The sequence below is a fragment of the Spinacia oleracea genome, chromosome 3 (genome assembly GCF_020520425.1).
Source record: "Spinacia oleracea cultivar Varoflay chromosome 3, BTI_SOV_V1, whole genome shotgun sequence".
Classification (NCBI taxonomy): Eukaryota; Viridiplantae; Streptophyta; class Magnoliopsida; order Caryophyllales; family Amaranthaceae; genus Spinacia; species Spinacia oleracea.
In genome coordinates, this window is record NC_079489.1 from 121,559,282 (window position 1) to 121,683,519 (window position 124,238).

At 35.8% G+C, this 124,238-nt stretch overlaps 6 protein-coding genes and 3 long non-coding RNA genes across 14 annotated transcripts; 4 read left to right on the top strand and 5 right to left on the bottom strand.

Moving 5' to 3' along the window:
• The first annotated feature begins 6,817 nt into the window (after positions 1-6,817).
• Positions 6,818-15,612, top strand: LOC110777128 (polypyrimidine tract-binding protein homolog 3). Its single transcript, XM_021981742.2, has 15 exons — positions 6,818-7,019; positions 7,279-7,360; positions 7,449-7,520; positions 7,873-7,949; positions 9,126-9,204; positions 10,716-10,848; positions 11,035-11,099; positions 11,183-11,232; positions 11,337-11,378; positions 12,939-12,990; positions 13,168-13,225; positions 13,324-13,337; positions 13,969-14,073; positions 14,159-14,302; positions 15,016-15,612. The coding sequence occupies exons 2-15, from the start codon at positions 7,304-7,306 to the stop codon at positions 15,403-15,405; spliced, it is 1,338 nt and encodes a 445-aa protein (XP_021837434.2). The 5' UTR covers positions 6,818-7,019; positions 7,279-7,303; the 3' UTR covers positions 15,406-15,612.
• A 1,085-nt stretch (positions 15,613-16,697) lies between these two features.
• LOC130470498 (uncharacterized) lies at positions 16,698-21,176 on the bottom strand. The gene is made up of 2 exons (XR_008930968.1): positions 20,769-21,176; positions 16,698-17,095 (listed from the first exon to the last, which is right to left on the bottom strand). It is a non-coding gene; the product is annotated as an uncharacterized lncRNA (long non-coding RNA).
• On the top strand, positions 16,947-21,144 carry LOC110777132 (uncharacterized). 2 transcript variants are annotated; one of them, XM_056840727.1, is made up of 4 exons: positions 16,947-17,269; positions 17,758-19,447; positions 19,521-20,462; positions 20,539-21,144. In XM_056840727.1, the coding sequence occupies exons 2-4, from the start codon at positions 18,047-18,049 to the stop codon at positions 20,701-20,703; spliced, it is 2,508 nt and encodes an 835-aa protein (XP_056696705.1). In that variant the 5' UTR covers positions 16,947-17,269; positions 17,758-18,046; the 3' UTR covers positions 20,704-21,144. The 2 variants fall into 2 exon arrangements, with proteins under 2 accessions (XP_056696705.1, XP_056696704.1); XM_056840726.1 differs by having other exon boundaries at positions 16,947-19,447.
• Positions 21,177-25,449: 4,273 nt separating the features above from the next.
• Positions 25,450-32,189, top strand: LOC110777129 (uncharacterized). The gene is made up of 9 exons (XM_021981745.1): positions 25,450-25,679; positions 25,866-26,025; positions 27,794-27,874; positions 28,433-28,521; positions 28,621-28,695; positions 30,524-30,585; positions 30,871-30,930; positions 31,109-31,294; positions 31,800-32,189. Exons 2-9 carry the CDS (start codon positions 25,903-25,905, stop codon positions 31,874-31,876), a joined length of 753 nt encoding a protein of 250 aa, XP_021837437.1. The 5' UTR covers positions 25,450-25,679; positions 25,866-25,902; the 3' UTR covers positions 31,877-32,189.
• A 3,688-nt stretch (positions 32,190-35,877) lies between these two features.
• On the bottom strand, positions 35,878-40,457 carry LOC130469345 (uncharacterized). 2 transcript variants are annotated; one of them, XR_008929832.1, is made up of 4 exons: positions 39,728-40,457; positions 39,483-39,615; positions 38,447-38,542; positions 37,524-37,574 (listed from the first exon to the last, which is right to left on the bottom strand). It is a non-coding gene; the product is annotated as an uncharacterized lncRNA (long non-coding RNA). The 2 variants fall into 2 exon arrangements; XR_008929833.1 differs by lacking the exons at positions 37,524-37,574; positions 38,447-38,542 and adding an exon at positions 35,878-36,198.
• Positions 40,458-41,790: 1,333 nt separating this feature from the next.
• Positions 41,791-44,639, bottom strand: LOC110777127 (60S ribosomal protein L3). Of its 2 annotated transcripts, none has more exons than XM_021981740.2 (6): positions 44,581-44,639; positions 44,061-44,161; positions 43,376-43,486; positions 42,988-43,292; positions 42,395-42,804; positions 41,791-42,190 (listed from the first exon to the last, which is right to left on the bottom strand). In XM_021981740.2, the coding sequence occupies exons 2-6, from the start codon at positions 44,143-44,145 to the stop codon at positions 41,932-41,934; spliced, it is 1,170 nt and encodes a 389-aa protein (XP_021837432.1). In that variant the 5' UTR covers positions 44,146-44,161; positions 44,581-44,639; the 3' UTR covers positions 41,791-41,931. The 2 variants fall into 2 exon arrangements, with proteins under 2 accessions (XP_021837432.1, XP_056696706.1); XM_056840728.1 differs by lacking the exon at positions 44,581-44,639 and adding an exon at positions 44,470-44,541.
• Positions 44,640-68,676: 24,037 nt separating this feature from the next.
• Positions 68,677-79,493, bottom strand: LOC110774778 (uncharacterized). Its single transcript, XM_021979365.2, has 8 exons — positions 79,087-79,493; positions 77,808-77,910; positions 71,419-71,526; positions 71,166-71,275; positions 70,656-70,763; positions 70,527-70,572; positions 70,175-70,306; positions 68,677-69,329 (listed from the first exon to the last, which is right to left on the bottom strand). Exons 1-8 carry the CDS (start codon positions 79,293-79,295, stop codon positions 69,246-69,248), a joined length of 900 nt encoding a protein of 299 aa, XP_021835057.1. The 5' UTR covers positions 79,296-79,493; the 3' UTR covers positions 68,677-69,245.
• Positions 79,494-83,942: 4,449 nt separating this feature from the next.
• LOC110774777 (protein S-acyltransferase 8-like) lies at positions 83,943-92,895 on the bottom strand. The gene is made up of 5 exons (XM_021979364.2): positions 92,598-92,895; positions 88,635-88,820; positions 87,101-87,397; positions 85,580-85,810; positions 83,943-84,721 (listed from the first exon to the last, which is right to left on the bottom strand). The coding sequence occupies exons 1-5, from the start codon at positions 92,634-92,636 to the stop codon at positions 84,251-84,253; spliced, it is 1,224 nt and encodes a 407-aa protein (XP_021835056.1). The 5' UTR covers positions 92,637-92,895; the 3' UTR covers positions 83,943-84,250.
• A 7,139-nt stretch (positions 92,896-100,034) lies between these two features.
• LOC130469346 (uncharacterized) lies at positions 100,035-102,304 on the top strand. 3 transcript variants are annotated; one of them, XR_008929835.1, is made up of 3 exons: positions 100,035-100,229; positions 100,401-100,524; positions 101,689-102,304. It is a non-coding gene; the product is annotated as an uncharacterized lncRNA (long non-coding RNA). The 3 variants fall into 3 exon arrangements; XR_008929836.1 differs by having other exon boundaries at positions 100,046-100,524; positions 101,689-101,973; positions 102,041-102,304; XR_008929834.1 differs by having other exon boundaries at positions 100,035-100,524.
• The last annotated feature ends 21,934 nt before the right edge of the window (positions 102,305-124,238 follow it).

The window sequence follows — 124,238 nt, forward strand, 5'->3', positions numbered from 1 at the left end:
TTGAAGCTTCATTGTAAAACTCTGAACCTTTACTTTCATTTATTGTCATTTATTTCTAGTCTCTTTAGATTTGACTCTTCTATTTTCTCATTAATAAAAAAAAAACCCCAAAAATAGGCACTTTTATATTTCCCATTCTATTTTGCTTATTTACTTGGATTTTCCTAATCTTCTATGATTAGATTTATTAGTTTCTTGGCTAATCTCTCAAGGTTTGGTGATATTGGTTGCATTATTGGTGATGGTTTTGTCCATAGATTTGATTGCCATGATGGAATTAGCCTAGACTATATGATTAGAGATTTTTGCTTCGATTATTTGGAAATGCATGCTCCTATTGAATATATTATGTTGAAATTTGTGGTCAACTCCATGAGTGAGTAGTTTCTTATCTAGGGGTTTTGGTTAGCTTAGGGTTTCCATGTTTGGGGGTTTAAGGTAGAATTTATTAGTTCTTGCAATTAAACACATAAGTTGTGGGGTTCTTCCTTGCTTTCTTGGTTAGACGTAACTTTGTTTGGTCAATGGAATGCGATGCATTGACTTGGCAAGGAATTGTGAGTCTTTGCGTCGTATGATTTCGATTGAATTTCTTTTGATTGACTCTCTAGTTTTTGGGTTAGTGCGGGAGCATGATTCATTGTCGTGTGAGTATTAAAGATCGATTCCCTTTTCAATTTGTCTTTGCAAGTCTAGTTAATTCCTAAACCTTTAATCCCCTATTGCATGTACCCCTTGGTGAACCCTAACCCCCTAGTGTCTTTCATCCTTGCTTCTCGTTTTATTCGTTTAGTTTGCATTCTCTTTTTCAACAAACAACCCCTCTTCGAACTAGCTTATGTTAGAACCTTTAGCTACAAAACCCACAATTCTCCGTGGATATTGACCCTTTCTTGCCACTCTAATTGTTTCTAGCGATTAGTTTAGTTATTTCGATTGATTTAGGTGTAAGACTAGCGACCTAGTTTTTCCCTTTATCAATGGTGAATTAGGGTTAGGGTTTTAATCTAAGCTTAATGACTAATTGATTAGCATAATTATATGACTATTATAATTATGATAATCAATTATGTTTTTCAGAACATTATAAAGACTTAAAACGTCCATTTTTAATGGTTTTATGCATGAAAATAAATAAATTTCATGCTAGGATTTCAATCGTTCAATTGAGACTATTATTTTATTAATAAACGAATGATTTCTAATTAATTCAAGTGTTTTAAAAGTTAATAATATTGTTAGAAATTTAATGAACATGAATAATAATTAAATTTCATTATTTTAATAATAGGAGGTGATTTCTAATCTAAAGTCTTGATTCACAAAGGGGCCCCCGTATTTAGGTATTCAAGGTACGTACATGTCTAGGGTGACCACCGTTTTCATGAGGATTCATGTGATATTATATTATTGTGGTTCATGTGACTTGGATTATTATGCATTCATGTTTGATGTGGTGAACGAACATGATATATTATTATGGATTCATGTTTGATGTGGTGAACAAGCATGTTTGGATTACTGTGGAACTATGGTTTTGTTGAACAAGCATGTTGTGATTATTTATGATCGTTGAATTTAATATCAAGCATGTTGTTCAAGTATTATATGCATGTATGGGTTGTTTCACATGCAAGGGGTTATTTTGATGTTATTGTACTTAATGTCTAGCATATTTTGAGTCAAGTATTCGTGTCTCGTTGCACCATTTATTCTACCCCGTTTGTAGGGTATGTTTGGGAAGTCTATGTGAATTGAACTAAGGAATCTTCGTGCCTAGTGCACAACCCGCATGTTAATGGGCATGTCGGGGTATCTCAATAGTATATTGAGAAGGAACAATGGGAGTAATATCACTTGAGTCTTGTATATTTGATCACAAGTCCTAACGGATTAAAAAGGAGTGTTGTTTGGTTGCTTGTTGTTATATGCCTTGTGGTGTGTCTTGAGTTCACTTGGTTAGAAAATATTAATAAACGTAAAGTGCAACCACAACAAGCTTCAAAACTCTTGGAACGTATATACCTCGAGTATGAACAATAGGGGGAGTCTTGCCGGAAAACTTGTACTCCTATAATGATACAAGACGTTGTTTCATTTCTTTTATGCGCTGAAATTCCGTCGGTATGGTCCGACAAGTGGTTTATTTTCATATGTTGGTGTTTGGTGGGCTCCCAACACCCTTCCTTTAATGGATATTTCCGTTGGGCCCGTTTGAAGCTTATTCTTAATTAATCTATGAGTCAAGAGTCGTGTCAAGAGTCGAGTTTTGTCTCCATGATTAATTGTTTATTTATATGGATTTTGCTTGTGGATTAATTATTGTGAGTGAAGCATGTTAGACTAGGATTTCACTCTAGCTTGTTCGTACTCAGCTTTCGCTGACTTCGTGCTTCATATCTTTTGGTCATGGACTTTGCCTTAATGACCCTATGATGATCCACCATTGCATTTGCATTGTTGGGGAGTAGATTTTAAATAAAAGGTTTATAGAGATAACTTGCTAGAGAAGTTATCTATCATGGGGATGTTGAATGAGCGTTGTTTTTCTCCTGCACCGTTAAACTCTATTATTTTATTAGTCTAGACTACTTAAACTATTTAAACGTCTAGTTAATGGATTTTGTTACTTAAATGTTTAGGTTTTGGGTCGTTATGGTTCCAATTTGTATGGAGGCTATTAACTACTATTTAATGTTTCGAAGTTAGTTATTTCCGTTGCGTAATTCCGGTAATAGCCTTAACCGTTATCACGGTGGCGGTAATACGTTAGTAATTCCTTTATTTTAAGTTGGAAAATGGTTTTATAAATTAAGGCAAGGAATTATTATGGTGTTACAGATGGAGAGTTGTAACATGAGGGGTCCTGGGGTGTTGGAGAAATTGACTTAAAGATTGTACTGCATAAGAGAGATCAGGCCTGGTATGGGTTAAGAAATTGATCTTACCAACCAAAGACCTGTATTTCTCTGTGTTAGGATATAGTTCTCCGTCTGAAAGTGTCAACTTGATATTCACAGGCAAAGGTGTAATTGCTCTTTTTGTTGTATCAAAACCACAACCACTAACAAGTTCTTTAGTAAATTTCTTCTGACTGAGAATGATCCCTTCAGATGAATAACCCACCTTTATGCCAAGAAAGTAATTGAGTTTGCCTAAACCTTTGATACCGAATTCCTGATGTAGATAGACTTTCAATGCAGCTAGTTTGTCCAAATCTGTACCAGTGAGGATGATATCATCCACGTAGACTACTGCAATGTTGATATGCCCATGTTGCATGTTAATAAACAAGCTATATTCATACTTAGACTAAATGAAACCCTGTGTCTCAAGTGCAGTCAGTAGCTTCTCATGTCGTTGTCTTGAAGCTTATTTCAAGCCATAAATTGACTTGACTAATCTGCAGACTTTATTATTAGGGTTATCAATGCCTTCAGGAACTTTCATATAGACCTCTTCCTTCAGATCTCCATGGAGGAAAGCATTGTTAACATCTATTTGGAAAAGAGAGCAATTTCTGCTGACTGTAACAGCAATTAGACACCTTATAGTAGTCAATTTTACCACATGACTGAAGGTTTCCTCATAATCAATCCCATATTTTTTATTGAATCCTTTAGAAACTAACCTTGCTTAACACCTTTCTAGAGCTCCTGTAGACTTCAGTTTTACTTTAAACACCCATTTACACCCAATAGATTGTAGGGGCATCCTATTGATCAAATAAGCAGCACACAACACAAACTCACCCCAAAATCTGGCTGGCACTCTAGATTGAATGTACAGTGCCCTTGCTGTTTCTAAAAGATGTTTGTGCTTTCTTTCTACTACCCCATTTTGTTGTGGTGTATCACTGCAACTAGTTTGGTTTAGAATTCCAAACTTTTGACATAACTTCTTCATATCTCCTTCACATAATTCCTTAGGATTATAAGACCTAATACACTTGACCATGACTCCAAATTGAGTTTGTACCATGTTTAAGAAACCAGTCATGACAACAACAAAATCACTTTTATTCTTCAGTAAATGTATCTAAGTAAATCTATTGTAGTCATCTACAATAGTCAAAATTTGATTACATCCAGAAGGTGTCCTTACAAAATGAGGACCCCATACATCAAGGTGAATCAACTCAAAGGGTGCAGTAGTTTTAATTCTACTGTGAGGGAAGCTAAGTCTAGTTTATTTTGCTACATGACATACTTGACAGATAGGTTCCTATAAACAAGAGGTGACCTCACATCTAGGATTTATTAATTTCAGTTGATTAAAAGGTAAATGGCCTAATCTCAAGTGCCAAAGCTTAGCATTGTCTACAGTAAAAGAACAAACAACTTATGGGCATATATCAAATTGTACTTGAATTCTAGAATATGCAGTACATTATATCGGGTTATATCATCTTTCAAATCCACTGAACCAACATGTGTCACATGAATCCTACTGCCATCAGGTATGGTGATGTAAGTGTTTTGTGTGTCAACTGGTTTGTAAGCAGAAAAGTGGGATATGTCATGACAAAAATGGTATGATGCACCATTATCTAATAACCATTTAGAATTGGACTGAGAAAGTAAACATATGTTACCTGCCATCATAGCCAGGTTAGATTGATTTCCAGAACTCTATTGTTGCGTAGCTAACATATCTATGAGCTGTTGGTACTGCTCTCCTGTGATTGTAGGATTTGCACTAGAGTGTGGTATCCCTAACCCATCTCCATCAGTATTGTTCCCAGAAGACATTGCAGCAACTTTGATATCTCTGAAACCTTTGAAACATGGTGGATAACCATGAATCTTGAAGCATCTCTCCACAATGTGGCCTTGTTGCCTCTGAAATATCTTCTTAGTGAAATTGCAAGTGCAATTGTTGCAGGTACAGTATGGTAGAGGATGAGCCTCTTCAATTGCATCCCAAACTGACTTGATTTCAGTAAAGAACTCTGAAACACTCTTATCTCCTTGTGTTATTTCAGCCGATTTTTGTTCAAGAGAATAAATCCGAGCCAAAGAAGCATTACCAGATATATCTTCTAGATCAATCCAAACATCCCTAGCTGACTTCAAGAACATCACACTTTTAGCAATTTTCTCTTCCAGATTACCTAAAATCAAAAAGCATACCAGATCATTGCACCTTTCCCGAGCCTTGCATTCAATTGATCCATGATCTGGTTTGACGTAGCTCCCATCAACAAATCTGAGCTTGTTCTTTGCTGATAAGGCAAGTAATATTGACATTTTCCAGCTAGTGAAACCTTCACCATTAAACTTGAAAGTAACCAGTTGTGTCGAATTTGCATCAGAAGGATGGATATAGTAAATGCTAGCAGGGTCTTGATTAGGAGGAAGCACTACATTGTTTCTCAGAGAACTAGTATTGGATTCATTATCAACCATTTTTGAAGAAAATTTGATCATAAAACTAAGAAACATTTTAGAAAGATTTGATCAAACTGAAATCACAACAACCAGAATACAAAAACAATCAGAAAGCAACAACAATTTCAGGATCAGTCAACATAATTCATGAAAAATTTATGGAGGAAACTTGTGGAATTTCAAAGAAAAAAAAACGAGCTAAGGATCTTCAATCCTGCTCTGATACCATGATAAAATCTGCTCAACTGTGAGCCAAATTCAGGAAAACAGAAAATGGAGAGAGAATAAAATGAGATGTGTTTCATTAGAAATGATCAAAGATAACTTATTACAATGATACGGCCCCTTATATAGCTTAGTACAATACTAGAAGCTTCTAAAATAGTTATAACAAACTCCTAAATACTAGGGAGGAATAATGACAAAGCATGCATGTCAGCACATAGGCTGACTTAAGGAAAGAATGAAGATGATGTGTACTGCTGAGGTGGTGCTGACAAGCATTACAGCTGTAGTTAACAATTTAGGACCTAGACAAATTACAATGTCAAATTCTGGATATCTTTCAAGTAGAACATGTGAGTCTCTGACAATCAACTAATTTAGCACCAAGCCACCAATCTACTAGTATACAAAACGTTCAACAACCAATTACTAAATGAGACCTATTTTTCTTTATTCACATACTAGAGGCGGATCTTGGGTGTATCTTAAAGAGACTAGACCCCACTACAAATTTTATCAAAGCATTTTCAATTCCAACCCTTAATAAATTTTGAGTAAAATTGTACAAATCTCATACTGAATTGTCTAACTCTTGTACTACGGATCTTATTAACGTTATATTAAAAAAAAGTAAAATTATTTGACATCCGTCATAACTATTTATCTTCTCTCTAACTACCGTACTACATCCGTTTCGAAATAATGAGAATGGTTTCCATAGGTAGGTGTTTCAAAATAATAAAGACACTCTACTTTAATCTATTTTTGGTTAGGTGACTCGTCATATTTAATGTATTCACACCCATCTTTTTCCCACTTTACTTACAACATTCCACTCAATTTATTTTTATATAATTTTTTACTCATAACTTTTCACACAACCTATTTTTTTTATTTTTTTTTACACCATTTCACTCAACCTAATTTTTATTATTATTTTATTACAAAATTCCATTTTTCCATATTTATTTCTTACTTTTCAATCATTTATCATAATTTTTGTAATTTGTGTAAGTTTTCTCATTATTTCGAACGGAAGGAGCATAAGATTGTAAGACAAAGTATGCGTCAAATTGAAATTACAATCTGATAGGTGGAGACAGAATGAAGTGTTTGAGCAGCTTTTCTTTGTGCCCTTTATGACGTTTTGTTGGATCATGAGTGCTTAATTAGGTTAAATTAGTACGAGTACTTCAAAATTGGAGGAAAATACCAAAAAAATTAACAAAAAGAAAAATTAAAAAAAATAAATCATTTCACTTTTTTTTTTTTAACAAACTCTCGATTCGTATCGTAGGGCTTCCATCCCTTTCTTGTTCTTCTGCTTCTTCACCCTCGCATCCTCCTTTCTTTTAACATCTCTTTCAATCTTCTCCATTTTTCTCTCTCCTATTAAGCTTCACTGTGAGTCCTTTCTCCTAATTATTATCACTTTCTTCATTATTTTTTATTTTTAGGGTGGTTGTTTTATGGGTTCTTGTTAATTTGATTAATTTTTTAATCCTTCTGGTGTTTTGGGTTTGTTGCTAATGCATCTGATTTCAATTTTTTTTTGGTGGGTTGCTTTTATGACGTTATTTATGGGGAATGATTCAATTTTATTTTATTTTTCTCCTTTTCGTGTATGTGGGTTTTACAAATGTGATGTTTTGTGTGATTGCAGGTTTATAAACAGTTTCTTGATTAAAATGTCTGAAACTTCCAAGGTTATTCATGTCCGCAATGTGGGCCATGAAATCACTGAGGTAACACTCATTGGTTGTTTTACTTATTTATTTGATTAATTTTATGGAGGTTAGTGTATGTTGATTGCATATTAATGGAATTTTACAGAATGATTTGCTTCAATTGGTTCAACCATTTGGGTCTGTCACCAAGCTTGTGATGCTACGTACCAAGAACCAGGTTTTCCTCTTATTTTACCCTCATTGTTATGTTATGGGGTATGTTATCTATGTGTTGAAATTTAGGTAGACAATATAGTCACTTACCGAGACTGTCTTACAGTAATTTATTGCGATACATTAAATATTTTGTCACTGTCCTTTAATACCGGATTTTGTCATACTTAGTATGATATTGATTCTCCTCGAGTGTCAATTTAGTTACTTGAATGATCAAGGATGACCACCTACCTTCTCAGGTTCCCTTATATGTGGGTGGTGGGTGGTGGGTGGTGGCTGGTGGGTTTCATTCACAGTATTCACACTTTCTTTCAAGGCACTAAGAATTTGAAAGTATATTCTTTGTGTTGTAGGCACTTTTGCAAATGCAGGATATGGCATCAGCAATTAATTTAGTGGATTACTACGCAAATGTTCAGCCCAATGTGCGGTATTGTCCTTGTTGGCTCATATCTGTTGATTTCCTTCTTTTTACCCCCACCTATTCACTCATTTTGTTGTGATTTCTGAGGCGTTACCATTTGGTGAACCTTTGATGATCCATAAGTTTAATTATTTGGTTAACTTCTTGATGGTTGCTAACTACTGCTAGTTGAGTAAAATGTTTCAGTAATTGGTTGCAATAGGCCATGTTGTTCATTAATGCTAGTACTATAGGTGTATTGCCTGCAGTTCCTTTTGATTTTGATTACTTCGGTTTTCCAATTTGCAGACAATTTTCTGGTTTTTGCAACGTAGAGTCCTAAAGTTATTATTTTGCTTAATATTTGCATTGGGAATGGTTTAATTCTGCATAAAGATGTTGATAAAAGTAACTCAAAAGCAAGATGACTAAATAAGAAACATAGAAGGCTTAGTAAACTGTATAGATTTTCTTTTTATTGCGAAGTAGCAAAATGGCCATAACTTTAATCAAAAGTCTATTCAAAACAGCTTCTATATTAAGTAGTTGTAAGGTTGCATACACTTAACTCACCCCACCATTTCCGAGAGGCTCAAGTCAACAAGTTGTTGATATTGTTGCCTGTGTAATATATTCTGTGGTGGTTGTGTTTTGTTGAGCTTGAGCTTGAGCTTGTTTTCTGAGTAAGCAGAAGAAACTGGACAGAGGCTTCTATGACTCTGGGATTTCATCAATGCAAAAATTGGGTTAACAGCTATTTGAAGTTGTTTTTGTCCTGATGAACAAAAGAAAGTGATACAGAATGCCAAGTGTAATAGCCATTGTTGATTGTTCCAAAAGGAAAACTTTAGTTCTTCTAACAGTCATGTGGCTTTAAAAACTAAAAATCAATATACATAGAAGTTCACTATGATTTGTTTCTCAGTGTTAAATAGACATTGGGCTGATGTGATGTTGCTGATGTGCCGAGCTTGGGTATGTTCTCTGAAGCACCACAAAGAGGCTTGAGCACTCTCTTCTCTCTGTTTTAAGAAATCTTTCTTACTTACAAAGGCAGAACCTATTTTGTTTCCTGTTGTTACTGTCTTCTACATTTCCTACTTTCAGCATTAAATTTTCCATCTGCTGTCCTTGAGTTTGCCCTCTTTTGTTTTCTACCTTGTGGAGTCTAGTTTTCTAATTTACCATATCCTTCTTTCTTAGGGGTCGAAATGTTTACATGCAATTTTCTTCCCATCAAGAACTGACAACAGATCAGACTCAAGGACGCAAAAGTGACACGGTTAGTACCTAACATATGAATCTAGTCAGATTTAATTAGTGTGGCAAAATTAATGCTACAACAATGTCACTTTGGATTACTTGGTTGGTTATAACTAGCGTTTTTATGATCACACAATCATGCTAGAAACTGTTAAGATGTTGTGCATCCGGTGATACATGTGATTTTCAAGCCCTAGCGTGACCACCGCTATTTATTCCACCTCTTGCGAGGCTTGTGGCAAATTGTGTGAATCGAATAATTGTTGCCAGTGTTTGAAAAGGACATAGGGCTTGTATATCAAGTACGTAACAGTAATAAAACTTCATGATTATGTGTAGATAATCCCGGTCTGCCTCGGTACCTTCCAGTGTATAAAAAGGCTAGGCTCTGAGGCGCAAGGCGATTGGAACCAGCGCCTTTTATTGTCTAGGCGAGGCGATTTCGATGAGGCGCACCTAAGGCGCAAAAAGGCGCACCAAGGCGCACTTTGAGGCGCAAAAAAGGCGCACTTACGAAGGCACACACCATTTTTTCACTTTTTTTTAACTTTTTATTAGGGCGCCTCACTTCAATGAGGCGCACCGAGGCGCGCCTAAGGCGCTGGGAACTCCAAATCGCCTTGTTGCGCCTTGAGCCTTTTTATACATTGGTACCTTCTGACATTGTAAGATTCATATGGACACAACTTTTCACACTTTTCGTCAAACAGAGATGCGCAGAGTTTGCAAGAAACTTCTTATATCTTCCCAACAAACTGCCTTACATCAATTTTTTGTCCACTGATTTTATTGCAAATATCCAGGGATATGTGTGTCCTGTTCTTGTTTCTGCATCCTGTGATAGATTGGAGCTGTATATTGTTTAATCACTCTTTAAGTAAGCAATCGGAACCAATAGTAGTTGTAATAGTTGATGCAATTAAATCATCTACGTTGGAATACAGCTTAGGTAGAGAAAGTAAATGGAGATGACAGAATAATCAACATACTTTATCTTTCCCTAAACCCTTTATTTATAGACTAACGAACTACCCTCTTGTTGAATAAGGTATCCATAACAACATTGTTACCACACTTCCTAATGTGCCCTTCTCCTATGGTGCTATACTCGATGCATTTCACTTCCTTCTTCATTTGAGGTGTGGAGGGCTGGATTTAGGAGAGATTATAGGAAGGGTGATGAAAACTGGTAGGGGGAAAAAAGGGAAGAAGACTTTCCATTTAGTTTTTCCAATAAGGCTCTCATTCTCATATGAGGATTCAATCCACTTTCTTGCAAGGAGCACAAGGTGTCCACAGGCAGATGGATCAACTTAAGATGGTCATCGTAGCTTTTGAGAGGTTCTCTAGCAAAGTTGGGTGGATTTAAGTTTATCTTTGGTCGTTCATCAACAACAAACAACTTTTTTTCTACTGAAAAGCATTATCTTTATACTAATAATTCAGAAGCATATCAAAAAACAGAAGGGATTTGTTAAGCATAATACGTCTTACGTGTCAGTCACCTCTGTTTTTTCTTTTTTGTGGCAGGATGGACAGCCAAATCGTATTCTTTTGGTCAGTATACATCAAGTCATTTATCCTATGACTGTTGATGTTCTCAATCAAGTGTTTTCTCCATATGGGTTTGTGGAAAAAGTTGTTACATTTCAAAAGTCAGCTGGTTAGTTTCTTCCACCACGCTTGCCTTTTGTAGTTTCCCTGATCAGTCTTCCAGTTGACATGATTTATTAAAGTGGCAAATGAGTATTAACTTCAACTTATTTTATTAATATTCCACTGCCACATTTTGTGCAAAATCCTAAAGTTGTAATTGTAATTATTCATTTTCCTTCTTATTTTTGTGTAGGCTATCAAGCTCTCATCCAGTTTCAAACACGTCAGAGTGCTGCTTCTGCAATGAGTGCCCTCCATGTCCGTTCCATTATCTCTGTGAATTATTAGAACAAAATTATGTATCTTGCTCTCTGGATTATCTGAAACTGTGCATTTTGCAGGGGCGGAATGTGTACGATGGTTGCTGTCAGTTAGATGTACAATACTCAAAGTAGGTTTTATTCTTCTTCCCCTGTCAAAATTGGATTCCATAAAAGCATTATTATTATTACGAAAGCTATCTTATTATATATCTATCGTTTCCTTATGTTGCAGCCTTACAGAGCTACAAGTGAATTTTAATAATGATCGATCGAGGTAAGGTTTGAATAGTTCAGGGAAATATGCTGTGTTACCATGAGATTTAGGGTATATGAATTTTGTTACTTGAGTTTCTTTTAATTAGTGCTCGTTAAGGTTTGGTCTTACCTCTATAGCTTTCTTTTAGGCTCTGCTAGTTGTGATTTAGAGTTTTTCTGTTCAGCCCAAAACAATATGTTTTAGCTCTTTTGTTGTTTTCTATAGTGACTCCACGAGTCCATGTACACACTGTGTATACTAACAAGGAAAATTTGACATGAATAATCCAAATTTTCACTCATTTTCTATAATAATCCCAACTTTGGAATATTTTAGAATAAACCAAACTTTTGGGGTTACCTTCTCAAAATAATATGAAGTCTTCATTTTTTTGTCATTACTAAACCATTTTGGGTCTATTGTACATAGGCAATTGATAGTTTGGCTTATTTTAAGAAGATATACCGGAAAGTTGGGATTATTCCAGAATAATCCAAAGTTGGGATTATTTTCAGAAGATGAGTGAAAGTTGAGATTATTTATGTCAATTTTTCCTACTAACAATGCATTCCCTTTCTTCTGATTTGTTTTTCAGCAACTTTTTGAAACCAACTTGTCAATATTTTAATATCAAATTTGTTAATGGCAAAAAAATTTGGTAGATGGGTGAGAGGCTAAGAGGTATTAGGGATTTATTTAGCGCTTTGTAAATTAAAGAAATGTCTTTACATGTGCGTGGGTTGCCATTGTGAGACAAACAGTAGACTGCGCAAATGCGCATAGTTTAATTTAAAAACTTGAAGCATTTTTGAGACCTAGACTATGAAACAGTGTTTTTTCCCTGTAAAATGCACCCCTCGTCTCATCTTCCCTTTTCCTTCCATCTTCAGATTATCCCCAGTCCCCTCCTTAATCTGCCGTAACAGCCTACTCTTTTTGTCTAATGTTGGTTGCCTTACCCATCAGCAGTTCCTCTATCCGCCTAATTAAGAGCCTCTTGACAGCTTTGTTCTTTGGAGTTGCAAACTTCATCTTGTTCTTGATGGTCATGTGTGTCGGTGGTGTTTTCTTCAATCTCCATCTTTTTCTTAGCTTTAATTTGAGCCCATGCTCACTCTTGTCCCTAAAGGGGGAATGTTGTTCATGACCTGGATAGCATTTATCAATGTGATCAAATAATAAAATCAGTACTGCTAAAAATTGGTTGTTATGATTCAATTTCAAGATATGGTGAGAATCCCGTCAAAAAAATAATAATAATGGTGAGAGTGAGTTGCTGATAAGGAGATAAACGAATCGTATTTGTGGCAGACTCATACAGTCATACTTTGTGAACGAAATCACCAGTTTGAGTTTTTCACTAGTTTCAAGAATCCAGTTCTTCTATGTTAATTTTTGTGGAAATCAGAATCTTAGTGATAGCATGCATGTTACACATTTACGTATAAGAAGATTCAGAACATAGGATACCACTAATTAATTTTCCTTAAATCTTGAGATAAGGTGTCGAATTTGTTGAACACAGGATGTGCGTTCATTGATTGTTCTAGCTGACACTGTGTTTCCTTAATTGGGCAGAGATTTCACAAACCCAAATCTTCCTTCAGAACAGAGAGGCAGAAGTTCACAAGTGTGTATTTTCTTTTGCTTGTTTCACATTTGGTCTATCTTGATTTTGGCGTCTCTCCTAGTAATCTAGAACAAAGAAGGAAAGCTACTCAGTCTTATCCCTCTTGGTTCAGTGACTAAGAATGATGCTCGAGTTTTATCCGCTGATGATTTTTGCGAATGGTTTTGTTGGCAACAGTCTGGTTATGGTGATGCCGGGGGAATGTATCCGTTTCAAGCTACCGGGAGTGGCGCAGGTGCGTATTATATGATTAACTTTAGATCCACTTGTATTATCTTTTGGATCTTGATTGTGGAGTTGATTCTAATCAGGTTTTCTTTCTCTATGTTGCAGTTGCATATGGCCAGGTATGCATCTCTTGTGCTTGAGTCTTGAATAAATGCTATTTATTATTATGTTCCTTGTTTCTAAAATAAAGGCAGCACATTACTTTCCAGATCAAATCTTATTTACAATGGCCATTATCTTCCATCATAATATCATGATAAAACCTATAAAACCTTAACCTTACAATAGTACTTTTTATGATAAATTTAGCGATGATAATTTCTCATCATAAATAAGTGCAATGTTTTATAAATTGATAGTAAAAGTTCTTATTTTCTTTTATTTTTTCTTGGGTGTTTGTTTTATGGTAATGGGAGGAACCCAACCCTCATTATGGTAAGTTATGTTTAGAAAATTAATTTCCATGTTTTCTGACATTGATATTTTCATGTGAAAATTTTCACCTTCCTTTTGTATGTTTGCTTGGATTTCAATGGCATTACGGTCACCTACTTTCTCATGTTTCAAAAAAATTTGGGTGATACATTTCAAGAATTTTGAAATAGGGGGATTTTGTGTGTGGGTTCAAGCCTTTGTTTCACCAAGGGGTTGTGTGACTTGTGTCTGTTGTTTCTTTCCTTTGTTAAAGAACTTCTAGTCCTAAATTACGTAAATTAATTACTCTTAAATAACTCTTTGTTGCTTCTTCAGTTGGGAAATAATGCAGCAATGACTGCTTTTCCTGGTGGCCTCCCTCCAGGTGTTAGTGGCACCAATGAGAGATGTACTGTCATAGTATCTAATTTAAATCCCGATGTGAGTTATTTTCCCTTTCCACCTAAAATGATCCTCAATATTTTGCCTCTGCTTTTCCTAATGGTATGGCCAATTCATTTTTCAGAAAATAGATGAAGACAAGTTGTTCAACTTATTTTCGCTGTATGGCAACATTGTAAGGATTAAGCTTCTCCGAGGCAAACCTGATCATGCCCTCGTCGAAATGTCTGATGGTTTTCAAGCTGAATTGGCTGTTAACTTCTTAAAGGTTTGATTCGAATATGAACTTCAAGTGTTTTCATTGCACCTCTCTAGATAGCTTTTTTAAGTTGTGGAGTTCGTTGTTCCTTTGCTGATTAGAGCAAGTTTTGGGTAAATCTGTGAATCTACATTGACATAAAAAAATTGGCGTGTTTTTTTCCATTCTTTATATTTATAAGCTTGTATATTAGTTATTTTCATCAGTCGATTACTCAAACTACTTTATGAAGCTAATCTGGAGTTCAAAACAGCTTAAATCTAATGTAAGAACCAGTTATTCTTTGCCATAAATTCTTTTGGCAAAGTCTGTTGATTGTCTACCAAGTTCTTCTGCACGAGTTTACAGTGAGCTGTATGCCCGTGCCCAGTAACTAGATTTCATAATTGATACTGGTAATTGTTAACCTCAAGTCTGTGCTTTGTACTAATCGCTGTTGCTACTTTTTCCTGAGTTATATTGACCTCACTCCAGATACCTGTATAGCTGTATTCTGAAAATTCTTGAATTACTTCCAAAATTATGTCTTTAAAAAATCGATCCTCTCGGAAGTTATAGCAGTTTAGCACCTGTTGAGAGTAAGCAATTTTCTTCCATCTCCTGCCTGAGTAATTTCGAGAATTTATGACAAGTTTGATTACAAAATTTTGTGTTCAGACTTCAGAAGGCAATTTTTTTGCTGTAACTTTCTAACATTTTGCTTGTTATCCTTGAAACTTCAGGGAGCACTACTGTTTGGGAAACGGATAGAAGTGAACTACTCCAAGTATTCGAACATTACACCATCTACAGACACCCGAGATTACCAGAATTCAAACCTGAATCGTTTTAACCATAATGCAGCAAAACACTACAAATATTGTTGCTCTCCAACAAAAATGATTCACCTATCAAGTGTCCCCGAAGATGTAAGTCAAGAGGAGATTGTAGACTTGATGGAGGAACACGGCAAGGTCGTCAGCACTAAGATTTTCGAGGCAAATGGAAAGAAACAAGTTTTAGTTTTATTCGAGTCTGAAGAAGAGGCGACTGAAGCCCTTGTTTGCAAGCATGCTACTTCAGTTTGTGGATCAATCATCCGCATCTCTTTCTCCCAATCGCAAAACACTTGAAAGATATTGGTGGCTGCTTGCTTAGGTTTGAATTTTACTCTTCAAAGGTTTTGCTTGTTAACTTACAATTATCAAGTTTTCTGTTTTGTAAAAACTTCCCAATTCTTTTCCTCTCTTTGCCTTCCCATTAGTCTCTATAGCTTGTAGCATTGAGTAACTTTTACATACATATTCATTTTATAAGGCTTATTGTTTGGATTAGTGGTATTTTTTGTGTTTTTGGGCATCTTTTTCACTTTTACACTCATTTTGGTAAGATTCCAACATCTGACCTTTGAGATTTGAGATGAGAACCTTATCAAGTGAGTCAACTCTTACTTGATAGTTGGTGATTTATATAGCCGTTGTTCAATACAACGGAAATGACTTGAAGTATTTGATTGTTGAATGACAAAATGTAGGAAGGGGGATGGGGAATGGGGAAGAAGATACATGGTAGATTTTACTTGTTCAACCATTTTTTTGAAACATGTTTAATCAAAATTGGATTTTGTTGTCGTCACTTCAAAAAATAAAACAAAAATTTGTGTATACCGGATGAATCTCCTTAATTATATTATATACCAATTTGATAATCCACCCCTACGTTATTAGTGTTAAAATAACAAGAATAAAAAAAAAAATGTAATTAGGTGAGATTTAACCTAGTAGCAAGACATTAACCAATTTTTTCTTTAAAAAAAGGAAAAGATGGAAACCTATTAATTTCAAAACAATACTATCTTCTTTTATTTATTTTAAATCCCCTTTATTAATACTCCTCGTGTACTATTACTTCATAAAATCTCTATTTGACTTTTTACATTTTCGAAATTAAACATCGATAGCTTATTTCTTTGAGCACTTATCTATACTAATATATTAAAAGGCGTTGTGAAAAATGTTTATGTGTCACATAGAACTCTCCTGCTTACGCCACATCATCCCCTCACCAAGGTTATGTGATGTTATTGACAACTAAAAATCAATACAATAAGGTTCGAACACAAGACCTCAAGTTTAGAGAATAACTCTCTTACCATCTTAACCAACCACTAATTGTTGTTTATCCATGCACGTTAATTTATAATACATGTTAACATGAAGTCTAAAACAACTAAATTTTTATGTTACTTCTTATTTCGTATGGACTATATTAGATAAAGTAACAGTTACAATATTAGGGAAACCGTGAATTAAACAATTAAAATATTAGGAAAATTACTTTGCATGATGAAGGTAATGTACATGTATAGTTGATGAACTTAATGAATCTTTTCACTTTTATGGTCTACATGTATCTTAGTCAAATATTGAGTTGAAAAAAAAAATCGAATTTTAATTATTCAAAGTAGCAACCGGGGCATCGCCCGGGTTACACACTAGTTATAAAATATTATAAAAGGAAGAAACATTTTAGGCCAATTAACCAAATTGGTAATAAAAACTAACAATGAGCGACAATTTGGTAAAAAAAATGCCACCAGCGACATTTTGGTAACTTAAATGAAAACCGGCGACCATTAGGCCATAAAATTGATCAGATTTTATTTAACTCGTCGCGTGTACTTCACCGAGTGATTTCCCAAATTACTTTTTTTCTTCTTAATTGAATACTCCACATCATAATACTACGTATTTGACATCCTTACTTCTCACATTTTTCCATTCATCTTCCCTTCTTTGTGTCTTTCAACCTACCATGAAAGCCCTACACATAGAAAATGAGTTTCCATGAATATGTGAACTGAAGTGAAAGTACACAAAAAGAAGAAAAATTGCTACAGGAAAATAAGAAAGCAAAAAGGCAGCATATTGGTTAGTATTTAGTAGGAGTAGTCGTATTATCAGGTCAATCTTTGCAGAAGGAAGGTTCTTTTTCAAGGTAATTAAATAAATTCTTCCTTTTCTTCTTCAATATTTGCAATTCTATAATATGTTTGACAGATTAAGGAAGGATTATGAAAAATCAAAGTTAAATAGAAAACAATTATATAATTAGGGTTAAAAACATGAATGATTAAATTAATTGAAATTACAATATGACAAATTTTGAAAAGACTAATTTAACTTGTTGATTCTTTGCTAGATTAGCCACCCGCAAAATCCATTAACTAAATCCCCCACATTATTTATTTTGTTTGATGTGGTTTCTTGATTGTTTGAGATTTTGGTAAAACAAATATGGAAGTGTTATTGTCATTTTGTCATCGGTGAACAAATGGGTTTTATCAAGTAGGCACCTTGAATTTTTTTTTTTAAGACTAATTTGTTCTTCTCATTTCATTTTTTCTAATTTTATTTTTGTGTGTGTGTTTATGAACTATTTCCGATTGTACTTGCAAGCTTATCATAATTTCAACTATATTGCAGATGGATAATGATTATATTTTGGGGATTTTAAACTCCGACAACCCATCAATTAATGTGGAAGATATGTTTACTGAACATATTCAAACTAGCAAAATAATGAAAAAAATTGACACCAAAGAGAAAGAAGCCTGATAATTCCCTAGTGCAGCTTGATTGTTCTTTCCCTGGCCATCCACACGAACCTTCCCAACCATTTAATCAAACACCTCCTTTGTTTCCCATTCTTGATAATCCACCTTTGTCACCAAGTTCTTATGATGATGACTCAGCTGAAGATGAAACATACAAGATGAACCCATACGAGATAAGAGAGGCTTACATTGACGATATTATTGGTGAAAGTGATAGAAAAAGCAGGTGCAAAAAGGCAGTTGGGAAACAAATAGTGGAACAAGATATTGAGGATGTAGAATCTCAAGAAGATGGAGATGAGGATGATGTTAATGAGGAGTATCATTATGAATCTGACAATTCAGTACAGTGGGATGAAGTTCTTAGGGAAGAGTTGCGATATGATGATGAGGAATTGATAACATTTAGAGAAGCATTACTACAAAGAAGGAAAGAACAATTGACATCCAAATGGTCAATCAATGATGTTGATAGAAACCAAAACAATATCCCAGATCATTCTGGTGAAATTGAAAGAACTCAACACCAAGAAAATGTGAATATTCAAGAAAATCAATCAGGTAATGTAACTGGACATTGGCCAGCATATTGGACAACATTTGAGGGTGGTTATGAGTCCGAACAAAGAGACTCTGACAATGAGGATCCACTCTCATCTGATGAAAATTCTGATTGTGATGTTCCTATTCAAAAGAGAAAGAAGAATGTAGTGTATCATATATTCAATGAGAAGATAGACATGAAACAAGTTGATCTCTTAGTTGGACTGAGATTCACTTCAAGAGATGTTTTTAAGGCGGCTATTTTGGCATATTCCATCCAGCAACATAAGGACTTAAAGTACCTTAAAAATGATAAGAGATTCATTAGTATTGGATGTGCCAATTGTAGGTGGGAGCTTATGTCTGGCCCTGATGTTGAAGATCCTACAGGTTGGCAAATCAAATCCATGCAACCACTACATGAATGGTGTACAAGAACATTTCAAAATAGGCTTATAACTGTGAATTGGTTATCTAATGAATATTTAGATAGAATTTTGAGAAATCCATTAATGAAAGCAATTGAAATGAAGGCTGACATGAGAGCTAGATATGATATTATTGTAGGCCTCAGACAATGCCAACGAGCAAAGGGAAAGGCTCTGAATGCTGTACAGAGTTTAATGAACAAACAATATGGTATCCTCAAACCATACTTGAATGAATTAGTGAAGTCTAACCCTGGCACGACATGTGTCTTGAAGACTCGCGATGCTGAACTCGGTCAGCCAAGGCAATTTTTGAGATTTTATGTGTGTTTTGCTGCTCTCAAAAAAAGTTTCATTGAGAATTGTAGACCTATAATAGGGGTGGATGGATGTTTTTTAAAGCATGCTTGTGGCGGTCATTTATTGTGTGCTGTTGGTAGGGATGGAAACAACCATATGTTCCCAATAGGATGGGCTGTTGTTGAAAGAGAAACCAAAAGTAGTTGGGAGTGGTTCTTGAGGCTTATTTCTGAAGTTCTGCATATGGATAATGGTGATGGATGGACTGTTGTATCTGACCAACAGAAGGTATATTTCTCTTTTATTTTGTTTTCTTGATTTTATGTATGTCTTAACTTGACGTAATTTCCTTTCACAACAGGGGCTTATTGATTCTATTGTGAAAATATGGCCAAAAGTAGAGCACAGGCAATGTGCTAGGCATATTTACTCTAACTGGAGGAAAAAGCATAAGGGAAGGGTGCTTCAAAAACAATTCTGGAAATGTGTTAAGGCTACTAGCTCTGGTGAGTTTGAGACTCATTTAGCTTCTTTGAAGTCAATGTCAGAAGAATCACTTGTGGATTTTGAAAAGAGAAATACCGAAACTTTTTGTAAATCTAAATTTCAAACGCACTCTTGTTGTGATGTGGTTGACAACAATATGGCTGAAACTTTCAATAGTTTTATTTTGTTAGCTAGGTATAAACCCATAGCGACTATGTTAGAGGATATTAGGCTTGCTCTTATGGAGAGAATGAAAAATAAGAAGAAGGTTGTAAGTGCCTTTGTCGCTGGGATCGCACCTAGGATAAGTCTTAAAATAGTAGAGTCTTATAATGAACAACAGAAGTGTGAATGTAGATGGAATGGTGAAGACTCTCAGACTGGGTTTGAAGTGATTCATAATGGGGTTGGACATGCTGTTGATTTGGAAAAGAGAACATGTAGTTGTAGGTCATGGGAACTTACTGGAATTCCTTGTGCCCATGCCATGAGTGATATTTTGTATATGAGGCATAAACCTGAAGATTACATAGCCAAATGGTATACAAGTGACACTTTTGAGAAGACATATCAAAACTTGTTGCAACCAGTTCCAGGTAACTTATTCTGGGATCACGAAGGAGAAGGGTTAGTGTTGCCCCCTGACATTATCAAGAAGGGCCCGGGAAAGAGGAAGACTGCTAGAATAAAGGAGGCTCACGAACAAACCAAAGGAAACGCCAAGTATAGTAGGAAGGGATTGCCTACTAAATGCTCAAACTGTAGGGAAACTGGACATTACAAGGGAAAATGTCCAATGCCCCCTAAACAACAAACGGTAACAACTCAATCTCTTGAATTAATTTTTTTTTATTGTTCAACTTTATTAATTATATTAATTGATTATTTTTTAGGATCCCTCCCAAGAAAGTACAAGAACTGGTGGTAAAACTTGGGCAAGAGGAAGAAAAAAGGGAAGCAAGAACAGAGTTGGGAGAAGCATTCCAGATCTGGTGAAGGAAAATGTCCCAACACCATCACAGTATATACAAAAAACTAGAAGGGGAAGTAACATCTAAGGAAAGAGGCAAAGGAAAACAAAAGGGAAGAGGAAGAGGAAGAGGAAGAGGAAGAGGAACACCACCTGTGGGAATTGAAATCTATTATGGAAATGATGGACAATCGTTCTTCAGTGGATCTACATCAACACCATCAGTGGTACTTAATCACAACCAGCTTCCATCAACATGAGTTTCATCTCATTAGTTGATCCCAGCATAACAGCAAGTACCTTATTTTGATTAGATTCTTAGAGCTACTTTTCAATTGGGTTTTTCATTGGTATGAGAAAGAAGATCGTATTTTGGTATTTGCTTGATTGAATATGGTGGTTGTTTTATCTTTGTTTGATTGCATAACTTTATGGGTGTAGTCACCATTCTAAAAAGAACATAAAGCTTCTTGGTAATTTTTATGTATTTATCCATTATCATCAATGCCAACTCTTTTTTGGACCCACATGAATTATAAGCCATTTACCTTTTTATTTAAATATCATATGCTCACCAGATGTGATAATGTTAGAAATTAGTAGGCTTTTTGAATTAATTATGAATTATGAATTTATATTGATTATTGAGCAATACAATCATGTTGAAAGTATATACGGAGTGCTACTATATCAATACATCTAAGATCCAACTACCTCCTAGTCTACAGTAAAGTGCATAAAATATTATTAATTGCTTTAGTAAGGAATGGGATCAAGAAAATAGAAGGAACATGCGCGATTCACTAATGTGAAGACACGCGACGAATTAAATAAAATCTGATCAATTTTATGGCCTAATGGTCGCCGGTTTTCATTTAAATTACCAAAATGTCGCTTATGGAATTTTTTTTACCAAATTGTCGCTCATTGTTAGTTTTTATTGCCAATTTGGTTAATTGGCCAAACATTTTATCACAACTACAACAAAATCAATATCTATAATTATCAAAAGTTGGTGTTTTCTTAGGCGATAACAGAACGTCTGCTTATTGTGTTGTCATTTCGTTACACTTCAGATGTGTCGATTTTATCAGAGATAATTTTAAAAAAGGAAGTACAAATTTTTTTTATACCAAATGAAAATAACTTTGTTCCATATGATACGTCTCGAATCACCCTCCCCGTTTGTAATTTTCCGTTTCTATCATCATTATCATTACCCATTGCCTCAAAGAGGCTCCCGTAAGAAACGGGGTAAGGGGGGTCGGGTGTACGCCACCTTACCCCTGCAATTGCAGAGGGGTTGTTTCCAATTGACGCAAAAGCGATAACGGGACGACCTTCTTATACTTCACGAAAAGGAAGCGAAAAGGTTTTAGAGCCATTTTAATCTATATAATATACTAAAAGAGAGGAAATCAATGTGGTGATGACAAATGTCACTCATTGATTGGCCTCTCTTTTAATTTTAAAAGATAATTATTAGTCTAAATTTATTTTGCCTTATTGGGAAAGAATCAATCAGAAAAGATATTATTGATTGCCATTATAAAACTAAAAGATTTGTTGAATATTCCATTCTTAAAGAATATATTATGCTAAATATTCTCTCCTAAACCTTAAAAACTGATTATATGTTATTTAATTAAAAAATATTCATGTCATTATATAATTTTGACTTAGCTATGTAAAATATATATACACATATTTATGCACGTAATTATTGCACGAATGTTTCCATTATCTACGTTATTATATACGATGTAATAAATTATGGAAATTAATTTGCAATGAATAATATGTTACTGATTACTTAAGCCGTGAAATTGAAAATTATATAATTTATATAAATTATAATATAAATTATATATCAAAGATTTTTTATATTGGCGAACAATTTTTTTTATTAATGACGTTTATCATATATAATAAGATAAAACAATAATCTCCAATATAATTAATATAAGTGATATGAGTGCAGTAATCGAAATATGTCATAGTCAAATATACACAGGAGATTTTTGGTGTAGTATTCGTATATGGTGAATTATATATGATCAATTTTAATCATCTACTATTAACCATCTAAACATGCATATTTAGAAAGGAATTTATATGCGTAAATTTGCAATCATGACATACATTGCCAATAGTATGTGTAATTAAGATCTTTTTTTTTACATAAGTTAAGTATGTAATTAATATCAAACTATATAAAGAGTAAAATATTTTCTATAATGATAATTCATATTGCCGTGAATAATCATGATCATCTTAAAGTATTCGCATGACTATTTTCTAAAATTTGCTTAGCTTCCCCATGTGACTATCTAAAGATATTTGAATTACCAAATACTACTTGGTTTTGTATGACTATCCACACCATTTAACAATATCACCAAATATTGACCTCTATTCGATCTATAAGGGAAGATGAGATGATTTGGTGTCCATATAAAAAGATTAAAATGCACTCATTAAGTTACTAATTAAACTATATTACCTCTATTATAAATAAGAAAATGACTTAAATCAAGAAAACAAATGAACATGTCGACAATATAAAGAAGAAAATAATCAATAAAACTTAGGCCCTGTTCGGCAAAATTAGCGGTGGCGGGTAGCGGTTAGCGGTTGAGTAGCGGGTAGTGGTTAGAGTAGCGAGTAGCGGTGAATAGTAGCGGTGAATAGTAGCGGGTAACGGTTAGCTGTCAAAGTAGCCGGTAAGTAATATGAGTGTTCGGTAAAAGTAGCGGTTGATATTATAAAACAAAAATAAAAGCTAGAATATTATTTAAAACTTTATTATAAATTTGTCAAACGCTACCCGCTACCTTAAACGCTACTAATTTTAACGTTTGACAAAAGCTACCTCAACGCTAACCGCTACCTAAATCGCTACTTTACCAAACACTTACAAATTTTACAAGTAGCGTCTTGACTAGGTCAAAACGCTACCCGCTACCTCAAACGCTACCGCCGAACACGCCCTTACAAAAACCCCCATAAAAAATTAGAGTAATATCAAATATTAAAATTAAAATTTCTTTCATTGATTTTGTCATTTTGTATACCATACATTAAAGCATAGCAGATGCCATAAATTCTTAGCTCAAAAAGCAATGCACAGTCAAAAATCAACACAAATTCAAAAAAATAAGGGCATACTTTTTTTTTTAATTCCTTTCCAATTCTACTAATTTTTTTATGTATTTATTTTAATTCAAACTTATTTAATTTCATCTCAATTTGCACTTATCAATATGTTGACAAAAGTTGATAGAACTAATACGTATTACATTTTTTTAATTCTAAAACATGGTAAAACTAATTCTTTAAGAGTTAAAATTACAATGTAAATAATTAAGGGAATAAAGTACTTAGTTTGTCCCTCATATTCTGCAATTTAGAACCAAAAATAAATTTCAATGGACATGCAATCCGTTCACAAAACCAAAAATGCAAGAACCTAACATGTATGGACTCAAGTAAACTTTGAATTGGCTATTAATTGTAATTGACTATGAATAAATCTAATTAAGAAAATAGTTGATTATAAATTTCATTCAATAAAATTTTCATTAAATCATATTATTATGAAGTAACTATTTATTTAAGAAATAGACTTAAATAAGCAAAGTAAATAAGTTGAATTGAAAATTTAAGAATTTAAGGAAATAATCAATAAAATTAACTTATGATAAAATTTTCTAAAAAAACATAGATTAAAATTAATGTTGACATTCCTCTCAAACAAAAAAAAAATAGTCAAAATTGTGAGGCTGGCAAAAAATGGTGGTAGTATTATAATAAAATTATTGTATTATTAATATATTTGCAACAACATAAATATATTACATCTCTCTTCTCACTATCAAAATTTAAGGTCTCACTTATTGTCTCATTCACTTAAACTACTTTTGTGTTTAAATATAATAGATAAGACAAAATCTACTTATCGTATAAAACTCCTTGAAAACTTAATGTGACGATTAAATTAGGACGGATAGAATACTATCCTACACATTATGTAGTATAACGTTTTATTTATTTACTCAATTACTCTAATTAATCAGATAACTGAATTGTCGAATACTCTAGAAAAAAGATTTAAAATTCAAAACACTCTTACCGAAAAAATAGGTGAGTCTATAGGGGAGGGTTTGAGGCGGATGTGGATACACGGGTAGGTGGTGGAGCAGAGAAAGATTTTTTTTTTTACCCCTCGAGATGGGGATGGGGAGGGGTGACTATCGTTCCTATCACTGGCGGTGGCGGGGATGGGGATGAAAATTTTTAGGCGGGTACGATGTAAAGGTCGTGCCCCGTCTCAAAGTCATCTCTAGAAAAATAAAGTAAATGGTGGGGTTATGTGTTAAGTGGTCGGATAATAAGGCAGATGGGACGAGTATTAATGTAGATATAACTATCGAAGGGAATGGTGGATTAAAGTAAATATAATATTGATATAGATGATGAATGATTATGAATATAATTTTGTCCATATACCCTTTTTTGTTTTATTTTTTTTAATAAATAAGACAACAGATAGGTCAATAAAAAATTATCCATCAATAATTTTAATTAGCAGAATATCTATGACCTCTATTTTGATGATTATTATCTACCACTATAGTTTATATTCATATAAATTTATATTTATGTTACAAAACGTGCATCGCACGGGTACTATATTAGTTTAGTCCATTATATCCCACAACCAAAAGAACAAATGAATATTTGGCTACATAAAAAATGAACATAATTTCCCGTTTCAATGAAAAAACAAAATCCAAACTGATAAAATAAACAAACAAACAAAAATCCTGTTCCCTCGCCGATAAGACTCATTCGTAATCTTTCTCTCTCCTCTCTTTTTCCAGTATTACTAACTTCATCTTCTCCAACTCTAACACTCCCACACGTACTTCCTTCACCGCATTTTCCGACCTTCACATTCACTAACTTTCTCTCTCCTGCAGAATTAATCAAACCTCCAATCTTCTAGAATCTACACAAAACTAAAACAAGAGAGAGAATTTCACACACACACAAAAAATAGTGGTACTCCTCTAACTCCAATTTCCTCTCTTTGAACCCTAGAATATTCCTCTTTTGACTCTATCTTTTTCCGATTTTTTTAATGAAATTTGATCTGTTATATTATTATTATTATTATTACTATTATTATTCAGATTCTAATTCGTGTCTTTCTGGTGTTAATTTTGTTTTTGTTTTTCTTATTTTCAGAGAGACAAAAAAAAATTGAAAAGAGAAGGTGGTGGTGATGGATAGGTATACAAGAGTAGAGAAGCCTAAAGCAGAAACGCCGATTAATGAGAATGAAATTAGGATTACTACTCAAGGTCGTATGCGTAATTACATTACCTATGCTACCACTCTTCTCCAGGTTTCTGCCTTTTCTCTCTCCTCTGTTCTCGCCATTTTGTGTCCAGTTTCATTGCAATTTGTGCAAGTGTGTATTCTAAGTTTGAAATTTAGATTGCGTGTTTTGTTTTTTTTTACCATTTTCATGAAATTTGGGTTTTGATTAATTCCTTTGGACTTGCTTTATGTTTTTGAATTTTGCTGCATTATGATGCTGATTAAGGAGTTGATGTTACTCTAAGATTATGTTAGCTAATTGGGTGTAGTCAACAAAACAAAACCGTGTGGAAGTAAGCTTGAAATTTGTTGATTTTTTTGAAAATGTGATATGAAGAGTGAATTTGGTTGATTTTTCGTTCAATTGCTTTTTTGAAAATGTGATATGGATGGTGAATATTTTTGGAGAGTGAAATTTGACACTTTTTTGTGTCAAACTTCAAGTTCAAGATAATGAACATAGGTAGATTGCCAAAAGGAACATATGTTTTTAAGTAGATTAGTGGAATGGGTAGATTGCCATAATAATTTGAAGGCAAGTCTTAATAAATAAAAAAAAAGGTTTAAATTCTGATCTAGATCCCCTAGACTTTAACTCCACTTATGCATATTCTCAAATTCTAGCTCTTTGTTAAAACCAACTACTGTACAATTATTGTTCCTCACTTCGGTTTCATCCCTTGTTTAGGGGTATGTTCAAGTGTTGAAAATTACCTATAAACTTTTATACGAGGGGGAGAGATGATTGCTGACTTGCTATGGTGAACATAAGAAAAGGTGGAGGGAGGTGAGAAGATTATTGATGGTTGCGAATTATGAAGTGGAGGAAAGAGGGAGAGATGATACATATATAAGTATGAAATTGGTGGTGGCGGTGAGTCTTAAAGATAAGTAAAATTTAGAGAGGGAAGTTAAGAAGAAAATGAAAGAACAGGAGAGGCTGATAAAAATGGTCGAAGCGTAAAAGCTAGGATAGCTTCCTCTCATATACAGGCATTATCGCCATATATAAATACAGTCCTAAAAGGTTAAATTCTCGGTTAAAGTAAAGGGGCAGTGCCGATTTCTTGACAAAACAAGAAATCGGTTATTGCTCCTTTACAAAAAGCTACTGGTAACCTGTTATGTAGTTTTTGTGAGAAGAGGGGCAAATGTCGACCCCTATGTATGTAATTGTCACAACATGAGGTTACCTCTGTGTACTTGCCTCGCACTATTTTACTGATTCCAACACCCCCCCCCCCCTAATACAGAAGGAAGCTTTGATAATTATAATAAATGTACAAAATGAATGTGGGTGGGCTCATACTTATCAAATTAAGTTTTCGATATCAATTTGTGGACTTTTTATTATTTCCATTACCAATTGCATTGATTATAATGAACTAAATCAAAACAGCTCATTGAATGGTTTGTTCTCAATATTCCGATTTCCGACGACATGTTTTTCCAAAACTGAATCTTGAACCTGCCTCTGCAGTCTGCACAAGGTACATCTGAGTATCTGACCTTTCTAATCTTCCCTGTGCATGAGCCTTGTTTGAGTCATTGGGGCAATGTTGATTTAGATATGACCACACGTTGATAGTTGCATGTCAACTCATTAATTTTAATGTCAAATTTACAACTTTCTGTTCAGCAAACTTGGGAGTTGATGTTGATTGGACTTTTCTGTTTGTTTACAGTGTCAAACATGCTTCATGTCTTTTCTTTAATGATCATATGTTTAGTGTCTGGCTCGACTGTATGCGTATTATTGTTGTTATTCACCGAGGACTTTTCCGGATGATTAGGAGAAAGGTTCAGATGAGGTTGCACTCAAGGCAATGGGTAGAGCAATCAATAAAACTGTGATGATTGCTGAACTAATTAAGGTAAATAGTCTTTTCTCAGTTTATTTTTATCAATAAATTTTGGATTGATAATTCATGAAAAACAATGAAAAACAATATAAATTATTGCCGATATGTGTAATATAGTGTTAACTTAAGAAGTCGCACTTAGTGTCAGGTGAGTCACCAACAACTAACCTATTTGTATAAATTAATATAATGGTTACCGCTCTAAATTACTGGTACTCGAATATTCCAAGAATTTCACCAGAGGTTATTGAGAATTTTCTGAAACATTCAACATGCTTAAAACATGTTTAACACTGAAGTTGTGTTTAATAATTATAAGCAGGCTCATATTTAATTAATGTTCTTGAGAAGATGTAAAAAAAAACCAAAATCCAGTATGAACATTCTTGGAAATTTTAAGGGTTGGTAACCATTTTTAATATGCAAAGATGGTGTGAAAATTGGTAATTTTAAGTTACAAATTTTGAGTTCGTATCATATTGCACATACAGGCAGTACTTTTGTTTTCACCAATCCACCTATCCAATATTTTACTTGTTTACTAAGTTGTTATCCGTTTCGATATGCCAGAGAAGGATTGTGGGTCTCCACCAAAATACATCCATTGGATCAACTGATATTACTGACAATTGGGAGCCATTAGAAGAAGGCCTTCAACCGTATGAAACTGTAAACCTTTTTTTAGGTTTTTGTACTAAAGTAGCTAATATTTATTGCTTGCTGTGCTAATAATTTCTGTTTTTTCTTCTTTGTTACAGAATTGAAACTACACGGCATGTCTCCATGATCACAATCACTTTGTCAAAGAAAGAGCTGAACACATCATCTACTGGGTAAGACTATTACTCTTGCAGTCATAAACCTGGGATGTTGCCTGTTTCAGATTTTTGATGGTTTGGGATTATTGTTTTGGTTCCTCGTTTACTTAGAAACTAGTTTTGAGTTTGACGCCTTATTGTGCAAGATATTATAAAAAAAAAACCTAATTAATATTAGATAAAGTTCTGATATGTAGTTTATCATTCCAAAAAATCTCATCTGGTAGTGTAGAAGTATTTAACAATTTCACTAGCAATTTAAATCTAAGAGATTAAGACGTTACACGGTATAAACATTCTTTCCTTGTGATTCCTTTGGAATGATTTCTGAAATAGTACTCCGTATTCCATAACTATTAACCCACTCCTAGTCCTCAAACAAAAGTTTTTAGTACTCCCTGTCCCTTAATACTCGACCCAGTTTGACTTTTTGCACTATTCATATAATTCACTTTGACCCTATTTTATTTCTAGTATATGAAAACAAATGTTACTCCGTAGTATATAATATACTAGATTAGATCCCGTGTATGCACGGATTTTTATCATTTTTTTCACAAAATATTTAACTGAAAAATTTCCCTAACTACTGCAAAGTTATAACACTTTTAACATACTCGTTTAAATTTATTCATCTAATATGCATATTTAAAATGCTAGTATGGTAATTTGACCAAAATATTGAGTGCTATATTTTCCATTATTAATATAGGGATTTGACTAAAATATTACCAATTTAGAATAATTATTATTACGTCGTATCTATTATTACCATAATTTATAAACTAAATTTTGTTTCCATACATAAATAGTTTATAAAAAAAGGTAGAGAATAAAAATAAAATAAAACAGATACACTTTTTTGGGGAAAGTGGTTTTTGGCGGGAAAAAATCGCACCAGAAATTGACACGTGTCATTCCTGGTGTCTCTTTTAGTATATAGTAATAGATAATAGATTGTTAGCTTCTATCTTAATATTTCCTCCGTTCCGAAAATATGGTTGACTTTTACTCCACTAACCATTATTTTGACTCTTAATATCTCGAATCGTGTGCAAGTAAAAAATATAAAAAATTAATATTTAGAAAATATATATCGATATGAATCTAACATAACCCCACGTGACTAAAATTTCCTTACGTACGAATCACAAAAAATGCTCAAAGTCGTAGTATGAATAGTGTAAAAAACAAATGGTGCGATATTTCCGGAACGGAGGAAGTATATATTTTCAAAATATTAATATTTATTTAAGTTTTTATAATATATAGTTAAAGAAATTGGTGGTCAAAGTTGTGCATTGGCAAACATGTCCAGTCAAAACAGGTCTAGTATTAAGGGTCGGAGGGAGTATGTCGTAAAAATTTCCCTTGACCGTTTGATAGAACAGGAGTATAATCCTAAATTTTTAATTACGATCTCTTATAAGTAGGAGACTAAGAGTAGTAGTTTCCTATCTCTAGGATGCTAATATCATCCCATTACTAACAGCTAATACATCCATTACGGGTGGTGAATTTGGATAATCAGATGTGCTCATATCACTTATCATTTTGTAAATCAGGAAGCCAGAACTCCAACTTAAGGTTCAGGTTTTATTTTCATATCTGTAGTGTAAGAAATTCTGAACTTCAGTTGAAACGGTGATTTTTAAGCTGAATTCTTGCTACCATTGTGATATTATTATAGTTATGAGGATCGTTCTGTACATTTGTGTCAAAGCTCTCAATGTTTATTTTCTTGTAGCTATCGACTTATCATTCATGATATCTTTCTCTTGAGGTCCTCAGATGAAATCTTTCTCATTTGCATTATGCTCATTATATATCCATTTGTCTCTAGATATCAACCACCTATCCCCGAAGACCAAGTGAGGCCATCAAATAATTTTGATAATGATGGAGGTACGGTTTATACTATTACTTACGATGTGACTCTTTCTACTAAATTGCAAGTAAAAATGTGTCCTGTTTATGTATAAATGACATATCAGATTTAGATCACAATTCGATATCAAGAAATCTGACAATTTGTATGATTACTGGAAATGATTTGTATGCAACCCTTATGGATTAAATTGAGACATTATAGAAACATTCACCTAAATGTAATTCTTTTTGCCTGGTTGACTTTTCCTATTACTATGTATCTTTCAACTGATCTGTTGTAGTTTTTCTCCTGCGACGCAGAGGGTTCACCTAATGTGAGGGGCAGGGGACGTGGTGGCCGAGGTAGAGGCAGGGGGAGAGGTACTTCCAAAATCTGTCACAATTGCTTTATTTGCTTCATTTGCACATTGATATGAGTTCTGATTATCTTTATTATTTTTATCCAAAATCCAAACTGTATGAAGTTCCTTATTTGTCTTACTCGACTATCTCTTGCGATTGTGAATGTTGCTAAATTGGAATATTATGTTCTCCACAGGATTTTATAATGGACCGGGGGATTATGATGGAGATGGTGGATATGGTGGCCGTGGATATGGTGGCAGAGGTCGAGGTCGTGGCAGAAGTCAGAACTTCAGAGGACGAGGAGGGGGGTATTATACTCAAGGATCCGGTGGCTATTATGACAATGGTGAAGGCGAAATACCAGTTGCTCGGGGACGTGGTAAGCTATTTTTTCAGTAAAAGGCCAGTGAATAGTCATTCATCAGCCTTGGTGGGTTAGATATTGAATTTGTTTTGTGGGTTAGATATTGAATAGGATCTGTTTATACCTGGCTCAAAATGTGTGCAAGATGGACGATTCTACCCTCTTCCCACCAACCCCCATCCCTGCCCGGGATGATCCTTGCTTGTGGTATTCCGTGAAAAGAAATCCAATGCTTGTCGTGGGCAGACTTGGCAGAATAAATCCAAGCAATAATTCATGATACTCGCAAGGAAACTATTACCAAAATCTTTTTTTATCTAGCCTCGGTTTCTCCTTTCCTCCCCCTTTTAGTCTGAAGGAGAAGTGTTATCAGACTAAACGAGCCAATAACTCAAACGATCCTTTCTTTTTAGGCTGTGTGTGCGCACCTAATTTGACTCGGTCTGACCATTCATTGTGGGAAGTACTCTTGCTCAGAACTGTTGATTGGATTTTCTGCTGATTAACTCCGTTTTTGTAGGTCGTGGGCGTGGAAGAGGATGGGCTCGTGGTCGTGGTACCAGGAATGAAGGGCCGCCTCAAATGGAGGCTGCTTGACCATCACGGAGGTACAACATTTGGTTTGCAGTTGGGAAAACATGATATTGGATGCCTGCTCTCTTGTGTTGTGTTGTGTTGGTTGCTAATCATGGGCATTTCATCTCCTTTAAAGATGTGGATAGTGCTGCTGCCAGTGGGGCATGCAGCTGTGTTTTTTGTAGGTCACAGAACTGGGTCTCTTATTTGTTTCCGACTGTTTCTTTTGTTGTTCTCCCCCTTCAAACACCCAAAGAAAGGTTGTAACCATTTATTTATTTTCTTTCTTTTCCATATAGTTATAATAACAGAGCAGTACATTCTTTTATTCTTATTTTTTGCTTCAAAGATTAAGGGGCATCGTTATGGTGACGTTAATGCAGTGTCCACTGTCCAGTGTCCACAATGTTAATTGATTGAGTAGTAAGACGATATTATTAAAAAATTAAAAAAAAAAAAAAAAAAGAGAAATAAACAAGCCAATGGCAGGAAGTACCTGTTTCTTGGCTGCGTGAATTACAAACTGAATGATGTGCTTGACATATAGGCTCCGTTTGGTAAGGCGTAAAACGTTTTCATTGTAAAACGATTTTACCTGGAAAATATTTTTCAAGGGAAAACACAATTTCAAACTAGTTTTCCTTTGTTTGGTACCTTAAAGGAAAATGGGAGAAGATGGTGAAGATTGAGGGGAAGAAAGGAGAGGGAGGTAAGGAGGAAAGAAGGAAAAGTGGTTTCCCTTCCTATCAAATGGAAAAGGATATTCCACCTTTGAGGGAGTAATGGAAAATTGTTTTCCATCTCTCACCCAATCAAACAACGTAAAATTATTAAAAAGGGGAAAATCATTTTCCATGAAAACGTTTTACGCCCTACCAAACGGAGTCATAGTTTCAAGTTGCTTCAATTGGCAGTTGGATAAGCAACTCCATTACTGTAGCTAACACCATCAGTCCATCAGTAAAACATTTCGAAGTAATATTTGATAGCATCAGTCCTTTTCTCGGCTATGTTGACAATAATATTTTCATATAATGAGGAAAAATTTGTCGAACTCAATAAAGTTGTTTCTTTGCCAATTACAACCTTGAACTTACATGTCTCGTTTAAATTACAATCTCGGGTCTTTTTTTGCGAAATCAATCGGAATATGTTGTCACTAAATCTTATTAAAATACAATCGCTTAATTTCTGAAAAATAAAAAACGAATAATTTCTAATTAGTTTGTTTTTTTGGAATTATTTAATTTATGTTTAGAGCTTTTTTATAAAAAAAAAAAAAAAAAGTTGGATTATTATATTAATGACATCATATTCCGATGATTTTTGTCGGAAAATGACCCGGGGTTGTAATTTAAAGTGAAGTAAAAAGTTTAAGGTTGTAATTTACGAATTAGAAAGTCTGAGGTATAATTGACAAAGAGACAACTTAATTGGCTTGTATGTGACAAAATTTCCAGACTACCATCTCTGCCAAAGTTATTTCCAATGGCTTTCGTCCTTTGGGGAATATCTGTGATATCCCAAGTATGGTTTACTTCAAGTGCATCAAGCTCTTCATTCATGGCTTTGACACATTTAGGGTCTTGAACAACTTTGTTGAATTGAATAGGCTCACCAACTTTTATTTTTGAGGAGCTCTAGTGACATGGGACATGAAGCAAGGGAAATGGGGTGTAGGCTTAGTGTAAGCTACAGATTTAGCTTGAGTGGTACCACTACTGGTGGCTAGATTGAGAGAATAGTCTCCCATCCATGATGGTGTTTTATGAGGTCTAGTAGATCTCCTTATCTCTGGAGGAGGAATAGGAGTAGGACTACCATGAATGTCATCAATTCATGGTTATATTGGTATATTAGCATTTTCTTGGTATAAAGTTTCAGCATTTGTTCATGCATTAACATGGATAGTGTCAGTTCTAGTCACCGGATTAAACTTATAACTGTGAAATAGCTGATAGGGAAATATGTTTTCATAGAATCTCACATCCCTAGATACAAATGTGACATTCGTGATAAGGGATAGCCTAGAAAGAGATTAGGAACAACGTTAAAATTGAATTTATCGCTGATTGTGCTAGGATTGGATGCAAGAGTTAAACAACCAAATACTTTAAAATGATTATCTAACCATCTCATGAATGTTCCTATGTTTCTCTCCACTCTTCCATTTTTGTTGTTGTCTAGACCAACAATATGTCTGGTGACTGGTGAGTGATGCCTAGCTTAGTGAAGAAGGGTCTGCACTGTTTATCTTCAAATTCAAGAGCATTATACTCCCTCTGTCCCGGAATACTCGACTCGGTTTGACCGGCACAGAGTTTAAGGGACTTGAATTGACTTATTTAATTTAATAGGTAGTAGTTGATAGTGGGGTATTATTTTAATGTAGTTAGTGGGAGGTGGGTTAAGAGGGTAGGTGGATTAATAGGAGTGGAGTGAGAAATAATATAATATTGTTAGAATATTTCCATTTTTAGAAACAGGTCAAGTATTAAGGGACGACCCGATAAGGAAAACAAGTCAAGTATTCCGGGACGGAGGGAGTATGATCTTACTTTCTTCACCGCTTTATTGAATTGCTTTGAATTTCAATGAGCAAAAGGAAGTTTGTAAACTTTTGCTAAGGGGCAAGTGAAGTGATACACACATCAGTGCAATATGTTATTTCTGTAACGTTTAATTTTTGTTCCATAGTTAATGTAATGAGAAACTATATTGCACCTGCCCATGATCTAGCAGCGCATATGGATCCTTCTGTCCAAACCAAGTTTGTTGTTAAATGTGATGTAACTTTCTGTACTTCTACTCTTCTTGCTTCCTATGTCATTGTTTGTAGGGACTCATAGCATATATTCATAACTGGCATATAGCTGGTACCTTCCTAGTAATGTAATAGTACCAATATGCGGCATATGGGAAAAGGCACCACATGTAGCAATCGACAACACGAAAGCTTTGTTAAAAATTACTTACCTACTCCCTTTCGTATCTGGGTTGGGACTAACAAGAATGGTTGGGTCAACAAACATCCATCTCGTTCGTATTTTGGATACCCGTATAACCATCAAAGACTGTTGAAGTGCCTATTTCCTGGAAAATAGGAGGCGTGAGGACAAATGAATTTTTTGAGTTATCCTTTCTATTTCAGCCACTGCTGCAGAATAACAAACAATCTTGATGGCTATCTCATGGGTGATAAATAAGACATGGCAGCATGTTACCATAATCTCTGATTGCAATATTGTGGAAAACATTAACAATGATCAAGCACCAACGTTGTGGCTTACTAACTTGTACGGTAATGTTGGGAGTTGCAAAGAATCCAAGTAAGCCTTTTGGTGAAATTCAAAAGAAGGGAGTAGCTTATGGAAATGGATTACGTGGCAAAGAAGGCCAAGGAACGATTGAGTCTTTTGGATCAAGGCATTGACATTACCCCACCCCCGTGCTTAACTAATGATATTTCTAATACCAATGACATTTTTTTTTAGGAAGCAAGCTTACTCAGTAGTAATTGCGCCATAAGTGGTTGTATTTTTACCTCCACAAGGAGTGTGATTAATGCAGTAACTCATTTTGACCAAAAAAAATAAAAAAGATGGTGGCTTGATGATGTTTGTTTGCTCTTCTCGTCACAAAAAAAAAATCATAATAGTACTTGGGAAACAAATCCTTCCACGCACAAACGGAATACACTTATATACCATATTAAAAACTAGTTTTTGTTATAAAGATCTGCTTTCATCACCATTGTAAATCCGTATTCAAGATTTCTTACCTTTCAACATCTTGATAATCGCTTAGTACAGCAAGATCAGAGGATTGAACTGAACAAGCGACAACATTTAGTTGATCGTCCCAAGAACCAGCTCTATAATCAATCAATCTTCATCTTCACCCCAAATTTCAACACAACAGCATGCCCGTAAAGCATAATATGGTCAACAGGTTCACAAACTCTGAATGACTAAACAGAACCAAAGAAATGCAAACATTTCGAGCAAACTAAAGTTTTTAAGTAGCCATAAAATAACAGCAAAATTTCATAAGTCACTAACAAGAAACAAATGCTCGAAAATAAATGTATATTCGACACCATTGATCTCATCAAATTCTGCAAAAAACACTAGCTTAAGTAACAAGACAATTAGACAAAGGAACCTCTAAGCCTTTAGACGACCATAAAACTTCTGCTTCTCGTTGGTTGTCTGGAAACGACCATGGCCAAACTTGGACGATGTATCAAAATATTAGCAACCAAAATACCTTGACAACCAACTACGGATATGTTACAACTGTTGCGCTGCGCCGCGTTTAGCCACAACGGCAAGAAAGAAAACCTGTTCATATAAGATGTCTAGAACAGTCAATTCAACAGTCAATTCAACCAATAATGAATAATGAGGTAGAAATATCAACAGAGAGCAACCAAAAATTATCAAAACCAAAATATAGGAGACTTGGAGGGAAAAGTTGCATTAGAGAAAATACGGCTGCAACCTGTCTCATAATATATAACTAGTTTTTGGCCCGTACATCATGCATAACATAAGGTAACGTAAGGCACCAACAAAAGATAAAAATGTAGATTTGATAATTTATTTTATATATATTAACGGTAACAATGGTATACAATACGTACATACATTTGCAACCTTTTTATTTTCTAAATTTTCTATCCGCCAAATAGTATTGTACCAAAAGACATTGCTATCCATTATAAGTAACACGTTACGTACAATACGTTAAATTATGAATATAGACCACGTGGTTGTTAAGGGATTAACCGATTTTCGCGTTGAAGTTTTGAGTACAAAATTATCAAATTGTGTTTTGCTTAAATCCAAAAGTAATATCGCCCGTTTTAGTCGTGTGTAGCCGCTGCAAGTACAACATTTATCACTATCAAATTTATTACATTTCACAATTCACATGTTTTGCTGGTTAACACAACAATGTTGATAAATTTCATAATTTGTCATATTTAAAACAATACCTCTAGATAGTGAACCGAAACACGGAAAAATAGGAAATTAGGAGATCCTTTAACAACATATTAATATCATCTCTCGCCCGATTTGTAATTATTAATCCAACCTTTGCCCGATTTTCTTTAATTAAGCCTACCTATGCGATATTTCTAAATAATCCAACCTTTATGACCCAACTACTATTATTAAGCCTAACAAGTTACCAACCTGCTATAGGCGGTATTCACCTTTACGTGGCATATAACAATTATAATTTTTTTTAATTTTTTTTCCCCTTATTTTCTTTAATTGCTATTTTAATTTTCGTTCCTCTCTCCTCTGCGATTGTCTGCTTCATCTCTGCACTCCTCTCCATTATTTCTCTTCTACCTCTTCTCCACCATTGTCGATCCCTCATACGGTTATACATCTCCATTCGAAGTTCATCAAAAATAATCAGCAATTGCTATGGCTGGGATAAAGCAATTGCATGTTGGATCTGGATCTTCTTCCAATTCAAGGTTTTTTTTATTTCTAAATTTTCAACAAGACCACAATAACCAACATCCCAGAACATAAAAAAAAAACTATATTATTGCAACAGCTCGGGTTTTTACGAACTGACCATCAAGGAAGCCCAAAATTCAAAATTTACCAAAAAAGGAACAAAAACGCTAAGGTTCGTAAGTTCACCTTCAATTGTATGATTTTGGAGACGAAATTTGAATGCGCGTGGATGAAGTCACCTATTTCCACAAGAAAATCGCTGATGATGTCATGAACCAGTACAATTGTGGTTGAAACAGCAGTAATGGAGGAGAGAGGAATTAAAACACGGTACAGAGAAGAGAAGGGTTAAGGTTTTTTGAAAAAAAAAATGAAATCCTTGTTTAGGTGGCAAGTGATGATGACGTGTCCAATATTTTAGGAGGGAAACCAACTTTAGGTTGTCAACGTTTTTAACGTTGACTTTGTAGCAGATAACCGGTCATCTAGGCTTAATAGTAGTAGTTGGGTCATAAAGGTTGGATTATTTAGAAATATCGCATAGGTAGGCTAAATTAAAGAAAATTGGGCAAAGGTTGGATTAATAATTACAAATTTTCCTTGAGTTTGTAGCAGGTAATCGGTCATCCAAGCTTAATAATAATAGTTGGGTCATAAAGGTTGGATTATTTAGAAATATCGCATAGGTAGGCTTAATTAAAGAAAACCGGACAAAGGTTGGATTAATAATTACAAATTTTCCTATTCCCAAATCTTGCAATTTCTACAGCAACATACAATTTTTTGCTAAGCCATCTCAACTGAGTCCAAGTCATGTATTGTCAATTTGGCAAAATCCTTTATTATGTAAACAAAGCCAACGTTTTCCTATAATTAACGGTATTACATTAAAATTAAAATATTGAAATCTTTCCTCAAAAACTAAAGCATCAATCTCAAATAATCAAATAAGCAAAAAATTCAAAATGAGAAGTACAAAATTTTAACATTTACATTGATATCACAAGATTGCTAATCCTTTGTTGTAGATATTGGAGTGTGATTTTAAATAAAAAAATCTAATGAAATAGGGAAATTTTCTTTCGACCAACAAATAAAAAATGATTTATACCTAGCGGATGGCGTGCATAGCTACAACAGGGAAATGATGCAAAATCATTCACGCCCTTTGTCCTATTACTCTTCAACTCCTCTACAAAACCTTCTCCTTAAAAGAGCAAAAATTATATGGTTTATCAATAATACAAAAATTGAAATAAAAAAAAATTAATACGAAACCTTTTTTTTAATAACATGCAGGAATAAATCTTGAACTTTTGTCTTTGAGGAATTATTTAAGTGATAGACTTTAAAAGAATTTATGGATGAAGTATGTTACAGGGAGAATATGAAGCCCAAGAGGAATTGTAATTAAAATATCAAATAGAGAATGTGAAGAGCAAGAAGTGCATTGAGTTATTGGCCACTTAAAAGAGAGTTGAAAAGCACATGGCAAACAAAATAGTAAAGTGACACATGGCAACCAAAAGTAGATTGACACATGGCAAAGAATGGTAATTGGTTTCCTTTTTAAATACTAGGTATTGACTAGTTTGGTCAGTCCAATTCGACTTTATGGCTACCAGAGGTTCAGTTATTCTTCCATTTCAAGCAACTTAGGTTGGGTTGCTTCGTCTAGCGTGTAGCATCTCACATATCATTGGAGCAATCCCAACTCGAATAAGATCAATAGTAAAATCCTTGCTTACAAGACACTTGACTATGAGAGAGGCTTATAAGATGACTAAGTGTGCGTTCTGTTCACCTTAAAAAAATAAGTTTCAGGTCCAATAAGTTCAGATAAGTTCAGATAAGTTTCAATAAGTTTCAATATTAATAATAATAATTCAAGAAGTTCAGATACGTTCAGATAAGTTCCAATAAGTTCAAATAAGTTCAGATAAGATTTGATAAGTTCAGATAAGCTCAGGTCAAATAAGTTGAACATAACGCACCCTAATGAGTCACATACTTATCTTCCTTTCCATTTATTTATTATTTTTATATGCATGTAGGTCATGAGAAATTCAACATGCAACATTTAAGTTCCTGGCAAGATGTCATGCATTCATCTTGTAAGGGGGTAGTAAAATAATGCAAGAGCTTACAAGTAACATGTATTGGTGGAAGCATTAAACCAGCATCATCACCAAGAGTCATTATTATACCACGAACAAAAAGAGTACTGATAGCCCATGACGTCTGCCACACATGTTGCCTTTAGCCATTTTCATCAGTAAACTGCATATATAAATGTGCAAATAATTCACTCAAGTCACTCAACCAACAACACCATTTTCTCAGATTAAACATAAGAAAACAATTGAGATAAGAATCTGACACTAGGCTGAACCTGTGTGTTAAAGGCACGTGAGAAATTCTGTCCAAGGTTGTGGCTAGTCCCAGCTTGTAAAGCTTTTCTATCACCCATCATAGCCTCAATTGTATAGGTCCTATCAGCACCAGCAAATGTCTATTACATGAATTGCAGCTTGCTCATAAGCAAACTTTATGTAGACATCAATCACCAGCAAGGCCTGTAACAATAAGAACACATCCATTAGTTAAAGAGTGATCATGTCTTACACTCTTACAGGCACTGCCATCAATCATAATCAACAAGTAACTTTGTACAGTCAATCAAGAGTTGCTGAGACAAGTCCTACAGCTGGACTGCTGCTAGTCCCACAAAGCCTATTGGAACCAGTTCTAATGATAATGAAGATGTGATAGATGCTGATTTTACTTAAAGTAAATGAGGAAGTTATATGCAAGGGCATTATCCATCCAGCTCGATATATATATTGCAAGCTTATAAGTGTTCATTCATCTGATGAATTATGAGACGAAAATAGCCGACATCTTGGTTTACCAATGATGTTCTAAAAAACAAAGGAGATCTTGGAATGAATCTGTAAATGTTTCTCAAGGGATTCTTTTCTTGAGTTCTGTTACACTATATGAGTAGAATCAGGAGATCTTGTAAAATTTACTTTTGTGTCATAATGGAATTCAAAGTAAAATAGAGAAAGTTCTAATATGTGCTGATTTTTTTTCAAAAATAAAGTAGATCTACGTAAGATTAAGGGGAAAAATAACTGCGATTGGGAATTGTTCTTCCTGCATATAGTGGCAATACAGCAGGAGGTACAGTAGGCTAAAATGCTATTATGTAGAAATTTCTGGCTGATTCTATTAGGACCTTTTGTTACAGACTTATAGCTTTATAGGGAGACAACTACTTCAGATGAAGAAAATTATTTATCAGCAAAAATCTTGCTACTTATAATTATGGAGTATTACTTTGTGCAAGTATTATTTACCAATAAAAATTACTTTTATAATCTGGAAATGCTACTGCAGCACTTTGTTGTATCAGACCTGCTTCTGTTACCAAGATTTGCATTGTGAACTGTGAAGCAGTTGGGTAAGACAGTGTCACCTTATTTTGATAATGCTTTTCATGTTTTGTAATCTCTTGATCGGTTTAGCACTCTAAGTTGTTATGATTATCATCTACATCTCATAAAGCGGCAAATAAAAACCAAGGACAGAACTTAAATCACAATTGTTAAAATCACAAGCTTGTATTAATTCAAGTCTCCAAATAATCAATTGCAATGATCACAACTTCACCTAATTATTTGAAGCCAGTTACAACTTGTAACACGGTAAGAATCAACATCATAATTGCATAAACTACAGAAATAGCTACCCATGGAAGGTTATACCTGTTATTTGACAATGAGCCATATTACTTCACATTGATAAATTCAGTTCAGCATAAAACCTTATTTCTCCCTTAATCCAACCCAAAAAAAAATTGTACAATACCTGCACTAGTTAACTTGCCAACGCACCTCCACCAGAAAATCCCCTAATACCAACATTTCTTTGCAACATACGCCATTCAAATATAGTTCTAAATTCTAATACTAAAAATCATCAAACACAACTTCATCATAATCATCCACAACTACTACAACAATATGTTTACCTCATAAGGGTACGGAATTTCGCCTTTTACTCGAATTTCGCCTTTTACTCATTGTCTGCAACTTCGCTCAACATCGACCAATATGCTTGTAAATGAAGAAGATTAACAATATAGGCTGTAAAATTTCAGTTTCCCCTAAATTTTAGATTTTTGCTAGAGAAAATTTGCTTCTCTCATTAAATGCAAAAATTCACTCAAATTTTAGAATGAATTATTGAAATCATTTCCATTGATGCTCAAACGGTCGTGAACTCTTGATTTTTCCGTCAACAACATGTTCTAAGATTTTAAAACAGCAACCCCATTAATGATAATATAGTCAACAGGTTCATAACAGCAACCCCATTAATAGTCAACAGGTTCATAAACTGTGAAGGACTTGACAGAACCAAATAAATACCAATCGAGCAAACATACAATTTGAGATTTTCAGTAACCATATTAATCAACAGCAAAATTTCATAGGTCACTAACAAGAAACAAATGCTCCAAAACAAATGTATACTCAACATCATTGATCTCTTTAAATTCTGCAAAAATACACTAACTTAGTAATACTTTTAAGCCTTAAGACGACCATAAAACTTCTGCTTCTCGTTGGTTGTCTGGAAACGACCATGGCCAAACTTAGAGGATGTATCGATGAATTTCAGTTTGATCTCCTCAAGGGCAACACGGGATGTCTGCTTTTGGAGCGATTGCCTCAAAGTCACCACTCTCTTCTTAGGACCGACACAGCATCCCTTGATGAGGATGTAATCATCCTTCACCACACCGTAATGAGGGAAACCACCCATTGGAGTGATATCTTTCTCAGTCCTGTTCAATGGATATAACACAACATCAGCATTTAAATGAAGACATTTGCATTAGAACATGCTATCAAACAAACAGGCTAAACTGTTCCTTTTACTTATAACATGAAATGGTCACAAAACAATGATATAACCCTACTGTAAAGTGAGAAACAGAATAATAGGAAAGGTTTTGAAATGAGAATACGGACTCTCATAATTTACTGACCTGTCATACTCGGTCATTGCATTGTGAGTCTCCTGACCATTCTTTCCGAGCTTGTAAATTTTCTTGTTCATTTCAGTACGGTGATGGTACCCATTCTGACCAGCCCTTGCAACAGTGTATGAAACTCTGGCAGGATGCCATGCACCAATACAAGCAACCTTACGCAAACCTCTGTGAGTCTTACGGGGAAGACGAGTAACACCCCAACGAGTGACAACACCTTCATAACCCTTACCCTTGGTCACACCAATGATGTCAATCATTTCATCCTTTTGGAAGACCGCATCGATTGGGATTTGCTTCTCAAAGAAGCCATAGGCGTAGTCAACCTTTTGGGCAATAGTACCACCGTTGACCTGAATTTCCATCAAATGGGCTTTCTTCTGCTTCAAACCCTTCATCTTCCTAATCTGAAAATTTTAAACCATAGGAAATTAGAGAAACAGACAAGGTTCAAAAAATATAAATTAGAGAAACTAACAAGGTTAAAAAAAAAACACAGGAGGCAACAATGTTAATGACAGACCAATACTTAGTTTCTGAATCAATCAGTAATCCATAAACATCAAGTTGCACAGGAGAGCATATGTTACCTGATTGTGAGCCAAGACTCTGACAACAGTGGCATACTTCTTCATTTTCTCAAGCTGAGATTGGATGTCTTTTTTGCCCTCATCACTCTCATATTTCTTAGAATACTTGGTGAATGCCTTCTTCTTGGACTTGCACCAGTTCTTGTAGAACCTTCTCCTGAGCTCCTCACTCAAATGTTGAGCCCATACAGTGTTCAAAGTACGCAGACCACGAGGAGTCTTCACGTAACCAACAACACCAACAACCACCATAGGAGGGGTCTCAATGATGGTCACAGCCTCACAGGTTTCTTTCTTGTGTAGCTCTACATTATAAACATTGAGTTAGGACAAATGAACATCAACACCAAATTGTTCTTATGAAACGGAAGACAAACTCTGAACATACTTGATCCTGGCTTCTCGACCTCCCTAACAATGTGGGTCATACCAGCCTTGTTACCAAGGAAGGCAGTCAAATGTGGTGCCTTGCTTGTATCATCCTTGGGGAAAGCCTTCACTGTGAAATCAATTCAAAACATACAACAGGATATCAGTTTCCATCCCTGAAGAAGTTTCAAATAAATACCCAAACATAGTATACAACGCATACAACACAAAAGATAAATAATGCACCAAATTCGAAACACATCGATTCATTTAATCAAATTCAGAAGATATAACAGGATATTAGTTTCCATTCCTCGAAGAAGTTTAAACATAAAGCATTCATAAAACACAAGAAAAAATATTAACAAATACACAAATAATACACCAAAGTCACAACAATCCATTCATTTATAATCTTCTAATAAGAATCATATAGAATAGGCTCTCTATAACCATATAAACAAACACAAGACATTATCAAAACAAGGTATAACAGACAATCTCATTTTTAACAAAAGAAGCCTACATACCCTCAAATAATTAAAATGAGTAATAGGAACAACAGATCATCAGACAATAGATTAAATGATCTAAACCTGCCATGATAGAGTGCATAATTCTTAAATATACAATCCATTCAACTCAGAACACAGATAAAAACATCTAGCAAATCTAACACATGGGATAAAGGGGGAGGATCTTACCCTTTCCTCTGTGGCGAGCGGCCCTCTTCCTTGGAAGAAACCCTAGGGAACCGTGTCTGGGGTGCTCAAACTTCCTGTGAGACATCTTACTCTTTCCTTACCTGTGATAACAAGACGAACAAATCAAATTAGATTCTCACTTCATACATGATTAATCAACATCTGCGCATGTTTTAAATGACTTAAAAATTCTCCAATCTAGCAAAGGAGTGACTAAACAAAGTAATTACACTTAAATTGGGTCATAGCAAACATCAAAAACTAATTATAGAGTTCATTAACAAGTACATTTGCTATTTAGCTCATAAACCCACTAAAATGAACACAAAAACATATCAATTATCGAGGGAATAAAAAACAGCAAGAGTCTTAATCGAAAATTGATTAGGCGTGATAAAATGGAACATACAACAACAATCAAACAACCATTTGAGCATAAATTTGAACAAACAAGAAGAAAAGAGGTGAATTACAGAAATCGGAGAGGAATGCGTAGGAGAGTGGAAGAGAGAAGAAATACCTGAGCGCGGGCGACTCTGATAAACCACAAAACGGCTGAACATCTAAAACCTGAAATGATTATATATGGAAGATTAAAAACTAGGGTTCTTTCATTGGGCTGAACTTGCGATTCCATTTGCAGATCCGTTTTATAGGCCTGCACTGCACTTTAACCCAGCCCGAATCCGTTAGAAAGCAATTTATTAGACCAGTTTGGGCCGACTCGTAGGAAAGAAAATGGCATTAATTCTAAGTTAAAACTATTCTTGTTTTTTTCTTTTACATCGGAAAAATGTCGTGTTTGGCGGTAGCGTTTTGACATAGTTAACACGATACTTGTAAATGTTGTGTGCTTGGCAAGGTAGCAGTTAATTAACTTTTGTCAAATATCAAAATTAATAACTAGGTTTTGACCCGTTCTATGCACGGGCTTTTCTTAAGAAAAATAACCAAAATTTAAAATAGTAAATACTCATACAAAGTATTATATGGAGTACTTCATAATTTTATTAATTTGGTTACGCCTAATAGCTAGTAAAAAATAATCAATTACCACACTTACATTGTTATAGATGGTTAACAAAAATGCGTTCAAAATTGATCATGAAGTATAAACTATTACTCCGTAATGAATACTCACCTCATGAAAAAGAGCGAAATTCCCACTAAATAGAGAATGAAGTGAGAAAAGTTCGGATGAATATCGAATAAAAGTTTTATGATGTACGAGTAGTTTTTTATAAATACTCCGTAGTTTGAATACATCATACATGAACCACTCAAATTCTTTTTTTGTTTGACGGATGAACCACTCAAATTCTAACGGTTTGAGATTTCTCTCCTTATATTTGAGTAGCTCACAATTAATCGATTAATGGTTAATAGATTAATGTGGTGAATCATTCTAATTTATTTAAAGGTTTTATTTAAGTTAGCATAAGATTTTTTTTTCTCTGTTCACATACCCAAGTTAAACAGAATTTGAAATATAAATATAAAACACACACATAATAATGTAGACATTGAGGCAATGGAAAAAAATAATTAAAAGATACAATATTGATAGAAACCTCTTAATACACAGAGAATATACGTAATGCTACAATATGATTTTCCCCATGGAAATAATTATAAACATCATCGCATGTATATAATTTAGCAACAAAGTTGCTTCGACACATAAACTAAGTAAAAGAACACTCTATTTTAGTGACATGATTTTATTTATTTATTTTTAAAAAATAGCATAATCTCATATCAAAAATATTATCTTGGGGGGAGCTTCAGAGTGATACCAACCCAACAGAAACTTCTGTAAGTTGAGAAACAATTCCAGTTGGTAATGCCACATTGACGGAAGTGGGGGTGGCAAGGTGCATGTATTATATATAGGCTGCAATTTATTGGCAAATTAATAAATCAATCAATCGATGAATTATGAATAAGTACTCCGTAATACGTTATTGAACCCTACAAATTCTAACAGTTTGAAATTCCTCCTCTTTTTAAAGTACCAATAAAGGCTTTTAATTGATTAAAAACGGTTAAGTTTAAGGAGAATATATACAGAGTATGGAGGATAGAAGATGAAGGGGGGAGTTGTAGAAGTCGGGCAGAGTGGCGTTTCCTTTGCAAATACGGAGTAATGATTATGGCTTGAGTTACTCCCTATTCATTTATTTATTTAGTGACATAGGCCATATTCATTTATTTAAATTCTTTAAATTTAAACCCAAAAAAATTATGGAAGGACAACATGCATATCAAATTACACGTGGCACTATGAGTGATGAGAGTGACATATGGCATTGTTGAGTTTATGGTTTGGGTTTTTAAATACTAGGTATAGATGTTCAAAGATAGCGGGTAATGTTTGATAAATTATGGAGTACTAAAGTTTTAAACAATATCTATTTCTTTTATTGTATTCTTTTTACAACATCAACGGGTACTTTTACTGAATATTAGTTACCCTCTACTCTAAAGGTTATCTGTTATTTAACCGCTACCGATAGTTTTGACAAACATGTAGGGATGGCAGGTGGGTAAAGATTTGCGAATTTCGCACCAGTTGGGGTGGGTATGGTACGACTTTGGCAGGTAGTAAGCGGGTATTGTTAATAAAAGGTGTAGCCACCATAGGTAGCGGGCAAGTGGTGAATTTGAATTCATATCTGCCTCATAACCACCTGCCCCGCTCCACATCCACCAGCCCGTCTCATTCATTTCCACCTGCCCGCATTATCTTGCCTATTTTATAATGGATTTTTTTTTTTAAATAATCCAAAATTTTGACGATTTTCTTTTATTAATCCAACATTTGGATTATTATTTAATAATCCAACCTTTATGCCCTATTAACTATTGTTGAACCCAAATGACCGGAAATCAATTAACAAGGTCGACTTTGTTTTTTAATTTTTTTAAATTATATTTTAACCTTGTTTCTGCCTCCATAACCTCCTTCCTTCAGCTACCTTTCATGAATTTTTGCAGTAATTTTGCCATGGTTTCCCAAATTTGATGACTATAAACTCCACTTTGAAAATTCAATTAATCACCGAACTTTGAGTTTTAAAGGAAAATGAAAAATATAATTATTGACCCATTAAAAAGGACTCAAAATTGAGTGTTCTTCATCCAAAAAATTAAAACCCCAAATACAACACTATATTTTTTGTTACCCAGAAATCCCAAATTCAGATCACCAAATGAACCAATAATATCCTTCCTTGTTAATATCTCAGATGATTGAAATTATGGTTTTGTAAGTCCTCAAGATCACTACAAACAATGGGTGATGGGGTCGCGAGCTCACAATGAAGGGCGTGGGAGGAGGCTCAACGCGAAGGCTTTGCTTGCGGCGGTGACGTTCCGTTGTAGCTTCGATCTTCCACGAAGGAATTGACAAAGGTGTTGGATTGGAGCAGAGAGAATGATGGCGAGGATGAGGGGGAGGGCCTTGGAGGAGGGAGGAGATAGAGAAAGGATCTAGGACGATGGAGGAAGGAGGAAGGAGGAAAAGTTGGGATGTCTGCCGGAGCAAGGAGATAGAAAGAAGAAAGTGAAGGAAATAATGCCCTTGGTCCAAATATGCATTCAATGTTAAGTCTAATAAATGCGGTTCAGTATTAATTAACAAGTTAATAATTCAGTGAGATCAAGTGAGCTGAATGCCTGACTAGAGGCCGCTTCAGTTCAAGTGGAATTAATTATATTAATCCACAGCTTACTCTTGACTGAACCCGTAGGGTCACACAAATAGTACGTAAACGGATCAAGTATTTAATGGCATTAAATACTCCATCTATGGATATTCGGAATCGACGGATCTTGGTTTCAGTGGGAGCTGAGATCGTCACAGGCAAGAAATGAATACTCCGAAAACGATGATATTGCCGGAAACGGAAATATGGATCGTATCGGAAATATAAATATTATCCAAGTCGTAGATGTTGCCGGAAACGAAAACATGGTACGTATCGGAAAATATTATCGGAAATGGAAATATTGCCGGAATCGGAAATATTGCCGGAAACGGAAATATTGTCAGAATCGGAAATATTATCGGAATCGGAAAATAATTCCGGAAACGGAAATATTAATATTTGTTCGAAACGGAAATTGATTCCGGAATCGGAAATATTAAATATTGTTCGTATCGAAAATGAATTCCGGAACCAGGAATTTAATCGGAAGCGCATCGTACGAATAAACATCGGACGAGCTTGCTAGACGCAAGGCCTAGCACGAAGCTAGGCCCAACGCCTAGCAAAGCCCGCGCGCGACCAAAGCAAGCAAAGCCCAAACGCGAGAGCAAGGCCAGCAGGCGCGCGCCCCTCGTGGGCTGCGAGCACTTGCTGGGCATGGGCTCAGCGCGCGCGCGCGCATGGCGCCCCTCGTGGGCTGCTGCGCCTGCGTGAGTGTTTGTGCTTGCGTACGAAACCTTGATCGGTTAGGATTCGTATAAGATTAATTTCCTAAGTCTACTAGATAAATTAAGTGATTGAATTTTAGATTAATTCAGATTCACTAAATCGTTTCCTAGTAGGATTCTAATATCCGATACCCATGCCCTATAAATAGGTGATCAATGCTCACAATTTTATATAGAGTATTCAAGTATTCAAAGTGATTTTTGAGAGCAAAAATTCAGTCATACAATTGCCTATACTAGCCGAAAATTCTAAGTACCTTAAGGGCGATCCTAGTTGGTCAAGCTTAAGGCGGATCTGGACGTGCTGTGGACTATCTACGGAGGGACGACACTTGGAGTCCTAAAGACTTGTTCTTGTTCGGTTCGGGCGCAGCTAGGGAAGGCACGCAACAAAGTGTATGCATCTAAACTATGCTAAATGATTATGTGTAAATAATATGCTTTCCTGGCTTTATGGTTTTTCCGCATGATTTATGAATTGTCATATGTATCATAACCTAACAGTGGTATCACGAGCCTCTTATTATTTTCATAATCTAAATTGCATGAACATGGTTAAATATTACAAATTTGCAAGAATTAAAAGGGGTGATTAATTTCCGTAATTGTTAATTAATTGCAAATTGCGTTTATTTAATTATACGTACGCATTTTTTCGGCAGTTTCTTCGTTACTCATCCAAATCGAGTGATTTTTGTGTCAATTCCGCATGAAAAAGGTATTCTAAAATTTTGACAAAAACTAATATTTTTCGGCCGAACCCAGAATCCTCAAATTCGAAGCCTAACTATGACTTTTCGGAGGTTTTAGTTTTTCGAATGCAAAATTTCGTAAATTTAAGATGTTAAATTAAATATTTGCGATTCTTGTTGATAAATCTTGAATTTTTGATTGACCTACTGCATATGTTTAACAAGTTTGAATGCCTAGCCTTGTTAATTATGCAATCTAATTTGTAATTATGATTAATTTATTGAAAATTGAAATAATTTAGAATTAATTTGATTTTCATAATTAGTTATAATTTAATTAGATACCTATGATTAAAAACCACCATAAAAATTGTAAATTTATGTTAAATTTTAAAATTTTATGACCTAGACTTGAATCCATGATAATCGGAAATCAATAAATTAATAAATTTTCGATTTTTCGCCCTCAAATTATGAAATTAATATTATTTATTAATTTGTCATTAATTTTGAATATAAATTTTTAATTTTTATGCGATTCGCTCATATAACTTGCACGCACAAAGCAATGGACGCTACGTGTTACCCTTAAGAGGTGTTGTATAGTGCGGGCATGTGACGACGAGCAAGGGAGCTCGTCGCCCATGCGGTACGAATGCAATGAGCAAGGCCATGGTGCACGAGCACAAGGCAGCAGCCCTGCCTTCTGTCGTGGGCTATGTGCAATGGGCGAATGGGCGAGGGCGAGAGCAAGGCACGAGCAGTCGCGTGTGGGCAGCAAGCGAGCTGCGCCACAGCGCGCACTGCCTCGCACAAGCGTGCGGAGCCTCGCGCGCAGCGAGCGTAAGCTCGCGTGCCACGAGTGTTGCGCTAAGCATCGATCGCTCGCGCGCAGCGAGCGCTATTGTGCGTGCGACGAGCGTTGCGCCCAACGATGGCGTGCGAGTGCTTGTTGTGCGTGCGACGAGCGCTGCGCCCAGTGATGGCGTGCGAGTGCTTGTTGTGCGTGCGACGAGCGCTGCGCCCAGCGATGGCGTGCGAGTGCTTGTTGCGACGTGCGACGAGCGCTGCGCCCAGCGATGGCAAGCAGCTTGCTTGCTGCGACGTGCGACGAGTGCTGCGCCCAGCGATGGGCTGCGGCAGCATGCTCGTGCGTCGAACGCTGGCGCGCGCAGAGAGCACCAGCTCGCGTGATGCCTTGCGATGGTGAGCAGCAGCGATGCAAGGTAGCGCATGGGCTGCGCGCACATGGCCAGCGATGGCTGTGTGCGTGTGGCCCATGGGCGTGCGTTGCGTGGGATTGTTGCGTTGCGATTAGATCGTTTTGAAATTTTTAATTTGAAATTTTCAGTTTACGTAATTTTAATTAATTTTAAAATTGATAATTTAAATTATTTTCTTGGATTTTAATTTTGAATATTGTAATTATAATAAATTTTATTTATTCTAATTATTTTACTAAAATTAAAATCATGAATTAATTTAAATACGACTGAAATTAAATTAAACTTTTGGATTCAATTATAAATTTATATGAGCTTTAAATTTTAATTAAATTTGTATGTTTCCGGTTAGACTAGAAATACATTTTTATGTTTAAAATTAGTAAAGCATATGAATTTATTGGTTTAAGTGGGAGCCCCTTTTAGTCATAAACTCTTGATTAGGTCTACAAATCCTTAAGGTTAAAACAACTTGATTAGAATTAATAAGGACTGAATAATTGGTAGATTATTGGTGCCCTTGATTAATTGCTGCAAATGTTTATGTGATGCATAATGTGTTTTACTAACCAGCTATGTGGGCCATTCATGATAATGAATGGGTGAATGGTATATATTGTATATGTACTGTTTTGCAGGTTATGAAGTGACTAGTATGGCCCAAATAGGATAGAAAATATGGTCTGCGTACCATTAATTTGAATGTAATTGGTCTAAAGTACCAAAGTTGTTTTTCAATTCAAATATGGTCTGCGTACCATCAAATAGTTGTAATTAGTTATAGCTTATTCTATTTGAAGAAAATGGTGCCTCCCACGGAGATTTTCAAGACGGACTTTGAAGTTAAAGCTTCAAGATGAAGTCGGGCCATACTAGATCACATTTATCTTATGCATGTTTTAAGTTATTTGTTGCTTTTAAATATGTCTTAAAATGCATGAGATTAAAAGCTTGATTATGTTGCATGATTAAGGATTTTAGTTCACTTAAAATCTAACCAACATAGTAAGAGCCTTAAGTTCCAAACTTAAAAATTGAGTTAAAAGGTGCCATGCCAAAATATACACTTGCTTGGATATCCTTTACATCAATCTAGTAATAGTTTTCGCTCAGCGAGGTGTTACTTATTGGTCCTGAAGGGGCAAGGTACACAAATAATTGTGAGTACATGTTAGTTTTGGTGAAACTCAACGATATAAGTAAGGAGTCCTTTTATGTCGTGGCAAAATCGATAGGTTTACCTAATAAGTACTTAGACGTACCTATCAACCAAGAATAGTTTCTAGACTATTAGCAAAAGGATTTTGCTTACCTAAGATGTTTTACGATTAAGTCGACAAACTGTGCTTAGTTCTTCAATGATTTTAGGATCTTGGAATCATTTTATTCACACCTGCCGGAACACATAACTTGAATAAAATGCTTAATGAACATTGAATTATGCATGAATGCTAGAATTTAAGTTTATTAAGAGAAACTGTGAATGGTTATTTATTTGTTTATTCTTTTCAATTGTAGTTTTAAATATGGCAAACAACAATCAAAACATCATCATGGGTTCTGAGCTTATGGTCAAGCTGAACCTGGAAAATTTTCTTGAATGGGAAGCTAAGCTAGTTGAAATAGTCAAACTCAATGGACTTGAGTATGTACTATCACATCCCATGCCAAGCTACTATGCCAGAGACATGACCCCTGAGAGATTTTACGCCTGGGATGCGGATCTCAAAAAGGTTATGAGTCTCATGCTGAACAATATCCCTGATGATTGGGCTAGAAGGTTTGTAGCCTATGAACCTTTTACGCTCATCAAGAATCTGAGGGATATCTGTCGTGGAAGCACGGAGGACAGGGACTTGAACGTCCATGAGTTGATTGAATCAATGTCTGGTCTAAAGGTTAGTTCTCCCAACAGGTGTTATAGGATGGAAGTCCAAGAAACACATGTTCAGCTCCTTCGCACTAAACAGAGGGTAGGCGTCCCACTGAGGTTCCATGTGGATCTTATGCGTTCATACTTTGATCGCCTAAGTCTACTAGGAACACCAATAAGCGAAAGGATGGAAGTCTCTATCTTGCTCAATTCACTACACAGTGGGTTTGGTCGCTTCAAGCAACTATACCTAAGTGAACCAAGAGAAGAAACAGTTGCAGAATTTGTTCACCTTGTCAGAAAGGCTGAAATAATACTGGACTGTGAAGCCAAAGATTTACTCAAGGCTAGAAGGAGACCGTTCAAGAAAAGTGGAAAGTCCAAGGGCGATGCTAAATCAAAGCAGGACAAGTCCACATCAAGCTGTCTTTATTGTGATGGAATAGGCCATTACAAAAGAGAATGTCCAAAGCTAAAGGAAGATCAGAAGAATGGAACAGTCGTTCCATCTTCAGGTATTTTCGTTATAGACTGTATACTTGCTAATTCAACTTCTTGGGTATTAGATACAGGTTGTGGCTCACACTTATGTTCCAATCCACAGGGACTAAGAAGAAGTAGAAAGTTAAGCAAGGGAGAAGTCGACCTACGAGTGGGAAAAGGAGCACGGATTGCTGCATTAGCTGTAGGAACTTATTATTTGTCGTTGCCCTCCGGGCTAGTTTTGGAACTGGAAGAATGTTTCCATGTTCCAAGTCTTACTAAAAACATCATTTCAGTTTCTTGCTTAGATACTAAGGGATTTTCCTTTTTAATAAAAGACAATAGTTGTTCGTTTTATTTTAAGGAGATGTTTTATGGATCTGCTAGATTAGTCAATGGACTTTATTTATTAGATCACGACAAACAAGTATATAACATAAATACCAAAAAGGCGAAAAAGGATGATTCAGATCTCACCTATCTGTGGCATTGTCGATTAGGCCATATAAACTTGAAACGCTTAGAAAGACTTCAAAAGGAAGGAATTCTAGAACCATTTGACTTAGAGGATTATGGTAAATGCGAATCATGTTTACTTGGCAAAATGACAAAGCAACCTTTCTCTAAAGTTGGAGAAAGAGAAAATGAACTATTGGGTTTAATCCATACAGATGTATGTGGACCAATGAGTACAAATGCTAGAGGTGGTTTCAGCTACTTTATCACTTTCACTGATGACTTCAGTAGATATGGTTATGTCTACCTAATGAAGTATAAGTCTGAATCCTTTGACAAATTCAAGGAATTTCAGAGTGAAGTAGAGAATCAATTAGGCAAGAAGATTAAGGCACTGCGGTCTGATAGAGGCGGTGAATATCTGAGCTATGAATTTGATGACCATCTGAAAGAATGTGGAATTCTATCAGAATTGACTCCTCCTGGAACACCACAATGGAACGGTGTGTCGGAACGGAGGAACAGAACCTTGCTAGACATGGTCAGGTCAATGATGGGTCAGGCCAAACTTCCATTAGAATTTTGGGGACATGCACTAAATACAACTGCACTCACTATAAATAGAGCTCCGTCTAAAGCTGTCGAAAAGACTCCATATGAATTATGGTTTGGAAAGCCTCCAAATGTGTCTTTTCTTAAGATTTGGGGATGTGAAGTATACGTCAAACGATTAATTTCAGACAAACTTCATCCAAAATCTGACAAATGTATCCTTGTGGGCTATCCAAAGGAAACAAAGGGGTATTACTTCTACAATACATCTGAGAACAAGGTGTTTGTTGCTCGAGATGGTGTCTTTTTGGAGAAAGATCACATTTCCAAAATGACAAGTGGGAGAAAAGTAGACCTCCAAGAAATTCGAGTCGAACAACAAACTCTAGAGAATGCTCAAGATGACATTCAGGATGAAACTCAGAGATCTTTAGAAGAATCTGGTGAGAATCATGGTCAATCTAGAAATGTTACCCCGCGTAGATCGCAAAGATATAGATCTCAACCGGAAAGGTACTTAGGTATTTTGACGAACGAGAGCTATGACGTTCTATTACTTGAAAGTGATGAACCTGCGACTTACAAACAAGCTATGACGAGCCCTAGCTCCAAGCAATGGCAAGAAGCCATGCAATCTGAATTAGACTCCATGTCTGAAAACCAAGTATGGGATTTGGTCGATTTGCCAGATGGCTACCAAGCCATTGGAAGCAAATGGGTTTTCAAACTGAAAAAAGACAAGGATGGGAAACTTGAAGTTTTCAAAGCTAGATTGGTTGCAAAAGGTTACAGGCAAGTCCACGGTGTGGATTACGATGAAACCTTTTCACCAGTTGCAATGCTAAAGTCTATTCGGATAATGTTAGCAATCGCTGCATATTACGATTACGAAATATGGCAGATGGATGTCAAAACTGCTTTCTTAAATGGCGTTTTAACAGAAACTGTGTTTATGACACAGCCTGAAGGTTTTGAGGATCCAAAGAATGCTAAAAAGGTATGCAAGCTAAAGAAATCAATCTACGGATTGAAGCAGGCATCCAGGAGCTGGAATATACGTTTTGATGAAGCAGTCAGTGACTTTGGTTTCATCAAGAACGCAGACGAATCTTGTATACAAGAAGGTCAGTGGGAGCAAAATTGCTTTCCTAGTATTATATGTCGACGACATATTACTTATCGGAAATGACATTCCTATGTTGAACTCTGTCAAGATTTGGCTTGGGAAATGTTTTTCGATGAAAGATCTAGGAGAAGCACAGTACATATTGGGCATCAAGATTTACAGAGATAGATCTAAAAAGATGATTGGACTTAGTCAAAGCACTTATATCAATAAGGTGCTTGATAGGTTCAAGATGGAGGACTCCAAGCGAGGCTACCTACCCATGTCTCATGGAATAACTCTAAGCAAGACTCAGTGCCCAAAAACACTTGATGAGCGTAGACGAATGAATGGGATTCCATATGCATCATTGATTGGTTCAATAATGTATGCTATGATATGTACACGCCCGGATGTTGCGTACGCACTCAGTGCTACGAGCAGATACCAGTCAGACCCAGGAGAGGCGCATTCGACTGCTGCCAAGAATATTCTGAAGTACCTGAAAAGGCACAAAGATGACTTCCTGGTCTATGGTGGAGATGATGAATTAATTGTTAAAGGCTATACAGACGCAAGTTTCCAAACCGACAAAGATGATTTCAGATCACAGTCTGGGTTTGTCTTCTGCCTCAACGGAGGTGCAGTAAGCTGGAAAAGTGCTAAGCAAAGCACCATTGCGGATTCTACAACTGAAGCGGAGTACATTGCTGCACATGAAGCAGCAAAGGAAGCTATATGGCTAAGGAAGTTCATAGGTGAACTTGGTGTAGTCCCCTCCATTAAAGGACCAATAGCCCTGTATTGTGATAATAACGGAGCTATTGCACAGGCAAAGGAGCCTAGACACCACCAGAGAGTCAAGCATGTACTTCGTAGATTTCACCTTCTACGAGAGTTCGTTGAAAGAAAAGAAGTCGAGATAAACAAGATTGGAACTGATGACAACATATCAGATCCATTGACTAAACCTCTGCCGCAGGCGAAGCACAACTCGCACACTGCAGCTATGGGAATCAAGCATATTGGAGAATGGCTTTGATATCCCTATTTAATGTTTTAAAGTTTTAGAGTTTAAATCTTTGTAAAACATTATTGGTTAATCATTCACAATAAATGAAGAGAATTCATTTTTCCATTTAATTCGTGGTTTATTAAATGATGAGTCCCTTCAATTTGGCGATATATTCAAGATAGACTGTCAGGACCAGTCCTGTGACTAAGAAATGTCTATCAAGTGAACTTGAATGTCAAAGGTTGGAAATGGTCCGTAGTCGGAGTTTTCTATAAAATTGGACGCATAGAAAACGTTAGACGACTAGAATGCAAGATGACTAGTAGTTCTGTTTCTTGAACTATGTGGACATGGCAATGTCATAATCATTTGCATAGATACTTACTTTGGGAAGACTAGTATCGGACAAGACCTATGAAACTTTACTGTAAGAGCATGGCCGTGCTCGGATGAATCATATGTTAGGTTATGATTCATATGACAATTCATAAATCATGCGGAAAAAACCATAAAGCCAGGAAAGCATATTATTTACACATAATCATTTAGCATAGTTTAGATGCATACTCTTTGTTGCGTGCCTTCCCTAGCTGCGCCCGAACCGAACAAGAACAAGTCTTTAGGACTCCAAGTGTCGTCCCTCCGTAGATAGTCCACAGCACGTCCGGATCCGCCTTAAGATTGACCAACTAGAATCGCCCTTAAGGTACTACTTATTTTCGGCTAAATGGGCAAGAGTTATGGCTGATTTTTCTGCTTAAAAATCCTAGTTTTGAATACTTGAAAACTTGTCTATAAATAATGACCCTAGGCCCTTATTTATAGAGGTATGGAAAAGGAATTGTAATCCTACTAGGATGTGGATTTGTTAATTAGAACTTTATTAGGACTCTAAATAACAAAGCAATTCTAATAAGATTAGGATTTTAATCTTCGCACGAATCCTAATAAAATTAGGATTTCCCGCACACGCATCGTACAAGCCGTGCACCCGCGCAGGCCTTGCGGCCCACGACAAGCGCACATCCCATGTGCGGTGCTGCGTGCGCGCGCGCCCTTGGCTGGGCCTGGCCTTGCGCTGGGCCTGGTCGAGGCGTGCGTTGCTGCGTGCGGCTCGCTGGGCGATGGCCTGGCTTCGTGCTGGGCCTTCGTCTAGCGGGCCTCGTCCGATGCTAATTCGTACGATACGCTTCCGATTAAATTCCCGATTCCGGAATTCATTTCCGATACGAACAACATTTAATATTTCCGATTCCGGAATTAATTTCCGTTTCGAACAAATATTTAATATTTCCGTTTCCGGAATTATTTTCCGATTCCGATAATATTTCCGATTCTGACAATATTTCCGTTTCCGGCAATATTTCCGATTCCGGCAATATTTCCATTTCCGATAATATTTTCCGATACGTACCATGTTTCCGTTTCCGGCAACATCTACGACTTGGATAATATTTATATTTCCGATACGATCCATATTTCCGTTTCCGGCAATATCATCGTTTCCGGAGTATTCATTTCTTGCCTGTGACGATCTCAGCTCCCACTGAAACCAAGATCCGTCGATTCCGAATATCCATAGGTGGAGTATTTAATGCCATTAAATACTTGATCCGTTTACGTACTATTTGTGTGACCCTACGGGTTCAGTCAAGAGTAAGCTGTGGATTAATATCATTAATTCCACTTGAACTGAAGCGGCCTCTAGCTAGGCATTCAGCTCACTTGATCTCACTGAATTATTAACTTGTTAATTAATACTGAACCGCATTTATTAGACTTAACATAGAATGCATACTTGGACCAAGGGCATTATTTCCTTCAGTCTCCCACTTGTCCTTAGGGACAAGTGTGCATTTCCTAATTCCTTTGTCGCTCGATGCTTGCTCTTGAACATAAGGTAAGAGTTGTCATCCTTATTATGTCCAGAGGTGTTCCTCGGTTTCAGAGTTCAACTGATCAAATAAACAGATAATCATAGCCTATGATTCATCCGAGCACGGCCATGCATTTCACAGTTTCTAGCTCTCCGAGTGGCCTTGTACAACTTTTAAGCATCTCATCCCGATTTATGGGAGGACAATCCCAATCTTGCGATCTTGAGATTAGACTTCGTTTGATAGGTGATTACCTGAGCGTTGCCTTTATAGCCTCCTTTTACGGTGCGACGGTTGGTCAACGTCAAAGCAACCAGTTCTCAAACAAGTAATCTCAAATCACTCAGGTATTGAGGATTTAGTGTCTAATAATTTAATGAAATTTACTTATGACAGACTTTCATCTCTTACAGTAAAGTTTCATAGGTCTTGTCCGATACTAGTCTTCCCAAAGTAAGTATCTATGCAAATGATTATGACATTGCCATGTCCACATAGTTCAAGAAACAGAACTACTAGTCATCTTGCATTCTAGTCGTCTAACGTTTTCTATTCATCCAATTTTATAGAAAACTCCGACTAGGGACCATTTTCAACCTTTGACATTCAAGTTCACTTGATAGACATTTCTTAGTCACAGGACTGGTCCTGACAGTCTATCTTGAATATTTCGTCAAATTTGAAGGGACTCATCATTTAATACTAAACCAAGATTAAATGGAATATGAAAATACATTTCATATATGATAAATGTTCAACCCCAATGTTTTACAACCATGGGCCTCTAACCCATCTTCAAAACATTTCATGGAATTCAAAGCTATGCTTGATTTCCAGTGCTACAACGTGAGTGTTGCTTCTCACTTGTTGCATAGGTTTAGTTATCATGCTTTGCCAATCTTAACATCCTTTTCATCGAATGTTCTTTGAGATATGATGATAAGATCTTTTCGAGTTTGTTTATTATGTGATCTAGTCTTTCTTACTTCGATGGTGGTTTTACTCATTTTGCAATGAAGAACCATCAAGTTTAGCAGACGTTTTTCTTGCTTCAAGAGTGGTTCTACGCATTTTTCAATGAAGAACCATCAAGCCAGCAGATAGGTGATCTTCCCAAGTTCAGTGAAGAACTCTTTAACATAAACAACCCTGTTTTATTGCTTCTTAGGCAATAAGTACTTTTACTTCAATTGTTTAGGTTGCTAGTGATGCTTTGTTTGGATTTGCTTATCCAAGCAGTTCACAGATATGTGGATGACTCTCCAACTATATCTTAGAACATAGAAATTATTATTTTAATTTCTCACGCAACAACTCATGGTCTCCAACCCATGTTGCCATTTTCAAAACACGATGCTCTATAGCTCGTCCTTATCAATGGTTAACTCCAAAGGGTCTTGCTTGATCCTTTGCCAGTGTTTATGCGTGTAGCATCAATATTTAGCATATCTTTATTTCCTTGAATCAAGAACTATTCCTATGTACCATTTCAAGTACCATAAGTATTCATGATCTCAATCTAGTTGATCTTCACTTAGATCAATAGAGATTGGTATATGTTCGTCATGCCTAAAGTCATACGATACGTTTTTGGCGATCCTCATATTATATCATACATGATAAATTCTTTTGCAGAATATTTCCCAATTGAATTCTATTCATGTAACTTTAGCTTATCTAGTTTCAGTAGATACTAAATTCAGCTAAATTCTTTGACATATAATATAGGTTAAGAATCTCATTTAGACTCTTTGATGTTTAACTTAGTAAATGCTTATACATAGTTCAAACATCCTTTACTTAGATTTATTCACATGGGTCGAATATCTCCAATGGAGACTTTCGTGTTTGATTTAGTAAATGCCATTTACTTAATCCAAAACAATATCATAAGATCTTTGTAAATAGATCTTAATACCCAGTATGTACTAAGTTTCGCCTTGGTCCGTCATTGACGAATAATCTCAAATCTAAGTATTTAGCATTTGAATGTTATTTCACAATAGAGAGATATGTGTGTGATACACATAGGACCAATTAAGTTTTATGTACTCCCACTAAACTTCTTATATATCTATAAGAATCATGTACATTTTATGAAACTAAAATACTTATTAGCTTCACTAAAATACAGTTCTAATTCCCAATTGCTTGCTTAAATCTGGACTTAGATTTCATAAGCTAGCTTTCCTTTTCAAGCATTTATTTGGATCCACAAATCCTATGACATACCATGTACATAGTTTATTCCAACATTTGATTGAGGAATACGTTTTGTCATCCAATTGCCATATGTACCAATATGCAATCATTGCTTGAATTATAGACTTAAGCATTACGATTTTGCATGAGGTTTCAACACAATCCATGCCATGAATTTGCTTGTAACCTTTAGCAACTAATCTAGCTTTGTGTGTGAACACAATTCCATGTTTGATGGTTTTTATCCTTAAAACAAACTTGCAACCAATAGGTGTGAAACTATTCTTGCAAATCAACAAAATTTCAATTTTGTCATCAAAACATTGAGTATGTTTTATGGCCTCTAACCATTTAAAACATTTGAGTCTATATATGGCCTTTAACCATTTTAGGGAATCTGGGTTTCGTCATAGCTTTCTTACAAGTCACAAACTCATTGATTTACATGATAATAGTTTGACTGCAAGTTGTAGGTTTCTTCACTATCTAATAGAAGAATCTCATAGTTTCATTGACCAGAACTCTATGTTTCTTCACTATCTAATAGAAGAATCTCATAGTTTCAGTGACTTGAATTCTATGCCTACTTGGGTATAGAATATCAAACAATAGAATATCAATAGCCACTTGAAAGTCCTTTGAATATTCTGTTCTCCTTGAAGCACTTGTAAAGTCTTCTAAGAGAAGTCTATTCTTTAAAGCCACTTCTAAAGTCCTTAAAGAATAAGTTCGGGTTTTCTGAAGCACTTCGAAAAGCCTCCGGAATGTCCGTTTATGTTTGTTGTTCGCCTCGAAGACTTTCGAGGTCTATTTTCTCCCACTTGTCATTTTGGAAACGAATCTCCAAAAGGACATTATTTCGAGCAAACAAACATTATGTTCTCAAAATTCGTGGTAGAAACAATACCCTTGTGTCTCATTTGAATAAATCACAATGAAACATATATCCATACTTGGGCCTTAGTTTGTCGAATGACAAACACTAAGCTCCCACTGAGTTTTTGCAACTCTCTAGATATATTTTATGAAAAGTTATTCTGAAAATTACTTTTCAATAGCTTTGACGAATTTGGTTTAATTTGGTGGTAGTTGAGCATTTTGTTTTAGAAATTATAGGAAAAGTCTTTATGATTCATCATTGATCGAATCAAGTACTAATTGACTTCGATTATTCCAACGTAGATATGCCATATCTTATGGACCTAGATTGTGAAATTACAACACACAATCATTGATGATCATATTTGGTCTCAAGTAATCATCAACATGATCTAACCTAGATCTTTATGATTTCTTGCTAAGTGGATTTTATACTTCTGAATCTTTGAACTAGCCAAACAGATTCAACTTATATCACATTTGAGTAAATAAACCTATATTCACTCAAATCCATGTGAAATAATAAAGTCATAAAATCTTTCTTTAGCTTTGAACTCTATTGTCTAGGCGTTCTAACAATAGTTCATATCTTTTGTTACTTTCAACAAGTAAGACTAGTTGTCTTAAAATGATCTAGAAATCAATCAACTTTCAAAAGTCCATCAAAATAGAGCTTTTGAATGTTAACTTGTTGATATGGTCTAAGCAACAATGCCAAAGATTAGTGGAACTCAAATTAAGGGGTTGATTTGAACCTAGTAAAGTTCTTTAAAGAGTTGTTTGTTTTAATCAAGCATATTGACTCAACCTGTAATTGACCATTTCATTCAAATAAACAAACAAACATTGTTTTTGTTTTTCTTGAATGTGAGTCTTTCTGTGTTTGAAAACAGAAATTTAGGTATGTTGATTATGGAACAAAATAGCCATTTAGTTCCAGCCTTTGAAAGGACTTAAAACAAACTAGATGGCCCTACAACTAATGTAGCATTGCCATGCTTCATTTCCCACTTGTAGGTCATTAGTGTATCCTAGCTTCCATTGTTTGAGTTATTACCGAAGTAAGAACCTCAAGCGGTATATGATACCAAGGAAGTTTGATTGCTAGGTCACTTCTCTTTAAACATAAACTTATAGGTAGAAACGGAATCGTAAATTCCTTTCATTTGTTCCTCGTTTTCCTATTTCTTGTACCCTTTCTTATAGTCTTTAAGAATTGAATTCTTTAGTGTTGACTTTTATACTTTGTTAGACATGTCCAATGTCACCAACAAGGCTCTTTCCATTTATGTTGAACATTCTGTTTCAACTAGATGATCTTACCAGAAGCTTCTAAAGTTCTCTAAGCATCGATCTATTCGAATGTCTAGGGACTAGACTCATTCAAGAAATAAATGGACAAAGATATTAGGTTGTTAACCATTGGTAAGGCTGAGCGTTTAAACTCAATGCTTTATGATCTCAAAACTACATTGTATTTTGAATTCACAAGCACCAATTGGTTTGCCATTCGATTTTGATATTCGAAAACAACCATAAAAGTCGCTATAAGAAACGTACATTTTAAATTGCTCACTTTCTCTCATTTCCGTGAATCGTTCTTGGATTCACTACCAATCGAGGAAATTTACTGTTACCTTTCTAAAAGGATTTACTGCAGTGCAAGATATTTAATTATAAACAATAATTAAAACATTCATTGAAGCATGCAAAGTCTAAACATTTATCATGAATAATAACTTGAAATTAAAGCAACCATGCAATTCAAACAAGTCATTAGCATTTTATTCGAATTATGTGTTCCGGCAGGTGTGAATAAAATGATTCCAAGATCCTAAAATCATTGAAGAACTAAGCACAGTTTGTCGACTTAATCCTAAAACATCTTAGGTAAGCAAAAGCCTTTTGCTAATAGTCTAGAAACTATTCTTGGTTGATAGGTACGTCTAAGTACTTATTAGGTAAACCTATCGATTTTGCCACGACATAAAAGGACTCCTTACTTATATCGTTGAGTTTCACCAAAACTAACATGTACTCACAATTATTTGTGTACCTTGCCCCTTTAGGACCAATAAGTAACACCTCGCTGAGCGAAAACTATTACTAGATTGATGTAAAGGATATCCAAGCAAGTGTATATTTTGGCATGGCACCTTTTAACTCAATTTTTAAGTTTGGAACTTAAGGCTCTTACTATGTTGGTTAGATTTTAAGTGAACTAAAATCCTTAATCATGCAACATAATCAAGCCATAATCTTATGCATAATTAAGACATATTTAAAGCAATAAATAACTTAAAGCATGCATAAGATAAATGTGATCTAGTATGGCCCGACTTCATCTTGAAGCTTTAACTTCAAAGTCCGTCTTGAAAATCTCCGTGGGAGGCACCATTTTCTTCAAATAGGATAAGCTATAATTAAAACTAATTACAACTATTTGATGGTACGCAGACCATATTTGAATTGAAAAACTACTTTGGTACTTTAGACCAATTACATTCAAATTAATGGTACGCAGACCATATTTTCTATCCTATTTGGGCCATACTAGTCACTTCATAACCTGCAAAACAGTACATATACAATATATACCATTCACCCATTCATTATCATGAATGGCCCACATAGCTGGTTAGTAAAACACATTATGCATCACATAAACATTTGCAGCAATTAATCAAGGGCACCAATAATCTACAAATTATTCAGTCCTTATTAATTCTAATCAAGTTGTTTTAACCTTAAGGATTTGTAGACCTAATCAAGAGTTTATGACTAAAAAGGGCTCCCACTTAAACCAATAAATTCATATGCTTTACTAATTTTAAACATAAAAATGTATTTCTAGTCTGACCGGAAACCTACAAATTTAATTAAAATTTAAAGCTCATATAAATTTATAATTGAATCCAAAAAGTTTAATTTAATTTCAGTGGTATTTAAATTAATTCATGATTTTTAATTTTAGTAAAATAATTAGAATAAATAAAATTTATTATAATTACAATATTCAAAATTAAAATCCAAGAAAATAATTTAAATTATTAATTTTAAAATTAATTAAAATTACGTAAACTGAAAATTTCAAATTAAAATTTCAAAACGATCTAATCGTAACGCAACAACCCCACGCAACGCACGCCCATGGGCCACACGCACACAGCCATCGCTGGCCATGTGCGCGCAGCCCATGCGCTGCCTCGCATTGCTGCTGCTCACCATCGCAAGGCATCACGCGAGCTGGTGCTCGCTGCGCGCGCTAGCGCTCGACGCACGAGCATGCTGCCGCAGTCCATCGCTGGGCGCAGCGCTCCTCGCACGTCGCAATAGCGAGCTACTTGCCATCGCTGGGCGCAGCGCTCGTCGCACGTCGCAACAAGCACTCGCACGCCATCGCTGGGCGCAGCGCTCGTCGCACGCACAACAAGCACTCGCACGCCATCGTTGGGCGCAGCGCTCGTCGCATGTCGCAACAAGCACTCGCACGCCATCATTGGGCGCAGCGCTCGTTGCACGCACAACAGCGCTCGCTGCGCGCGAGCGATCGATGCTTGGCGCAGCACTCGTGGCACGCGAGCTTGCGCTCGCTGCGCGCGAGGCTCCGCACGCTTGCGCGAGGTAGTGCGCGCTGTGGCGCAGCTCGCTTGCTGCCCACACGCGACTGCTCGTGCCTTGCTCTCGCCCTCGCCCATTCTCCCATTGCACACAGCCCACGACACAAGTCAGGGCTGCTGCCTTGTGCTCGTGCACCATGGCCTTGCTCATTGCTTTCGTACCGCATGGGCGACGAGCTCCCTTGCTCGTCGTCACATGCCCGCACTATACAACACCCCTTAAGGGTAACACGTAGCGTCCATTGCTTTGTGCGTGCAAGTTATATGAGCGAATCGCATAAAAATTTAAAATTTATATTCAAAATTAATGACAAATTAATAAATAATATTAATTTCATAATTTTAGGGCGAAAAATCGAAAATTTATTATTCAATTGATTTCCGATTAACATGAATTCAAGTCTAGGTCATAAAAATTTAAAATTTAACATAAATTTACAATTTTTATAGTGGTTTTTTATCATAGGTATCTAATTAAATTATAACTAATTATGAAAATCAAATTAATCCTAAATTATTCCAATTTTCAACAAATTAATCATAATTACAAATTAGATTGCATAATTAACAAGGTTAGGCATTCAAACTTGTTAAACATATACAGTAGGTCAATCAAAAATTCAAGATTTATCAACAAGAATCGCAAATATTTAATTTAACATCTTAAATTTACGAAATTTTGCATTCGAAAAACTAAAACCTCCGAAAAGTCATAGTTAGGCTTCGAATTTGAGAATTCTGGGTTCGGCCGAAAAATATTAGTTTTGTCAAAATTTTAGAATGCCTTTTACATGCGGAATTGACACAAAAATCACTCGATTTGGATGAGTAACGAAGAAACTGCCGAAAAACTGCATACGTATAATTAAATAAACGCAATTTGCAATTAATTAACAATTACGAAAATTAATCACCCCTTTTAATTCTTGCAAATTTGTAATATTTAACCATGTTCATGCAATTTTGATTATGAAAATAATAAGAGGCTCGTGATACCACTGTTAGGTTATGATTCATATGACAATTCATAAATCATGCGGAAAAAACCATAAAGCCAGGAAAGCATATTATTTACACATAATCATTTAGCATAGTTTAGATGCATACTCTTTGTTGCGTGCCTTCCCTAGCTGCGCCCGAACCGAACAAGAACAAGTCTTTAGGACTCCAAGTGTCGTCCCTCCGTAGATAGTCCACAGCACGTCCGGATCCGCCTTAAGATTGACCAACTAGAATCGCCCTTAAGGTACTACTTATTTTCGGCTAAATGGGCAAGAGTTATGGCTGATTTTTCTGCTTAAAAATCCTAGTTTTGAATACTTGAAAACTTGTCTATAAATAATGACCCTAGGCCCTTATTTATAGAGGTATGGAAAAGGAATTGTAATCCTACTAGGATGTGGATTTGTTAATTAGAACTTTATTAGGACTCTAAATAACAAAGCAATTCTAATAAGATTAGGATTTTAATCTTCGCACGAATCCTAATAAAATTAGGATTTCCCGCACATGCATCGTACAAGCCGTGCACCCGCGCAGGCCTTGCGGCCCACGACAAGCGCACAGCCCATGTGCGGTGCTGCGTGCGCGCGCGCCCTTGGCTGGGCCTGGCCTTGCGCTGGGCCTGGTCGAGGCGTGCGTTGCTGCGTGCGGCTCGCTGGGCGATGGCCAGGCTTCGTGCTGGGCCTTCGTCTAGCGGGCCTCGTCCGATGCTAATTCGTACGATACGCTTCCGATTAAATTCCCGATTCCGGAATTCATTTCCGATACGAACAACATTTAATATTTCCGATTCCGGAATTAATTTCCGTTTCGAACAATTATTTAATATTTCCGTTTCCGGAATTATTTTCCGATTCCGATAATATTTCCGATTCTGACAATATTTCCGTTTCCGGCAATATTTCCGATTCCGGCAATATTTCCATTTCCGATAATATTTTCCGATACGTACCATGTTTCCGTTTCCGGCAACATCTACGACTTGGATAATATTTATATTTCCGATACGATCCATATTTCCGTTTCCGGCAATATCATCGTTTCCGGAGTATTCATTTCTTGCCTGTGACGATCTCAGCTCCCACTGAAACCAAGATCCGTCGATTCCGAATATCCATAGGTGGAGTATTTAATGCCATTAAATACTTGATCCGTTTACGTACTATTTGTGTGACCCTACGGGTTCAGTCAAGAGTAAGCTGTGGATTAATATCATTAATTCCACTTGAACTGAAGCGGCCTCTAGCTAGGCATTCAGCTCACTTGATCTCACTGAATTATTAACTTGTTAATTAATACTGAACCGCATTTATTAGACTTAACATAGAATGCATACTTGGACCAAGGGCATTATTTTCTCTTGAGTCCCTTTTGAGCTTCTCAAAATGTCAATTTTTATTATTTTTGAAATATACTAGTAATTGTGTAATTTGAACTCATAATACTAACAACTAAATCAATATACTACGACAAAGTATATATTATAATTAATAACACACCGTGACCGACTTGACGACTGTATCATGGCTATGGCATACCATGGCACAACAAGATTATATTTGAACAGATCCACAACAACTTCTGATCTGGTCCTTATGTAATTACGGAGTTGTTTTAATCCATATCTTTCATGAATATAATATTACTAGATTTTTGCCCGTGCGATGCACGGATTCTATTAAATTGTTATGTTTAAATAAAAATTCTATCTATATACCACTTTTATATATTAAATTATATTAGTTTTTGATTTTGCATTGAATTTTATTTTAGATTTTTATTTTATCATGAGAGTGTTTGTTTTTGGATAAAATTGTATATGCGTAATATTAATAATTAATTAATAAAAAATATCTACGTGACACTTAATCATTTCTTTACGTGGCACTCGACTTTTTTAATTCAAAATTAATTTTGAAATCTTATTTTTCATTGGCCGAAACCATTATATTTTTCTACGTGGCTCTCTAATATTGGATTAATGTTTGATTTTAAATTGGATTTTATTTATTTTATTTTAGATTATTGTTTGATTTTGGATGAATTTTATTTTAGATTTATTTTTTAATTATTAAAGTGTTTGATTTTAGATGGAGTTTTACATATTAGTAATTAATTAATTAATTAAAATATCTACGTGGCATCTAATTAATTATCCACGTGGAAATCGATTATTTTTTAATTATTATAATGTTTGATTTTCGATGGAGTTGTATATATTAATAATTAATTAATTAAAATATCTACATGACACCTAATTAATTATCTACGTGGCACTTGATTTTTTAATTCAAAAAGAAATTAGAAATCTTATTTTTCATTGGTCGAAACCATTAGTAATCCTAGGTGGCGCTCTAATCTTTCAGCAAATATGTCTCCTTTATATATGTATACTAGATTTTAGCCCGTGCGATGCACGGATTCTATTAAATTGTTATGTTTAAATAAAAATTTTATGTATATACCACTTTTATATATTAGATTAGATTAGTTTTTGATTTTGCATTGAATTTTATTTTAGATTTATTTATTTATTATGAGAGTTTTTGTTTTTGGATGAAATTGTATATGCGTAATATTAATAATTAATTAATAAAAAATATCTACGTGACACTTAATCATTTCTTTACGTGGCACTCGACTTTTTTAATTCAAAAGTAAATTTAAAATCTTATTTTTCATTGACCGAAACCATTAGATTTTTCTACGCGGCGCTCTAATATTGGATTAATGTTTCATTTTAAATTGAATTTTATTTATTTTATTTTAGATTATTGTTTGATTTTGGATGAATTTTATTTTAGATTTATTTTTTAATTATTAGAGTGTTTGATTTTAGATGGAGTTGTATATATTAGTAATTAATTAAAATATCTACGTGGCAATCAATTATTTTTAATTATTAGAGTGTTTGATTTTCGATGGAGTTGTATATATTAATAATTAATTAATTAAAATATCTACATGGCACCTAATTAATTATGTACGTGGCACTTGATTTTTTTAATTCAAAAAGAAATTAGAAATCTTATTTTTCATTGGCCGAAACCATTAGTAATCCTAGGTGGCGCTCTAATCTTTCAGCAAATATGCCTCCTTTATATATGTATATTAGATTAGATTATAAGAGTTAAAATGTTTGGAGTAGCTCTAGCAAACCTACATGCTACATAGATGTGCTGGCTAAACTACACAAATGTTGGTTCAGTAAGATTATTCTTCTTATAATTTTTTGTTTTTAAATATATACAATATTATAGTACTCCGTAGTCTGTAAAATACTTGGAAAGGAAGAAAACAATATCTTAGGGAACAAGTAACTCCCAATATGATGGGTATTCTCGTCCGCACATATGCCTTAAATTTTCTTTTCTTTTTCTTTAGAAGTTCTTCGTAGGAAAGGAAAGAGAGAGAGAGTAAAAGACTCTTTCTTTGAAGTCGTCTCTCCCACCCCAAATTCTAAAATAAAGACTTCTTTTCTGCGTGTATTGACTACTAAATGGTCCTTAACTGTTTCTTTTTCCTTGCATTATGCGGAACATTCAGTGTACAAGTTATACTTACATTTACAACGTAACAGAGATTACGGTGGTCACGGTCACGCTTCAATAGTCCGTTATAGGGGATGGGTGACCGATTCTTCCATTTGACTGTTCTCCGGTAAAATAGACGGGAGTTCGTGCGAAACAAACCAATGTAATGTATCCAAACTCAACACCGAGCATCCGATGATAACATTAGTGTCAATAAAACTTGGACTTCTCTTTCTCATGTTTTCCAGACACGGATAGTTCCATCAACAGAGGCACTTATCATACAGTTGTCCTTGGGATGATAACTTACACTTGTAACCTGATTACAATGGGGCACAAGTCTTTGTCAATCATTTATCAAAATGTAGGTTTTAAATGACAACCTACTGAAAAAACAACATTTTAACATCATCTGACCATAATGTAAGTCATGCAACCATATACAGGTTACATAGTACAGATAACTTAAGTAAAACTCCCTAATCCTAACGGATATAACATGCTATGAATTGACAAAAAAAGGCCATTGAAGTATGTAAAAGTAAGATTGAACAAAAAGAGATTCAGCCATACTCTACAGATGAGTGTCATAAGTCCAAGTCAGCAAAGGGGAAGTCATTTCATTGACTAAGATTGCCGTGTAGAATGAAAGACAAGAGTTCATTAAAATTAACTGGAGGATGGGTAGAGGCTATGGTTCTTCATTATCGTTACCCCGGGAGGGTCGGACGTACGCAACCTTTCTCTGCAATTGCAGAGAGGCTTTTCTAATTCACCCATAAGCTTAACGGGGCGACCATCTTCTACTTCGAGGAAAGGAAGCAAAGAGGTTTTTAGTCCATTATACCCCCAAAAAAAAAGAACAAATGGAAAGTCTTGACACAAGGCTATGGTTCTTATTTCCAAAAAAATAGATTTTAGTGTGAAAAAGGTCCTTTGTAGAACTGAAATACCGAAGAACTAAGGATTGTTGGAGATATTCATTGTACTTATCTTTTCAGTTCAATAACATCAGATTGCGACATATCGCTCTTTCACTCAACATCAACACCACAGAACCAGGAAGCATTTTACTGACTTCCAAGGAATGTGAGCCTGGCATTAACTCTTTTTTTGTTTGGAAAAACAACCAAGCAAGAATAAGCATGTGCTAGATAACATTACCACTGAAGCATGAGCTCGGAACCTTGACGCCACAGATGCATCCACCAAATCCCAGAAGAAAATATAGCCATCTTCAGAACCACCGGCCACATAAGCATCACTACTGGTAAGGCAGCAGTCCAATTTGTATGACTAATATGCAAAAAACAAGGAAAAGAAAAATGAAAAAAAAAACATCAAGAACTTAGACCTGGAAAAACATACTGAACCATAAAAAAAATTATGATGACGAATATAGAAGACAATACATTAATATGAATAATTATAAAATAATGTGAAATATGATCAATGCACAGACTTGAATCACTTCTACAGAGTACTTCAAATAAGAAGTGAAAAATGGCATGCAAACCTTGCAAACATGGCCTTTATACTCTTGCAGTAGCTCCCCGGAAGACCTATCATTCAATAGTCAGTTGACGCATTAGCAGGAAAACATCTCAACCTCAAGCCTTCTATCAACAAGAGGAAGGTAATATACCTGTCAAGAAGACGTAAAGTAGAATCTAGACAGCTGGCCAATATGCAGTTACCATCATTTGATAACGAAATACAATTCACCGCTTGTCCTAAGTCATCAGATAGTTCCCTGTTTATCCAGAAAAAAAATGATATTTTCATCACCAGCTTTCCCCAAGAACGAATTCCTTGTTTGATAGACAGTGATGGTAATGAGTTTATACACAATTTTGCACGGGAGGTGAGGAAGTTCCATGCCAATTTCCATGGCAATGCTTTTCCACCACTTAGTATGGATTTTTTCTTAATTTTTATAATCACTCAACAGTCAACATACTTGGGTATACTAGGGGATAGAGTTCCATTACTATGGACAGGGACATGAAACTTCTGATACAAATACATACACGTTCATTACTATTACCATTTAATAGTACGTATCAATGCAGTGGTGAAAGAAACACGAAGCACTCCATGGGCATTTTATGTTAGTGGCTATTGGCCCTTACTCGATTTGAGTCAACGTACATACCTACCAATGCGAATATCAAATGTTCGCACAGTCCCATCAACACTTCCAGCAATAATCTCACTACTCGTCAAGCACACTGACATTACACTGTCTTGGAAAGTGTCAATGATCTGGAATAATGATGAGAACAGCTATGTCAATAAAATCAAATAGAACACCTACATAACAAAGTTATAGAAACATTCCAAGCATATATAAACAACTCAAGCACTAAAATTTAGAAGAGACAATCCGCAAAACCGAAGAAACCAACCTGAATTGGTTCGGTATTATGAGACCTACAGTCCCATGCACGCACCGAACGGTCATACCCAGCTGATACAACAACAGATGAATACTCATTGAACTTCACAGCATTTACCTGGAAAAAAAAGAGTTAAGATAGTAACAAAGTATACAACAGACTTTGTCAGACCAAGTGGCATAAAATTTTCATACAACTTTCCTAGCGCAATTCTTCAACTTTTACAGTGCAGAAAATTCCATTATAAGACTTAAAAACATGAGATAGAATCGAACTATAATCCCAAAATTAGAGAATTAAAATGATTTAAGATTCAAGAATCAAAATTGACAGTATGTATGGAGCCATCTGGCCGATGAGTTCCCATAAAAATAGCCAAGCCGGATCTTTTCATGTAATCATGTCTATTGTCATGACAAGATTGATCCTTTAATGTGATTATATCTATTCATTATAGACATTAAGGATCTGTTCACCTCAGATTGTCATGACAAGATTGATCCTTTAATGTGATTATATCTATTCATTATAGACATTAAGGATCTGTTCACCTCAGATTGTTTAGATAAGTTAAGTTCAGCAAAAAAAGTTAGGTAATACTGTAATAAAGTTCAACAAATAAGTAAGTTCAGTAGTCAGTGCAACAGATGCTAAGTGTATTAAATTTTTAATAAATGAAAGTTCAGCAAATGATAGCCAAGTTGAGTTAAGCAAAAGTAGGTTTTTTTTTTCCAGCCATATAACTATACATAAGCTGAGAAGAACAGACCCTAACACCATAGTCTTCATTCGACGACCTCAGAGTAACTGAATATAAGTCAAACACCTACTTGTGATATGAATAGACAACATACATTGATTGGACACTACAAATAGTAGCATGCTCATCTTTACCAAAAAAAAATTACACTTACTATAATACTTGTATAATATAATAATAAATTACAACACTAATGTTTTTTCCCCATTGAATCCATTCTTATACAGTAACATCATTAAAAAATGTAAGGTTTTCATCAAATCATCTATCCACAAAACATTTTTATTCCACAAGCCAACTCCAATACTTTTACAGTGTGCTTGGATGGGGCACTTGAGAGAGAAGGGGAGGGAAGGAAAGTGAGAATCCAATTTCCCCCTGTTTGGATATAGCAATGACTCAATGAGGAAGGGTTAGCAAGATAATCAAAAGGATCCTCCAGGCTCCAGCCCCTTGTAACACACCAAATCTTTCCAAGAGGAAAGATCTGGAAAATAAATGCAAACCTACTCATCTCTCCCCTACCTTCCCTTGCTTCACCTTCCCTATACAAATTCTAACCGAACATGTACCTCTAAGAAAAGAATTGTATTAACAATTTAAAAGTATAAAAAGGAGTAATGCGGAGGGGACAAGCTGTCCTCTAAACATGATCTAAATATAAAAATTACAGATTAACCCAATTTCTCGAACCTCCCCAACTGAGTAGCTTTTGCAAGTCCCATTCACCTTATTCTATAGTGACACTAGACAAGTGACTTTGCCCCACAGCAATCAGAAGACAAAGAAGAAAAGAACTCTCAAGAAGACCCAAGAATCACACTCCAACCATACACAGCAATACAGAACATTATTTGCATAAAAGCATTGCACCACAACAATTTCTTCTTCATCCACAACACCACCTAAACTTCTAAAGCAAATCTGAAGGCAATCCATAACCTCTAAAGGCCAAACCCAAGATTTATCATGCAATGCAAACAGTCTCCTCCAACGGCAACAACTTGCCATTTCACAGTGTGTAAAAAACATGTGAAAAACACTATGAACACGACACAGCAAAAAATAAATAAGCGAAGAAATGCCAAAGTCCTAACACGGCCTTCATTTTGGAAGCATGTCATCTATATATTATACTAAAAGAGAGGAAATCAATGTGGTGATGACAAATGTCACTCATTGATTGGCCTCTCCTTTAATATCAACAATTAATTAATATATAATTTTTTGTTGTCATATTTAACTTATTGTATTTTATGGTAACACTAGCTAATATGGAAAATGCATAAAAAATGATCCACCAATATCTCATATTCTCATTGACACAACAATTTAAACTAATTTTCCTTTTAATTCTCAAACCTCTCCGTGTACCACGTACTGTACAAAATCCAATATAGAAAAGAATACTCATTATATATTGCCAAACCCATAAGTCATAGATAAAAATAATCTTGCATCCTAATTCAACCAAGATTATGTTAAAACAATGCGCGATGATCTTCGAGCATTTCTTCTTCAAAAACAATATAAATAAGAGAGGATTAATAAATAAAAAAGGGCATTTACAAGAATTTGTATCTGACAACCCAATAACGGCAGATTAAAAATTCTGTCACAAAAGTTTTTTGCGATGGGGCTAACAATCAAATAAAGACGGGAACAACCATCGCATATCCCTTTTACGATAGGCTAACGACGATATTTTTCATCAATTCATCCCCTTTTTATAATGGGTTTGCGACTGGAAATCCCACCACTATTGATCTCTATGGACGGGATTTCTCGTCATTAAATGGTACAATTTCTTGTAGTGGGATTACAAAGCAAGTAAAATGATAGACTAACACCAATATCAAGGTCTTTAGAAAAATGGAAGTCTATGTGTTCCTCTACTTATCTAGGTCTTTAAAAAAATATCTAATTGTGATTAATTCTTATCTAGGTCTTTAAACATCTATATATATACGGAGTATATGTTATCCTAGATAAGTAGAGGAACACATCAAGGCCTTTTCGTATGTATTATATTTATATTTTTGTAAAAAAAATAATTTTTTTCATTTGTATTTAGATATATATTAAGAAGCATGTGATAAAATTAACATAATATTTTAAAATATAACATGTTCTATGTTATCCTATCACATTAGGTACTACTACGTATATATTATAATTTATTTATTTTTGCTCTTCAACAAACACTTCATGTAGTGAAACTTTACGGTAGATTTTCACGATATATTTTAGTAAAATTATAGTACAACGTAAGATAGATTTATAATTGTTATATGGAAACCTATAGAGTTGTAATTACTTAATGATTTTTAGTAACTCCTACTACATATATTTTAAATATTGTATTACAAATTTTATAATCAAAGTATTTACTCTGTAGATATTATGGAGATAATTAATAAAATAAAGGGTACACAAATAGGTACAGTCAAGCAAACTAAGACGTTAGAAGATGGTAGTATTTTATTATCCGTACTTTTATTTATTTATTTATCCATACTTAAAGCTTATAAGTTTGTACTACATGAATCATATATAAATATTCTCTTGATACAATATATCGTGTAGCGCTACTAAAAATATAAGACCCTTAACTGCCACATTCATTATAAGGGAGCTTAACTCATTTTGGCATACATTATCTCTTATTTTATTTTTCAAAGAACACATTGAAAAATGACCGTGCATATTTGCTGAGCTATTAGAGTGCCACGTAGGAAATCTAATGGTTTCGACCAATGAAAAGTAAGATTTCTAATTTATTTAGAATTAAAAAATGTGTGTGTCACATAGATATTTTAATTAATTAATTACTAATATATACAAGTTATACAAATCCATCCAAAATCAAACACTTTAATAAAAAAAAATCTACAATAAAGTCAATTCAAAATCAAATATTAATCTATTTTTTTTTAAAAAAAAACCCCAAAAAACACAAATCTTCATATTTACGTGAAAAATACAGGACTTTTAGTATTGTCCAAAAAAAAAGTGTGTGCGCCAGGTAGATATTTTAATTAATTAATTACTAATATATACAACTCTATCCAAAATCAAACACTCTAATAATTAAAAATAAATCTAAAATAAAAGTCAATCCAAAATCAAACACTAATCAAAAATTTTTGTATTTCTTAACTTATTGGTTCAATTGCTTAATTAACGTTAAAGATAATATTTTGAGCAAACAAGTACTGATTATATTTGACCAGCCATATTTTTTACCCCGTATAAAATATTTCTCCCCCTAAATCTAATGTATAATTGATAAATCTTGAACGTACATATTGATTGAATCATCTAATACTTCGCTTAATTTTTGTATTATTTGTTTTTTTTTGATCATTTGGTGGGTAATATATTTTTACATTATAATCCACTGAATGCAATTTCAGATAACCAATACTTCGTATAGAAAATCTTATAATAGTTGAACTTGTACTATCCATTCAATTGTTTAAAAATTTGTGTCATATATAAATACTATCAATTATTTAATTTTTTTTGCCATATAATAAATACTATCAATTATTTTAAAAAAGATTCACGTTCTCATTATCGTGATATTTTTACACGAATTCAGAAATAACCAGTTATTCCCTCACACATAGTATTATTGAAGTCGTAAGGGCATGTTAATTTAAACTTTTGACTAATTTATCGTAATCAACTATTTCTAAAATCATACTCCCTCCGTCCCATAATATAGTGTCCGTTTGACCAAAATCACGGTTATTAAGGTAAAGGATAACACTGATAATAAAAACAATAATTATTTGTACTTTTAAGATAAAGTACATGTTACTTGGCTTTTATGAAGAGAGAAATTAGAGATTAAAGGTGTGTACATAATAAATAGGCCTAAAAAAGACAAAAATCAAGCACATGAGTTGAATAAAAGTCAAAAAGTATAATTTTCAAAGTAAAAATTCTGACTTATTTAGGACAATATTGGAATTACAAATAGTGCATGAGGGTATTATGGGTAAAAATTAATGGTTTAAAATAGAAATATGCACATCATTTAGGGACACAATTTTAGGAAAACAGGCGCTATATTATGGGACGGAGGGAGTAAGATTTAGATGATTCGATCTGTTTGCTTATTATGTTTGGAACAACAAAAATAATCTTTATATGTTAATGTAAAATATTATAAATCATTTACTCCGTGAGGTATATTTTAGATAAGGCTGAAGACGAAGATAACGTGGATGATTGACTAATATTACTAATAAATATAGATTTGGTGTTGGTGAGCGGGTATAAGGATAACATGTACCCACCTTGGTGATGGGGTGAGTTTACATTTCCTGGACTTGGATCACTAACCCAATCTTAACTATTATGGATGTCATTTTTAAATATTTTAGCTAATACAATTAATTTTAATAATAAAGTTATGCCAATATATTCAAAAGTTAGGTAAAGGTAAAGTGGCTTATTTACCGAATATAGAGATGTCATATTGTCAGTGGAGGTGGTTTTTTGGGAGTCCTCCGGGCATCCTCTCCAAGTGGGAGAGAACCAATGAAAGTTTGGTGGGAGATGTGGTTAAAAATGTATCCGCAAGCGGGTAACGGGGGCGAGAACGAATTTTAAATTGGACCCTCCTGCCCGCATCGCTTATCTTTCATCAAAATGATTATGAATATATCAACATTTTTTTACACTAACGTACATATGATAATGTTTATATATTTACTCGATTAATATAACCAGACAATTGAATTATCGAAGACGTCAGAACATAGTTTTACAATTCAAAACTCTTTTACCAAAAATAAAATAAAAATTGACACTAGGGGTGAGGTTACATAGGTGGGTGATGGAGCTTGGATGAATTTTATTTTATACCTGATCTCTCGAGATGGAGATTGGGAGGGGTGGGTAGGCGTTAAATGATCGAATAATGAGATAAATGAGACAAGTATTAAGTGGATATGACTAACGAAAAGAAGGGTGGATGAGATAACTTAATGTTTGACAGGAGATGATGAATAGGGATGAATAATAATTTTGTCCATGCACTATTTTAATGATAATTGACTGCCAGATTTTCATATAAATTTATATTTAGATCATAAATCGTGCATCGCACGGGTATTATACTAGTTAGTTCACTAAAGCCAAGGTCCACAAAAGACCCCTCACTTTGAGAGGACCTTACCTTCTAAAAGAAGCTTGCAACCGCAAAGTGGGAAACCAAGGGGTACAAATGAAGCAGCGTTAAAAAGATTTACACGAAAAAGACCCCAATGATTATCCACATCCTAGAATTCTCCTAGTAATTTGCATATTAGAACCTAAAGTTCATCTAAATCTCTATTATGAGGTGAGATTATATAACTTCCAAGCATTACCTCTACAAAATCCTGACAAAGGGACATTGTGGAGAGAAGAAAACAAGAATTAAGTTTGGCATTTAACTTCAATCAATATCTAAGAATGTGTCTGTGTGACTGTATCCAACCCTCCATAGCTTGTTTATCTAAAAATTAGATATGGTATTTCTGTCAATCAAAACATTTGCACTATTGTTCCCAATCTTAAGGAACTACAAAATGAAATTAGTAAGAACAGAAACAAGATGTATAAAGTTCATCTGTGAACTAACCTCGCTATCATGTCCTCGAAATTTGCGAATTACACGACCAGTAGATACATCCCAGTAAAATATTTGACGGTCACCACCACATGAGACAATCTTTGAGTTATCCCTAAAATAGAAAATGATGATTGGTTCAGAAAACCAAATCAAGAGAGCATGTTACAGGACACATAAACTCCTTTGACCCAACCAGAAAATGACTTTAAACTTGCAACAAATTTGGTATATCCACAACCATAGGGAAATCTTCGCCACAATTTCAGTTCATATGAACAACTTCCTACTAAATGCATAAGCTAGTAAGCTCCCTAATCACAGCCTGGAGTCTGAATACAGGTCTCTCTAATGGCCATCCATCAAGTCGAAATTACTTTAGAAAAATAAGGTTTAAATTTCCGTTATAAAGCTGCAACTTAGTAAGATGTAGGTGAAAGCATCATTGAATAGACAAACAATACTGGTTGGTGCCTTAAAGTTTAAGGAAGATATCATCTACTTCTCCGAAGTAAAAATGCTAACTTAGTGGTCCGCAATAATGTGACCATCAAGTGCCATAGTTCCAGGAGAAAAGCTCATACTACGTATTTTTATCATCTCAACATAGATGCCTTACCGTCTATTTTATGATCAGGCCATAAAACACTCATTTATTCTTAAACATCTCTAATGGTTTATGAATTTGGCATCACAAGTGTTAAAAGTGAGTGTGAAACTAATATAAGACGCCACCTTAAGTGTTAGCTAAAGAGATTAAGTCAATAACATTCTAATATTATGATAATAATCAATGAGAATACAACCACATTAACAAATCCACAATTCACAACTCACAATTCACATTCACGAACATCTCCATTCTCCCTCGCTACCATTCATATAAACAATCAAGCAACCCTAATAGGAGTACTAGTGAGGGAATTGGGACTTTAGGGTATGAAAACTTTCCAAAAACATAAACTTTGTCACACTAGAAACACCATAATAATTTGTTTCCACAGCCTTTTACTCTTCATTTCAACACCAACAAGAATAGTTTACTCCATCCCTCACCCCTAATCCGCCCCTGGATGAAAGCTAGCAAACCGGGAGGCGGGGATGCATTGTACACTCCAGTATACCATACACTCGAATATGCATTATCCATCATCATGTCTAATTAGAAAATAGCATCAACAACAATCAAAACTAAAATAAAAATAAAAAAAACTAAATCCAAACAACAATCACATTTCATATAATCACCCAAAAAACAAACAATCAGAATAAGAGAGAGATGGGAGTATACGGGGTGACGTGGACATCGCGGACTTCGCGGCCGTGAGATTTGTAGGTTTTGATGTGAATTCCACGGTGAGGATTCCAGAGACGTATGGTACGGTCCTTTCCGCAACTCAGGCAATAATTTCCGTCGGCGTTAAAGCGAGCAGCTAAAACTGCGCCCTCGTGCCCCCGGAGCACGTTAGCCTCCTGCTTTGGTAACTCCTCCACACTCATTCTATTTCTTTTATGCTATGCTATGTAGTGGAGAACGGAGAAGCTGAGAAGGCGAGCTTGAATTGTGGTGAAGGTAGCTGTTGTTGGTAGTTAGGGCTCAACCGGCTAACTGGAATTGGACTCAAGGTTGATGATGGAAGGGAACTAATATTGTTGCAGACTTGCTGGGGCGTTAGACGTCTGCTACTCTGCTGATTCACTAGTAATTGAGGTTAAACTTATTAGTGATGATACCGTGTTCGATCTACCACAATAATAATTAAAAAGGGACTGGAACCTATCTACAAAGAACTCGCTTAAAAACCTTATAGCTATTTTGGAGCTCAAATAAATAAATTGTACTCCCATATAAATTAAATATTGTTAGGAAGTTAACACCTTATGGCTCACCATTGAAAGTGCTCTTAGGTAGCTTATGATATTATACAACTGGAGTACAAGTTAGAGCAACTTCAATGGTTACATTTAGTGACTTGCTTGCAATTTCCAAAAGTTTCAACCAAGAAGCTAAACCATTGGAGCAACTTTGTTAAATTAGTTAGACAACAAATTAGCTCTACCAAACTAATTAGCTTGGAAAAAACATAACTTTTTTTCCTAATTATTAGGAATGTAAACGTAAGAATAGAATAATTTTTTTAAAAAAAAAGAAGTTAAACAAAAATCAAGCTACTTACTAACCATTAGAGCATGTTGTAGCTGAAAAATGTTGTTGCTTGAAAAAATAATGTGGCATACCAAGTTACAATGATATTAGCTAACCATTAAAGATGCTCTTAACTTAGAATTATTAAAAGTTATCTATTTTTTAGTTATAATTTTTTTCATTTTAATAAAAAAATGTTTATTCAAATTCACTTGTATAAAATTAATCATTTAACCTTTTAACATGTTTATCTATCAATTTTTTTTATACAATATAAAATATAATCAAAGCATATTAAACCTTTTGTACAAAGGAGAGTCGAATGTAATATAAATAATACAAACTTTTAGGAAAGACGATCTAACTGTTATACCACTTTTATGCATGCACTTTAACTAATTAGTTAACCGCTGAAATCAATTAGTTAAGTTTGAAATTCAATTAGTTAAGCAACGAAACCAAGTAGTTAAGTTTGAAATTCAATTAGTTAAGCAACGAAACCAAGTAGTTATGCAACCGAACCTATTAGTTAAGCACTGAATCAATTATTTAAACAATGAAACTTATTTGTTAAGCAATGAGATCAATTAGTTAAGATTTTGTGAGTTTTAGTTATTAATAAGTTTGTTCGAAAATAATAACTATTCGACTCATAAATTTAACTATTTGTCTTTATACCTTGACTATTTTGTTATTCAATTAGTTATGATTTTATTACTTATAGTTATGTTTTACACTAGTTTAGTTAGTACCAAAAAAGTGGTCTAACCGTTAGACGGTCTTACACAAAAGGTTTTGAAATAATAATAAAACTAGTGGGGGACAGAATATTAATCAACTATAAAAACGAGAGTGGGAAAAATATTTTACAGTAAACAAGGAGTTTATTGTAGTGGTGGGGTCATAAGAAATTAAGATATACTTCTCATATTACCAGTGGCGGACCTTGAACAGTTTAACGAGGGGGGCCGGTAGAAAAAAATAAAACAATATACTATGTAATTATACAATTATACACAAATTTTTGGGGGCATAACTAAAAAATTTCGCCCACCCCAGCCTTAACAAATATCCGCCCCTGCGTAGTACTCCCTCTGTTCCTTTTTGTTCTTCCCGGTTGGGAAATGGTGTGAGAATTAAGAAAATGGAATCTTGTAATGATTGAGTGTAAGAATAATGATTGAATATAAGAGAAAGTAATAAAGTAGTAAAGGAAAGTAATAAAGAAATGAAGGAGAGAGAAGATATTTTTAATAAAGTAATAAAAAATCATAAAAGTGGGATTGAGTGGGTGAATAGGAAAATGTGAATGAATTAAATAAGGAATGGTGGGGAAATTTATGCTAAAAAGTCATGTCCAAAAATAGAAACGAGAAGAACATATAGGAACGTCTGAAATAGAAACGGGAAGAGCATTTAGGAATGGAGGGAGTACATAATTTGTTAGTAGGTAGGAAACTTACCAAATATAGAAATGTAACCCTAAATAAATACTACCGCAAATGATATATGTCACCCCTTAAAAAATACAGATGCAGTATTTTTTACGATTTTTTTATGAAATATCTCGGGTTTCATGAAATTTATCAAACACCCAATAGCCATATCCATATCCATATCCAATGATATCCCTATTTTTAACAAAAATAATATCCAAATACCCTTCCTTCTCACAGAAGTCCTCCGTTAACGTTAACGTTAACATTAACCCTTAATTAGCCCATTAATCCCTACTCAATTAATCATTAACCCTATCTTTGATTACTACTCCATCCGTCCCATAATTATCTTCCTGTTTGACCAAAAACACGGATTTTAAGAAAAGTGGAATATAGTACATGAAAAAGTGGAATAAAGTACAAATGATGATTGAGTTGTATGGAAAAGTGAAATAAAGTACATGGGGTTTTCAATTCAATTTTAATTAATATAGTACATGAGAAAGTGGGGAGCTTAGTAGCCAAAATTAGAAACAGGAAGATAATTTTGGGACGCTCGTTTAGGAAAGCAGGAAGATAATTTTGGGACGGAGGGAGTATTCCTTAACCCCATCTTTCATTAATCACTTTTCCCTGCTCCCTCACTCAATTCTCGTCGCAAATTAATACCACCATCATAGCCAACCATCTGTCGCTGACGTCGTTACTAGCCTTAGCTCCTTCGAGGTTGGAGAGGGGGCATGATGTGATGTGTGAGCAAACACATCACAGGGTTATTTTCGTAAATTTACACCAACATCAAACAAATTAGGAATATGACAAAATGAATAGGACAACCGCAAAAGGAAAAAATTAATAAATAAAAGAGAAGAGAATGATAGAAAAAGAGGAGAGAGAAAGTGACATGAAGTACCATTTCTCTTTTACAAAATGTCATTTTCTTAAAAAACAGAGCGATTTCCTTCAATATTGCATAAAGATCCAATAATTCTCTAAATACGTTACTTTCTAAGTTATTTCCCACCATACCGTCCACGTAAGCAAGGGAGAAAGAGAAGTAATTTTTTTTTCCGGTTCAGCATTGAACCGCCATATGAGATAGCGGTTTCGTTTTAAAGCAAACCGCCATCTCAGATGGCAGTTCAATGTTATAATCCGCTATATGAGATAAACCGCTATCTCAGATGGCGGTTTGCTTTGTAAATTATTTTTAACATGAATTACAGTTTAAATAGAAATATAACTTAGAAATAACCTCTTGTGACATCAATTGTGTCTGTAGCTCAATGGTGGATAGAGTGTGCTTTCTAAGTAGAAGGTCGTGGGTTTGATCCCTACCTAGCGTGCTTATTTCTTTTTTACCATTTCTTAATATTAATTATAAACATTAGCAAATTTAACTTATCAACATCAGTGTTTGTAGCTCAATGGATAGAGCGTCTGTTGCCTAAGTTGAAGGTCCTACGTTCGACCCCTACCTGAAGCGCTTTTTTTTTTAGACCGGTTTTAATGCTGACGTGGACGGTATGGTGGGAATTAAGTTAAAAAGTGGCGCATTTTGGGAATTTGACGTTCTTTAAACAATATTGAAGAAAATCGCTTTAAAAAACATACCATTTTCTTTTAAAAAAACAAGTACAATTTTTTAACAAAACACCATTTTTATTTACAAAATACCATTCTTATTTAAAAAAAATACCATTTTATTTCATTTTTTGTACCATTACATTATTTGTCCGTATTCATAATCGGTCTAAAAAAAATATGACAGCAAGAAGTTTTGTCTTTTCTCTATTTTGTCTCTTTGTTGCTGTTATGTTTTTGGTGATACATCACAGCATGAGATTTCGACTTCCTCTAGCTCCTTCTCCTCTCTGACCAGCTCCCCTTCTCGTTTACCTCCCCAAGCCAACCAAAGCAATCGTCCCAACCGGACAACCACCCCCCCCACCCCCGTTTGATTCAAAGTGTAAGCATGTCATACGCCTAACCCATGTGGGCCATGTGGCCCATTATTGGGTGGTGTTAGAGTGGGTAGTGTCAGATCTTACCCACTAGCCATCTCTAACCTACTAGATCGGTTTACAACTACATAGTACTCCATAAAAATCCTTTTTTTGACATAACATTAAGATAACAATAAAAGAAAAACTAATAAGATCCCAAAGGATATAACCATGGGCTTATATGAGGAAGTAAAAATCGAGATCTGTTATGTTTTAAAAAAAACATATAATAGCAAAAAAATTCAATGAAATTGTACTTTGTTTTTAATGAAATTGTACTCTTTTTAACGAAATGGTACATGTTTTTTTATCGAAATGGTACTTTTTTTTAATGAATGGTACTCTTTTTTAAAAAAATGGTGCATGTTTGGCGCTGTGATGTGTTTGCTCACACATCACAGCATGCCGCCTCGCCGAGCTCGAGCTTATATTGATGTCATTTACGAATTTACCGCATATAACCATGGGCTTATGGCGTTATACGGTTGTGAAATACAGAAAGTTGGCCTCATTCATGCACAAATACATTAGTATGATACTTTGTCAAAAAAAATCGTAGTCAACTTTGAAAGTCTCCGTTTTTGCGTTAAAAAAAAATGAAAGTTTTACAAACAAAATCAAGAACAAAGATTTTAGAACATCTACAATTTCAACTAGATACAACAAAGAACAGTTTTCCATCCATGACATTATGTACCAATTACCAAGTTTAGCCCAATAGCCCCGCCTTCTACACACCAACCCAATCTGACAACAACCCGAAAAGAAGAGGCAAACAAATGATGGTTTTGTAACTAAACATGATTGTAGAGAATACATGGGAGTATCAAATTATCAATAGCAAAGCTCTACAAGTTAGGAGCATCATGGTTTTTTGCTATCTGCAACAATGGCATTGAAGGCAAGGATATGTGGTGATGTTCCAAAACTTCCAGCTCTTCGAGATTGCTGTGCCTCTACTTGACTCAATGAAGTTTGCAGTTCCGAACCCAAATTATAATCAGATTCAACGGATTCACGGGAAAACCCATCGCTGCCTCTTCTTTTGATATCCTCAGTCCCATAATAATCACGTCGTTGGGATAATTTCATAATATCGTCACCAATCTCCAGATCATCTTCCACTTTAGCTCGCCGATCTTCACCAAATTCTTCATTTACCTCTGGCATTGGTCTCATGGATGTCCTTGGCGCCTCTTCTTGTAGATACGCACGAAATTTGTTTTTTGAAGGTTGAATCTTAGTGCAGAACACTTCCAAGAAATTGGGAATGCAACCACGGTCAAAAGCATTCCGCCTATTGTCTGCTCTGTATCTGAAGTTTTCATACGTGGTCTGGAGAATGGAAATGAAAATATGAAGTAGCAAATAACCAAATTAAACAAAAAACAAAGCAGACATACAATGCGTGTGTATGTTGCCTAAAAGCAGGAGTTATATTAAAAAAACGGCACAAAGTGTTATAACAAGGAGAGGATATGTATACATGTAAATATGTTAAACTCTGTCCTCAACTCTTACTCTCAGTATGCAAAGCAAACCTCTCTCTTACTTGTCGTTGAATTGGAGATTAAAAATTGTTAAACGTTTCCTTTGGAACAAGTTAGATACACCACACTGCTTACCTAGATGGGATGGAGAAATCACCGTCTTCCTTTAAATAAGAGGCTTTGGGAGATAAACAACATGGTAGGGATTTTCCTCACACAAATGGAACCCTTGGCAGCACCTTACAAAGTTTGACTTCAATGGTTTTAAGCAATAAAGATGAGTTTTTTTTCTCCTTGTATGTAAGCTTTTTGTGATATATGGGTTCAGATGGTTTTATGGTTGCATTTCGATCTCATGGTTTTGCAAAGCCAGAAGTTGTATGTGGATAAAGGCCTGTTTTTCGATGCAGATATTTTGTTTGGCTTCTTCATTCCTCAAAAAGTTGCGCTCACGGAAAATAAAATGACATTTATTAAAGTGACCAAAGCTCAGTCGAAGGGAACGCACAGCATACAAACAAGATCAGAAACTCATAAAGCAGCAGACTTCATACAGCTTGTGCTAAAAATCCTATGTTTTACCAGTTACCGGTGTCTATTCAGAAAGCAACGCCACAAAATGGTACAACCAATGAAGCAAGCAAACCGGAAAAGAGACATGTTCTGCAATCAAAGAGGATATTGAAAGGGGTGTGAGATTTACCTGGTTTGTGCTAATCAAGTACAAATGGAAGCCAGTGAGACCACCAACAAACCACAATGCAATAAAACAGTATGACATTAGCACCACTGAGGCTGGTGATTCTTTAAGGGCCTTCCATACATTGTGATGCTCGTCCACAAGAAATTTTATGTTCAAAGCTGACAGAGAAAATACGAAGATGCAAAGAAGCGTTGCAGAAGAAATGAACATGAAGAAGAAACGGTAGTTGCGCTGCAAAAATTAAGAAAACAGACAATGTCAAACATGGCATAAAAAATGTTTTTAGAAGAAAACAAAACGGAGAACCTAATCCCATTTATAACAATCAAAGTAAATGCAATAAGCTACTTGATGCATGAGTTTCATAGTAAGATAATCTCCTAGTTCTTTGAAACAAATCAAGTTCTACCATCAAGACAGGTCTACATGTAAATTGGGCAACAATGTGTAAATCTCTTTCCACAGTTCACATCTTTAAGATTATCCTTTCTTCCAAAATTTAAGTACAACAATAAACTCCTTAGTCCTGATATTTCCACAGCCGATGCTCATCCAGCACATCCCGATGAAAAGGTGTATCCAACCCAGACTCAATAAAGGGAAAAGAGAGGAGAGGGAGAGACTGGAGAAAGGGAAAACATGAGGGAGTCAGGGGGGGAGAGAGAGAGAGAGAGAGAGAGAGAGAGAGAGAGAGAGAGAGAGAGAGAGAGAGAGAGAGAGAGAGAGAGAGAATATGGACACAGGGACGAAGAGTGTAACGGTAAGCATTATTAAATGGAAAATATAAATACTTAGATAACCCTCCCCCATGAACTCTCATTGAACCCAAAATCAAGAAGAAGAAAAATTAAAGTTCAATCCTGTCACCTACATCAAAATAAAGATAAACCGGCAAATTGGCTAGATAAAATCCCATTACAGTCAACCCGGAGTCCTTCTGAAGGCTTTGATCTCTATGGCAATATGGCATAGTTTTAGAAGACAGATGTATGCAGCCTTACAACTCAGACAAACTTTATACTCCCTACATTTTTTTTTATTTTCTCATTTACGGTAGACTCTTGTTCCGAGGAGTGGTGAGTGGGTGAAAGAAAAAGGTGGAAAAGTAAGAGAGATGTAATAAATTAATGGGTAATAGTGGGTAAAGTAGGAGAGAGATGATGAAAATGTGTAATTATTATGGGGAAAAGCGGTAAGATGGTAAAAAATTATTGCCAAAAATAGAATAAAGTAAAAGTGGATACATAAAAAAAAAACAGCTCTTTATGGAAAGTGGGTAAATAAAAAAAAAACAGAGGGAGTGTTAGGACTTTACAGCTATATATGAAGACCTTTGTGCAATGAGTTTAACTAGAGAAACAAAGCTTATTATTATACCCAACTGTACTATAGGGTCCTGTAGGCAACTTCATGGATGCCAACAAAAGAAAATGGCGATACATATGCAGAATAAAATATGACCAAATTTCCCATGAAAGCACTGACGAAAAAACTGAGTACAGAGATTGTTGAGCTGCATACCATTCCAATACATTGCCCAACCCAAGGGCAATGATGATCAAATTTCTCCACACAATTGTTGCATATTGAGCAATGAGAACAACGAGGTGGACGATACAGCATGCATGTTTCACAGTATTTCACCTTAACAGGGACACCATTAACAATTACTTCTTTGGTACGAGGGAATTGTAGACTTGGCGTTGGCCTGCCACCAGCTTCAGAAGACTCATAGCAGAACTCTTCCTCTGGTGGATGTGAATTGCGGGGAATGATGCCTGGATCTCGGGCTGAAGTAAATAAAAGAAGTACCAATACCTGTCATGATCAGCAAGGTAATAAAATCAACCAAAATGCAACACTGCCAAAGCGTGTACAAAAAAACCACCAAGGGAAAGAACTGACACTACGTATAAATGTAACAAAGATACAGAAATGTAAATGGAAATAGAAACAGACACAAAACTGAAATCAGAAATGGTAAAATTGCAATTTCAAAAGTCGTAGGCTGAAGAATCTCTATTCTATAAAGGAACCCCTAAGGCCTTTGGCTTTTTGGTGTCCCCGGATGAGATATCTATTATATCCTTACTAAAGTGTTAAATACTTAAATGTATTTAATGAAAAAAATATTCAATTCATCTACTTCAAGAAAAAGATCGTTCAAACAAAAAGTAGAATATTTCACTTATCTAAGAAACTACCTACTCCACTTAAACTTTGTTTTATAAAATTACAATATGATATAAAATAAAATGCATACATCGCATGCATAAACACTAGTCTCATTATAGAAGAGGCTCTCCACGATGACCAAAAGCCATGGTTCTGTACTTAGTCCTTTCTTTCTTTCAATTGATTCCTCAAATTACAGATCAATATTATTTTTCTCAATGTAAACCCTACACCAGAAACAAACTGGCAATAAATGGTGGAGCCTCGAAGAAAGCAGTGGTTGGGCACTTGGGTGGGTGAGCAACTAAGATCTTTAAAAGCTATCCGATAAGCTTTAGATTTTGCCCATTCTTAGGGCTTGATATGCACTGGAATGGTTCACTAGTTCACTCAGCGTTTCAAGTACATTTCATACTCGTTACCCAGCAATCCATAATCCACAAAGTCCTGATGAAAATATGAGCAGCGGAGAAGTGAAAGAGAAGAAGAATGTGTGTGTCACAAACCAGTAAAATATACCATAAGAATGCGACAGTTAGAAATGCGAACGGAAACTACAAAGGACTATTTTCCTTAAATCTATGAACGACTACCAAATCCAGGCTGATAAATCAAGTCCGCGGTTAAAAGTTTGCAGAAAATGCTCAATTTAAGATTTAAACCGAAAACATGTAACCCCCTCCCAGATAAATCTAATCATTAATTTTATGCATATCGTGCATCAGAATGTGGTCATTTAACCTTCCCTGGTCCTGCCTGATACATTTGATTCACTGATACAAGGCATGTTTCATTTCGCCCAAAATAGATAGATAAAGTAATTGGAACAAAATCTTTAAAAAAAGCTAAATCAACTTAAATAAAGGTTAAGATGACTAACATAGGTGGTAAAGATAATGGCTACCACCAAAATAGCATATCCAGCATTATCTGTAGAGAACTTGTGGAGAAGATTTCTTGCTACAAAGGTACAAAAGATAACTGCAGGCACAAGTATAAGCAACACAGAAAATGTAAGTGACCTAGCATCTGGTCCAAATACCAGCCTCCCATTGCAAAAAAAAATCTGCAAGAGACAAGAATTCCCAGAAATCCAGGAAACAAGAGATGTGAGTCAGAGAGGTCAACAAAATAAAATAACTAGGTTGAAAAGAAGAAAAAAAAAAGAACCACTACATGAAGTATGTACAAGTATAACGAGATTTCCAAGGATATAAAGAGACATCCCATCCAAAAGTTCCTAGAAGATCCAATCATTCATCATTATCATTACCCCATTGCCTCAAAGAAGCTCCCGCAAGAAGCGGGGTAGGGGGGGTCGGACGTAAGCAACCATCTTCCACTTCATGGAAAGGAAGCAAAGAGATTTTAAGAGCCATTTTGATTTAGTCCATTACACCCTAGAAGATCCCATCCTTAAAAAAATTCCAACATAGTGGGAAGCACAACGGTGAGTTTGACTTAAAATGATACCACAAATTCGACAAAAACCCTTTTGATTTGAACTCTAATTTGGATAAGTGATCTAAAAAACCTATACAAGTGATAGTATTTCTTAAAATGTAATAAACTAGATGAACTGTGAATGGATAACTTCCCGTTTAAAAATATCATAGAACAAATGGACCCAAGAAAGAATTCCAGATCATTTGAAATCTATCAACATAATAGCAGTCAGTAACTAGTACCTGTTACATCTTTTAACTAGAATAAACCATAATGACTATATTTGTCAAAGTCACTTTTAGAGATCACCACATGATATTTTTTAAATTTTTTTTTTTTTACAAAACCACTTAGTTCATTATAGCACCATAGTTCGACCACCATCAACATACATATACATACAACGTTAGAAGGAATCAGTGGTCCATTTGTCCATACCTCGTAGCCCTCACCATATTATTGCCACATTATCTGTCTCCCTAGATCATAAACATATCACCTACTATCTACGCCGTTGGATAAGAAAAATCAACATCTACTAGATCACTATTTCTATCAGAAACTTCAAGCTAGCTACCATATTTTGTGACAAACAAGGGCTTAATCCAGTTATTGGGTAGATATTTTCGAAATACAGTGACATACACAAACTCTCCAAAGTTTTAGGCCTTCTAGCTTATACTTAACACTTGAATCTTTAGGAACGTTCAGTTTCCTAAAAGAATTAAAAAGCACCTACAAGTTTCTGTATAGAAATAGTCCCTCCATCCCTAATTGTTTGCCCCATGCACCAATAGTGCTTTATTAAAATTTGGTTGTGTAGAATTGAACAAGAGACAAAAGTGGTTGGCCAAATGTATTTTATGTGAGAGTAAAGTTGTGGTCCCATGAGCTTTTATGGTAAGGGCAATCTTTTAGGGACGGCCTAAAACGGAAAATGGGCAAACAGATAGGGATAGAGGGACTACTGAGGGAGTAACAGGTTAACAAGGCACCAATTTTGTGGAAGCTTTATAAGATACACACATTTTTGGTCTTGGAGATATGACAGCCTCTTGACCTTTTTATTTTTTGTACTTTACTTTGAGGCCATATTGGCTTCTGCAAATCACTAATTAATCTGTACCAGATTTTTCTACTCACTATTCACAGACTAGCAGTGCGTGCAAAATCCTTAAACCTAACAAGTAATTTCTACCTAAGAAAAATTAGCAACAGAAAACGGCAGCATATGGTTTGCTGATCCTTCAACCCATCATCTATCAGTCAATTGCCTCCCTTTAAAGATTTCAGCTACCCAATCTATTAGCAGCTAGCAATGACTTCCATTGATCTAGCCAACCAAGGATTAATCATTAATATTAAAATATCTCCCTTAAGACCAAATGAATGTCAATAATCCATATTCACTCCTACCCAAAATAATTTCCCTAGACACATAAACACAAAATAATTCACAAGTTTACAACTGTTAACAGCAAATGTAATCACTTTTTAGGGAACTGGATATATCAACTGCCGCCTTGGTCACCCACCAATCATCAAATGTGATTCTAGAAACAGCAACAAATTGATGAATAAGGGCACATGAACAAGATCTGCAAGTTTCTTTCTCATCTGAGCTTTGGATAAGATGAATTAAGTGCAGGCGCTGGTTCTGACAAAGTATTCTAGGGAACTTTTCCAAAAAGCTTTATCATGGCTCATTGGCTTTGTGACTGACAACAGCCACATCGTAATACATCAACTTGGCAAGTTATACCGCTGAGTTAATGATACAACAACAAAGCCTTAGTCCCAAAATGATTTGGGGTCAGCTAAAATGAACCATTGTAAGGAACCGTCTGCGAAACACTGACTGTTTCCTTCACAGGAAGAAGAAGGAAAGCAGCACATGATTTCCCACGCACACTGTCCTTCAGTTATTTGACTAGTTATTATGTAGAGCTTGTTTCCCTCTGCACTCGTCTTGATATGACAATACAATAAAGGACATAAATCAGGAGTTAGCGATTTTATACACCAAGCAGATCACTTGGGCAAGGGGATGATAACTGTGGCTATAGAAACACTGAGTGACTGAATCTACGGATCCAAAAATATCAGCAAAGCTCTTGCAGGACATATAACAAAATTTTACACACCAAGCAAATCACATGGGCGATGGAGTAATAACTGTGGCCACCGAAACACTGAACCTATTTCAAGAGCAAGAGTGTGATCATGCCCTTTACGGAATCAAAGATATAAGCAAAGCTCTTGTTGGGCATATACCAAGATCTTCAGAGAACTAATCAAATGCACCCTGAGTAACTTGGACAATTACATAGAAGATGAGACATATATCGCTGTATTTCCTCAATAAAACTATTCATAAGTTTCTCCAATTTAGATCAAACTGACAAAATTTTGCCTGCACTGTTGTCATAAAGCCAACTTTTCTAAGAATAAGATCACAATCTCCTTCATCTACAGCAAATGTGCCACCCAAAACACAGGGAAATTATAGGCATAACTGTCAAAACTTGTCTTGTGTTGCCGATGAATAAAATAGCTTAGTCCACAGAAAGTATTCCCAGCAATAAGCAATTCCAAATCAACATGAAACCCACCGGTATACAGTCAAAAGAACCATCTATTTTCACTTAAATTTACTACCCTTCTTACCGTTCTATAACCCCGGAATACCAAAGGAATGTCATTTATGCTCCTTGCCAAGCATCATACACCGGAAGCCAGGAGTAAATTCATAAGCCGGGAAAGGCGGTACAGGTGTATCAAATCCTATCAATCAATTTACCCAATTACTAGTAAGCATACTACTTCTACTCCTAAAATAACAACTGCTTATGTGTAAATCCTTTTTGACTAAAAATTCCCCATAAATCATCAGCCACAAAGCCGTTCATAACTTCATACGCAGTATATAAAGCTACAGCATACTTCAAAATTCTATTTGATCCCAGACAAAATTGCCCTGCCAATAACTGCCCAAAATTCCCCCAAAAATAATCTTCAAACAAATCTTCACAAGGTTCCAATTGCTGCAGCCTAAGAGTGTCCAGTTCATAATCACCCATTAAAATTAAAAAGCCAAAATAAGCAAAACCCAGATCAAATTACACCAAACTAAGCACACCCAAATAAATTTTACAGGTCAATTGCAGTCTAAAGCAGAAATCATAAAGTTCCAAAAAAAAAAAAACGCCAGCTCATCAAAATCCAGCACCAAAGTAAAAAAATCGCTGCAAATTATGGAAAATCCAAGATAGAATTTCAACAAACTAAGACCACTCATGATGAATTCAGACCAATTTAAGCTTGAATTATCAACTAAAATAAGTAAGATTACAGCAAAGAAAAAGAACAGGGAAAAAAGAAAGAAAAACAATCTTACATTGCTTCCTTTCCAAGCTTGATAAACCCGCTTAGCCATCAGAAAATAATAGAATCAGAGTGAAAAAGGCCAATAGAGAATCGAAGATTCGTAACTTGTTGTTGGTGGTAGCTTCTGCTCATTCTTTAGAGTCTTGGAAGTCGTGCAAAGAGGAGAGAGAAAGGCGGTTTTAAGGGTTCAAAAAAAATATGCGCTGAAAATTATAAATTGATTTCAGGACAGTAATGAGTTTCCTCTGTTGCCTTTGAGAACCTGCTTTTTCCATTCTTTTAATATTCAAAATAAAAATAAAAATAAAAATAAAAATAAAAATTTAAAAAATGTGGAACATAAATTAATGAAATCAAGAAATCGAAAAAAAAGAGAGAAAGGGGGGAAGAATGTTTTGGAGGATAGAAAATGAGAATGAAATACGTATGCATGGGCGTAACCAAAAAAATGTGGTATAGTCTGTTCTCATTGATTAAAAACCATTCTCCCTTTCAGTTTTTGTTTGGTGTTTACCCTCCCGCACTCGTATTTTTAGGCCAAGTTTATTTTTTTGGTGGAGAAGTAATTAGAAAGGGTAAGACGGTAAATAATATAGATAAGATTCAATCTCAAGTCTTGATTATCATCCCCTTAAAACTTTTCAAGCTAAGCTAATTGTATTTTATACCGAGTTTATTGAGTGGGTTACCGTACTTGTATACACTTTAGTAATGGTGTATTGGGTAAAAATAATTAGAGAAGAAGGCATTTTGGGAAAACAGTTGTAACATTTGGTGTGCATTGAGGTAGACAGTTGTCATAGAGGTCTGTGGAGATGTTTTGGCCATGACAATCAATGCTTGGGTTGAATTTTTATAACAGTATCCCATTATGATTATGAGGGTGGCAACAAATTTTGGAAATCAGATACTCGGTTCCGTACGAAGTATCATTTGCATCACCAAACATGTATTCTAAATTTATACTCCAACCTTGCAAGTCGGTAAACATTAACCAAACACAGCGTTAGATTAGTGTGAATGATTTACGGAGTACTCCGTAATATTTTAACTAAAAGGTTGAGGGGTTTAATCTGATGTTCAATTTCGGATATCGGATCCGATCCGAAATATCCGGAACCTTAAACCCGGATCGGATATCCGAAATTTCATATTGTATTATCGGATACTTTTGCACACCCCTAATGAGGACCACAAGAAGAATTTTGAGAAAGGGGTTTCCCTTATATAGAGCATGAACAATGGCTAGCCACAAAGGTTGTTGTTTTATTTTGCTATATCATTTTCAAGACATAACCCAATTTTAAGCTACAACCTTTCCAATGGGAAATCACTCATACTTGTAGTTTTTGTAGGTCCATAATAATGTATAGCGGGACGACCCAAATATCATCACAACAACAAAGAAATTGCAAGTGAAGCTCACTTTCCTATCCACGCCATGTGTTTAGTACAATTTAGAGGATAATGAGTCGTTTTTCCCAACAACAAACACCAAACTACTAGCTGCGCAAAACTACAAGGTATTGTAGAGCTACAAGTTTCATTTTTCCATAATAGTTGAGCTTGTAGCTCTAACTCTTTAATACATTATTTGCTAGCAAGTCCTTCCCTCCCACGAATGTTTATGCTCTTTTTTTTTTTTTTTTTTTTTGACAGCCATAAAAACAAAACTTAATACAAATCCCCTTTCCTTACCTTTGTGGCAAGTTCATGGGCTTTAGTAACCATTATTCTACTTACCTTAACACACACAACATAATGAAAATCAGAAACAGCTAACTTAGCTACGTCACGAACTATGTGTTGAATCTGAATATCAGCCGCATCCGGGTCTCTAAGTGCATCAATCACCTCTTGACAGTCAGTCTTGATAATAATATTAGGGGCCTTGTGTACCACTCCCATCAAACCTTCGTGCATTGCCATGCACTCCGCTTGCACAGGGCAGGAAGCACATACCCTCTTCCACCCTTCTAAATGAGACTCGACCTCCCGCTCCCCTTTCCAAGCAATTGCCGCACCCCATTCCTTTCCCCTCCTTTTCTTGATCTTCTTCCAGGCGGCATCTACCACTATAGAAATGAAAGTACCTTGCACTGGGGAACCCGTTGACCACACAAACGGCTTGTTGCTGGGGTTACTAGAACTTAAGCCTGACGCTGCCACCTCTAAGCTTCTCAATTTCGACGCCTCTTTCCACTTAGCTCTTGACTCCTCGATCAAAACCATTACCCTCGCTATAGAACACGGAGTGTTCTTGAACACGACTTCATTTCTATGAAGCCAGAGAGCCCACAACGTAGAGAGGAACTCTACAACTCTCGCATCCTCCCTACCATCCTCCTTGAAAAGGAAGAGTAGGGCACTAATTAACCATTTGCCGATGCCGCAGCTATGTATCACCGGAAATTCTATCGACCTTGTTTTCCAAATGTGGTCCGAGATTGAGCAATCTCGAAACAAGTGTTCATCCGTTTCTTCATGCATTACACACATAGGGCATAAGCCTTGCACATTAATCCCTCTTTTCTTCAAGTTCTCCCTAGATGGGATGGCCCCATTAATCACTTTCCAGCAAAGAACTTTCCATTTTGGTGGGATATTCCGTCTCCAAAGACACTTCCAGAATGAGTTCCCAGCTTGAGACTGTTGGTTAACAAGAAACCAATAAGCTGATTTTATCGACATTTGCCCATTCTTTGTATTGCTCCAATAGAACCCATCATCTGTTCCCGCAACAGGAAGTTTAGAGGCGAAAATTCCCAAAGCGGTATCCTCAGAGAAATCGGCCCAAATCAAGGAGTGGTTCCATTGGCTGGAGTTGAGAGTAAGATCTGCCACCCACTGTACCGAGAGCGGTGTTCGATTAGGATATTTAGGAACCGCCTTGCCCGAACTAAGCCACACATCATCCAAAATATGTGTTGATCTCCCATCCCCTATGAGCTTTCGGATGCCTCCTTTCAAGCTTGCCACACTTCGAACCATACTTCTTGCAGCCCACGAAGCATTTGAGATGCTCGAACCAGAATACCCTAACTCGACCGGGTCCTTACCATACTTCGAACAAAAGAGTTTACTAGCCAAAAGAGATCGATCCTTAGCAAGCCTCCAAGCTTGTTTTTCCAACATTGCCACATTAACTGCACCAAAGCTCCTTATCCCTAACCCTCCATCATGCTTGTGCTTAAACAATAGCTCTTTCTTCCTCCAATAAATCGGTCTCTTGTCTATAGAGGAGCTCCACCAAAATCGCATGATTGTGGATGTTATTTTCTTTGATAACCAAGCTGGAACAAGATAAAGAGATAGTATGTTAGCTGATAAGGCAACCAGGATACCGTTTATTAACACGAGTTTTCCAGCTTGAGATAGGTGCATAAATTTCCAAGAACTCAGCCCTTCTGGAGCAGTTTCTCATGAATTTGAGCTAGTTGAGACGTCGATCTTCCATCCACATCCATGGGGCACCCCAAATAAGTCCCCAGTTTAGTATCACTTTTCACTCCTAGGGGCCTCCTTAGAAGTCGAATGAATGTTGAGGGGGTGTTGGGGCTGAAAATGACACAGGACTTGTCAAAATTTATCATTTCTCCTGACATACCACAAAATGCATCAATGCAATCCCTCAAGGTGCGACACGAGTCCGGCTTTGCTTTAAAGCAGAATAGAGCGTCATCCGCAAAGAACAAGTGAGATATATGGGGTGAACCCCTAGCAATTTTCAACCCTGCAATCTCCTTCTTAGCCTGCAGAACACTCAATCTCTTCGACAAAACTTCCATACATAGAATGAACAAGTATGGAGACAAAGGGTCTCCCTGCCGAAGCCCATTAGAGGGCACAAAGGAGGCTGACGGCTCCCCGTTGACTAGAACTGAGTATGAAACAGTGGACACACATTGCATGATTCGATGGACCCAAACTTCGGGAAATCTCATTGCCACTAGAATACTTTCGAGGAAATCCCAACGAACCCTATCATAAGCCTTGCTGAGATCCACCTTGAGAATTGCAGCAAACTCTTTGCCTTTCTTTTTCTTTCTAACATAAGCCATCAACTCCGATGCCATGTAACAATTATCCACCATCAATCTCCCAGGGACAAAGGCATTTTGATAATCTGCAACAACGTCTGGCATAATCACTTTCAATATGTTAACCATGCATTTGGAGATGATCTTGTACGTTGAATTACATAGACGTATTGGTCTGAATTTACTCAACTCCTCTGGCCTTGCTTCTTTCGGGATTAAAGTGATGTAAGTCCTGTTTACCTCTTTAAGAAGGTACCCGATTCGAAAAATGAATGAACGACATCACAGATATCCGGCCCCACCATGCCCCAATACTTCTGGATAAAGACTGGGGGACTCCATCAGGTCCTGGAGATTTGAGTGGCTTCGAGCTAAACGCCGCTTTTTTGATCTCTGCATTAGAAAACGAGGTTAGGAGCATAGAAATATGAGAGTCAGAGAGAGGTGTCAACCCCCTAATCCACTCCTGATCAATCGATGATGGGTATTGCGCTGAATTTTGGAGAATGCTTTGGAAATGACTCTTAAAAGCTTGCTTTATTTCCCCTGCATCCGAAATCCAAGCACCATTTTGAGCTTTAATCCCTCGAATATCATTTCTCTGTGCTCTACCCTTGACACTTTTGAAGAAGAATTTAGAGCTTTGATCCCCGAACGCATCCCACTTGCATTTGGCTCTTTGTTTCCAATACCACCATTGGTCTTCAGCTTTGGAGACAATTGCCCTCCTTTGGTCAGCCATATTTCCGCCAACCAAGGTCGACGAGGCCACAGACTGAAGCTTCTCCAGCTCCTCCTCGAACACACTCCAATTTAAACCCAAGTTTTTCTTAAAATCTAAACACCATCTCTTCGAATGCCGCACAATTTGCCGAAGTCTAGCTTGGATTGAAAACAACTTCGAGCCATGGAATTTCCGTGACCAAATGTCTTCGATTATGATTTTAATTTCCTCATTCTCTAGGCACCAAGCTTCAAGTTTATATGGGGTGTTCCTTTTTCTCGTAGACTTTGTGAGTTTAAGAATAATAGGGTTGTGATCTGACAAGAATATGGGGTGATTACAAAGCATAGCATCCGGGAACAAAGATCTCCACGCCTCATTCGCATAACATCTATCGAGCCTTTCTAGGATGAGATCATTGTCTTGTCTATTATTACTCCAAGTGAAATCCACTCCATAATACGGTATTTCAGTCAATTGGCAGTTGAATTTCCAATCCGAAAACATACGTTGCCCCTGTATATGCGAAGACCCTCCCATTTTTTGCGATGATGTTTCAATCTGGTTAAAATCGCCAATGACCACCACTCCATCATCATGAACTGCCGTTATCAACGATTGTAGTTCATTCCACACTACCAACCTATCTTCTAAGTAGGGTGATCCATACACAAAAGCAACATAGAATTCATAGTTAAAAGTGGCCTTAGCCTTACAGAAAATGACATTTGCCGAGGTAGAGACAACTGAAACTTCTACCCTAGGGGACCAACATAGGAACAGTCCCCCACTACTTCCTACACTATCACTACCCGTACAGCTCTTAAATCCTCTAAGGGAAAAGAAAGGTTTTAAGGAACTAACATTACACTTAGTTTCTTGGAGAAAAATAAAATCAACATTACTAGCCGCTGCTATATTACTAATGAAGCTAAACAAGGGTGAAACACCATCCGACACCCCCCTACAGTTCCATGCCAGGATACTCATATAAACTCCGAAGAGTGCTTATGGCCAGACGCACCATCTTCATCAGAAGTAGGACCTTCACTCGACATAAACTCAGCGGCACAGTCACTGTCACTCAACCCAAACTTCATCTTGCCCTTCCCCTTATACTTTCTCTGCTTCTTGACCTTCTTTCTCGGCTTCGAGGTCGAAGCTTCATCATCGTTTGCTGCTGCTAGCTTCCCCGCAGCTCTCTTGCCCTTCTTTTTCTCATCTTTTACCGGGTCACCCTTGTGGAGCTCAAACGCAAGCATTCCCTTTGGCCTCCACCCCTTTTTCCCAATGACTTTCTTACCTTTCTCCACTTGCTTCTTTCTCTTGAAGTACTTAACAGATTTTTTTCGACCCATCATCGGTTAAGGGGACATAGTCGGACGAATCATCCTCGCATTCCGACGAGGTGTTGCAGAACTTCAGGCTTTTGATGGAGTTCATCATGTCTTCTTCACAGTCAATCAACGGGAATTCCGATAAGGCCGAGTCAAAAGAAAGATCAGACTTTGGAGAGTTTGGTGGTGGTGGGGGGCAGTAAACTGGGAACGGCAACAGAGTTAACAAGCTAACCCTAGGGGAGATATTTTGCTGGAAGTTGTCGACTTCTGCGGAATTTATGGAGGAGAAAGATGGGCTTAATAGTTCTGAAATTTCAAAGGAAGAGAATGGAAAGGTTGGAATATGGATAGGGGTTAGTTCCATACTAGGGTTTCTTGAAACACCCATAGGGTTCATCTCCCCACTAGAGGGGACCAATGGGCCACTTTCTAGAGCTCGAGAGTCCAACAAATTTGGAGGAGAGTTTGTAGCGGCCTGGGAAATAGGCGAAGGTGGGCCTCCATGGGGAACAAATGGGTCATTTTGAGGGCTTGAGGGGAACAAAAATCTGTCTCTCTCAGTAAGAGTAACTTCAAAATCCGGGTTAAGCAAATACCCGGGATCATCAGATTCGAACTCCAGATCAGCAAGGTTGATATTTTTGTGGTCCATATTTTGGATTTTTGTGGTTGCACGGTTGGGCAAGAGAATATTTGAGTGGGGAAAGAGACTTTTCACTGAAGTTTTTTGTTTTGGTGGTTGGGAAATATGGGGGTTATTTATATAACCCACTTTGGGAAAGTGAGTAAATGAGGTGGTTAACAAAAGTGTTTCTTCATTTAGATTTTGGGGTTTTCTGAAGGAGTTACAGCAAGGCAGTGGAGGGGAATAGAAATTACACCCACCAATCGCAATGCAGGGCTCATTTTTTGACAGAGGGGTGGTGATATTTGGTAACAAAGTCTCTCTCAAAGTTACCAAGCTGCCCTCTACAATACAACAAAAACGAGAAGAATTAAGGGCATGCCTGACCTTTTTATTGGAGTAAATTTCTGAATTTGGAAATAAATGCTTCCTCTTACTACCCCACTTTCAAGGTGTTTAGCCTACAAATCTATGCTAGGTTGACCCAGGAGGGGGGTAAGTCATTTCTTCTCTTACCTTTTACTACGTGTGTGTGTATATATATATATATATATATATATATATATATATATATATATATATATATATATATATATATATATATATATATATATATATATATATATATAATCAGGTTCTGGTGAGAACCTCCCTTAAGATGAGAACTAATCTTATAATGAGAACCTCTAGTAGTCGTTAGATTAAAATAAAACGGACGTCTGAGATCAAATCTCGCGAATTAAATGAATTTGGAGCGGGTTCCCTTTCTCCCTCCTGAATCCTGATTGAACTGATTTTCCCTCTCTACAATAACTCACGTCAATTTCTCTCTCCTCACTCAATTTCAAACACACTCATCTCTCTCCTCAACGAATTTGCTTGAAATACACTTGCAAAAACAGCAAATTATGTCGTAATTTTACATTCTTCTTTCGATTTCTTTCGATTTTGTTCCTTTAATTGTTTTTATGTCGAATTTGCTTGAAAATAAACTCAACTATCTGCGTATGTTGCTCAAATTTCTGCAAATTACTCACTCTTCATTTTGCAATTTCTCACTCTTCATTTTGCTTCATAATTTCAGAAATTTGGTCTCAAAATTTGATACTTTTGTCAATATTAAGTTACAAATTCAGTCGATTTTTTGCGAAATCGAATTATGCGGCGCTGAATTCCTCATGGATCTGAAAAGTTGATCTCGAACGCAGGTATTACTTGCTAATTTGATTGAATTAGATTTCTAGGTTTTAAATTTCAAAAAATTTCATTGATAAATTTGCTTTGATCTTTGCATATTGATTGAATCAATTTTCGGCAGTAATATTATCCAAAAGTTTGTTGTTCAATTAGCTGCAAATTAGCAACCTATAATTCTGAATTAAGTAATTTTTTAAGTCAATTGTTAGGATATTTTGACGCTTTAATTTCTGTAAATTTTTGTAAGTTTGTTAGCTATAACTTAAGGTGATTTTGAGTTAATTCTTACCTGGATTTTTTTATGCTTGAATTTGTATATATTTTTTTAATGATTTTAGCTGGTTTTTTTTACTGAATTATCGAACTCAAGTATGTGATATTTAAGAAAGGTTGCAAACGAATTTTGAATTCAATTTTTAGGCCTAACTCAAGTGTGCTGAATGTTGTTTGGTACGTAGCCAGTTCGTTTTTCCAATTACGTTACAGCAGCAGCTTCTTCTTGTTCTGCCTGACTTGACTAGCGTGACTGGTGGGTTAAAGTTGTGCCTGCTGGCCAGTGTAAAATTTGGTCTGCTAGGGTCTGTTTTGCACATAGTTTGGCTATGCTTTGACTGTTAGGTGTAATATTTTCATCCTCAATTTGGGACAGATGACTAGCAAACACAATTGCATTTTTTCTCCCCTGTAGTTCTCCTGTTTTTTAAATTAGATTGAAACTTATTAGAAGTGAATCAGTAGGCTAGACTAAAAATGTGTTAAAGTAAATAAAAATTAAACAAAAGTAAACTTATATCTCTTAAAGTAAACTGATGATTAAGCTAGCCTTTTGTCAGTGTTTGCTACAAAAGGCTTAAACTAAATATTCAAATGATATAAGAAAAGTGATTAACGTGTTTCTATCCTAAAATAAACTTATTTTTACCCTGTTTTTGCAGAGAAGAAATAATAAAAGGCAAACCAAAATGTAATTTTTTCACCCTTGAACTAGTAAACTAAATTTCTCATAAGGTAAACGATATCTCTCTAAAAGTAAACTAAAATTGTAATCGTGTAATATGTGGCCTTCAATCTTTTATGTGACTTGTTTTAATCAAGAAAATACATTAGAGTTTTTTATCCGTCTTTTCTGATTTCTCCATTTATTCTTTTTCCGGGATATTATTGTTTTATGAAAGGTCCACTGGACAATAAAGGTGAAAAAAGGATTAAGTGGTGATAATCCTGAGAGATATCTTCTCGCAGACATACCTAGTACATGGAAATCAATGGAGGCACTTTGTTATTCAGGTAGGGTTCTAGCAATAGGTGTTAGCAATTTTTCTTTGAATAAACTAGATGACCGGCCTTCTGAAAGTTGCTCGTGTTCCTCCTGCTGTAAACCAAGTGGAATGTCATCCTATGTGGCAACAAACAAAGCTGCATGAATTTTGTAGATCAAAGAGCTGAGCATTCATCTATCTGTAAGTTTCATTTGCAGTTTTGCTTGAAAAACTAAATAGACTGTTTACTAAACTTGTTGTTCCACAGGGATATTCACCATTGGGTTCACAATCTTCTAAAGCAAACAAAAAACAGCTTATTGTCGATCCTATTCTCAACATGGTTGCAGAGGAACTTTATTAGTCAATACTTTTTGCTAGAATTTTTATTTTTAAGTAAACAGACATTTAGTAAAAGTAAATTAAGTATCTTTAAAAGTAAAAGTAAATTAATATACATTGGTATAACAAGTGAACAAGGACGTTTTTGCAGTGCAATTTAATCCAAATATATGAATTCTCATAACGTAAACTAAGTATCTATAAATGTAAATTAAACCTCCCTAAAAGTAAACCTTAATTAAGGATAGTTCTGTGCTGGTGAAACAGATTCAGGTTACATCTTGTTTGAGGTGCTTGCAGGCTCCTAAACTCAAAGGATAAATGCCTTAATGTTGTGGTTCTTGTTTCTGTTTTTTCTATGCTACCTAGTGCAACTTGTATTTGTTAGGTTATGATTCATATGACAAAACAAAAATCATGCGGAAAAACCATAAAGCCAGGAATTAAAGCATATTATTTACACATAATCATTTAGCATAGTTTAGATGCATACACTTTGTTGCGTGCCCTCCCTAGCTGCGCCCGAACCGAACAAGAACAAGTCTTTAGGACTCCAAGTGTCGTCCCTCCGTAGATAGTCCACAGCACGTCCGGATCCGCCTTAAGCTTGACCAACTAGAATCGCCATTAAGGTTGCTTAGGAATTTCGGCTATTTTAGGTGCAAGTGTATGGCTGATTTTTCTTCAAAATCTTACCTTTAGAATACTTCAATTGTGTCTATAAATTATGACCCTAGGCTCCTATTTATAGAGGTATGGAAAAGGAATTATAATCCTACTAGGATTTGGATTTATTAATTAGAATCCAACTTGAATTCTAAATAATAAACTTAATCTATTAGGATTAGGATTTAATCATATATCGAATCCTGATAGCTTTAGGATTCGTATAGCACGCACACGAGCATCGCACGAGCACCGCACACTCGCGCAGGCCTTGCGGCCTACGCTGAGCGCACATCGCTCGGCCCATGCTCGCTGCCTGTGTCCGCGCGCGCGCCCGAGGCCTTGGCTGGGCCTGGTCGAGGCTTGGCGTGTGATGGTGATGCATGTGGCTTGCTGGGCGATGGCCTGGCTTCGTGTTGGGCTTTCGTCTAACGAGCCTCGTCCGATGCTAATTCGTACGATACGCTTCCGATTAAATTCCCGATTCCGGAATTCATTTCCGATACGAACAATATTTAATATTTCCGATTCCGGAATTAATTTCCATTTCGAAAAAATATTTAATATTTCCGTTTCCGGAATTATTTTCCGATTCCGATAATATTTCCGATTCTGACAATATTTCCGTTTCCGGCAATATTTCCGATTCCGTTAATATTTCCATTTCCGATAATATTTTCCGACACGTACCATGTTTCCGTTTCCGGCAACATTTACGACTTGGATAATATTTATATTTCCGATACGATCCATATTTCCATTTCCGGCAATATCATCGTTTTCTGGAGTATTCATTTCTTGCTTGTGACGATCTCAGCTCCCACTGAAACCAAGATTCGTCGATTCCGAATATCCATAGATGGAGTATTTAATGCCATTAAATACTTGATCCGTTTACGTACTATTTGTGTGACCCTACGGGTTCAGTCAAGAGTAAGTTGTGGATTAATATAATTAATTCCACTTGAACTGAAACGACCTCTAGCTAGGCATTCAGCTCACTTGATCTCACTGAATTATTAACTTGTTAATTAATACTGAACCGCATTTATTAGACTTAATATTATATGCATACTTGGACCAAGGGCACTATTTCCTTCAGTCTCCCACTTGTCCTTAGGGACAAATGTGCATTACCTAATTCCTTTGTCGCTCGATGCTTGCTCTTGAACATAAGGTAAGAGTTGTCATCCTTATTATGTCCAGAGGTGTTTCTCGGTTTCAGAGTTCAACTGATCAAATAAACAGATAATCATAGCCTATGATTCATCCGAGCACGGCCATGCATTTCACAGTTTCTAGCTCTCCGAGTGGCCTTGTACAACTTTTAAGCATCTCATCCCGATTTATGGGAGGAAAATCCCAATCTTGAGATCTTGAGATCAGACTTCGTTTGATAGGTGATTACCTGAGCATTGCCTTTATAGCCTCCTTTTACGGTGCGACGGTTGGTCAACGTCAAAGCAACCAGTTCTCAAACAAGTAATCTCAAATCACTCAGGTATTGAGGATTTAGTGTCTAATAATTTTAATGAAATTTACTTATGACAGATTTTCATCTCTTACAGTAAAGTTTCATAGGTCTGTCCGATACTAGTCTTCCCAAAGTAAGTATCTATGCAAATGATTATGACATTGCCATGTCCACATAGTTCAAGAAACAGAACTACTAGTCATCTTGCATTCTAGTCGTCTAACGTTTTCTATGCGTCCAATTTTATAGAAAACTCCGACCAGGGACCATTTTCAACTTTTGACATTCAAGTTCACTTGATAGACATTTCTTAGTCACAGGACTGGTCCTGACAGTCTATCTTGAATATATCGTCAAATTGAAGGGACTCATCATTTAATACTAAACCAAGATTAAATGGAATATGAAAAATACATTTGATATATGATAAATATTTCAACCCCAGTGTTTTATAACCATGGGCCTTAAACCCATCTTTAAAACAGTTCATGGAATTCAAAGCTACGCTTGATTTCCAGTGCTACAATGTGAGTGTTGCTTCTCACTTGTTGCATAGGTTTAGTTATCATGCTTTGCCAATCTTAATATCCTTTTCATCGAATGTTTTTCGAGATATGATGATAAGATCTTTTGAGTTTGTTTATTATGTGATCTAGTCTTTCTTACTTCGATAGTGGTTCTACACATTTTGCAATGAAGAACCATCAAGCCAGTAGACAGGTGATCTACACAAGTTCAGTGAAGAACTCTTTAAAACAAGCCTGTTTTATTGCTTCTTAGGCAACAAGTACTTTTACTTCAACTTTTTAGGTTGCTAGTGATGCTTTGTTTGGATTTACTTATCCAAGCAGTTCACAGATATGCGGAAGACTTTCCAACTATATCTTGAACATAGAAATTATTATTTTTAATTTCCCACGCAACAACTCATGGTCTTCAATCCATGTTGCCATTTCAAAACACGATGCTCTTTAGCTCGTCCTTGTCAATGGTTAACTCCAAAGGGTCTTGCTTGATCCTTTGCCAGTGTTTATGCGTGTAGCATCAATATTTAGCATATCTTTATTTCCCTGAATCAAGAACTATTCCTATGTACATTTTCAAGTACCATAAGTTTTTCTTGATCTCAATCTAGTTGATCTTCACTTAGATCGATAGAGATTGGTATATGTTCGTCATGCCTAAAGTCATACGATACGTTTTTGGCGATCCTCATATTATATTATACATGATAAATTCTTTTGTAGAATAACTCCCAATTGAATTCTATTCATGTAACTTTAGCTCATATAGTTTCAGTAGATACTAAATCCAGCTAAATTCATTGACATATAATATAGGTGAAGAATCTCATTAGATTCTTTGATGTTTAACTTAGTAAATGCTTATACATAGTTCAAACATTCTTTACTTAGATTTATTCACATGGGTCGAATATCTCCAATGGAGTCTTTCGTGTTTGATTTAGTAAATGCCATTACTTAATCCAAAACATTAATATAAGATATTTGTAAATAGATCTTAATACCCAGTATGTACTAAGTTTCGCCTTGGTCCGTCATTGATGAGTAGTTTTAAATCTAAGTCATTAGCATTTGAATGTCATTTCACAATAGAGAGATATGTGTGTGATACACATATGACCAATTAAGTTTTATGTACTCCCACTAAACTTCTTATACATCTATAAGATTCATGTATATTTTATGAAACTAAAATACTTATTAGCTTCACTAAAATACAATTCCAATTCCCAATTGCTTGCTTAAATCTGTACTTAGATTTCATAAGCTAGCTTTCCTTTTCAAGCATTTATTTGGATCCACAAATTCTATGACATACCATGTACATAGTTTATTCCAACATTTGATTGAGGAATTGTTTTGTCATCCAATTGCCATATGTACCAATATGCAATCAGTGCTTGAATTATAGACTTAAGCATTACGATTTTGCATGAGGTTTCAACACAATCCACACCGTGAATTTGCTTGTAACCTTTAGCAACAAATCTAGCTTTGTGTGTGAACACAATTTCATGTTTGATGGTTTTTATCAAACTTGCAACCAATAGGTGTGAAACTATTCTTGCAAATCAACAAAATTTCAATTTTGTCATCAAAACATTGGTTATGTTTTATGGCCTCTAACCATTAAAAACATTTGAGTCTATATATGGCCTCTAACCATTTTAGGGGATCTGGGTTTCGTCATAGCTTTCTTACAAGTCACAAACTCATTAATCTACATGATAATAGTTTGACTGCAAGTTGTAGGTTTCTTCACTATCTAATAGAAGAATCTCATAGTTTCATTGGCCTGAACTCCATGTTTCTTCACTATCTAATAGAAGAATCTCATAGTTTCAGTGACTTGAACTCTATGCCTACTTGGGTATAGAACATCAAACAATAGAATATCAACAGGCACTTTGAGAGTCCTTTGAATATTCTTTTCTCCTTGAAGCACTTGTAAGTCCTCTAAGAGATGTCTATTCTTTAAAGCCACTTCTAAAGTCCTTAAAGAATAAGTTCGGATTTTCTGAAGCACTTCGAAAAGCCTCCGGAATGTCCGTTTATGTTTGTTGTTCGCCTCAAAGACTTTCGAGGTCTATTTTCTCCCACTTGTCATTTTGGAAACGAATCTCCAAAAGGACATTATTTCGAGCAAACAAACATTATTTTCTCAAAAATTCGTGGTAGAAACAATACCTTGTGTCTCATTTGAATAAATCACAACGAAACATATATCTATACTTGGGCCTTAGTTTGTCGAATGACAAACACTAAGCTCCCACTGAGTTTAGCAACTCTCTAGATATATATTATGAAAAGATATTCTGAAATTACTTTTCAATAGCTTTGACGAATTTGGTTTAGTTTGGTGGTAGTTGAGCATTTTGTTTTTAGAAATCATAGGAAAGTTCTTTATGATCCATCATTGATCGAATCAAGTACTAATCGACTTCGAATTCCAACTTAGATATACCATATCTTATGGAGCTAGATCGTGAAATTACAACACACAATCATTGATGATCATTCTTGGTATAAGTAATCAACAACATGATCTAAACCTAGATCTTTATGATTTCTTGCCAAGTGAATTTTATACTTCTGAATCTTTGAACTAGCCAAACAGATTCAACTTATATCACATTTGAGTAAATAAACCTATATTCACTCAAATCTATGTGAAATAATAAAGTCATAAAATCTTTCTTTAGCTTTGAACTCTATTGTCTAGGCGTTCTAACAATAGTTCATATCTTTTGTTACTTTCAACAAGTAATACTAGTTGTCTTAAATTGATCTAGAAATCAATCAACTTTCAAAAGTCCATCAAAATAGAGCTTTTGAATGTTAACTTGTTGATATGGTCTAAGCAACAATGCTAAAGGTTAGTGGAACTCAAATCAAGAGATTGATTTGAACCTAGTAAAGTTTTATTGTTAAAGATTTGTTTGTTTTAATCAAGCATATTGACTCAACCCGTAAATGACCATTTCATTCAAATAAACAAACAAACATTGTTTTTGTTCTTCTGAATGTGAGTCTTTCTGTGTTTGAAACAGAAATTTAGGTATGCTGATTATGGAACAAAATAGCCATTAATTTCCAGCCTTTGAAAGGACTTAAAACAAACCAGATGACCCTACAACTAATGTAGCATTGCCATGCTTAATTTCCCACTTGTAGGCCATTAGTGTAGCCTAGCTTCCATTGTTTGAGTTATTACCGAAGTAAGAACCTCAAGCGGTATATGATACCAAGGAAGTTTGATTGCTAAGTTACTTCTCTTTAAACATAAACTTATAGGTAGAAACGAAATCGTAAAATTTCTTTCATTTGTTCCTCATTTTCCTATTTCTTGTACCCATTCTTATAGTCTTAAGAATTGAATTCTTTAGTGTTGACTTTTATAGATTGTTTAGACATGTCCAATGTCACTCCAACAAAGTTCTTACCATTTTAATTTATGTTGAATATTTTGTTTCAACTAGATGATCTTACCAGAAGCTTCTAAAGTTTTCTAAGCATCGATCAATTCGAATGTCTAGGGACTAGACTCATTCGAGAATTAAATGGAAAAAAGATTTTAGGTTGTTAACCATTGGTAAAGCTGAGCGTTTAAACTCAATGCTTTATGATCTCAAAACTACATTGTATTTTGAATCCACAAGCACCAATCGGTTCGCCATTCGATTTTGATACTCGAAAACAACCATAAAAGTCACTAAAAGAAACTTACATTTAAATTGCTCATTATCTCTCATTTCCGTGAATCGTTCTTGGATTCACTATCAATCGAGGAAATTTACTGTTACCTTTCTAAAAGAATTTACTGCAGTGCAAGATATTTAATTATAAACAATAATTAAAACATACATTGAAGCATGCGAAGTCTAAACATTTATCATGAATAATAACTTGAAAATTAAAGCAATCATGCAATTTAAACAAGTCATTGGCATTTTATTCGAATTTATTGTTCCGGCAGGTGTGAATAAAATGATTCCAAGACCCTAAAATCATTGAAGAATTAAGCACATTATGATTGACTCAATTCTAAAATATTTTAGGTAAGCAAAAGCCTTTTGCTAATAGTCTAGAAACTACTCTTGGTTGATAGGTACATCTAAAAACTTATTAGCTAGGAAAACCTATCGAATTTGCCACGACATAAAAGGACTCCTTACTTATATCGTTGAGTTTCACCAAAACTAACATGTACTCACAATTATTTGTGTACCTTACCCCTTTAGTATCGATAAGTAACACCTCGCTATGGCGGAAAACTATTACTAAGATCGATGAAAAAAGGATATCCAAGTAAGTGTTATTTTGGCATGTCACCTTTTAACTCAATTTTTAAGTTTGGAACTTAAGGCTCTTACTATGTTGGTTAGATTTTAAGTGAACTAAAATCCTTAATCATGCAACATAATCAAGCTTTGATCTCATGCATATTTAAGACATATTTAAAAGCAATAAATAACTTAAAACATGCATAAGATAAATGTGATCTAGTATGGCCCGACTTCATCTTGAAGCTTCAACTTCAAAGTCCGTCTCGAAAATGGTAACTTCGTCTTGAATTTCACCGTGGGAGGCGCCATTTTCTTCAAATAGGATAAGCTATAATTAAACTAATTACAACTATTTGATGGTGCGCAGACCATATTTAAATTGAATAACAAATTTGGTGCATTAGACCAATTACATTCAAATTAATGGTACGCAGACCATATTTTCTATCCTATTTGGGCCATACTAGTCACTCCATAACCTGCAAAACAGTACATATACAATATATACCATTCACCCATTCATTACCATGAATGGCCCACATAGCTGGTTAGTAAAACACGTTATGCATCACATAAATATTTGCAGCAATTAATTAAGGGCATCAATAATCTACCAATTATTCAGTACTTATTAATTCTAATCAAGTTGTTTAACCTTAAAGGATTTGTAGATCTAATCAAGAGTTTATGACTAAAAATGCTCCCACTTAAACCTATAAATTCATATGTTTTACTAATTTTAAACATAAAAATGTATTTCTAGTCTAACCGGAAACATACAAATTTAATTAAAATTTAAAGCTCATATATATTTATAATCGAATCCATTAATTTAATTTATTTCAGTTGAATTAAACGAATTTAAATTAATTCAAGATTTAATTTTAGTAAAATAATTAGTATAAATAAAATTTATAATAATTATAATATTCAAAATTAAAATCCAAGAAAACAATTTAAATTTCGAATTTTAAAATTAATTAAAATCGTTTCCGAACTGAAAATTAAAAAATTAAATTCAAAACGCATCAATCGGGTCAAGACGAGGCCATGGGCTTGCGCCCATGCCCCGTCGAGTCCACGAGGCAGCATCGCCCCTCACGAGTGATTGCACAGCAAGGCACGAGCAGCTGCCACGCGCAAACGCAGCAAGCCGAGCCACGCTTGCGCGCAGCATCGCTCGCTGCTTCGTAGCGCAGCAGTTGCTTGGCGAGGCTGGGCGAGGCAACGCTCGTTGCTGCGAGGCACCCCTCGCTGCCCGCGCGCGCGCGCCTGCCTTTACTCGCTCGCCTTGCTTCTTCGCCCATCCACCCATGCATTATCGCAGCACTCGACGCAAGGCAGGGCTGCTGCCTTGTGCTCGCGTGCTACTCGCCTTGCTCGCTGCATTCGTACCGCATGGGCGACGAGCTCCCTTGCTCGTCGTCGCATGCCCGCACTATACAACACCCCTTAAGGGTAACACGTAGTGTCCATTGCTTTGTACGTGCAAGTTTTATGAGAGAATTGCATAAAAATTAAAACTTTAATTTCCAAAATTAATGACAAATTAATAAATCATATTAATTTCATAATTTTAGGGCGAAAAATCGAAAATTTATTAATCAATTAATTTCCGATTAACATGGATTCAAATCTAGGTCATAAAAATTTAAAATTTAACACAAATTAACAATTTTTATGGTGGTTTTTAATCATTGGTACCTAATTAAATTATTAATTAATTATGAAAATCAAATTAATTCTAAATTATTCGAATTTCAACAAATTAATCATAATTACAAATTAGGTTTGTATAATTAACAAGGCTAGGCATTCAAACTTGTTAAACATATACTGTAGGTCAATCAAAAATTCAAGATTTATCAACAAGAATCGCAAATATTTAATTTAACTTCTTAAATTTACAAACTTTTGCGTTCGAAAAACTAAAACCTCCGAAAAGTCATAGTTAGGCTTCGAATTTGGGAATTCTGGGTTAGGCCGAAAAAAAAATTTTGTCAAAATTTTAGAATGCATTTTACGTGCAGAATTGACACAAAAATCACTCGATTTGGATGAGTAACGAAGAAACTGCCGAAAAACTGCGTACATATAATTAAATAAACGCAATTTGCAATTAATTAACAATTACGAAAATTAATCACCCCTTTTAATTCCTTGCAAATTTGTAATATTTAACCATGTTTATGCAATTTAGATTATGAAAATAATAAGAGGCTCGTGATACCACTGTTAGGTTATGATTCATATGACAAAACATAAATCATGCGGAAAAACCATAAAGCCAGGAAAGCATATTATTTACACATAATCATTTAGCATAGATTAGATGCATACACTTTGTTGCGTGCCCTCCCTAGCTGCGCCCGAACCGAACAAGAACGAGTCTTTAGGACTCCAAGTGTCGTCCCTCCGTAGATAGTCCACAGCACGTCCGGATCCGCCTTAAGCTTGACCAACTAGAATCGCCCTTAAGGTTGCTTAGGAATTTCGGCTATTTTAGGTGCAAGTGTATGGCTGATTTTTCTTCAAAATCTTACCTTTAGAATACTTCAATTGTGTCTATAAATTATGGCCCTAGGCTCCTATTTATAGAGGTATGGAAAAGGAATTATAATCCTACTAGGATTTGGATTTATTAATTAGAATCCAACTTGAACTCTAAATAATAAACTTAATCTATTAGGATTAGGATTTAATCATATATCGAATCCTGATAGCTTTAGGATTCGTATAGCACGCACACGAGCATCGCACGAGCACCGCACACTCGCGCAGGCCTTGCGGCCCACGCTGAGCGCACAGCGCTCGGCCCATGCTCGCTGCTTGTGTCCGCGCGCGCGCCCGAGGCCTTGGCTGGGCCTGGCCTTGCGCTGGGCCTGGTCGAGGCTTGGCGTGTGATGGTGATGCGTGTGGCTTGCTGGGCGATGGCCTGGCTTCGTGCTGGGCCTTCGTCTAGCGAGCCTCGTCCGATGCTAATTCGTACGATACGCTTCCGATTAAATTCCCGATTCCGGAATTCATTTCCGATACGAACAATATTTAATATTTCCGATTCCGGAATTAATTTCCATTTCGAACAAATATTTAATATTTCCGTTTCCGGAATTATTTTCCGATTCCGATAATTTTTCCGATTCTGACAATATTTCCGTTTCCGGCAATATTTCCGATTCCGGTAATATTTCCATTTTCGATAATATTTTCCGACACGTACCATGTTTCCGTTTCCGGCAACATTTACGACTTGGATAATATTTATATTTCCGATACGATCCATATTTCCGTTTCCGGCAATATCATCGTTTTCCGGAGTATTCATTTCTTGCTTGTGACGATCTCAGCTCCCACTGAAACCAAGATTCGTCGATTCCGAATATCCATAGATGGAGTATTTAATCCCATTAAATACTTGATCCGTTTACGTACTATTTTTGTGACCCTACGGGTTCAGTCAAGAGTAAGTTGTGGATTAATATAATTAATTCCACTTGAACTGAAGCGGCCTCTAGCTAGGCATTCAGCTCACTTGATCTCACTGAATTATTAACTTGTTAATTAATACTGAACCGCATTTATTAGACTTAATATTATATGCATACTTGGACCAAGGGCACTATTTCCTTCAGTATTTTGGTTTGCTGGCTAGTTTTTATTATTCTGGTTTCAGCTTTTTGGCAGCATTTTTGAGTTGGCTTGGTTTGATTGTAGTTCTGGTTGTGGGAGCTTGGAATGCAGTCTTCTCTGCGGGTTTTTTAGTGTTGCTTATCTGCAAATTTTTGTTGCCATGCCGGTGATTTTAGAGCACCTGTTTAGGTCAGTTTTATTTGTGGTAGGTTTGTAGGATTTTGTTTGTTTGCTTTTCTAAGTAACTGAAAATATTATAAAGTAATTTAAAAAATCTAAAGAGTACATAATATAAACTCAAAAGTAAACACAATTTCTTTCAAAAGTAAACAAACCTATTAGCTCAAATGGTAGAGCAATGTGTCATTGCACATGGATGTAGGTTCGAATCCTACATAGGTTGATGAGAACACATGTATTTGTAGGGATGAATTCGGATGTTCCTGATATTAGTCATTCATTTGCATTTGCTAAAAAATTCCATGTTGCATAGGTTCATAGAGGTAAGTTGTGTGAAATGGAGTCACTCATTAAGTATTTTTCTTCCCCTATGTGAAAAAGTAGATCAAAATTTGGTAAAAGTAAATTAATTTGCTTCAAAAGTAAATTCGTAAAGCTAGTTATGAATTCGTATAACCCTTTGCCATAATGACGTATTTAGCTTTTTAATTGTGATCCAAAACTTTCACTTAATATGCCTTTTGTGAGGATATTTAATCTTTTTGTCTAAAATAGATTACATAAATTTTCTTTTATTCAATCGAAAAGTAGATAGAAACCTCGTAAAAGTAAATAAAAGTGATTCAAAAGTAAATGATCAACATCAACCAATAGGTAGTAGATACGTAGTAGAAGTAATCTAATAAGAAAGAATTATATGAGTTAAAACGGTCAAGTAAAGGTTTTTAAACTAAAAGTAAATAAATTTATACAAAAAGTAAATGAATAAATACCAAAAGTAAAGATGAACATACGTGTGATTCGAACCAGCATCTTTTGCACAAAGCTCTACGCCTCTACCTGTTGAGCTAGTAGGCTAGTGTTACTTAAAGATAGAGTAGGAGTGAAAAGAATACACTCATATGTTTTACCTTTTGTTCAATTTAAAGTAGATAAAGAACCCGTAATAGTAAATAGAATCAATTCATAAGTAAAGATCATCAAATAGCACATAAATGAGTACCTTTGTCATTTCATTGAACAACCCCTATGTCAACTCCAAAAGAACCCAACAACTCTTTATTTAGCTTCAAGGTGAAGGAAAAATTCCAAAGTAATTCGACAAACACAAGAAATAAATAATATAAACTCAAAAGTAGACAATATATACTCAAACGTAAACAATATAGACTAAAAAGTAAATAAAGAAAACTCGAAAGTAAATGAACCTACGTGGGACTCGAACCCACATCTTTGTGCATTTGCACAATGCTCTACCAATTGAGCTAGTAGGCTAGTGTTTTCAAAAGTAAAGACCCTTATTACTTCTGAAAATTAGCTCACTTGACGTAGACTTGACGTTTTAGAGCCCTTCGCGAGTAAACAATTCACTTGATTTTATCGAGTTATAGCTTGTATTAGCAATGTTGCGCAAAAAAAATCAATACAACTAGTTTCAAAAGGGTTGTTGCTTGTAACAAAAACATTGCATCTCATTTTGCAATAAATGTATGTGCTATAATTTGGAGATTACATGAGGTATTTGATCTGTTTGTAACATACCTTGAATGGTCATTTACCTATCTAAATACATCAGTGACATTCTGTAACTATAACTGTAATCAGCAACTCTTCTCTACTAATATCATACTATACCATGTGTGCTTCTAAACAAGCTTCTGAAGGCCCCAAAAGAACCTTGGAAATGATGTATCAGCCATATTCTGCATAATCTATATTCTTTAGAGTGTGCAAAACTTACCTAGGTGTGTGAGGCGAACCAAAATCAATCAATTTGCCTTTGGAGATTTTACTGAAATATGCTGCTATCACTCTCAGATGGAATCTGCACATAAGACACATTATGTATGTTATTCAGACTCAGACTTATAAAGAAGCTTCTTGTTAACCAAAAGTTTCTAGTAAGTTAGCTTCACATGCATTTTATGAAGAATTTGTGGGGCCCTTTTCTCTTTTTAAAACAATAAAGCAGTAGACAGTAAAGGGATATGGAGACTAATTAACCTAGGCAAAATCAATGGACTGCAAAAGGGAAAATGAGATATGGAGACTAATTAAGAAATCAAGTCCTCTCAAAATGATATTGACGTTTGAGAATGAGCATGAAATCTAGCTCTCGGGAAAAGATTGCCAACTGACCTAAACCACTGGTCCACTGCAACTGAATCTTAGAGTCCCAAGAAAGACTAGAAAATATGAACATACGGAATATTTCAAGTTTCTTACAGCCAGGAACAAGCCAAATCAAACTTATACAAAAGCAAATAAGAAATTGATTAAGCTGTCAATTGGAAAAGAAGGCCAGCAACACCGAAGTAAAACAAGTCACACCATAGAACAGAAGTAAAGCCAAAATAACAGTAGGCCACACCAACAGAAACACTACAGCATAAGCCAGCCAAAATAATAGCAGGCCACACAAACAGAAACACTACAGCACAAGCCAACCAAAATAAAAGTCAACAAGGTAAAAGTAAACTAAAGTAGACTAAATTTTTGCAAAAGTAAACTAAATGTCTGCAAAAGTAAACTAAATTCTTTAAGGTATCGTGGCTGAAAGTATAGTGAAACTTAAACAGGCAAAAGCAGACATGTTCCAGCTTAAGGCTGATGAGACTGACGAGAAGCTGAGATGCTCCAGAAAATCGCTCTTGCTAAATCAGACAAATTAGAAGAAGACTATCTCACTAGATACATTAAACTTAAGCTGAGTAAAGCAGGAGCGGAAAAGAAACACCTTTTCCAGGAAATGAAGTCTCAAGAGAGCTCTCGTTCTCTGCATGGAAATGACACTAATGATTCTTCACAGATGTTTGCGAATGCGCTAAAAAATCAGTACGTATATTTTCAAAATATTAATTTAAGTCTAGGATTGAGGAATCCACGAAAATACACGCCAATTATGCTAGACAATGCACAAGTAGCAACAACATCATCATCTCTGTTTTCCTTACAAGAAAACTACAAATATGCTACTTCATATTAACCTTCAACCACATGATCAGTTCTCTTCATTCACTCCCCAAATCTCATCAATGGTTCTAGCAGTCGGATTGAGTCGAGCTAACTAAATTTATGACCGAATTCAATCCGATACCATGAAACAAACCCAATATTTTTTGTATTCCTTCTGAAAAGATTCCTACTTGCACAACAAAACTCATACCTCATATACAGTTATCCTAAGAAACTAATCAGTAGGTGGTTCTAACAAATCCCATAAGTCACCACTGAACTGAGATAACTAACAGAGCCAAGACTAAGTTGAAATTAAATTAAGACCAGAACTGAATTCTAAAGACCATACCAAAACACCTAGCACAAGCCCATCAAAAAAAAAAACCCCTAATTCTAGTAAAATCAGAACGAAAAAATCAAATAAAAGGCATAAAATTCAATTGAAACCTAATTAAAGAAAATTAGCAACAAAGGTAGAATCGAATTCACCTATCAGACATTTCGAGGACGAAATTAATCGAAGGTTAACGAAAAAATAGTTGCTTAATTCGCTTTCCCTTATTCTTCAATATAAAGCATGTTCGTCGATTGGAAGCAAAAAATAGGGATTTTGAAACCCTAATTTTAGGTTTGTGAAGATAAATGTAGAAGGAGAGAGATAAGACTTACAAACTACTCGAAAACGCCATTGATGAATTAGAATTTGAGCTGAAGCTTCGATTGAAGATGTGAGAGGACTGAGGGGATCAAAATTTTCAAAGAGCGTTCCAAGGAGACAGAAACAGTAGAGAGGATTTGGAGGAGGAGAGAGAAAACGGATGGAAGAGAGAGAAAGAAAACTTGAGAATCGGGTTGAGAGAGGGAGGTCATTCAACGATGTAAATTCACCATATTGTCCTTACTTTTTTGATTTGGTCGGGCAAGCTGAGGGTCGTTCGATTGAAAGATTAGACGGTTGAGATTAGTTCTCAGTTCTCATCTTAAGGGGTGGTTCTCACCGGATCCCGATTCCCTCTCTCTCTATATATATATATATATATATATATATATATATATATATATATATATATATATATATATATATATATGATGTGGGCTTGAACAAATCTCCCACAAAGCCCAAAGAGGCAGCCTACGACTCATACTATTAGATGGGCCCAGGCCTGGAAAGAAGGCCCAAAGTCCTGCTACTCCACCAGAGTAAAGACAGAGCCCCATTAGGCAAAGCCATTGTCTTTAAAAGCCGGTCCAAATATGGGAGGCCCATCATTGCAGGCCAAAGGCCACGTGTCCTAAATCCCCAAGGGGCACGTGTCCCATATTTAGGGTTGAGGGTGCAGTCCCCAAGGAACCCTAGCACTATAAATAGCTCAGATCCCAAGGTGAAGGGTATTCAATTCTTGCCCAACAACAACAAACTTATCTTTGCTCTGCCTTCTCTCTACAAATTACTTATCTCTCTAACTTATACTTACTTAAGCATCGGAGGGAATATTCCTACGGGAATATTCTTGTTTTGCAGGTTTCCAGAAGTTCGTGCCAAGTCATACTTGATACCTCCGAGGAGCGCGTGCCACATCAGCACCGTAAAAGTTCCCACAACATTTGGCGCCGTCTATGGGAAGGTACAGTGTCATGGCTGAACTTCAAACTGACTGCGGAAAAACCAAGGGTAAATCAGAACTCCCAGCCAGAAAAGGAGTGTTTAAGGACGGGTCCAACACTCAATGTGACACGGCAGCTAGCCAGCCTGCTGTCGTCATTCCTATTCGACCCTTGCTGGATGGTCCTCACGGAGTCAATCCTAAGCATGACAATGGTAGGACGGTAGAGTTTCTGTCAGAAGATTCTGACTCGCCTATGAGGAGACGCAACCTGGAGGAAGCTAGTCGGCATGTCAAGGAGGTTCGTCCAGGAAGAAGGACGAGATGAATCTTGCAGAAGAAAAATGCGGACCGTTACTCTCTAGAGGCTCCTGTAAGACAGCATGAGAGCGTCGCTCGAAGGAAGAATGGCTGTGGCTCCGAAGAAAAAAGGGGGCGAAGGAGGACGTCCTCTAGAGGTCCCTTTAAGTTTAATACGGCTCTTGGCGAGATCCTCCTTGCGGAAGGACCAAGTCTGGGAATAGAACCTTCCCCCCGACGATCGTCCACCTCCTGCCCACAAGTACCTTTCTGTGCTTTTCACAACGACGAAGGGCATGACACCCAAAGTTGCCGGATGTTGAGGAAGATATTAACTGATCGCGTGGCTGAAGGACACCTTCGCCAGTACGTCCATCTAGAGGACGCACATGAAGAAGCGAGCTCCACCTCTAAGTACGCAAATGAAAGAATTATGGTAATATCAGGAGGAATAGCGGCAGGAGAACCATGTAAGGAGGGACGAAAAAAAGGTCCACCTCATCTTCACCCAACACAGAAGAACCTACCCTCTGTAGAAATTTCCGAAGACGACTATAGAAGGGCGGCCGCGCCATATGATGATGATCCTCTGGTTATCGAGGTTAAGGTGGCTAATCTTAAGGTAAAGAGAGTACTGGTGGATACGGGAAGCTCGTCTGACATAATCAGTCTGCAATGCCTGCGGAAATTAAGGCACAATCCAGGAGACATAGAAAGAGTTTATGGGCCCTTGGTAGGATTCGGGGGGAGCATCGTTCGTCCAATTGGTTCCATTTTGCTGCCGGTTTCTTTTGGAATTCCCCCAGTAGTCAAAGAAGTTGTCATCAGGTTTATAATAGTGGCAAATCTCACCACATTCAACATCATACTTGGTCGTCCAACACTCAACGACCTAAAAGCTGTGATCGTCCAACATTTACTATTGGTCTCTATGGAAATCAACAGTTGGCCAGGGATTGTTACTTGTCGACATTGGAGCCAACGGCCTGGGGAGCTTCTCCAAAGGGAAAGGAACAAACTAAACCTCCAGCGAGTCGCCGTAAAACCCGGGAAATACCGACAGAGCACAATGCAGAAAGACGACCTGAGCCAGTGGGAGCACTTTATGACATAATTCTGGACTTAGCGGATCCGTCTCGAACAGTCCCCATTGGGGTCCACCCTGACGACCCCATGTCAGCAGCATTAGTGCAACTACTCCAAGAATATAAGGAGATATTTGCCTTCACGGTAGAAGAGATGCCCGGTATAGACCCGGCGGTGGCCGTGCATAAGTTGAATGTGGACAGTACTGTGAAGCCAGTACGACAAAAGAAAAGGAATCATGGAGAAGCAAGAAATTTGGCCGCCGCTGCCGAGGTTAAGAAACTAATGGATGCAGGCTTCATACGCCCATGCCAGTACCCAGACTGGGTAGCCAACATAGTCATGGTACCCAAGCCCAATAAGACGTGGAGAATGTGTGTTGATTACACTGATCTCAATAAAGCATGCCCTAAAGACAGCTTCCCACTGCCGAAGATAGACCAACTCGTCGACTCCACCGCTGGACATGCCATGATGAGCTTCATGGACGCCTACTCCGGATTCCACCAAATTCCATTATGGCCCGAAGATCAGGAGAAGACGTCTTTCGTCACGGAACAAGGATTGTACTGCTACAAAGTAATGCCGTTCGGTTTAAAAAATGCCCCTGCTACCTTTCAACGGTTGATAAACACAGTTTTCGTAAAGCAGCTGGGGAGGAATATAGAAGGCTATATTGACGACATGATTGTAAAAAGCAAGCAGAAGAAGGATCACCTTGACGACTTGAGAGAAACCTTTGAAACCATCAGGACATACCAGATGAGACTCAATCCCAAGAAGTGCATATTTGGGGTATCTTCTGGCAAGTTCCTTGGCTTCCTGATTGACGAAAGGGGCATTGAAGCAAATTCGGACAAAGTGCAAGCGGTCATTGATATGACGTCGCCAAAGACGGTTAAAGACGTGCAACGCCTCACTGGGTGTCTCGCCGCCTTGGGACGATTCTTATCTAGAGCTGGAGACAAGTGTCACTACTTTTTCAGTACCATAAAAAGGGCACCCAGTTTGAGTGGACGACGCAAGCTGAGGCTGCCTTCCTCCGCCTAAAAGAACATCTGCACACCTTGTCACGGCTGGTCAGCCCTCTCTTGGGGGAAGTTTTGTATCTGTACCTTGCCATCTCAGAATACGCGCTAAGCGCCGTCTTTCTTACGGAGAGGGAGGGAACGCAACTACCTGTGTACTTTGTCAGTCACATGCTGCAGAATGCTGAACTCAAATATCCAACGGTCGAAAAATTTGGTTTTGCTCTGTTCTTGGCTAGTAAGAAGCTTCGTCCATATTGTTAGGTTATGATACATATGACATTACATAGATCATGCGGAAACAACCATTAACCCAGGACAACATATTATTTACACATAATCATATAGCATAATTTAGATGCATACTCTTTGTTGCGTGCCCTCCCTAGCTGCGCCCGAACCGAACAAGAACAAGTCTTTAGGACTCCAAGTGTCGTCCCTCCGTAGATAGTCCACAGCACGTCCGGATCCGCCTTAAGATTGACCAACTAGAATCGCCCTTAAGGTACTAGAAAATTTCGGCACTTTATGAGCAAGATGTGTGTTTTAATTTTCTCTCAAAAAACTCACTTTTGAATACTTTGAAACTTGTGTATAAATTATGACCCCTAGGCCTTTATTTATAGAGTTATGGAAAAGGAATCGTAGTCCTAGTAGGATACGAATTAATTGAAATTAGAATCCTACATGAATTCTATTTAATTAATTTATCCAATTAGGAATAGAAATTTAATCATACACTGACTCTTGTAGATTTAGGAATCACGCATGAGCACAAACTCACACACACACGGCAGCCACAAGGGCTGCCCATGCGCGTGCGAGCAGCAGCCCACGCAGCGCGGCCCACGCATCCGTGGCCCTTGGCGCGCGCTGGGCCTGCCTTGTGGTAGGCCTGGGCGCTGCCTTGGCTGGGCTTGTGGCGCGCGCGTGCTTGCTGGGCGATGGCCCGGCTTCGTGCTGGGCCTTCGTCCGGCAGGCCTCGTCCGATGCTAATTCGTACGATACGCTTCCGATTAAATTTCCAGTTCCGGAATTTATTTCCGATACGAACAATATTTAATATTTCAGATTCCGGAATTAATTTCCGTTTCGAACAAATATTTAATATTTCCGTTTCCGGAATTATTTTCCGATTCCGGTAATATTTCCGATTCTGACAATATTTCCGTTTCCGGCAATATTTCCGATTCTGGTAATATTTCCATTTCCAATAATATTTTCCGATACGTACCATGTTTCCGTTTCCGGCAACATCTACGACTTGGATAATATTCATATTTCCGATACGATCCATATTTCCGTTTCCGGCAATATCATCGTTTCCGGAGTATTCATTTCTTGCTTGTGACGATCTTAGCTCCCACTGAAACCAAGATCCGTCGGTTCCGAATATTCATAGATGGAGTATTTAATGCCATTAAATACTTGATCCGTTTACGTACTATTTGTGTGACCCTACGGGTTCAGTCAAGAGTAAGCTGTGGATTAATATCATTAATTCCACTTGAACTGAAGCGGCCTCTAGCTAGGCATTCAGCTCACTTGATCTCACTGAATTATTAACTTGTTAATTAATACTGAACCGCATTTATTAGACTTAACATAGAATGCATACTTGGACCAAGGGCATTATTTCCTTCAGTCTCCCACTTGTCCTTAGGGACAAGTGTGCATTTCCTAATTCCTTTGTCGCTCGATGCTTGCTCTTGAACATAAGGTAAGAGTTGTCATCCTTATTATGTCCAGAGGTGTTCCTCGGTTTCAGAGTTCAACTGATCAAATAAACAGATAATCATAGCCTATGATTCATCCGAGCACGGCCATGCATTTCACAGTTTCTAGCTCTCCGAGTGGCCTTGTACAACTTTTAAGCATCTCATCCCGATTTATGGGAGGACAATCCCAATCTTGCGATCTTGAGATTAGACTTCGTTTGATAGGTGATTACCTGAGCGTTGCCTTTATAGCCTCCTTTTACGGTGCGACGGTTGGTCAACGTCAAAGCAACCAGTTCTCAAACAAGTAATCTCAAATCACTCAGGTATTGAGGATTTAGTGTCTAATAATTAAATGAAATTTACTTATGACAGACTTTCATCTCTTACAGTAAAGTTTCATAGGTCTTGTCCGATACTAGTCTTCCCAAAGTAAGTATCTATGCAAATGATTATGACATTGCCATGTCCACATAGTTCAAGAAACAGAACTACTAGTCATCTTGCATTCTAATCGTCTAACGTTTTCTATGCGTCCAATTTTATAGAAAACTCCGATTAGGGACCATTTTCAACCTTTGACATTCAAGTTCACTTGATAGACATTTCTTAGTCACAGGACTGGTCCTGACAGTCTATCTTGAATATATCGTCAAATTGAAGGGACTCATCATTTAATACTAAACCAAGATTAAATGGAATATGAAAATACATTTCATATATGATAAATGTTCAACCCCAATGTTTTATAACCATGGGCCTCAAACCCATCTTCTAAAACAATTCATGGAATTCAAAGCTATGCTTGATTTCCAGTGCTACAATGTGAGTGTTGCTTCTCATTTGTTGCATAGGTTTAGTTATCATGCTTTGCCAATCTTAATATCCTTTTCATCGAATGTTCTTCGAGATAGATGATAAGATCTTTTGAGTATGTTTATTTTGTGATCTAGTCTTTCTTGCTACAATGGTGGTTCTACGCATTTCTTAATGGAGAACCATCAAGTTAGCAGACCTTTTTCTTGCTTCAAGAGTGGTTCTACGCATTTTTCAATGAAGAACCATCAAGCCAGCAGATAGGTGATCTACCCAAGTTCAGTGAAGAACTTTAAACAACCCTGTTTTATTGCTTCTTAGGCAATAATTACTTTTACTTCAACTGTATAGGCTGCTAGTGATGCTTTGTTTGGATTTACCTATCCAAGCAGTTCATAGATATGTGGAAGACTCTCCAACTATATCTAAGAACATAGAAATTAATATTTTAATTTCCCACGCAACAACTCATGGTCTCCAATCCATGTTGCCATTTCAAAACACGATGCTCTATAGCTCGTCCTTATCAATGGTTAACTCCAAAGGGTCTTGCTTGATCCTTTGCTAGTGTTTATGCGTGTAGCATCAATATTTAGCGTATCTTTATTTCCTTGAATCAAGAACTATTCCTATGTACCTTTTCAAGTACCATAAGTATTCTTGGTCTCAATCTAGTTGATCTTCACTTAGATCAATAGAGATTGGTATATGTTCGTCATGCCTAAAGTCATACGATACGTTTTTGGCGATCCTCATATTATATCATACATGATAAATTCTTTTGCAGAATAATTCCCAATTGAATTCTATTCATGTAACTTTAGCTCATTCAATTTTAGTAGATACTGAATCCAGCTAAATTCTTTGACATATAATATAGGTTAAGAATCTCATTTAGACTCTTTGATGTTTAACTTAGTAAATGCTTATACATAGTTCAAACATTCTTTACTTAGATTTATTCATATGGGTCGAATATCTCCAATGGAGTCTTTCGTGTTTGATTTAGTAAATGCCATTACTTAATCCAAAACAATATCATAAGATCTTTGTAAATAGATCTTAATACCCAGTATGTACTAAGTTTCGCCATGGTCCATCATTGATGAATAATTTCAAATCTAAGTCATTAGCATTTGAATGTTATTTCACAATAGAGAGATATGTGTGTAATACACATAGGACCAATTAAGTTTTAAGTACTCCCACTAAACTTCTTATATATCTATAAGAATCATGTATATTTTATGAAACTAAAATACTTATTAGCTTCAGTAAAATACAGTTCTAATTCCCAATTGCTTGCTTAAATCTGGACTTAGATTTCATAAGCTAGCTTTCCTTTTCAAGCATTTATTTGGATCCACAAATCCTATGACTTACCATGTACATAGTTTATTCCAACATTTGATTGAGGAATACGTTTTGTCATCCAATTGCCATATGTACCAATATGCAATCATTGCTTGAATTATAGACTTAAGCATTACGATTTTGCATGAGGTTTCAACACAATCCATGCCATGAATTTGCTTGTAACCTTTAGTAACTAATCTAGCTTTGTGTGTGAACACAATTCCATGTTTGATGGTTTTTATCCTTAAAACAAACTTGCAACCAATAGGTGTGAAACTATTCTTGCAAATCAACAAAATTTTAATTTTGTCATCAAAACATTGAGTATGTTTTATGGCCTCTAACCATTTAAACATATAGTCTATATATGGCCTCTAACCATTTTAGGGAATCTAGGTTTCGTCATAGCTTTCTTACAAGTCACAAACTCATTAATCTACATGATAATAGTTTGACTGCAAGTTGTAGGTTTCTTCACTATTTAATAGAAGAATCTCA

Coding starts and splice junctions, on each gene's coding strand:
- LOC110777128 (XM_021981742.2), top strand. CDS start 7,304: ATGTCTGAAACTTCCAAGGTTATTCATGTCCGCAATGTGGGCCATGAA. Junction 7,950..9,125: donor AATGTTCAGCCCAATGTGCG/GTATTGTCCTTG, acceptor CTTCTTTCTTAG/GGGTCGAAATGTTTACATGC. Junction 11,233..11,336: donor TTAGATGTACAATACTCAAA/GTAGGTTTTATT, acceptor CTTATGTTGCAG/CCTTACAGAGCTACAAGTGA.
- LOC110777132 (XM_056840726.1), top strand. CDS start 18,047: ATGAACCCATACGAGATAAGAGAGGCTTACATTGACGATATTATTGGT. Junction 19,448..19,520: donor TTGTATCTGACCAACAGAAG/GTATATTTCTCT, acceptor CTTTCACAACAG/GGGCTTATTGATTCTATTGT. Junction 20,463..20,538: donor TGCCCCCTAAACAACAAACG/GTAACAACTCAA, acceptor ATTATTTTTTAG/GATCCCTCCCAAGAAAGTAC.
- LOC110777129 (XM_021981745.1), top strand. CDS start 25,903: ATGGATAGGTATACAAGAGTAGAGAAGCCTAAAGCAGAAACGCCGATT. Junction 28,696..30,523: donor CTGAACACATCATCTACTGG/GTAAGACTATTA, acceptor ATTTGTCTCTAG/ATATCAACCACCTATCCCCG. Junction 31,295..31,799: donor ACCAGTTGCTCGGGGACGTG/GTAAGCTATTTT, acceptor CCGTTTTTGTAG/GTCGTGGGCGTGGAAGAGGA.
- LOC110777127 (XM_021981740.2), bottom strand. CDS start 44,145: ATGTCTCACAGGAAGTTTGAGCACCCCAGACACGGTTCCCTAGGGTTT. Junction 43,293..43,375: donor GGTCGAGAAGCCAGGATCAA/GTATGTTCAGAG, acceptor TTTATAATGTAG/AGCTACACAAGAAAGAAACC. Junction 42,191..42,394: donor GCAATGACCGAGTATGACAG/GTCAGTAAATTA, acceptor TCCATTGAACAG/GACTGAGAAAGATATCACTC.
- LOC110774778 (XM_021979365.2), bottom strand. CDS start 79,295: ATGAGTGTGGAGGAGTTACCAAAGCAGGAGGCTAACGTGCTCCGGGGG. Junction 70,764..71,165: donor TTTGATATTCGCATTGGTAG/GTATGTACGTTG, acceptor CTGGATAAACAG/GGAACTATCTGATGACTTAG. Junction 70,307..70,526: donor ATAAAGGCCATGTTTGCAAG/GTTTGCATGCCA, acceptor TTTGCATATTAG/TCATACAAATTGGACTGCTG.
- LOC110774777 (XM_021979364.2), bottom strand. CDS start 92,636: ATGGCTAAGCGGGTTTATCAAGCTTGGAAAGGAAGCAAT. Junction 87,398..88,634: donor CCATTATCTTTACCACCTAT/GTTAGTCATCTT, acceptor TGATCATGACAG/GTATTGGTACTTCTTTTATT. Junction 85,811..87,100: donor TTGGGCAATGTATTGGAATG/GTATGCAGCTCA, acceptor TAATTTTTGCAG/CGCAACTACCGTTTCTTCTT.